The sequence below is a fragment of the Mustela putorius genome, unplaced genomic scaffold (assembly GCF_011764305.1).
Source record: "Mustela putorius furo isolate JIRA1106 unplaced genomic scaffold, ASM1176430v1.1 tig00000228_pilon_pilon_pilon, whole genome shotgun sequence".
NCBI classification, from domain to species: Eukaryota; Metazoa; Chordata; class Mammalia; order Carnivora; family Mustelidae; genus Mustela; species Mustela putorius.
The window spans coordinates 24,829,611-24,973,789 of NW_025421322.1; the positions used below are offsets into that span (position 1 = coordinate 24,829,611).

The 144,179-nt window shown below is 40.9% G+C and overlaps 2 protein-coding genes and 2 pseudogenes across 11 annotated transcripts; 1 reads left to right on the top strand and 3 right to left on the bottom strand.

Annotated features, from left to right (window-relative positions):
* Positions 1–12,638: 12,638 nt before the first annotated feature.
* ATAD2 (ATPase family AAA domain containing 2) lies at positions 12,639–84,114 on the bottom strand. 2 transcript variants are annotated; one of them, XM_013051738.2, is made up of 29 exons: positions 83,574–84,114; positions 80,677–80,730; positions 70,329–70,477; positions 64,197–64,246; positions 62,773–62,938; positions 62,341–62,443; positions 61,915–62,002; positions 60,879–61,058; positions 60,131–60,248; positions 54,172–54,279; positions 51,795–51,903; positions 51,424–51,539; positions 45,157–45,331; positions 44,190–44,278; positions 35,954–36,113; positions 34,481–34,571; positions 33,449–33,763; positions 32,729–32,861; positions 31,986–32,172; positions 30,936–31,121; positions 26,048–26,183; positions 24,859–25,055; positions 24,132–24,291; positions 21,080–21,202; positions 20,810–20,953; positions 18,923–19,318; positions 15,781–15,914; positions 14,349–14,477; positions 12,639–13,542 (listed from the first exon to the last, which is right to left on the bottom strand). In XM_013051738.2, the coding sequence occupies exons 1-29, from the start codon at positions 83,739–83,741 to the stop codon at positions 13,498–13,500; spliced, it is 4,209 nt and encodes a 1,402-aa protein (XP_012907192.1). In that variant the 5' UTR covers positions 83,742–84,114; the 3' UTR covers positions 12,639–13,497. The 2 variants fall into 2 exon arrangements, with proteins under 2 accessions (XP_012907192.1, XP_004743568.1); XM_004743511.3 differs by lacking the exon at positions 80,677–80,730 and having other exon boundaries at positions 83,574–84,113.
* On the bottom strand, positions 38,042–39,739 carry LOC101676760 (annotated as a pseudogene).
* On the bottom strand, positions 47,392–48,462 carry LOC101676459 (annotated as a pseudogene).
* Positions 84,115–94,331: 10,217 nt separating the features above from the next.
* Positions 94,332–129,111, top strand: NTAQ1 (N-terminal glutamine amidase 1). Of its 9 annotated transcripts, none has more exons than XR_006606161.1 (8): positions 94,333–94,662; positions 99,637–99,736; positions 100,923–100,973; positions 105,453–105,601; positions 106,493–106,617; positions 114,502–115,551; positions 117,073–117,234; positions 124,316–124,412. XR_006606161.1 is itself a non-coding variant. In XM_045078100.1 (7 exons), the coding sequence occupies exons 1-7, from the start codon at positions 94,574–94,576 to the stop codon at positions 113,604–113,606; spliced, it is 744 nt and encodes a 247-aa protein (XP_044934035.1). In that variant the 5' UTR covers positions 94,332–94,573; the 3' UTR covers positions 113,607–114,190. The 9 variants fall into 9 exon arrangements, 4 of the variants coding, with proteins under 4 accessions (XP_044934035.1, XP_044934037.1, XP_044934038.1 ...); XR_006606165.1 differs by lacking the exons at positions 114,502–115,551; positions 124,316–124,412 and adding exons at positions 127,618–127,823; positions 128,262–129,111 and having other exon boundaries at positions 94,338–94,662; XR_006606163.1 differs by lacking the exons at positions 114,502–115,551; positions 117,073–117,234 and adding exons at positions 127,618–127,823; positions 128,262–129,111 and having other exon boundaries at positions 94,338–94,662.
* The last annotated feature ends 15,068 nt before the right edge of the window (positions 129,112–144,179 follow it).

Sequence of the window (144,179 nt, forward strand, 5' to 3'; positions counted from 1 at the left end):
GACTCTGTAAAAATCCATCTCCTTTCTGAACATTTCTAAATGAAGTGGACGTGGGTGGCTGTTTCTCCCACCCACTCACCAAAACCCCATCACACGCTTTCGCTGTAAGCCTATGTGTATTCGTTTGCTAGGGCTGCCATCACGAGTACCACAGACCACAAGGACACTGTTGTACTTACACAACAGAAATATATTTTTCTCACAGTTGTGGAGGCCACAGATCCGGAGGTCAAGGCAGGATTACTTCTTTCTGAGGGTTGTGAGAGAGATCTCTTCCAGGTTTCTCTCTTTGACTTGCAGATGGCTGTCCTCTCCCCGGGGTCTTCACATCATCTTCCCTCTGTACTTTCCGTGTTCACATTTCTCTCTTATAAGGACAACAATCATATAGGACGAGGGGTCCACCCTAATGTCCCTATTTTACTTAATTCCCTCTGCACGGACCCTATCTCCAAATACAGTCACATTCTGACTAGGTTAGAACTTCCAACACATGAGTTCTGAGGAAGATGCAGTAATTCAGCCCATTTCAGCCTGTTCTTTCCATTGCAACATCACTGTGCTTATCTACAGTTCTGCTTATCGGAATGCCCTTCAGTCCCTGAGAGCATCCAGTAACTACTGACTGACTCTTTTCATCTGTCCTTTATAAATAAGTCTTCTTTAAAACTCCAACTCTGTGGAAAAGCAGCCATACAATGTACTTTTTGAAGGTACTTTTGAAAAAATTCTGTTATCAAACAGCATTTTGCTTATACGTTGCCTAATAAAATGGTTCTCAACCCAGGGTAGACAGTAGAATCATCTGTAGCTTTTAAAAAACAGCCCTCTTCAACCATTCCTACCTCTAAAGATTCTGGTTATTTGGTTTAGGTTGGGATATAAGCACTGATTTTTTTTTTTTTTTGAAGCTTACCAAATGATTCTAAAGTAAAGTGAGTGTTGAGAACCAGTGGCTTCAGATAAAACATAGGGGAGGAAAACAACTCTTATAAAAGCACCTCAACCTGCCAGGCCCTGAGCTAAGGTGCTTTGCTATGTAGTTTAATTTTCAAAACAATCCTATAAATATTAGCACTATGTCCTCCATTTTCCCACACTAGAAAACTGAGGTTCGAGAAGGTTGCCTTACTCAAGTCCCATGAGCTGTAGAAGCAGAGGGTTTAAATGCTGGGTTGCAGAAGCCTGGCTAGAGCAGGAGGTTGGTCAGGCCTTTTCCTTTACAGAGACCATCAGCACAAAAAAACACAATTTTTGGCCATTTAAAAAAACACACACACAGATCTGGGGGTGCCTGGATGGCTCAGTCAGCATCTGCCTTCAGCCCAGGTCATGATCTCAGGGTCCTGGAATCAAGCCCTGCATGGTGGGGAGGGGTCCCTGCTCAGAGGGGAGTCTGCTTCTCCCTCTCCCTCTGCCCCTCCCCCCACTTGTGCACACTCTCTCTCTAATAAATAAAAAATTAAAAAAAAAAAACAGATCTGTCTTACTTTCACACTGATTTTTCCATGGCAAGACTCAACCACCACCAAAGGATTATATTCTATTTGTCAGAACAGACAAGGCTATGCTGCTATAACAGATGCATGCAAATCTTGGTTTAACATATCGTGATTTATTTCTCATTCATCAAGTTTCCTTATAGCTCTCAGTACCTCTTTGGATCAGTTCTTGCCAAATGGTTACTCGGGGTTCTAGGCTGCTCCCTCTTTCTGGCTATACCTTTAAGAATACTTGTCTTCTAGGTTGCTCAGGTGGGAGGTGGGAGAGGGTGGGTACAGATTTCTTTTTCTTTTCTTTTTTAAAAGACTTTATTTATGTATTTGACAGAGATCACAAGTAGGCAGAGAGAGAGAGAGAGGAGGAAGCAGGCTCCCTGCTGAGCAGAGATCCCAAAGTGGGGCTGGATCCCAGGACCCTGGGATCATGACCTGAGCCGAAGGCAGAGGCTTTAACCCACTGAGCCACCCAGGTGCCCCGGGTAGGAGATTTCTATGAGCTATCAAATATTTCGGTTTACAAATGACACATGGCCCTTCTGCGTAGAGCTCTTTGATTAGCCCTGATCACAGGAAATGTGGGGGAGCATGAGGACATTTTGTGAGCAGCAAATGTCTCTGTGATGTTACCTTAACAAAAGGCATCTTTTTTTTTGGAGATCATGCTCAAGAAGACTGAAACCCATGTCTGACCCTACAGGCCTTCCTTCTCCATTCCACAGCACAACCTACAAACCATTCTTCTGTAAAGGCAAGCCTAAATTCTTAACTGAGGTCTGAGGCACTTTAGGCGTTTTAACATGTAATTTTACCTTATTATACATTTCTTAGGGGGCAGAGATCATATCTCATTTTTCTCTCTCTTCTAATGCACACAGTAGGTCCTCAATAATAGTATGTATGTACACATATACATAAATTCAGCAAATGTTAATTGGGCAAAACAGACATAGTATCTGCCTTCATGACTACAATTAAAATATCCTAATAACACCATACTGGTTTTGTGTCTTGTCATTAGTAATGTGCTTTATATCATTATCTCACTTTAATTATGAATGTCATAAATTAAAAATATAGACCAATTAGCTTGGGCTTCTCATTAATTTCTCAGCTGTTTTGTCATATACTTTATTACCTACCTCCTTACACATTTATTTCCTTCCTGTTTCATAGCTGGATGAGAGGTTATGTCGTTTATAGCCGACAAGGTGACAAAATGCTATGCTTATGTTATGCATGTTACACACCTCTTTTCTGATCATGCAGAGATATGTAGGCTCTTAATAACTTGTTTGAGATATACTTGCCCAGACAGTTGAGGGACAATATAAACATATAAGAAATACATAATTTTTCAGTTTAGATACACAAGGGTTTTTTATTTTTGCCTGCCTTTAGATAGCTCACATTTCATAATTAAGAATTACAGCTTAAAAGCAACTTTAAAATTTTTATATTTTCATTACCAAAGGAATATAATCACTTTCAGAAACTTAAAAAACAAAAACAGAGGTAAGAACCCATCTACAGTTCCCCCAACCACTATTAGCCTTTTGGTGTATTTCCAGATTAGTTATTTTTAGATAAAAGAAAATACGTTATCTTTGTTTTTTCTCCTGCAAGATTATTTCATGTAAAAAATTAGAAAACTGTCATTTTGGACAGACATTTTCATTTAGCTTGTATTTTAGTGATTATTATTTCATGCAACAGCTGTGAGGTGAAGGTTCAGAAGAAACCAGGCAATTCATTTGAGTGATGATGGTAAATTACATTTTCTCCCTAGTGGGGTGTGGAAGGAGACTTAGGAAAAATTTACGGAAGACACAGAAGAGAGACATATGCTGTGGTCCTAAATATAAAACATGTAAATTGAATGAAAAAAATAATTACAGAACATAAGATTGGGGTAACTTATTTTTCTTCCTAAATAATTAAGGCAAAAGCTTGTGTCTTTTTTTAAGACCTTGATTTTCCTCAATGTTCACCACGGTAAATAGCTGCAATTAAGATTCATCACACGTAATCAGTTTCCAAATTATTTCATGAATACATTATCTACAGCAACAGGCCCCTCCTTTTCTCTCCCAAGTCAATCTTTAAGCAAGTTGAAGTTTCACAATGGTCTTTTAAACCAGTATTTGTAGCTCACAATGTCTGCATGTCCAGGGTGCCCATGTTTGGCACTCTTTGATCCAGTAACTGTTTTAGTCCCATATATTTTGGATGTTTAAATCACTTTGATTTGGCATGCGGTCTGAAGGTAGTGGTATTCCAAGAGCCCTCTCACTGCATGTTAAGTGTTGTTCTCTGACTCTCAGCCAGAGCTCGGATGTTGGCAGGGTTGACTGCTCAAATGTAGTGATTTCATTTCCAACCTTTGCATACTAAAATTACATAGCCCAAACATGAAGCTTCCAGATTTTTCCTCTTGAAAACAGAATAGAGACATAATTTAACATTGCTACAAAATAATTAAGACAATCTGTGAAATGGGAATGCATTTGAAAATTGTTAAGCTGTCACAATACTGAGGAAATTAATGCTGCTTTGTGAGGTTCAATACTAGCTGAGAAACAAAAAAAAAATGTGTAGTTGTTTAGGGAATTTCATATTTTTCTACTTTTACTTTATAAAGGGAGTGTCATAGATTTAGTTCTCCCTAAGGTAGACCCTGAATAAAGGATGCAAGAGCAAGTGGTTATTTGGGATGTGGTGCCAAGAAGTACAGACGGGGGAAAGAAGCAAGACAGGGAAGGAAGCCACTAATAGAGACTGCGGTTTCAAGATCTAGGGCCCAACCCCAGTGGAGACTAGCGACAAAGTGTAGGGGCAAGGGAGCTAGGGTGTTATTATTCATCAGCCTCTCTGGTAGCTATTCCCAGGGATGTTGTACTTTCTGTCACTCCCAGCCCACATGCAGCACGGCCTGTGAAGTCATCTTCAGGTGGGGTCAAGGTGTTGGCAGGAGGTTACCAATGGCACACATCAGAATGTTGAGTGCCGGGATGCCTGGGTGGCTCAGTTGGTTAAGCAGTTGCCTTCGGCTCAGGTCATGATCCCAGCATCCTGGGATCGAGTCCAACATCGGGCTCCTTGCTCAGCGGGGAGCCTGCTTCTCCCTCTGCCTCTGCCTGCCAGTGCTCGCTCTCTCCCCTTCTCTCTCTCTGATAAATAAATAAAATCTTAAAAAAAAAAAAAAAAAAAGAATGTTGAGTGCCAAGACTGCACGAATAGGGCACCACAGTGTCTGGTTAGGGGAGGTGCGTAAGTAGGTTTCAATCACACACACCTAGTAGGGTCCTGCTTTTGCCACGTGTGTGTGAAATTGAGATGACCTCATCTATCCATTTCATTTGTAAAATAAAAATAATACAGATTTTTACCTCCTAGGGTCTTTGTAAGGATTAAGTCAGATACTGGGTATATACTGCATACAACATGAAAGTTCACCGTATGTATCAAAGGATGGACCCAAACACAGATTAGAAATTATGTCAGTAGGGGCCCCTGGGTGGCTCCGTGGGTTAAAGCCTCTGCCTTCAGCTCAGGTCATGATCCCAGGGTCCTGGGATCGAGCCCCACATGGGGCTCTCTGCTCAGCGGGGAGCCTGCTTCCTCCTCTCTCTCTGCCTACTTGTGATCTCTGTCTGTCAAATAAATAAATAAAATCTTAAAAAAAAAAAGAAATTATGTCAGTAAATTGTGACTTTGTTAACCTATATGACAGACAACTCTTGGGGTGCCGTTTGGTTTTGCCCTTCCTTGTAATGGTGATTTTACTTTATTTTTTTAAGATTTTATTTATTTATTTGACAGAGACAGAGATCACAAGTAGGCAGAGAGGCAGGCAGAGAGAAAGGGGGAAGCAGGCTCCCCGCTGAGCGGAGGGAGCCCGATGTGGGGCTCGATTCCAGGACCCTGGGACCATGACCCAAGCCGAAGGCAGAGGCTTTAACCCACTGAGCCACTCAGGCGCCCCGAAATGGTGATTTTAACAATGTCGGAATCATGTGGCCCTGGCCTCTGGCCATAGCTAGGGTGAATATCAAAACCAATTCAATTCTTTGATGGGGGGCACTTTGAAATCTGAAATGGAATTGGGGTGCCTGGGTGGCTCAGTCAGTGGAGCTTCAGACTCCTGATTTCGGCTCAGGTCAGGATCTCAGGGTTATGGGATTGAGCCCCTCCCCCTTTTCCTGGCTCTGCACTCAGCGGGGAGTCTGCTTCTCCCTCTGCTTCCACCCCTCCCCCTGCTCATGTTCTCTCCCTTTCTAAAAAATAAGTAAGTCCTTAAAAAAATCAAATGGAATCAGTAAGCATGGTGTCTTTGTTGTGCTACATTAATTAATAACGACTATTTTAAGAACTCCTGCAAAAGCTTGGAGCAGCCATGATTCTCTCCACTGACTTTTGATTGTTCTGAGGTAACTTAAAACATTTTAAAAATATGCCTTTTTGCTAAAGTTAGCCAGAGAGAATTTCTGTTGCTTGCAACCAAAACAATCTCAGCCAGTAAAATCCATCTGTTCTTAATTCAAAACTTTGATCCTGCTCTCTCATCAACATTTATATATAAACATAATTTTAAAATATACATGAAACAATTTAATTACATATCAGTGATATATTTTTATGCATGAATATAATTTTTATTAAATATGTAAATATTATTTTATATATGTAAATACTCCAGAGCTAGTGAAAAACAAAAAATGAAAAACCCCACAGTCTTCCAGTCACTCCCCAGTCAGTGTGCTGGTGACCTGGACACCGGCTGCAAAGCTGAGATACAGTCCTCAGATGGGTTTCAGTTTCATGAGAATGCCCGCTCTGTGGACAATTAACTGTTAGCACATTGAAGTGAAAATCTCTTTTCACTTTTTAAGATTTATTTATCCATTTAAGAGAGAGAGAGGGAGAGAACATGTGCAAGCGAATGGGGTGGGGGTTGCAGAGAATGAGAGAGAATCCTCAAGCACACTCCTCACCCAGAGCCCAATGCGGGCTTGATCCCATGACCTAGAGATCATGACCTGAGACAAAACCAAGAGTTGGGATGCTCAACCAACAAAGCCACCTAGGTGCCCCCAAAATCTGTTCTTTTACAGTCCTGGAGCTGTAGAAATCTAAGAGAAGCAGCTTCTAAAAATATAATCAAGAACATTTTGTATCTTTTTAAAACTTAGATGCTGTTAGCTAGACCCTACTTTTTCTGAGGTATGGGGTTCCCTTCACTGTAACCCCCACGGGCCTCCATTTTCTGTCAACTTCAGATCTTCCTATTCTGCTCCTTATGTCCAGATTTCCTTTTCTATCACCCAGGCATTTGGTCAACTCAACTGATATTTATTTAGTGTTAGCTGTGCACATTATGTAAGTGCTGGATCTATGATCATAAAACAAAATAGGGGTGCCTGGTGGCTCAGTCAGTTAAGTGTCTGCCTTTGACTTGGGTCATGATCACAGGATCCTGGGATGGAGTCCTGCATCGGGCTCCATGCTCAGTAGGGTGTCTCCTTCTCCCTTTCCCTCTGTTGCTGCTGCTCTCTCTGTTAAATAAATAAATACTATCTTAAAAAAAAAAAATATATATATATATATAAAAATCATAAAACAAAATAAATAGTTCTTGACTTAAAAAGCCTATAATCTCACCGTGAGACAAATGTTACGGAAACACTATAAAATATATAGTTACAAATTGTGAAAAATGTCATGTACGAATACTGGGTATTAAAAATGGAAGATTAGGGGCACCTGAGTGGCTCAGTGTGTTAATGCCTCTGCCTTCAGCTCAGGTCATGGTCCCAGGGTCCTGGGATCAAGTCTCGCATCGGGCTCTCTGCTCAGCCAGGAGCCTGCTTCCTCCTCTCTCTCTGCCTGCTTGTGATCTCTGTCAAGTAAATAAATTAAAAAAAAAAAAAATCTAAAAAAAAAAAATAGAAGATTAAAATAGGAAATCTCATTTATATTGAAGGGGCATCAGGAAAACTTCTCTAAGATGATGACTTTTATGCTGAGAAACGGAGGATGGGAGTAGGAGTCAGACATGCAGTGGTGGAGGGAAGGACATTCTAGACAAACCGAGTAGCATATGAAAAAGCCCAGAGGTGGGAAAAAATAACTGAAAAAAGGCTAAGAGTGGCTGGAGTGTTGTAGACCAAAAGAGTGGGGAGATGAAGCTGAGAGGTAGGCAGGAGCCATAAGGAACTGCAAGGGGAAGCCCTGATGATATCCCAGATCTAAGATCCTTAAAAGAATATCTGGACAACTGAATGGAGAATGGCTGGTAGGGGCAAGAAGAGAAGCAGGGCCAACCAAGAAGTTCTTGCAGGAGCATCATCACGTGATTATGAGTTGAGAGAGCTAGTGGAAGAAACAGAATGGAGAGGTATGTGGGAGGCAGAAAATCAGGACTTGGTGATGGACTGGAAGCTGAAGGAGGAAGCTTTAGGTTTCTGGCTTTAGCATTTGATGGATGGTAGTGGCATTTTATTGATAATGGGAATTCTGAAGGAACAGCAGATTTCCGGGAAAGATCAAGGTATGCTGTTAGTCCGTAGTTCAGGAAAGGGATTATGGACTGGAGATACACACTTGGGAGTTGTTGAAACACAGGTAGTATTTAAAGCCTTAAGAGCCGGGAAGGAGTGAAGAGAGAGGAGAGCTGAGGACCAAGTTCTGGAGAACAATATGAAGGTCAAGGATAGAGAAGGGCCATCAAAAAGGCAAAAGGCAAAATAAATAAAAAAGCAGTCCTGGAATCTGGAGGGAAAACCGTATGAGTGTAGTGTTACAGCAGGCGGGAAAAACAAAAACAAAAACTGTTTCAGGAAAGATGTGCTCTGTGGCATGGGATGGTGCTGAGGTGACAAAGAAATCCATATGTGATTCAGTGAAATGGCCATCATTGGTCCCCTCGGTTAAGAGTAAAGTATTTTTGCAACCTGCTATGTATGCCCTGTTCCAAACGTGCCCTAACTTCTGACCAAAGCCCAAAAGAAAGCAGAAACTATTCCTTTTGCTTTGAAACTTAAAGCACTCCTCCAAGGCGAGAAATTCCTCCCCCTATAAAATCGATTCAGAACCCCTCTTCTTTCCTTCCCCATCCTACCCTCATATGACAAACTTATTTCCTGAGGAAAACTCATCTCAAGGAAATAGGCTCTTCTCACCATCATTCCTTATAGACAATTACATCACCCCTCCAATTCTGAAGGCCAGAAGTCCAAAATCAGGGTCACCAGGCTCAAATCAAAGTGTTGGCAGGGCTGCATTCCTCTGAAGGAACGAGTAGAGAATCTGCTCCTTGCTTCTTCCAGCTCCTGGTGGTGGGCTGTCAGCATTTTCTTGGCTTGTGGCCGCATGATGCCCATCTCTGACTTGATGGTCACATCCTCTAAGATCTTCTAAATTCTCCCTCTGTTCTCCCTTCCATAAAGATACATGATTGCATTTAAGGTTCAACACAAATAATCCAGGACAATCTCCACATCTCAAGGTCCTTAATTATATCTAAAGACCCCCTCTTTTTTGTTTCAGAGGAGATACTTACAGATTCCAGGGTTTAGGATGAAGATATCTTTTGGATGGCTGCTTTTCACAAAAGTTATGTGACAAGCAGGGACTACAAAGGCTGTATTCCTTTCTGCTTCCTGGCATCCCTATATTACCTGAAAACCAAGTTATTTCCAACTATATTCAACTCATCCCTAAAACTGACAACTCTTATTATTGTCAATATCCTCAAAAAAATCCCCTAGGAGTTCATCTTTACAACTATGGAATTATCTGTAACGTGTGCCGTCTTACCAAATAAGGCCTAAGCCTTCTTTTGCCTCTGAGAGCTTCTTTTGGACTCTCTTGCCTCTAGCCTGTCACTTTTCTAGACCATCTAAGAAAATCTTTCCAGTTCATTTGATCATGCCACCTGTGTACTCAAGGACTCACTGGCTCTGTATTTTAGCTTTCATTTCCTATGAGCACCAAGTCCTGAATAAGACCTTTCAAGACCTTAAGTACCGATTCTTTATGTATCCTCTATGCCTTTGGTGGCTAAGAATTGCATTCCGTTATCAATAATAGAGACCCACCTAACAGCAGTTTAAACAAGAAAGTGTCTTTCAATTAAGAAGTCCAGATATAGTTAAGCACTTGAATCACAATCCCCTGAAGTTATTATAAGCCAGGTTCTTTCTTCATATACTTTTATGAAGTAGGGCATGGGTTCCATCTTTAAGGTCACCTCACAGTCCAAGACAGCTTCTGGAGTTCCAGCCATTATATATATATGTATATATATATACACACACACACATACACACACACACACACACACATACACATACATGAAACACACACACACACACACACACACTAGGCAGCAGGTAAAAGAAAGCACATAAAGATGGAAAGTGTTCTCACCCCCTTCCTTCTCAGCAGGTTTCCTAGAAATTGTGCACACTTCCCTTTGTATCTCCTGTGGTCTCATAGCCACATTTTGCCGCAATGGAAGAAAATATAATTTTCCAGCAGGACAGGTTGCTGAGGGTGTTGCTATAAGGAATGAGAGAATGGATATTAGGAGGCCAACTGACTATCTTCGCCTCCATGTCCTAATACAGAGTGAGTTTTTAGCCCCACAATATCCTTTGGCAAGAAGTGGGACTCAATTGCAAAAAACTACTGTGTATGTGTGGTTGAGAGGGTAGTGGGGAGAAGACAAGTAAATCTGATATACCCTCAATTAATCCCACAGTGTATACCTATCAGGATCCCTCATAAAATCAGATTTTAAAAAAGGCAGAAGGGGGAACAGAAGAGCTTCCCCATGCTTATGAGTAGGCTGTGCACAGTGATCTTCCGGAGTACAGTACTGAGAGGCAAGGAAAAGCGATTTCGCAGGGGCGACTGGAGAAACACTAGTTCTGCCAGGTGATCAAGGTCCGTCAACAGCCATAAATCACATTGGCAGCATGCGACCTGATAGAACCACTTCAGTTCTGTCGTCTTCCCCCCCAAAACCCATAATCCCACTCGAATCAGGAGAAAAACAGACTACTTTCAACAGAGAGGTGTCTTCCAAATACCTCAAAATTGTTAAGTCATCAAAAACAACCCTATTACTGAGTTACCTTTTGGTTGTTGAGCTTTAATAGTCCTTTGACAGTATTTATAAAAGAGAAAAGTGGGCTTTTCATTTTGATGAAGTCTTATTTATCTACTTTTCCTTTTGTTGCTAGTGGGGGTTTTTTGCCACATTTAAGAAATCATTGCCAAATTCAAAGGCAAAGATTTGTCCTTGTTTTCTTCCAAAGATTTTATAGTTTTAGCTCTTAAATTTAGGTCTTTGATCCGTTTGTGTTCATTTTTGTATATGGTGTGAGGCAGAGGTCCAACCGCATTCTTTTGTGTGTGGCTAGCCAGCTTTCCCAGCACACCATTTGTTGAAGACACTATTCTTCTCCCATTGAATGGTCTTGGACATTATTTTAAAAAATCAATTGACAATAGATTAACGGATTTATTTCTGGACTCTCAATTCTCTTGATCTTGTATCTATCCTCTATGCCAATACAACACTGTTTTATTGATGTAACTTGTGTAACTTTTAGAATTGGGAAGTATGAGTCTACTAACTTTCTCTTCTTTTTCACGATTGTTTTGGCTATTCAGGGTCCCTTGCAATTCCTTTATGCTACTGACTTTTCCAAATCTGCAAAAAAAAAAAAAAAAAAAAAAAAAAAAGCCACTGCGATTTTGATAGGTATTACATTGAATCTGCAGATTGCTTTGGTGGATATTACCATTGGGACAACATTAAGTCTTCTAATACACGAATACAGGATGTCTTTTCATTTCTTGAGGTCTTAATTTCATTCAGCAACACTTGGTACCATTAGTGTACAAGTCTTAGACGTACTTGGTTAAATTTATTCTAAGATGTTTTATCATCTTAGATGCTATTGTAAAAGGAATTACTCTCTTAATTTTATTTTTGGATTGTTCATTGCTATTGTACAGAAATACAATGGATTTTTATGCTGATCTTATACCCTGCCACGTTACTGAATTTATTAGTTCTAACAGATATTTTGTGAATTCTTTAGGATTTTGTACACATAAAATCATGCCATTCATGAATAGCTTTATTTCATTCTTTCCAATTTGGATGCCTTTTATTTCTTTTTCTTGCCTTAAGTACTATAGACTGATTGCACTTTTAAGCAAAAAAAATGTTAAACATTCTCGGCCTGCAATTTCATCATGATTTTTTTGAAAGTCTACATACGAAATGTATACATACTACTTCCATGTCTGTAGACAGTACATCATGAAAAGTACAGGAAGCACACTCGTCTTTGTAGCTAATGAACGTATACATATCAACATTCCAGTGTCAACAGCATTTTAAACTATGCGTAGTAACAAAACAGATTTTGTATTTGTTTTGCACTGGGTTATCTTTGGGATATTTTAAAATAATGAAGAAATAGAAACAAGTTTGAGGGCACCTGGGTAGCTCAGTGGGTTAAGCCACTGCCTTCGGCTCAGGTCGTGATCTCAGGGTCCTGGGATCGAGGCCTGAATCGGGCTCTCTGCTTGGTGGGGAGCCAGCTTCCCCTCTTCTCTATCTGCCTGCCTCTCTGCCTACTTGTGATCTCTCTGTCAAATAAATTTTAAAATCTTAAAAAAAAAAAAAAAAAAAAAAAGAAACAAGTTTGAGAAACAATTCTCACCTTTATAACATATAAAATTTATAACAGAAGCTGTACATACAAAATAAAATCCTAGTTACAAAAGATGTATCTGGAGTTATAATCTTCAATAAAAATGAGTATGTGTGTATACGTAAGTACAGAAATACACACTTTAAGGTTTTACAGTACCCCATTGCTTTATGCATTATGTAAGAGGATATCTATTAATTAAGGTATCTAAATTACTAACTTCTATAAGGCTTTAAATACAATATCCAGATAAACAACAAAAGGCAACTCAACTCTGAAACAGTGTTAGAATCCAGAATCTCTCATATGAGATCATTATCTCCTATTCCCTTTGAAGGAAGTTTCCAACTATTTTACAAACTAATATTAGAATATCTCTGTGAAAAAACAAAACAACAGAATATGCATGGCAGTGAATGACTTTATTGCTTTAAGAAAGAAATGTATTTTTGGTATCATTAATACAAAATTTATAATATTTATATTTATATAATTATATATAAAAGCTATCTATAGAATATAACCTAAACACAAATTTAGAAAGATATAATTTTCAAATATAAAACCTTTGTGCTATTAAAAAGATATTTAACAAAATAGTTATTAATACATTTGCTGCATGTATAATCACAAAAATAAACCAAAAAATATTTAAAATCTTTATTAACCCAAATTAGAATCATAAAACTTTTTATCTAAATTTTGACATTCAAGTACACAAGTTGTTCAGGGGCCTTCCCACAGATGACTTGAACCCTGGCCTTTAAGTAAATAGGGAGAGAAAGCTAAAAGCAAATGGGAGATGGACACTGAAAAAAAGGGACAAAAGGATGGCAAAGACACAAAGACACGATACTTAAGTCAGTTTTTTAGTCTGATACAAGACAATATTTTTAGGAAAGAAAAACCTTAAAAGTGCTTAAAACAAAAAAATGTCAATGTCACTAATTACTCTTAAGTGCCATAAAACATCAGTTAGCAAAATAACTTTTATTAAGAGCTGGCCATACATTTCAACTACCAATACGCTACAGAATTACTATTACTACAATGCCTTGTTTAATCAAACTTCCAATATTTAACAGCTATAGCTGTAATATATCTTACACATGTACATAAATACCAGTAAAGTTTAAATATTTTTATTTACTATTTTAATCTTTTCCTTAAAGATGCAGGATTTCATCTTCCATCAGTTACACGGACATGGCAACGGTGACTTAAATAGCAACTGAATATAAAGAATATTCAATACCAGGTCATCATGATCTGGAACAACTGAAGTTTTCTACCTCTTGCTCCATTTTCTGGATAAAGGGTAAAAAAGGAAAAACAGTAACTTTCAGTATGAAAAAAGTTAAAGAAACATTACTCTATTGCTTTTTTTTTTTTACATCAACAACCTCAAGAATATTAACCCATGTATATATCTGAGAGTTAAAATAGAAATTTAGGTCAGTATTTATGACTATCACATAAACTGATATCACCAATGGGACTTCATAATTTAAATCCCTTTGAAATACGTCTGAGATGCATTCATCTTAAGTTCAAATAGTTATAATTAAGGCACTAGTGTAGTTCCAGATACTAATATTTTGTATTTATAGGTGTTAATATTACATACCTATCGTACTATGTAGGTTCCACAGTATACTTAATAGGAATAATAATTATTATGTATATACTAGTAGGTACATTAGTAGGTACCTACTAATACATCATACTATAGACACATAGTAAACATATTATAGATATGTAATACTACATTGTTACAGATATATTATACTATACTATTATTATCCAATATCTATTTTTAAAAATTAGTATTAATGCCCACTACAAAGCAAGATTAAGTAAAGAGACATAGGTCTGTCTTAAGTCTATCCTGAAAAAGAGGTGTGTATCTTCATTAACACACACACAAAACAGATTTTTTCATAGTCTACTGATACGATAGTTCCAATGTTTATTGAAGAAACATAACAGTGAAGTGCTAGATTTTAAAAAGTACAGAACTTGGTTGTATCTAGAAATAATCCATAGTCCAAATATTAAAAATGGTCTTTAAAACATCTAATAATTTTATAATTTCTTATATATATTACTTTACCTGGATAAGTGTTGTTTTGTCATAGTCCATGCGATGCTGATAAATACACTGGCTGATAACTGCATATAAATTTTCCAACTGAAAAATATTGTATTCTTGACTTTTTTTAACAACAGTCTTCAAAAGATTCTAAAAGAAAACATGAATGTTTACAAATGTGAGAGATAAATTCCATGAGATATTTTAATTTTGAAGATTTGGGCAATTTTTAGCATATAAACCGGAGAGAGGGCAGACCAATTATTTGATGAGACATAGTATCCTCTGATACTTAGCAGTAGCTAACATAACCATCATCCTGTGGTCCTGATCTCTGCCTTAGGTAACTCCCAACCTAAAAAGACTATAGCGGAGGAGGTAGCCAATCGCAATTTTAGCCATAAATCTCTGGAGACAAATTAAAATATAAGCTCAAACTAGATTAATAAAAAAAAAAAAGCAACATTTTTGCAGGGTATTTTAAGGCAATGCAATTACATTATAATGTGAAACAAAGGAGATAGTACATAAATGATGAGCCACCTTATTACTCCTTTTTTTTTTTTAAAGACTTATTTATCTATTTTAGAGAAAGAGAGAGCGAGAGAGAGTGAATGTGTGAGTGAGGGGCACAAGGGGAGGGAGAGAGACTTAAGTAGACTCGCTGCTGAATGCGGAGCCCAAGGTGGGGCTTGACGTGAGGCTCTATCTCAAGACCCGAAGATCATGTCCTAAGCCAAAACTCAGAGTGGGACACTTAGCAGACTGTGCCACACAGGCATCCTGGTTCTTTTTCTTAAAAAGAACCATCTTTATAAGAACTTTATAAAACTCCATCTGCTCAGTGTTTAAGGACTGAAATGGACTCACTAGATTCCTGTGATTCCTTAAGTCTGGGCCTACAAGGATATGCCATTACCTCTCAGTTAACAAAAACAAAACAAAACAAAACAAAACAAAACAAAACAAAAAAGCCATTATGATTGAGTAAAAACCAGCTAAATGTTCACTGGTGATGGTGAAAAAACAATGCATATGGGCACTTGGGTGGCTCAGTTGGTTGGGCATCTGACTCCTGGTTTTGGCTCAGGTCGGGATCTCACAGACTGTGAGATTGAGCCCTGCGACGGGCTCCAGGCTCAGTGGGGAGTCTGTCTGAGATTCTCTCCCTCTCCCCACCCACCATGCTCACCCTCTGTCTCTAAAGAAATTAATTTTAAAAAATGTACAGGATCAGTAATGCAGATAAGTATGTTAAAAACCAGAATATCAACAGACTAGACATCTCCAAATACTGCTTTTATGAAAATTATTCTATACTAAGTTCATCCTTTTACTAAAGATCATTATTTACTGCATGTCAGATTGATAAAACATTCTATCCCAAATTCATTTTTGGTGGGCTCTGTTATTAATCTGCACAATGAAAGCATTACAATTTCAATTTACATACTTTTAGTCGTTCATGGTCCACAACAAGTGAGGGTGTAGGCTGGGAAAGAATTGCCAAAGCCTTTTCAACACTGATGAGCTGCTGCTGTTCTACTTGGGAACGTCTGGCTCGAGTCATTCGCAGAACACACATTTCTAGAATGAAAAGTTTAGTAATTATTACATGGTTCACAGACATTATGTTTAAAGTACACATTAGGCAGGACATACTTACTAAAACATAATCACCAACTCTGGTTTATTGGCTCTGCTGTAAGATTAAGATGCTACCACTTCTACTCTCAAAAAAAAAAAAAAAAAAATTTACTCTTCAAACGGAGTTTTTCAAAGGATCCTCAGCACTAAATTAGTTTGGCACAACAGTCCTAGAATGTAAAAGCTGGAAGGGACCTCAGTAATCTGGGAGGTGCAAACTGCCATCGATAGGCCCAATATGCCCTATGGGTAAAAAGTCTAATTAGAACACAACCATGCCCATTTTACATGTGTGTCAATGTGGCTTTTCTAACAGGGTTGAGTAGCTGGGACAGAGACTATTATCACTAAATATTTACCATCTGTCCCTTTACAGAAAAAGTTTGCCTATCTCTGAGCTAGAATAATTTACTCACTGATAAGGAAAATGAAGCCAAGAGAGGTGAAGGAATTTTTTAAAAGATCAACGTACCTAATTATTATAAGAGCCAGAACAAGAACCCAAATCTGCTGATATGTAAACAAGTACCTGTCCCCCTTTAGTGTCCTTTAAAAAAAATGATAGAAGAAAAATAAAACAATTCTGAATCCAAACAAAACATACTATATTATACAGCCACAGGATTAAAATTTAAAATATCCACATTGAGGGGCGACTGGGTGGCTCAGTGGGTTAAAGCCTCTGCCTTCAGCTCAGGTCATGATCCCAGAGTCCTGGGATGGAGCCTCTCATCGGGCTCTTTGCTCAGCAGGGAGCCTGCTTCCTCCTTTCTCTCTGCCTGCCTCTCTGCCTACTTGTGATCTGTCAAATAAATAAAATCTTAAAAAAAAAAAAAAAAGTAAAATAAAATAAAATATCCACATTGAAAAGGCTATACTCTGTCTACTTTGCTATGATTTTTCAAACACACTAGAACTCATTTCAAGGAAGTCCTAGAAAAATAATTGCTCATAATTATTAAGCCACTGAAAAAACACCAGTCTCATCATTAATACTTGTTTCTGCACAGCAAAGAAAACAGTCAAGAAAATAAAGAGGCAACCCACAGAATGGGAGAAGATATTTGCAAATGATAGTACAGACAAAAGGTTGATATCCAGGATCTATAAAGAACTTCTCAAACTCAACACACACAAAACAGACAATCATATCAAAAAATGGGCAGAAGTTATGAAAAGACATTTCTCCAATGCATACAAATGGCTATCAGACACATGAAAAAATGTTCATCATCACTAGCCCTCAGGGAGATTCAAATTAAAACCACATTGAGATATCACCTTACAGCAGTTAGAATGGCCAAAATTAGCAAGACAGGAAACAACATGTGTTGGAGGCGATGTGGAGAAAGGGGGACCCTCTTTGACTGTTGGTGGGAATGCAAGTTGGTGCAGCCTCTTTGGAGAACAGTGTGGAGATTCGTCAAGAAATTAAAAATAGAACTTCCCTATGACCCTGCAATTGCACTACTGGGTATTTACCCCAAAGATATAGATGTAGTGAAAAGAAGGGACATCTGTACCCCAATGTTTATAGCAGCAATGGCCATGGTCGCCAAACTGTGGAAAGAACCAAGATGCCCTTCAACGGACGAATGGATAAGGAAGATGTGGTCCATATACACTATGGAGTATTATGCCTCTATAGGGAAGGATGAATACCCAACTTTTGTAGCAACATGGATGGGACTGGAAGAGATTATGCTGAGTGAAATAAGTCAAGCAGAGAGAGTCAATTCTCATATAACCACTTATTTGTGGAGAATTACAAATAGCATGGAGGACATGGGGAGATACAGAGGAGAAGGAAGTTGGGGGAAATTGGAAGGGGAGGTGAACCATGAGAGACTATGGACTCTGAAAAACACTCTGAGGGTTTTGAAGGGGCGGGAGTGAGAGGTCGGGGCACCAGGTGGTGGGTATTATAGAGGGCACGGACTGCATGCAGCACTGGGTGTGGTGCAAAAATAACGAATACTGTTATGCTGAAAATAAATAAAAAATAAATTAAAACAAAACAAAACAAAACAAAAAACAGTCTCATCATCAATACTTGTTTCTGACCAAAATAAATTTTTACACTGTTACTCTTCTTTTTGCTTTTTACTTGTTTGACTTTTCCAAAATCCAAACAAATCTACTGCTAAGGATCCAAGAAGATCCAGACAGAAGACAATTCTAAATGAAAACCTTTGGTGCAAAGATCATTAGAATAAATATAAATAATCTTGGACTTAACCTACAATAGAAACAGAGCAATGATGGGGGTGAGTAACATTTGTTCTATATCACTCAGCCAGAACTACAGAAAACTGCTGAGTTTGCTTAAAAAGAAGAGGCTATCCTGCCAGTTTTTGAAAACTGTATAGCCAAGCACTTTGCTACATGCTTTAGATGGATTATTTTATTCAAGTTTCAAAATATTTCATTACCTGACCACTATCTACCCCAATTTTACAGAAGAGAAAACCGATAGTGATTGGTCAAAACCTTGTCCAAGGTCACAAGTTACTAAGTAGAGACTAGGACTCAAATCCAGGTCTATTTGATGCCACCTTGTGCTTTTAACGACAGTGATTTACAAGTTCTATAGTTATCAAGTAAGGAAACTGCTATTTTTCCTAATTAACACCTGCATTCTGAAAGACAAGGAAAAATAATAAACTGAGATGGTAATTGTCATTTAAAAACTTTGAGTGAGCTTTTTTTTTTTTTTTTGGAAGATTTATGTATTTATTTGAGAGAGAGGGGTAGAATTTGAGCGGGAGGGGCAGAGGCAGAGAGAATCCCAAGCGGACTGAGCTGAGTGCGGAGCTACCTCACGAACCTGAGATTGCCACCTCGGGCTGAAACCAAGAGTCAGACAGACACTCAGCAGACTGTGCCCCCCAGGTGCCCTAAAACATCTTTTAAAATTAAAATTAGTAAGTTGCTTGAGTAAGACTTACCTTTTGCCTCATTTTCATCAGAAATATCTATTATCTGAGAACCAGAAGCCTCTCCATTGCAAACAATTTTATCTTTCCTCACTTCTGTGCATGCTGTGGTCTTCCCAGATTCTTCAAGTTCGTTCTCAATACCACAGGCACTTGAATTGTTATTCCCCAATTCTATTTTGCTTTCAGAGGCATTTTGGTGTTTCTCATTTTCTTCTACTGAGGACTCTCCTGTGTTTCCAGTCTCATTGTGGTCTACACTTGTATCTTGATTTTCCTCTGTATCACTCTCAATTTTGTCATCTGTGACATTCTGGCTCTCATCTTTCACCTGTGAAATCCTCCTTCGTTTTGTTATGGTGCCCAAGTACCACTTTGACTTTTTGCGGATTTTTCTCTTCAGCTGAGCTTCAAAGAATTTGAAGAAAAAGGATAAAAGAACATTGGACAATTGGAAAATTTCCCAAGGTCTAAGCAAGTTGGGGGGGGGGCGGGAAATACCTCCTGCGATCTAAGAAGGTAGAGAATTTGAGACACTGCTGTAATTTTTTTTACGATTGGAACACAACAAGAAGGGTAGCAAGTACTGTGAGAAGGCAGGAGATAACACGTGGCAATACCGTGTCATTCCAAGGAGTGTGGATTTTATCCAGAATAACTTTAAGGAGGGCGATGACACGAACTGTCTGATGACTCTATTACAACAATCGCTGTGGTGGGAGTATGAGGAAGGAACTGGAGGCACGGCAAGACTAAAACTGGCCTACACTTGTGTAGGACCACATAGTAGGCACTCTTCTCTTTATCGTGTACCAACCCCCTGAAATTTCACTTTCACCTGGTCGGGTTTGCTACCATTATCAACAGTGTTTCACATATGGAGAAAACAAAGTTGAAACATTCCGCCTGGACCAGGTACAGAGTAACTACACTGTAATATTCTGTTTGGGAAAATCACCCACACTGTTGCATGTGCTCGCATTTGAGTCATTCTCACCGTTGTATAATAAATCCATATTTCCCCATTCTATTGTTGATGAACATTTGGGTTGGTCCCAGTTTGGCGCTATTATAAATACTGGTTCTAAGTACATGTCTTTCAGCGAACATAATATATGCAGTCCTGCTGGGTATACAGCTAGGGATGGACTGTTTTAAAGGAGACAATTTGTATGTGCTCAATTTCCATATATGTATCTACTTGCTCAAGGCTGGTTTGACCAAGAGTATCTGGTAGTACAGGTCTCTTGCTCCTATGCCCTTCTCCTTCTCCCTTTCTCAGCTGCCAACTCCCATTTTATAAAAGAAGGCTTACTCCACCAATTTCAAACCACTTATCCCAGGATGGACAAGCATGCAATACGTAATGTTCCAACCCCAGCAACACACACACACAGAATTTTAAAAATTCTATTTAAAAGCATCTGAGATCTAACAAGGCACTGAGGAATTATGATACAGAATCTGGAAAAACAAATGAATAACTGAGAGTCTAAGTTGCTGAAGAGAGTTGGGGCATTCACAGGGCTTAAAGAACCGAAACTGGAATGAAGAGCCTGCCAAGGAAGGCAGGCCTTGGGAAAAACCATGGGCTCTAGGTTAGTACCCTCTGGAGTTATACCCTAAGAATAAGGAGGAAGAGGAAACAGACTAGAATTTATAGAAATGAAAATCAATTTCAAATCAGTCAATCCGCATTAAGTGATGGTGAGTGGGACCGCAAGTGGTGTATCATATAAACCTGGATTTATTTCAAGACTGCAAAGTTGCCTTAACATTAACAAAATCAAACTAATTTATTGCATCGATATAAATAGAGGAGACTAAGGAGAAAGTAAATGGCATCAGCAGAAAATAAAGGCTAGTTTCATTAAGGAAAAGCTACCCGAGGGCACTTACCAGGAGTACTGCAAGCCACAGGAGTACTGGTTGTCTTGAGTTTTTCATTCTGCTCTGGATCTGATCTTTTATCACCGGCAGAGGTGGAATTTTGCTTTGGCATCACATGATAGTAAGATGGGGCATACTTGGAAGAGCTACAACCTTATAAATAGACATGGGATATCAAGTCAAATGTCCAGATTTCAAAATTATCTGAAGGGTTAATATAAAGGACTCAATACACTACATGGGAAGCATCTTTTTTCTGATGCCACATCATTTTCCTACCTCTCTTCTTCCTAGACTCCTGAATTTCTTCACAAAGCCGCTCAAAGTCTTCATCAAGTTCTTCTTTAATTATGGCATAGGCAGTGTCTCTTAAAGCACAGGCTCTATGCCTAATAAGACGATCTGAGAAATGAATCAAGAATTCAACTTTAAAATCGCTTTTAATAATTTACCAAAAATAAACTCAACATGTTAAGATCATAGTCACTAAAATTCCTTTTTTACTTTTACCATGTATTGTGTTACTGCAATTGTATCATTCTGTTTTTACTGTTACTCTAATGTTCTGGACATCCGATTCAATATAGCAGACTAAACCTGAACGATTTTATTGCTCTGTCCTATCTAGCTCCCCTTGAAATATCATAAAAACAACAACAAAAACAACATCAATCAACAGTGAGACTATACAACAACATGATGACAACAAAAACAGCAAGGAAGGCTACTGATGTCATTACTGAGCTAGAGACGTAAAGGAATTTTAACTTTCTTTTTTTTTTTAAAGATTTTATTATTTATTTGACAGAGAGAGATCACAAATAGGCAGAGAGGCAGGCAGAGAGAGGGAGAGGAGGAAGCAGGCTCCCTGCTGAGCAGAGAGCCTGACGCAGGACTCGATCCCAGACCCTGAGATCATGACCTGAGCCGAAGGCAGCGGCTTAACCCACTGAGCCACCCAGGCACCCCAAGACATAAGGGAATTTTAGAAGATAGGATGCTATTGCACTGAGAGAGAAACTAAACAGACAACGGAACAGCAACCTGACACAGGAAACACTGGACATGCCCCTCTACTCAAGAGCCCAAGCACTGTGAACCGGAACATGCTTTGAGGCTGAGGGCAGGTAATGGGTGAATGTAAAATTGCTTCAACAACTGGATCGGCTCCCTCCCAGGGCAGCAGGCTGCACTGTTCACACCCAGCTTAGTGCTGGCAGCCACAGCTGTCACATCAGAAGGATTCTTCAGGGGATTTCGAACGTGGCATTTGGGCCTGAAGAAAGGCACAGGCAAAAGTAAAAGCCCTGGTTCCCCAGGTGTGGCAGCATCAGCGTCGTGTGGAAACTTGTCAAAAATGTAAATTCTCACGTTCTACCCTGCATCTACAGAATCAGACACAATGAGGATGGGGCCTTGCAAGCTGCATCCTAACAGGCCTGTAAGGAGATGCTGACTGCGGCTACAGGCACACCACTGGTCTCAAGTCATTTTAGGTTGTCACATGGACGGGAGACGTGGCAGCAGCGTGACTGCCATGATACAGTCTCCAGCATAAATGCTTCCTTCTTTCTACAGTTAAGGGGGTTCTCAGCTCCCCAGCATGAACCTACAGAACTCTGAACTGTAGGGAAAAGCCTAGGGGAGCTGAGGGCAGAGGCCCCGGAGCAGAACAGTGAGCTTTTCAATTGTCAAAGAAACTTTCAGTAGGTCCCTATGCTAATTGGCCTAATTTATAAACACTACCAACTAGAAAAACAGAAAGCCAACGTACTCGGGGAGGGAGTTAACACAGCAAACAGGACTATTAAAAGTATTATCCACCGAGAGTGTTAAGGACACTACCCATAAAACAAAAATAGTAAGCTAGGAAAAAGAAATATTCTAGGAAATATTTTGGGGCATCTGGGTGGCTCAGTGGGATAAAGCCTCTGCCTTTGTCTCAGGTCATGATCCCAGAGTCCTGGGTTCGAGCCCTGCATTGGGCTCTCTGCTCAGCAGGGAGCCTGCTTCCCCCCCCAGCACCCGCCTGCCTCTCTGCCTACTAGTGATCTGTCAAATAAATAAACAAAATCTTAAAAAAAAAAAAAGAGATATTTTAGAAAAATTTAAAAATTTGTTTACATTATTATATATTAATATAGTTATAAGTGTAAATACATTCAATATTTACTTGTCAATATTTAATATTTTAAGAAAAATATTTTGGGGTATGAGTAAGTGTATATCAAATATATAGTTGACTATATCATTATATATATGAACAAATATATCATTAAAAATCCCTTACTCTGTAAATTTTATTTTTTTAATAGATTGTATAGGGGAGGACAGACTAGGTAGAGGTACAGGTATAGAAAAGGTCTAAAAAGATATCCCCAAACTTAACAGTGTCCACCTCTGGAGAGAGGAAATGAGGGACTTATGAAGTATAGATGACTTACAATATTATATGAGTTTCAAGTGTACAACACAGTGATTCAACATTTATATACATTATGAAGTAATCAACATAATAAATCTAGAGGGTTTAGTTTTTAAAATATTAGCAAGTTGGGGTTATTGGGGTGGCTCAGTGAAGTGTCCAACTTGGTTCTGGCTCAGGTCATGATCTCACAGTCCCGAGATGGAGCCCCGCATCAGGCTCCACGCAGCGTCTACTTGAGACTCTGCCCTTCTCACTGCTCTCTCTCTCTAAAATAAATCTTAAAAAAAAAATTAGCAAGTATCCTATATTACTTCTGTAATAAAAATCACAGTGGTCTTAACTAAGAAAATTCTTTTAAACCTTTTTTATTGCAGAGTGTTTATTTTCCACTTAGAGAAAGAGTGCTGATAAACAAAGGAAAGAAGTGAAGTAGTTGTACAATTTTGTGTCATTAGAAGGTAGGCCACGGAATTGTAAATACGGGTATTCTGTAGTCAAAGAAACCTGCATTCAAATTCTGCCTCTGCCACTTCCTGGCAGTATGACCCTAAGGTTTTTTTTTTTTCCCCTTAAAGATTTCATTTACTTATTTGACAGAGATCACAAGTAGGCAGAGAGGCGGGCAGAGAGAGAGGAGGAAGCAGGCTCCCTGCTAAGCAGAGAGCCCAATGCAGGGCTCAATCCCAGGACCCTGGAATCATGACCTGAGCCGAAGGCAGAGGCTTTAATCCACTGAGCCACCCAGGCGTCCCCTAAGTTTTTAAAATTCATTTTCATCAACTGTAAAATGAGAATAATCTTGTATTGAATGGCACTGTGAATGTAAAATGTTTATGTCACCTCACTACATGTTAGCGGTCCCTGTTCCACGCCCCCAGGGGGAAAAAATCCACTAATGCTCACCTCCAGGATCTCTATCTGGATTGTATTCTAAAGCATTACTACAGATTAGATCAATATCACTCAAATAGTCTTTCACAGTCAGATACTTGTGGAGATCAATTTTACTGATTACAGATGAAAGGTCCATTGGTTGCTTTATCACAGTGACATAATCAGGAACCTAAAATTCAAGCAAATGACCAAATCACTAAGTTAACTCTGAACATAAAAAAACATCTGAGTCCAGTTGCTCTGCCAGGCAATATAGGGGAGAGAGAACAAATACATAAGAATAACAATAATGTATTAATATGAAACCTTTGACTCTATTTAAAGCTGGTTTTGTTTTATATTTACTTCTGTTCTTGGGCACTTATATCTCCAGTAATATCTTATTCCTCTTTCCTTATCCAAATGTCACCCATCCTTCAATGTCAACTTAAGACTTCAGCTTCACTCTCTAGCTCACTCCAAACCATGTAAGTCACAATAATATTATGTAGCATTAAGTCAATCTTAAATCACATCTAGAATGTTTGGGTTGGCAGACAAAGTTAACTGACTACTCTTTAGAGGAAAGAAAAATGCATTGCGCATAGCTTTGAAGCCTCCACATGGTTAGGACACTACTCAGTATATTCTACATAAAATAAGCTCAGAGAGTAGATAGGGAACCACATAAACAACTCAAATATTCTCTAGTTCATTATAGTTTAGAACACATTCGAGCCAAAGATTAAATCAGTACCTCATCAGGGTCAACAGGTTTAGTAAATACTCGGAATCGCTTGTCAATAGCAAGCCTATGTGTAACATTCCTCAAGAAAATCCTCAGTTCTCTAAAGGTATCTTCCTCTTGTTCTTCTAGTCGTTTCACTTCTTCTACTGTCAGCGGTCTTGGCTCAGGTGGTGGTGCTACAGGGAGTACCTCCAAGGCCTGCAAAACTTCACGTGAATGCAAGATTTTAGTTACTACTCTCCCATCACAAAAAGAGTGACACATGATTCAGTGGTCAAGCTTCAGGGACTATCCTCCTCACATCTGCCGGGATTTAGAGGATTTGAAATACTCAAGTGCTACCATAATCTCTATCTCTAGCTCCCCTCCAGCAACAACTATAATTTTTATTTTTTTGTAATTTGTAATTTTTAATGTTAATTCCTAGGTCATTACCTCTTTTTCATTTTAAAATCATTTAAGAGGCTATTAAAACTTTGAAAATGCATTATTTCCAGCACAAGAAAATTCTATTAAAAAAGCTTTTTACTAGTTAATTTCTGAACTAATAAAAAATTGTGGTATGTTTCCAATGTAATAAGTTTAATTTTGTTTAAACAGACATGCACTGAATACTCAGGATAAAAGAAGGCATATGAGAGTCCTGCCCCAACAAATTGACAATCTATAAGGGGTTAAGACAATTATCACATCACTAATGTCTATCAGTAGGATGAAAAAAAGTACAATGGGTCATAATGGTAGAAAATTAATTTTGCCTAGCTCTGTGAAGGAGGAAAAAATGAGTTATAGTAGAAGGACAAGTGGTTCCTTAGGCAGAAATAGGCAAAAAGGGTAGAAGCATTGATGACAGAGAGCAAGCATAAATGAAATTACGAAAAGACAACAATATGTTGCATGTAGTGTAAAGACAGAGTGTTTTGCGAAGAAAGAGAAAGGGGAAGGTGGAGAGAATAAATGTGCCAAAAATGGGCTTGGGCAGACAGGCTGGAGCTTTACTATGAATTCCAGCTCAAATTCTCCATGGACTAGGACCACACTAGGAAAGGCCTTGTACACTTTAATGGGAAGCTTAGAGACATGTTAGCAAACCTAATGACTGAAGTTTTGAGTTTGTGTTATTAGACGATGATGATGCCATTAATATTTTATTCCCACTTTCTCAAAATTATTATATGTCAAATTTTGATAAACTAACCTGCTTTCTTCTTTGATAAAGGAGGTTTAGCAGCTTGCTTTAGAATTAGATCTTCAAAAAATTTTGTTCTTTCTTCTTTACCAGGTAACTGGACATTGAAAATTTCTCCATAATCACGGATAAACAATTCTTGCACCTTAAAGGAGAAAATATATGCATTACATATGTGTATACACAATACTATGTAAATACCATTCAATGTAACAGTAGGTTATTACACGCATTTTTTTTTTTTTAGAGATTTTATTTATTTATTTGACAGACAGAGATCACAAGTAGGCAGAGAGGCAGGGAGAAGCAGGCTCTCTGCTGAGCAGGGAGACCGATGTGGGGTGACCCCAGGACCCTGAGATCAAGACCAGAGCTGAAAGCAGACATTTAACTGACTGAACAACCCAGGTGCCCCCCATTTTATTCATTATTATTATTAGAGGAAAATAATGTTTATTTCTTGTGTGATGCTTATGTACTTTGTTTTGGGTATGTCTGACATACAGAAGTTTACATTCATAGCTTTTGCATCACCTCATTTACAGGGTCTTCCATGCTCCCGTATAAGAAGATGTTCCTGGTATGTTATATGAAGCTTTTTGTCCTATTATTTCCACATCATTTATGAAATGTCTCTATCTTTGCTAATTCATTTACTCAACTTTTTTGTAAACAAGAGTCTCATGGATTTTATTATGTTAATTTCTCTAAGCCAGCCCAAATTCCACAATTTTAATTTCTAATTTTGAGGTATGCTTTAGTATTTGGCGGGCCAAGAACCTCATTGCTTTTTCAATATTTTCTTGGAAATTCAAGCAGTTTTTTTCCTTCATCGCTGAATTTTAGGATCCTAGCTATTTTGCTGGGATTTTTATTGAAATATGTGTCTCTTCCCCCTTTCTGGTGGCCTAGATGTTATATGCTCTATTTCTACTCTTTTATTTTAACAGATAAAGTTAAGTTTTAACTCTAAGTTTTAACAGATAAAGTTAAACTTTTTCTAGCAAACTGTAAGGTTAATCAACATCTACATATCACACAAAAATCTGAATGTGCTTTTACTTCCTTATTCTCCTCCACTATGCTCTTCCTGGTATTATCAAATTCAGACTAAGACCATCTGAGTTTCATATTTCTTAAACATTTTTTTCTATCACAATTTCCTGACAGTAAGTTTTACTGTTTTCTTTGTTCACTTCTTCTTATTTCTACAAAATAAAGATCTAAGAGAAATTTCTAATCCTTTAATAATTAATTCTTCCAGTCAAGGGTTTATAACTAATAGATTCCTAGGCATTACATATTTGAAAATGTCTTTTGGGGCATCTGGGTGGCTCAGGTGGTTAGGCATTTGACTCCTGATTTTAGCTCATCATCTCAGGGTTGTGAGTTTGAGTCCTGCATCAGACTCTGCGCTGGGCACGGAGCCTACTTAGGATTCCCTCTTTCCCTCTCCCCCTGCCTCTCTCTCTAAAAATCTTAGGGACGCCTTGGTGGCTCAATTGGTTGGACGATTGCCTTCAGCTCAGGTCATGATCCCGGAGTCCAGGGATCGAGTCCCACATCGGGCTCCCAGCTCCACAGGGAGTCTGCTTCTCTCTCTGACCTTCTCCTCGCTCATGTTATCTCTCACTGTCTCTCTCAAATAAATAAATAAAATCTTTAAAAAAAAAAAAAGTATTTAAAAATTTACCTTTGTCCTCTCTCTCAAATGCTAACTTTGTTGTAAAGAAAACTATTTTCCTTCAAAACTCTGGAAATAAATATTGCTCACTTGCGTCCTTAGTAGCTAGTGTTACCAATGAGAAGGTAGAAGCAACTTGATTTTCAGTCCTTCCTAGTAATATTTTCTCTCTTGGTAGATTTTTAAATTTTCCTCTGTATTTCTGAAATCCTGAAAGTTTATCTAGATGTGGGCCTTTTAATATCCACCAGTTAGAACACAGAAACTCTTACATCTGAATTTAAGGTATTCCTTAACTCTATAAAATGTTCTAGTTTGTGAATATTTTCTCTTCTACATTTATTTTCTCTTCTCATATGGCCCAATAACTGCATGTTAGATGCAAACTGATTGCCTTTATTTTAGCTTTTTTCCTCCCTTTTCAAATCCCTGTCCTTTTGTATCATACACCATAAGAATTCCTGATCCCGTGATGTTCCATTTCAATAATTCATTCTTCATCTGTGTTTGCTCCTTTTCAAAAGCTTCATGGAATTTTTTTATGGGGGGGGGGAGTTATTTCATGCATAATTATCTCCAATTGGTTCTTTTCTACAACAGTCTGTTGGTGATGCATGGATATGATTATTCATTGAACTGTCTTTCTCAAATACTTATTTATAGCTCATCTTTTGCCTTTGAATTCTTAACTACCCATAGATGATGCTTCTGTTTATTCTAGCTTCTACTTCCAGTGATTATGAAGAAGCCTGTCTATACTGGAAATAGAATGTACCTGTAATTTGCTTTCTGGGCAACAGGGTCTCCCCATTCTTCCTGATATTGGCAGCCACAGATAGTCCCTACTCTACCATGGTGGTCTTTGGGCCCACCCTCACCGCTCTAGCTAAGGACGAACGACTCTGGTGACTGCTGCTTGGCATGGCAGAAGTGAGGTGGAAAGAAAGCAAGTTGGAAAGCCACGTGATGAGAAAGGGAAAGCTCTCTCAGCCCGTGTGTGTGTGGAACGACCACATGGGGGAGGACAGATGTGAATGCAGTCATCTGCATAGTATAGTTAAGTGAACGAGAAATAAATTTCTGTTGTATTAATAACACTAAGGAATATACCCTATCACAGAAGAAATGTTTAGTGTGAAGAAGCCTAGGCCAGATTGGGGAGATACAAATAAACAGAGTAATCATATATACAGAGTTTTCATGATGAAAAGAGATTTAACAGGTTCTATATAGTATCCGGAAAATAGAGATTAAGATAAGAAAATCTTTCAAAATAAGCTGATTTCTTTAGAAGTCCGCACTAACAAACTGAACGGTGAGGAAAGTGTCTCAACAAAACTGAAATATCCATATGAAGAAGCCAATATAAAGGAAGTGTCGAGAATCAGATTAACTAAACTAGAAGCCTTTGAGTCTGTAACATACACATGTTTATTCCCTGGATTATTCCATTTTCAGTTGAATAACTCACAATCAACTATTAGAACAGAGGCAACAGGGACATCATCTTGTCCTCCGATAACTTGAGTCCTTCATTCTGCTCTTCACTCACTGCTCTGGCCACCCTGGTCTTGCTGTTTCTTCCAACACACCAAACATGCTATTGCTTCAGGGCCTTTGCACTTCCTTTTCTTCTGCCAGAAACCCTTGTCCCTCAGATGCCCAATGGGGTTACTCACTGCCTTACTTTTTTCAGGTCTTTCCTCAAAAGTCATCTTCTTAGTGAGGTCTTACTTAAGACTGTTTAACATTGTGACCCATCACACTCTTTTGGTATTGCTTAGCTGAATTTCCCTCCATAGCAAGAGGTTAATATTATATATTTTATTTCTTTTTCTCTCCCCCTACAATTAAAATGTAAGTCCTAGGAAGATAGAAATTTTTGTCTCTATTTTTCAATGCTATATTCCCAGTATCTAGAACTATGCCTAACAAAGAAGGACTCAATAAATATTTCTTTAATAAAATACCTGAATTTATCTTCCACCCACAGTCTTAAAAAAATGCAAACCAATTTTGCCAAAGGTATTCACACATACGAAAGGTATTCACAGGGGCGCCTGGGTGGCTCAGTGGTTTAAGCCGCTGCCTTCGGCTCGGGTCATGATCTCGGGGTCCTGGGATCGAGTCCCACATCGGGCTCTCTGCTCGGCGGGGAGCCTGCTTCTCTCTCTCTCTCTCTCTCTCTGCCAGCCTCTCTACCTACCTGTAATCTCTCTCTCTGTCAAATAAATAAATAAAATCTTTAAAAAAAAAAAGAAAAAAAGAAAGGTATTCACAAACTTATTCACACATAGAAGCCTACAATATGCCTATTATGTACTCTGATCATTGAAAGGTGGGGGGGTCTTACTTCATGTATTTTACATTCTGCTAGGAGACAGAAAGGCAAACAAATATTTAATGGCAGGCAGTGATAAAAAACAAAATAGAGTAAGGGAAAAGAGAGTGATGGGCAAAAGGATCTGACCACTATAACTGAGAAACTGATCAGAGAAGGCCTTTCTAAGGTGATACTTGGCAGAGACCTGAGAAAAATAAAGGGTCATGCCAGGCAAATATCTATAAGAGTATTCCAGGCAGAAAAAGCATGAACTTCTGGTAGTTGTCTAGATGGGCATAAACTCAAAAGACAGTAATTTAGTGCCATCAAAAATTTTAAATGAGCATACTCTTTACTAAGCTATAATTATTATACTTTTAGGAATGGATGCTAGAAATATACATACAGTAATGTTCATATAAACTAAAACCCAGTAGCCCAGTTGGGCAGTTCAACAGAAAAAACCTAAAAAACCACAAAACCATCTACGAACAGGAATCTGGATAACTTTTGGTACATCAAGATAACGGAAAAAGCTATGCAGCTTATCAAGATAATGGAAAAAGCCATGTTGCTTTTAAAAGAAATGAGACTGTGTCCTGAAAAATACATTATATATAGATACACATATAAAGCAAAGTGCAAAATAGTATACAACTAACTCACTCCTATTTTTGTTAGAGAAAAAATTTATAATGTAGCCCTACTATACACATATACACACATACCATCCTGCCCAACAAGTCTATATACCAGATAGTTAACGTGACATTTTCGATAAGAAAAACTTTTCCATACCCTATTATTCACCTCTGTAAACTTGAAATTTTTACAATAAAATTTTAATAAGTCTCTTTTTAAAGTACAGTGATTCTCCCCCCTCAGATTACCTCTTCCGGCAGAGCAGAATGGGGTTTGTCCGAAGTTGCCAGTAGTAGAACTGGAGCGAAGGAAGGAATGTTCTGTAACAATGTAGTGAATGTGGCTTTGAGTGTTGGTCCAACTATTTCCCACCACAAGTGGATATGAGGAACATATACTATACTTGGTGCTGTTCTCTTAGCTTCACGAATCATCTAGTAGAGGGAAAAAAATTATATTTAGTTAAAGTCAGTATATTAGTAATGCTTGCTTTCTTAATCTGGAGCAATGTTTAACTTCCTAGAATTATAATATAAAACGCTCAAGTTTTTAAAATGCTTCCCTAGTCTCATATTCTTATGTTTAAATGTTTTGTAAAAGTCTCATTTTTAGGAAAACATGGTTGCTTCAAGCAATTAGAAAGAAAACATCTCAATCAGTCTAGAAGACTTGTGTTCAATATAAAAATATAAAACTATGTTTAAAAAATTTTAAAAGGAAAATAGCAAAAAACAGAAGCAGTGGAAAATCTGAGTACACACCACATAGCAGTTACTGTTTTATTAAATACTTTATTCACGAATTCTCACATCAGCCACACAAGGGTACTATTATTACCTCCAGTTTGTACAAGGGGAAAACAAGGCAGAGATCTAACAGCTTCCCTAAGGTTACACAGACATTAAATGGTGGAAATGTGATTTAAATCTATACTCTTTGATGAGTAGGCCATTACCTACAGTTCTTTTTTTCTTTTTTAAAAGATTTTATTTATTTGACAGACAGATCACAAGTAAGTAGAGAGGCAGGCAGAGAGAGAGAGAGAGGGAATCAGGCTCCCCACTGAGCAGAGCACCTGATGTGGGGCTCGATCTTAGGACCCTAAGACAACGAACCAAGCCGAAGGCAGAGGTTTAACCCACTGAGCCACCCAGGTGCGCCTACAGTTCTAATTCATAAACCTGGAGGCAGAAATCAGAACGACAAGAAAACCCAGTTCAAAAAGGGTAAAGCAACTCTAGATTGTGTCTCTGGAAGATTGTTCTTCCAGCTTATTTGTTGGGCAACGATGAATTTACCTGAGCACACGTTTCTTCAGGAGATGTAGCACTGACTCCAAAAAGAACAGGGATGTCTAACGTATATACTGCAAATTTTTCCAAAGCATGGATGACAGCTGGTGCCAAATGAGAACCTTGCCCAAAGCCTGGTTCTCCCACTATCAATATTCTTGGTCGAAAAGACATAGGTTGATAACATGCATTTCTGAAAGAAAGTAGCTGTATTTTAGAAAAAGCAAAAATTTAAAATTTTCCTCCCAAATTACGCATTTTTAACTCTTTTTTTTTTTTTTAAAGATTTTTATTTATTTATTTGACAGAGAGAAATCACAAGTAGATGGAGAGGCAGGCAGAGAGAGAGAGAGAGAGGGAAGCAGGCTCCCCGCTGAGCAGAGAGCCCGATGCGGGACTCGATCCCAGGACCCTGAGATCATGACCTGAGCTGAAGGCAGCGGCCCAACCCACTGAGCCACCTAGGTGCCCCTTTAACTCTCTTAAAGTAAAAATTTTTTGACTATGCAGCTTGTTAATCCATAATAACATGGTTCACAAGGTTTCTGGAAAATATTAACCTTCACAGATTTTAGGATTACTTTATTCAGTGAAATTTCTACTACAGTGCAACTGTAATGATAAAAATGCTTGATATTTTAACCTAAAAAAAAATCATCCAGTATCTTTTATTCAATCAACATCTTTTAGTTTTAGGGAATTTATACACCAAAAAAAGCTATAAACATTCATTTGCAGGGGAAATATACCTATTCAAATGAAGAAAATTAAAATTTTCTTTTGTCTTATTTAAGGATTTTTGAGAAAGGCCATTCTCATAAACAGATGGAACTTCATCATCACTGTATGCCAAGTCACTTTCTAGCAGAGGACATGAAATATCTATAAAACAAAAGAATATGCATTAGTAACTTTCTGGATTGCAAAGCAAATGTTTATGTAATGCTTTAGTTATTAACAAATCAATATACAAGAAATGTATAATAAAATTTTTTAAGAATATAAAATATCTGTATAGACATGAGTAAGAAATAAATATAAAAATGCCATTTCAAACTTAAAACAGATTTAATTGAGGGCAATCTATGAAGTAAATTTCCTTCAACTACCCAGGCAAAACATGACTAAATTCCTTTCAAGAGGCTCTTTTTATTATTATTTTTAAAATATTTATTTACTTATTTTGAGAGGGAGGAAAAAAAGAGAGCATGCGTGTGAGCAGGGGGTAGGCGCAGAGGGAGAAACTCAAGTTGACTCCGTGCTGAGTGCGCAGAGCCTGACACAGGCCTTGATCCCAAGACCCACGGCCAGATTGGACCTCAGCTGCAACCAAGAGTCAGATGCTCAACTGATCGTGTCACTCAGGTGCCCTGAGGAGGCTCTTTTGTGAAGAAACACTTCGGGTGTGTAAAACATTTAGCTTTACTGATTATGAAAGCTAACTTTAAACGGTCAATCAAGTTGCACACCTGAGTCCAGTGCTTTATTTGCTTTGATTTCTGCATGTGGAAATACTCTATACAGAGCTTCTAAGATCTTGTGAACGGTGCTTTGCAGGAGTGGTTTCACAACAGAGGACAGTGCCTGCCCAGGTGACGTCACAGCTCTCTGGGCAGCTGGTATCATCTTCTGCATGGCTACCTCAAAGTCCTTAGCGGAGATGTTAATTGATGAGAGATCCAACTGTAGTTTCTCACTAGTAGTATAGATCTGCGGGTAGCGTCGACGCAGAGCACATAAAGCAGCCTCGGAGCATATTGACTTAATATCTGCACCGCAGTATCCTATCCAAGGCAACCAAAAAATTTTTTAAATGTAAATCATCACCCTATTAGCATGACCATGGTTAAAAGAAAATTAAAACACCACCTAGCAATATACTAGAAAAATACTTAGAATAAGGCTAACATTTCTCTTTTACCCAGTGAACTTACAATGGTAGTAATAACCATAAACAAATCTAGCAACTTTTGCAAGTGTAATGTACAAACACTAAATACACAGAGCATTCAAGAACAAGAGTTTTTTTTTTGTTTTTTTTTTTTTTTTTAAGAACAAGAGTTTTAAAATCAGACAGACTAGGGTGAAATTCCAGTTTATCACTTACTACACATATGATCGTTGGAGGAACATTTATGCTCTCTCAGCCATTTCTACATCTACATAGGGATAATGCTACCTACTTCACTGGACTGATGTGAGAATTTCTTGAAATAATATATGTAGAATGCTGAACAGAATGACTAGAAAAATGTGAAGAGCAAAAGATGGCTGTTATTATTATTATTATTGTCTAACTTGGCTTTCAAATTCTACAACAGCCAATTCATCAAATATCTCTATTTAATATCCAGGATTTTTTAAGAAGAAAACATGCCACAAATAAGAGATTAGAAACAAACATAACCTGTATTTCTTTAAACATAACGATGCAAGGCTACAACTTGTTTCAGCTGTGAAACACATGCATTTTATCTTTTAATGCGTAAAGCAATGTTTACCAACACAGTTTTCTGCTAGTTCTTCTAGAAATATGTCCAGTGGTTTAGGATTCCAATCCCTTGTGTGAATCTTAAGAATTTCTTTTCGAGCCTACGAAGAAGAACAATTTAACTTTTTAAATAATAAGGTGCTATTCGGATTTTATCTAAAATCATACAGAAATCAATACCTATTATAATAAAAAATATGAAACATTAAAAATGATAAGATGATGATGTTATTTGTAAGCATTTAAGGAGTTTATGTTAAAGAATATCTGCCTTTATAGTGCTCAAGTTCTAGTCACCATAAATGTGTATGAGACAAATTAAATAATGATAGGATTAGTCTTCATTCTGGTACGCATTAAACATTGTATTTTTTTTAAAGATTTACTTATTTATTCCAGAGAGAGAGACAGCACCCACCTGTGGGGAGAGGGGCACAGGGAGAGTAGCAGACTCCCCGTTGAGGGCAGAGCCTGATCTCATGACCTGAGCTGAAGTTGAGTTGGATGCTTAACCAGGCAAGCTACCCAGGTGCCCTGAAAATTGTTCTTTAGAGCACTGGCAGCTCTACTCATATTTTCCTGCTTGGTTCTCAAAAGATTAAGCAGGTGTTTTTTTTTTTAAAGATTTTATTTATTTGAGAGAGAGAGAGAGAGAGAGAGAGAAAGAATGAGAGAGAGAGAGAGCATGCGAAGAGAGAGGTCAGCGGGAGGAGCAGAGTCCCTGTCAAGCAGGGAGCCTGATGTGGGACTCGATCCTGGGACTCCAGGATCATGACCCGAGCCAAAGGCAGTCGCTTAACCAACTGAGCCACCCAGGCACCCAAAATATAATTAAGCAGTTTTAAAATAACTGCGTAGGATCATATGGTAGTACCCATGAAAAAGCCAATGCTAATAAACTGGCTGAGGATTGACTGTTCATTAGGCCACGTGTTCTAAAGCAAAATAAAGTTGTATGGTTAACAACCAAAGGCCATGCTGAAATTGAGAAACTTTTTTTTTAAAAGACTGATTGATTGATTTGAAAAAGAGTGAGAGCCCATGAGTAGGGGAAGGGGCGGAAGGAAAGGGGACAGGAGAATCTCAAGCGGACTCTGCCCTGAGCATGAAATGTGCTGCAGGGCTCCATCTCCCAACCCTGAGATCATGACCTGAGCCGAAATCAAGAGTTAGATGCTTCGCTGACTGAGCCACCCAGGTGACCCTCAAATTGAGAAAATTTTAAGAGTATTTTTTGGGAAGGCATTATTTAAAAAAAAAAATAAAAAATAAAAAAATAAACAAAAAATCCAAGTTATTTTCTTTAAATAAAATAATGCCTTCCTAAAAACACACACACACATATATATATTTGGATGTTAATCACATATGACTTTTGCTTCAGAACATACAAAACTCAATTTTCAAATTTTTACTGTGCCAAGATTTGTCCATGATATGGACAACACATTCTGTCAAAATCTGAAACATGTTAAATTCCTACATCTTTGTCAGGCAGGCTGAAAAGGAATTCTCTGTCAAAGCGACCAGGCCTTCGCAAAGCAGGATCGATAGAATCCAGTCTGTTGGTTGCACCAATGACCACAATTTCTCCTCTGCTGTCCAATCCATCCATAAGTGCTAGCAAGGTGGAAACAATGGAACTAAATGTAAAAATAAGAGAGAAGAGATTAAACATATGATGCTAAGTATGTCTTCTTTTGCTAAGATTTAATAGATTAAGCATGTGAACAAATTTTCTCAGAGCATGCCATTATTTCCAATAGATTAAAAACTGTAAAATAACACACTAAATGGCATACAGAGATTACAATCAATGAAAAACATAGATGGCCTTTAAAATGCCACAAATGGGTTCTGGAAGACATTTTGTGAAGCATAACTTCACATAGGAACATGAAAGTCGCCCAAAAAGGATACAATTTAAAAAAAAAAAAAAAAAAAGACAAACTTTATGTGAAAAATGCTCCATTGTGTATACATTATCTAAGAACGCCCAAATAAAACAATATATACATAAATCATAAAAATAAAACTTCAATTACATTTTAACTATGGATAGAGAATTATAAAACCTCCACATCTTCATTACCCACTGTCTCCCCCTCCCTTTTTTAAGATTTTACTTATTTATTTGACAGATAGAGATCACAAGTAGGCAGAGAGGCAGACAGAGAGAGAGGGGGAAGCAGACTCCTCGCTGAACAGAGAGCCTGATGCGGGGCTCGATCCCAAGACCCTGGGACCATGACCTGAACCAAAGGCAGAGGTTTTAACCCACTGAGACACCCAGGCGCACCGCCCCCCCTTTTTTAAAGTTTATTTAAATCTCTACACCCAACATGGGGCTCGAACTAAAGACCCCGAAATCAAGAGTCATGTACTCTTCCAACTCAGCCAGCCAGGCACCCCTTCATCACCCACTTTCAACAATTATCAGTGTCCTTTTTTCTGATGTAATCCAATAGTTCTTTGACGAAGAAAACCCAAAAACTTCACACACATCATTTAATCCGTACACATTTCATATTAAATAATGCATTTCTGAGATAAGGACTGCAGAACTCCACAGTACTAGGATACCAATGGAAATGACAATAATCCCTTAACATCACCTAATATTGAATTTTCCTGATCGTTTCAGAGTATCTTTTCACATTCGATTTTTTAAAGCCAAGACCCATATACTACACTTGGTCAAATGTCCCTCAAATCAAGAGTTTCTGTTGGATCTTCCTTTTTATTCCTTTATGCCATGTATTTGTTGAAGTAACTGGGTCATTTGCCTTTTAAAATCTCCTTCCCATATTCTGGATTGGTCTGCTTGCCTCCTAATAGGGTCATTTAACCTGTCCTCTAGTGCTCGCTTCGGCAGCACATATAATAACCTGTCCTCTATCTTTCATATTTCCTATGAACTGGCAATTAGCTCTAGAAGCTTAACAGATGCAGGCTGAACTACTTGGGATAGCATGTATCATCGGAACATACCGTGTACTTGCTATTGTATATGCAGGAGGCACATAATGCGAGTTTTCCCTTTAAGATCAGCGAACTGGGTTTAAGTGACGTGTTACCAGTTTACTACATTTATCATAAACTTCACTATCAACCTTATTATCTGTTTTTATAGCCGCTGATTGCTTAGATCAGGGTTTCTTAATCTTGGCACATATTAACATTTGGGTTAGGTAACTTTGTTGTACAGAGCTGTCCTCTGCACTGTAGGATGTTTCACAGCGCCTGTGGTCCTTACCTACCTCCTTTAATTTGTGACAATTAAAAATGTCTCCAGACATTTGACCCATGTAAGGGGAAGAGGAGAAATCCACTACCACTTGAAAACCACAGGCCTTGATCCACTATTTGCGAAATGGCAATTTTCTATTTCAATAATTTTCCTTGCATTTATAAACTATGATTTTCCTATAAAGAATAATGTTACTCCATTAATTATTAAATTACTCTGAATCATGGTCTGAATCATAGCTACAGGATAGGAAAAAGAAATGCTTGATTCATTTTCTTTATCAATTTTCAGAGTAGTGAGTCACTATTTTAAGCATCCTCTGGAGTGACCAATTCGGTTTTTATTTTTAAAAAATCATTAAAAACTGACAGTTTTTATGTATTTGATGCTATTCACTCTGTTTTAGTCCTTCTTTTTGATGCTCAAATTATCCCATCTTGGTTCATGGAAACTCCTTCAAAATTTTTTGACTATGTCACTCTGATGTGACCCCGGTAGTTTTTTTTTTTTTTTCCAAGCCAAACTGTATCCAGCTTTATTAAAGATACTTTTCATAAACAATCATGGTATTTCAGGCAGGACATGGGCAGACAATCATTAACAGTATACAACAACTTTCAAACTCCCTTCTTCAATGGACTACCAAAATCAGAAAGCCACTATAAAACCCAATGCAGTCTTCATGTGATGCTCGGAGCTGGGACGTAGAGTGAGGGCGAACAGTTCACATTTAGCATGTTGTTTTAACAATGTTTCACAAGCCGACCCTGACTTTCAGGAAATGAAATGAAAATGGCAGCATTATCCATCTGAAGATCCACGAGCTAAAAAGGAACTCTTTTGAGGGACGCCATCTCAGTGGTGACACTTTGTCAAGTCCAGATTGCCTGACATACTGGGAACCATGTCTTGGGGGTCGGGTTCCAACAGGTCTCTGGGTTTAAGGGAGTCAAGTCTATGTTGAAGGCAGAGAGGGAGAAGAGGACATAAAAACTGAATTTTAGTTTTTTCCATGCCACTAAGGGATTTGTACCCAGGCGGCTCATGTGTGTCAACGTCAAGGAACCCCTCCTCCTGGGAGCCAAGAGGAAGTTTCTCAAAACTAGGAGGGAAAGGTGTTTTCCCCCTGTGTCAATCTAGCTTCAGAGATATTCTATTAGTGACATATGCCCTTCCCCCAAAACAACAATGAAGTGTTCTGTGTGCTAGCAACATAGTTTAAAAAAAAAAAAAAAAGTAAAACAAAATTCTGCATTTTTATAAAACTTGATAAAAAAAATAGCACTTCAAACTGTACAGTCACCAGAAGTACACAGTTATCAAAAATGCACACCCGTCACTTGGCATCTCCAGCACCTTCAGCTTTCTGTGCCCGGTCTGTTTGGGCGTCTCCGTTCTCTGAGGGTTATTTCCATACTTGCTGGCATCAGCTTTCCCCCTTTTCTCTTTGGGTACCTTCTCTCCCTTCTTTGCTGGGGCCTTTTTAGACTTGGGCTCTGACTTTGGAGGAGCAGGTTAAGCAGATAACCTTGCAGATCTTCTCCGTGGCTCGTCCTTCACCTTGGCTTTATCTCCTGTAGCATCCCCCTCAGCCTTTCTCTTGGGCATGGTGGCGACGGCGGCGGGACGTAAGCGCTGGACGCCGGGATGCAGCAGCGCGCCGACTTTGGCCCGTCCCTTTGGCCGGTCCGGGGGTCGTTCTCGCCTCTTCTTCTTCACACTGCTCCGACCCCGGTAGTTTCTGATTGCCTCCTTGCTTCCGGGCATGACATGGTATTCCAGACTTGTCTTATTTCCATTATCTACCATCCCTCCTAAGAGCTGTAGTATTTAGAAACGACATTTTGGGTACTAGGGGTACGAATTGTTACTGGATTGTAAAAGCTTCTAGGCCTTTTAAAGTGTCCAGAGCTAGAAACCATTTTTTCTTCAAAAAAATCATTGTGAGTTCATTCTGATACTCCCAATTCAAAGTAAAGATTTTACGTTTTTTTGTTTTTGTTTTTTAAAGATTTTCTTTATTTGTCAGAGAGAGAGAGGGAGCGAGAGTGAGCACAGGCAGACAGAATGGCAGGCAGAGACAGAGGGAGAAGCAGGCTCCCTGCCGAGCAAGGAGCCCGATGTGGGACTCGATCCCAGGACACTGGGATCATGACCTGAGCCGAAGGCAGCTGCTTAACCAACTGAGCCACCCAGGCATCCCAAGATTTTACGGTTTTAATTTAACTTATTTTATATTTAATCCTCTTTTTCTTAGGCTAAAAATCATATATTCTAAGGCATTCACAAGCTCGCTTATTTGCATTATCTGACTGGTATTATTACTAATAAAAAATACAGTTTAATCATGTAACATTTATTTACTTATTTATTTATTGTAAAGATTTTATTTATTTGACACAGAGAGAGAGAGATCACAAGTAGGCAGAGAGGCAGACAGAGAGAGAGGGGGAAGCAGGTTCCCCTCCGAGCAGAGAGCCCGATGAGAGGCTTGATCCCTGGACTGAGAACATGACCTGAGCCGAAGGCAGAGGCCCAACCCGCCGAGCCACCCAGGCGCCCCTAATCATGTAACTTTTAAAAATGCTTATTTAACGGGGGCGCCTGGGTGGCTCAGTGGTTAAGCCCCTGCCTTCGGCTCAGGTCATGATCTCAGGGTCCTGGGATCGAGTCCCGCATCGGGCTCTCTGCTTAGCAGGGAGCCTGCTTCCTCCTCTCTCTCTCTCTCTCTGCCTGCCTCTCTGCCTACTTGTGATTTCTCTCTGTCAAATAAATAAATAAAATCTTAAAAAAAAAAAAAATGCTTATTTAACGGGACGCCTGGGTGGCTCAGTTGGTTAAGCAGCTGCCTTCGGCTCAGGTCATGATCCCAGCGTCCTGGGATCGAGTCCCACATCCGGCTCCTTGCTCAGCGGGGAGCCTGCTTCTCCCTCTGCCTCTGCCTGCCATTCTGTCTGCCTGTGCTCGCTCTCTCCCCCCCACCTCTCTGATAAATAAATAAAATCTTAAAAAAAAAAAAATGCTTATTTAACAAAAATGTTTATGCTCAGATTGTTTAAGTCTTCGGTTAAAAAAAAAACAAAACCAGGGGCGCCTGGGTGGCTCAGTGGGTTAAAGCCTCTGCCTTCGGCTCAGGTCATGATCCCAGGGTCATGGGATCGAGCCCCGCATCGGGCTCTCTGCTCAGCAGGTAGCCTGCTTCCTCATCTCTCTCTGCCTGCTTCTCTGCCTACTTGTGATCTCTGTCTGTCAAATAAATAAATAAAATCTTAAAAAAAAACAAACAAACAAAAAAAAAAAAACAAAACCAGAGTGCCTGGGTAGTTCAGTTGGTTATGTGACTGCTTTTGGCTCAGGTCATGATCCTGGAGTCCTGGGATCATGTCCCACATTGGGCTCCCCGCTCAGCGGGGAGTCTGCTTCTCTGACTCTCCCCTCTCTCATCCTCTTTCTCAAATAAATAAATAAAATCTTAAAAAACCAAACACCCCCCCAAACTTGCACACTAAGTTTCCCATATATATATTTTCCCAAATATATATATATATATATATATATATATATATATATATATATATATATAAAATGTAGAAACCAGGTCCCTCATTAGTGCAGTAGGTAGCGCTCAGCCTCATAAAACATAGCCACCTGGTTTTCCCAATACCATTTACGGAAGAGACTGTCTATCCTATAGTCTTACACACAATGTCCCCATTGCATATTCCTGCCTCATTTGTCACAGATTAATTGACCCTATAGCGCGGATTTACTTCTGGGGTCTCTATCTTGTCCCTTTCATCTATTTTTGTGCCAGTGTCATATTGTTCTGATTACCATAGCTTTGTAGCATATTTTGAAATCTGGGACTGTGCTCTATACAAGAGCAAAATCTTTGCTCTTTCTCAGGACTGCTTCGGCAATCTTTGAAATCAGACCACTTTCTTACACCATTCACAAAAATAAACTCAAAATGGAATAAAGACCTAAAAATGAGACCAGAAACCATAAAACTGCCTAAAGAAAACATAGGAAGTAATATCTTGGATGTCAGCCTTTGCAACATTTTTCTAGATGTGTCTTCTTAGGCAAAAGAAACCAAAGCAAAGTTAAACTTCTGGGAATACACCAAAATAAAATGCTTTTGCAAAGCAAAGGAAGCTATCAACAAAACAAAAAGGCAACCTACTGAATAGAAGATATTTCCAAATGATATATCCGAAAAGTTGTTAATATCAAAAATATATAAAGAACTTCTACAACACAACACCAAAAAAACCCAAATAATCTGATTTTAAAAATGGGAAGAGCACATTCTTTGAAAGGGCATTTTCCCAAAGAAGACATACAGATAGCCACACAGGAAAAGATAGTCAACATCACTAATCATCAGGGAAATGCAAATCAAACCACAATGAGATATCATTTTATACCTGTCAGAATGGCTAATAAGACAAGAAATATTAAGTGTTGGCAATGATGTGGAGAAAAGAAAACCCTTTGGGACTGTAAGTTGGTACAGCCACTATGGAAAATAGTACAGAGGTTCCTCAAAAAGTTAAAAAATAAAAATACCAATCTCCCCATTTAATCCAATAATTCCACTATTGGTTATTTACTGCCCCCCCAAAAAAGCCCCACTAGTTCAAAAATGTATATGTACCTCTGTTTAATAAAGCATTGTTTACAATAGCCGAAATATGGAAGCAACCTAGCTGTCCATCAATAGATGACGGATAGGTAAAGATGTGCTATATATGTATACAAGGGAATGTTACTCGGCCACAAAAAATAATGGGATCTTGCCATTTGCAACAACATAGATTGACCAAGGGGATGTTATACTAAGAGAAATGTCAGGTAAAGACAAATACCGTATGATTTCAGTTATATGTAGAATCTAAAAACAAAACAAAAACCACACAAACGAAACCATAAACACAGAAAAAAAAATGGTAATTGCCAGAGGGAAGGGAGCTGGATGACGAGCAAAATGGGTGAAGATCAAATGGCACAAACTTACAGTTATAAAATACGTGATGCAGATGAAAAGTACAGCATGGGGAATATAGTCAATACTGTAATAGTGTTGTGTGGTGACAGATGGTAACTACACTTATCCTGGTATGGGCATAGCTTAATGTAAAGAATTGCGGAATCACTATGTTTTACACCTTAAACTAACAACATTGTATGTCAACTATCCTTCAATTAAAAAACCTATGTATGAACTTGAGATACATGTGATGTATCTCACATCACATGTGCTGTGAGATGGCATGTGATGAGATGGCATGTGCTTCCCAAACTGCACTACAATTTTTGTTGCTAAAATTTCTCCAATTCCTTACAGAACGTTTGCAGAACATGGTAAGCACTCAGTTAGTTCAATACAATGAATACAGTATGGTTTATGACGATGAAATGTGCCATGTATAAAAAGTTTGTATGATTACTGGTAGGGTATTACAGACACAACAATTTTTATCATAGCATTTAACATTTTAATTTACTGATAGCAACAAATGAAACCGTGTAGCGTCAAGTCAAAGAAGGCTATCAGGCTACAGTAAATACTGTTAGGTATTAGAAAAATAAAAGCCTATCTATCACTCACATCACTATGTCTTGCTCCTCTTTATATTATTTACAATAAAAAGACAATGCAATACTAGCATATATGCAAATGCAAACATTTGCTTTAGGGCATCCCAAATTAACTAAGCAATTACAGGTAATACATGAGACCAGCTAAAAAGAAGTTCTGACAAACTGAAGATGAACTAGGATTAGAAGTAGTTTCGATTCAAGTCGAGGCGGGGGCAGTAAGGACAAGGGCCCCGCGTGGGCACAGCTTATCACAGGGGGGGGAGGGTGCAATTTTCCCATCCTAAAAATGAAAAAGTTGACCCAATCTTTGAATCTCCAACTAGTAGTCATGCGCAAAGACATATTTTGTTTGGCTAAGACAGTGTCTTAAAAAACCTTAATGAGCTGGCAACATTTAGAAGATACTTAACACAAAAATTTGAACTAACATTTAAGAAAGAGAACAAATTCATTTTTCAAGTCTGAGTCAGCTTCTGCACTTCAGTTAACAGGTTGGAGCTAAAAATGACTTATGATGAGATGGTCTGCTACATTCTCAGCCGTGGCCCAACTCTCACTATTGGTCTGTCTCACTTATTTCATTTGCTTTACACCTCACTGTCCCAGGGGCTTTTAAGTTTGTATCATGAATTAAACCTGCATCATGAACTAAATGAGTATTTTTATACTGTGCTTGTGAAAACTTTGCCATGCACAAATGGTCTATTTTATGTTTTTGTACTATATATTAGGGTTCTACCAAAATAAGGAAACTATTGCTTTGTAAAGTATCTTTCACTGTTTAACATTCTATTCCTCATGCAACATCAGTATAGCTCAGAAAACAGGAAGAAAGGCAGAGGTGCCATCAAGCAAAGTTTACCTGTGAATTTGATCTTGCCTGCTTGATCGTACTGGAGCCAGACCATCGATTTCATCAAAAAAAATAATGGATGGGCGCATCTGATAAGCCTAGAAAACAGGTCCAGTGGTTGCATGTTATCATCAGTAACTTCAAATATACAGACGTATTATGAGCCATTTTAATACACTTTCATTCCAACTTGCTTATAGAATTTATTTATAATTCATAAATCTAAATGTAAATCCCAGAACCAGATTTTAAGGATCCAAACTAAAATATAATATATATAATTTAATTTTACTTGTATTCTCAATTGGAGATATTCAAAATACATACTCCCCTGACCACATACCTCAGGTTTCATATAGCTATAGTTATTGGAACACATAAAATTATCTATTCAAGACCAAGTGTTAAAACAAGACAAAGACCAGAAGACAATGACATAGCCTTCTTCCAGGTTAGGATGGTAAAACATTAAGCAAGATGCCATTGTTTTGTTTTGTTTTTTTAAGTCTGCTTCAATAAAGTTGAAGAAACTCAGTGAGCTATATAAAGAGATTTAAGAGCATCTGCAGCAATATGCCTCAATAGATCAGAATGTATTATCTCACAATGTGCTATCGATACAATCTGGGATATGAAACTGAAAGTCTCTAGGGCAGAACTAATCTTCAGCTCACATACTGAGACATCTCACTATGCTAAGTATGAGAGTTTCGGTCTCTCTCTAGATATGAGCCTTAAGACTCCAAAGAACTTAAGATTCAATCATTTCTTTGTCTTTTTCCTATAGAACTGTTCATCATAGGTCAGTATTATCTTGACATACAAAAGAAAATAATCCATAGATTATATATTTGGTCTAATTCTTCTGAGTTTATTTCTATGAAATATGATGAAATATAAGACTTATCTAATTCTCACATACTTACATTTACATTGATTATAGGTCTACATAGGTAAATAAATTTTAATATCATACCTGATCAAATAATAATCGTAGCTGTCTTTCAGACTCTCCTACCCATTTACTCAGACAATCAGCACCTTTCCTCATGAAGAATGCTACTCTCTTATCCCCTTGACTGCATTCATTGGCAAGTGCTCTAGCAACCAGAGTTTTTCCAGTTCCAGGTGGACCATAAAACAAACAACCTCTATAACAGAATAAGCATTATTTTAGTATTACATTAGAAAGTAGACTATTTAAACAAAATTAGAAATCAAATTCACAAATGCAGTTAGTGAATAAAAAATAAGACAAATGAAATATTGTTTCAATCCATAGAGCACAGTTTAAAACCTGAAAATATCAATACTACAAAACTGAAATTGATAACACCCTTTATTTGAAACTATTTTCTTTTATTCACTCATCATGCTCATCATATTATTTACCTTGCACAGAAGTCAGGCTTAAACAGGCTTGATAGTTTACTTTTATAACATTATCAGGGGAAAGAATAGCAGATTTCACCTACAACCCTTGGTTTCAGTGCCAGTAACATAGTACCAAAAGTTTTGTATGAAAACATGATGGGAATGAATAGAAAAGAAAGATAAAAGAAGAGAGCTTAAAGAAATAATACATGGGGACACCTGAGTGGCTCAGTGGGTTAAGCCTCTGCCTTCGGCTCAGGTCATGATCTCAGGGTCCTGGGATCCAGTCCCACACTGGGTTCCCTGCTGAGCAGGAAGCCTGCTTGCCCCCTCCCTCTGCTGCTCCCCCTGCTTGTGCTCTCTCTCCTTCTCTCACTGTCAAATAAATAAATTCTTAAAAAAAAAAAATAGGTGTTTCAGTGCCAGGGACTAGGACAATGTAAATAATTTGAAATCATTCTTGGTGATATCACTGTAATGAGGTAATCTATAGTTTTTCACATATTTCCAAAGTTATTCATTGCTCTTTGGATAGAATTCCCCCCAAAATGGATTGTACTCATAATTCTAATTAGAAATGTAAAAAGGATATAGAAATAGAACATGTCAGGGATTAAGTGCTACTAAAGTAACATGAAATAATCAATTTCAGATCATCATATAACTGCTCTTGAAAATTAACATTAAGGAAGATTCCAGAAAAGCAAAAATGACAAAATAAGAGTTGTGGGGGAAAATTCACACATAATAGATGAAATCTATTAAAAGAGTAATATATATATATATAAAAAGAAATGGAGATGATCAAATGCAGATAGAAAAAATAAAACTGTTAAAAAACACACCATATGGGGACACCTGGGTGGCTCAGTGGGTTAAAGCCTCTGCCTTGGGCTTAGGTCATGATCCCAGGGTCCTGGGATCAAGTACAGCATTGGGCTCTAGACAAGGGGAACCTGCTTCCCCTTGTCTCTGCCTGCCTCTCTGCCTACTTGTGATCTCTGTCAAATAAATAAATAAAATCTAAAAAAAAAAAAAAAGTTGAACTTCTCTTAAAGTTCCATTAATATTATAAATGTTCTCAAATTTTAGCTATTAATGGACAGAATAAAATATTGCAATACTATAAAAAATTAGCAAATTTAAAAAGAAACATCTCCTCTAATTTTTTCTCATTTCCCTGTCCTTATATCAAATATATAATCATGTTAACCTACTGTTTTCACATGGTGTGTTTTTTTTTTTTAAAAAGATTTTATTTATTTATTTGACAGACAGAGATCACAAGTGGGCAGAGAGAGAGGGGGAAGTAGGTTCCCCGCCGAGCAGAGAGCCCAGCTCAGGGCTTGATCCCAGGACCCTGAGACCATGACCTGAGCTGAAGGCAGAGGTCTAACCCACCGAGCCACCCAAGCACCCCAGTTCAACTTTTTTTTTACACTTCAATATTGGGTATTATAAATGAGTCAAAATACAGGGCTGTCATGGTGGCGCAGTTGGTTGAGTGTTTTGGCTCATGTTTTAGTCTCAGGGTTGTAAGACCGAGCCCTGTGTCAGGCTCCATGCTCAGGGTGGAGTCTGCTAAAGACTCTCCCTCCCTTTGCCCCTCCCTCCCGTGCTCTCTCTCTCTTTCCCTCAAATAAATAAATTTCTAAAAAACAAAAACAAAGGGTGCCTGGGTGGCTCAGTCAGTTGGGCATCTGCCTTTGGCTCAGGTCATGATCCCAGCATCCTGGGACTGAGACCCACATCAGACTCTGCTCCCAGGAAGCCTGCTTCTCCCTCCACCTGCTTATGTTCTCTCTCTCCAATGACTAAACAGAATCTTTAAAACAAACATACAAACAAAAACAAAATATGGCCAAATTACATCAAAAACTTAAAACAAATGCTTGGTATTAGTCTACATACTATTCAGTTTTTGGCATAAAGTTCTTCGGCTGCAAGGAACAACATCTGGTTTACTTCACTAATTGGAATAGCTCTGTTTAATGCTGGAATGGCCTCTTCTTGGTATCTCTTCTGCTTTTGTTTTTAGCATAATTACCTGTGATCGTATGAATGGACTAGAGTGGACAGAGGTACTCATTACATTTATTCCAAATAAAGGTAAATAACCAGTCACTACAGTAATGAGGAGAAAGAAAGGCAATGCAACTGCCCTATATTTTTAAGGCCAATAGGGTTAGCCTAAGGAGGTTAGCCAAGATTCAGGAATAAAAGCCCACACAAAATGTAGTATGAAGCCAGACTGGGAGCTTAAGAAATGAACAAAGCCATAAATTACTCTTTGTGGCAATGGGAACAGTAAATTTTCCACCATTTTCCTTTGGCTTTAGACAGTCTTGGGTCCTTGAAATGCCCACTCGTGCTCCTCCCGACAGCTCTGCCACCTCAGCGGCAAAACACAGTAGGGGCAGAGAGGGAAAACTGAGGGAAAGGCTGGGTCATAATGGGTCTCTCCTCTTCAGACCCAATTTACTAAATTAACTAGGTACTTCCAATACTTCTTATAAGCAGCAAGTGTTGTTATTTAATACTAATATCTTTCTAATTAAAAATAGGTTTAATTCACCAATGTTTAACTGTGTATGGTACATAACTTTTATAATGGGAAAGGGGAAAAAAGCTTACTAATTTAAAAAAAAGTTTCCTTAAATCAATGTTTCCATACAGGATGATTCAGGAAGAAAAAAGTTTCATGAGGAAAAAAGAATCAGGAGCTAGTGTTTAAAAATGGGTTAATAATGTATAAAAACTAGAAGAAAAAGGAAAAAGACTAAGTGTGGTGATATGAAAACTAAAATAAAGTAGCTCCCAATAAGAAAGCTAATTTGTGGGCTGCCTGGGTGTCTCAGTCAGTTAAGCATCTATCTGACTCTTGATCTTGGCTCAGGTCATGATCTCAGGGTTGTGAGAATGATGGTGTCGGGCTCCATGCTAGGCAAGGAGACTGTTTAACATTCTCTTCCTCTCCCTCTGCACTGCAACCCCAGAGCCCTCCCTCTCTCTTAAAAAAAACAAACAGGGCACCTGAGTGGCTCAGTGGGTTAAAGCCTCTACCTTTGACTCAGTTCATGATCCCAGGGTCCTGGGATTGAGCCCTGCATCAGGCTCTTTGCTCAGCAGGGAGCCTGCTTCCTCCTCTCTCTCTGCCTGCCTCTCTGCCTACTTGTGATCTTTGTCTGTCAAATAAATAAATAAAAATCTAAAAGAAAACAAACAAACAAATAACAAAAAAATTAATTTGCAAAACACCTCTTGAAATTTAGAGGTAATATTATCTCCAGGCAGGAGAGAAGGGTTGGGTTGAAGTTTGAGGATGGAATAAGACATTATTATTAAAAAACGGTGAGACCACCCCTTTCTTTTACTACTCTGTGCAGGCAAATTGCTTGGCTAATTTACTTGCCCCTATGAGAAAAGATGAGATCCTGCAGAAAGTAAGTTAAGAACTCCATGTTGAACAGTGTAGACTACTAACCCTTTCTCAGGCCTACTGCTAAAATGCTGGCAGCCAGATTCATAAGCTTCAAACAGAAAACTGGAAAATTTGTCTCTGGTGGGGAAAAACATGCCTAGATACTGACTTTGAGGACTTCTGGTAAAAGAATCACCACCCAACCATCATCCTAAGGTGAGGCCTAGAAATTAACAAGCTCTACAAGTGGCTTTTAAAAACATGCTCCAGGGCGCCTGGGTGGCTCAGTGGTTAAGCCGCTGCCTTCGGCTCAGGTCATGATCTCAGGGTCCTGGGATCGAGTCCCGCATCGGGCTCTCTGCTCAGCAGGGAGCCTGCTTCCTCCTCTCTCTCTCTCTCTGCCTGCCTCTCTGCCTACTTGTGATTTCTCTCTGTCAAATAAATAAATAAATAAATCTTTTAAAAAAAAAAAAATGCTTTAAAAACATGCTCCATTCTGGGGGTGCCTGAGTAGCTCAGTCAGTTGAGAGACAGACTCTTTATTTTGGCTCAGGTCATCATCTCAGGATTGTAAGATTAAGCTCCATGGGAATGCTCAGCAGTCTGCTGGAGATCCTCTCCCTCCGTCCCTATACATGCCTGCATACGTACTTTTGGTCTCAAATAAATAAATCTTAAAAAAAAAAAAGCTTCAGGGGCGCCTGGGTGGCTCAGTGGGTTAAGCCGCTGCCTTCGGCTCAGGTCATGATCTCAGGGTCCTGGGATCGAGTCCCGCATCGGGCTCTCTGCTCCGCAGGGAGCCTGCTTCCCTCTCTCTCTCTCTGTCTGCCTCTCCATCTACTTGTAATTTCTCTGTCAAATAAATAAAATCTTTAAAAAAAAAAAAAAAAAAAAAGCTTCACCCTTAAATATTAACAAAGAGCCAAGGATCACTAGACACTTACAAGGAAATCCCCACTAGACACTTAAGGAAAAAAGATCAAAAGAGATGGGAACAAGAAAAAAAGTAGATTAATCTACAAAATCCAACATTCAATTGACATGAATTGAGGAAAAAGAAAAAATGGAGTGGAAAAATTACTGAAGAAGTCATACAAAAAAACTTGCCTAGAAATCAAAGGATACTTTTCCGTACTGGAGAGGCACAGCACAATGAAAGCAGGAGGGGAAAAAAACACATCAACAGATTGTGGTTCCAAGACCATGCTCAAACAAAACAAAACAAACAAACAAACAAAAACTCTCTCTTCCATTCTTTTTTTCAGGATATTGCTGGAATGTAACCCATCAAAACACAGCTGTAAAAAACGGTCTTAGGGGCACCCAGCTGGCTCAGTCAGTGGAGGCTGAGACTCTTTATCTTGGGGCTGTGAGTTCAAGTCCCATGTTAGGGGTGTAGATTACTTAAAAATTAAGAAAAAAAAAATCTTAAAAAAAAAGGAAGTAGGGAATCCTGAAAGATAAAGGAAATCCCACTGATAGTGACGAGAAGTCCCAAAGCTTAGCTGTGCTTCAAGACTAAGAATAACTAGTCTGGATAAAAGCAAGAGAACAAAGCTCCAAGATGTGTCTAGAAAAATGAGGAGTCAATAAATTATTTGTTATGTTTAACTGTACTGAAGAGTTTTATCACTAGCATGAACTGAAAGTACATATAGAACTAATTACAAAAACCCTAATGAACAACAACAAAAAAAACCCCACCCACAGGCAAACAATATTAAAGCTGATGGGAAAGAGCAGAGTTGGAAAAGAGAGAAAATGTAGTCATAATATACTATATATGGCTCAGCTGTAAGAAATATTTACATAATCATAAAGAACACACTTAAAATTGACTCAACAATTTTACATGTGCATAAAGAAGCTACCAGGAGCATATGAGGACGGGAAAAAATGTGTATGTACGGAGTTAAGGGAAACCAGAAAAAAAAGAGCCTATTCATGTTACAAGTCAATAGATTCTAAAACAGACCAAAAATTACAGTATAAGCATATTATTTAAATATGTATTTAAACAGATAAACAGGAATGAAAGTAGTTGGCTCTGGAAAGTGGGAGGAGGAAGAGTAGAGAAGGAACTACTATCATTTTTTCCTTTGTAAGACTTATAATGCAATGTGACTTTTAAAATTATGTACATGTATTACTTTGGTATAAATCTAAAACTAAAGTATAAAAGTGAAAGAAAAAAGTAAATAATACATATGGGAAGAATTTCACTAAATGTATGGAAAGCCTTGAAAACTATTTTTCTTTTAATAGAGAATCAATTTTGAAACCATTTTTCAAGTTAAAGTTTAAGAAAGTAAAAATATTCAAAGTACCCAGGAAAGCATAATAGATTACTGTAGACCTAAAAAAATTCAACAGACAAGTGTTATCTTTCTGGACAATAGTAGCTTAGCCCAGAGTTTGGCTAAAATAAAAATGTACAATTAAAATTACCTTGGAGGTTGAATTTTGAATTTTTCAAAGACTTCTGGATAAAGTAATGGAAACACCACCATCTCTTTCAGAGCTGCAATATGATTCGACAGGCCCCCGATGCTATCAAATCGTACCTGACAATGGAAGGGAAACACGGACATTCTTAGATTTGGAGTTACAGATAAAATGCCATTCCATCCCTAAACTGTACTCAACCCATACACAGTCAAATGAGTAACAGCATTTTAGTAGCCCGAAGATTTGAAAAAAAGGAAAAAAAAGTCTGTAAAGTTTCTGATTTATACAAAATTGGTTTATTTAACTTTAAAACTAAACTGAAGCAAACAGTATGTGTGTTCAAGCATACAATTCAAGGTAGTATAACTCACTGAAGAATCCAGTTGCATTGGATCAACATCTGCAAGACTTGCTCCAATCTTCATTCTGTCTTTATAAATTCCTTTTAATTCATCTTTCCGAAAATTCAGCGGGAGGCACCTATTTAGAAAAGATGAAAAAAAAAAAACCCCACCCCATTAGTTCACTTTTCTCCCCCAAATTCCATGTTAAAATATGGATGTTTTCCTCAAATTCTTTTAAAAAAGGCAAATTTCAATCACAGCCATTGTGAAACTATGTATTTCAACTTCCTCATTTTCTTTATATAGGGTGAGAACTTCAATGTTAGTAATATTTGTCCCTGAAGTTTTATCATTAAAGATAGACAGTCAAATGAAATACCAGTGTTCAAGACACCACAGCAGCATAAAATAATTTGTGTTTGTATCAATATACTTCATATTGACTGTGCTTAACATATACAAAGTATTTACTATTTTCCAGGCTGTTTTAGGCGGCTTTACATGTAATAATTCATTAAGTCCTCACAACGGTTTTACGGAATATTATTATTTCCCCTATTTTAAAAGAAAACTGAGATATAGAAAGGTTAACTAAAATGCTCAAAGTCACACAAAGTGGCAGATCCAGGACTCAAACCAAAGCAGTGGGCCTCTAGTCCTGCAACAATTCTGCTACAATACCTCTTAGCAAAACAGTCTCACGGTCCACCAAGCATTTGGGTCCACATCAATCCTCTCAAGCAAGAATGAATCACTGCTTTCCTAACTACTTTCAAAAACAGTTATGGTAGATTACGCAGAGCACACCTAGAAAAACCTGCTTGTTTTACAGATGGAGAATGCAAACTGCTCTTGCTAGAGGCTGAGACACTTAGGTCAGAGCACCTAAGCAAGGAAAGATGCTGTGGCTGAATATGTGTGAAAGCACTCCAGCCCCACCTCGAGTGCCAGCTCCTGCTAGCCTCAGACTCCACAAGGAATTCACACTGTGAAATCTGAGATGGAGACATTTTCAACCGTGGCTTCATAAAAGGTGTTTGTTTTTTTTTTTTAAAGATTTTATTTATTTGACAGAGAGCACAAATAGGCAGAACAGCATGCAGAGGGAGAGGGAGAAGCAGGCTCTCTGCTAAGAGAGCCTGATGTGGGGCTCAATCCCAGGACCCTGAGATCATGATCTGAGCCAAAGGCAGCTGCTTAACACACTGAGCCTCCCAGGCACCCCTTAAAAGGTATTTCTTAAACAATCCTTAACAGAAGTGTAACTGCATGCTATAAAATCCACAGGATTCAATGCACGTTTCTAGGAATGAAGCCAAAGAAAAATTCAAGTAATCTAAATAATACAGGTTGTGGATGATTTAGTTCACTGCTGCCAACGGAAGTGAAAAACAAGTCAAAATGTAATTTAAAATTTTGTTTTACACACACTAAACAAAAAAGTAAAACTAATTTTAACAATCTATTTTATTTATCTAAAACATACCATTTCAATGTGCAAAATAAATATTTACAAAATTGGGATATTTTACATTCTTTCTTGTACTAAGTCTTTGAAATCCAAGAGTATATATATATATATTTTTTTTATAAAGATTTTATTTATTTATTTGACAGAGAGAGATCACAAGTAGGCAGAGGGGCAGGCAGAGAGAGAGAGAGGAGGAAGCAGGCTCCCTGCTGAGCAGAGAGCCCGATGCGGGACTCGATCCCAGGACCCTGAGATCATGACCTGAGCCAAAGGCAGCGGCTTAACCCACTGAGCCACCCAGGTGCCCCAAGAGTATATTTTTTGCAAAAATGTATAGTATTTCTCAATTCAGATCAGCTACATTTCAAGTGCTGAAATAGCCACATATAACCAGTGACTACCACATTAGGGCAGATCTAATGTTACAAAAGAACAGAGCTTATGATACAAAAAATGGTTGGTCTGCATATCCCTTCAATTATTATGTTCTAATTATTTCATCAAACACTGTTTTCTACTCTATAAAAATATTATTTTATTAGGATACAAGCATTGAATTTTTCACTAACCCAGCCACATCTGTAAAATGGGAATAATCCTTGCTATGTGAACTTACAAATGCACTCACACTATAAAGAGTTACGAATAAAATAAAATAAAATAAAATAAAATAAAAAGTTTATTTCCTCAAATCAGTGCATACCAAGCACCATTTTGAGTTATACCCTGGTTGTGTAAGAAAACATATGTTCTAATCTATTACTAGTTTCAAATACAGATATTTCAAAAAAAGATGGCATTTTGGTTTATACATTTACCTCTTACGTAATTCTTAAATTTGGTCAAGCTGTATGCATTCCCAAATAATTCAGCCTTTTCACCACTTAAGAAAAAATAGCTTGTAGCTTTAAAAGGCATCAGTATGACACTTACCTGTTGATAGCTCTATTACGGCTCCTTTTTCTTCGCCTCTCGAAGTGCTGTTCATCTTCAGAGGAGGAAGATGAAGTAGAGTCACTACTGTGGATTGCATGCCTTCGCCTAAAGTAAAGAGGAAAACTGAAATCATGACGAAGGGGAGCAGGAAAAACAGAGGAGTAAGATGCAAACATCAGAAATACCTAATGATCCAAAAACGTTTATCCTAAAACTAATACATTTGCTGAACCAATTAAGTAGGCTTTGTTGATTGAATCTTTTGAGAAGAATACAAGTCCTGGATAACTGAGAGGAAGGGGAAAAAAAAGATAGGCAGGAGCATGGGGTAGAGCTGATAATCAAATGTTCATTATGATAGGAATGGTTCAGGCAGAATGACTTCTTTTTTTTTTTTTTTTAAGATTTTATTTATTTATTTGACAGACAGAGATCACCAGTAGACAGAGAGGCAGGCAGAGAGAGAGGGGGAAGCAGGCTTCCCACTGAGCAGAGAGCCTGATGTGGGGCTCAATCCCAGGACCCTGAGATCATGACCTGTGCTGAAGGCAGAGGCTTTAACCCACTGAGCCACCCAAGCGCCCCCAGAATGACTTCTTAAGTCTTGATATAAATCAGTTATCCTCAAAGAGAAAGGTGGGGAAAAGAGGGTATTAGACTCTTTGGGACTAATTTCAGAAAGTATTTTCAATATTATACTATATATAATTTCGCATTTGGAAGGGAATTTTGAAATGTCAACCTCAAAAGGAGAACACAAGAGTTTTCATGTAAACCAGAAAGGATCAAGTTAAAAATACTAGGAAACAGTAAATACAATGTCTTTTATCTACAGCATATCACCAACTATAAATTCACAATAGCCACTTAATAGCTGTGTACAATGTGGATGAGCTACCTAACCCATATAAGCCTTAATTTTCTCACTTTCAAATAAGGGATAAGAATATAATCAATGAATTATATTCAAATTCTTAGGCTAGTTGGTAGGATTAAATAATATGCCAAGCACTACAAATATTGAAAAAAATTTTAAATCACTTCTACCTTTGCATTGTTGCAAAGGACCCATAGGAAAGACAAAGAATCTAGCTGGGAAAACCTTTAATAATCATTCTATTGGTCAGAGTCTAGCACTTTTCCTGAGTTAGAGTACCATCACAGTAAGTAGGTATTTCCAAAAATATAAAACGTTCACAATCTATTATCTGCATAATGGAGGGTCCAGAATCTTGTACTCAGAAAACAAGTTTTTCCACTATTCACGTACCAGAATCTGACATGTCATAAAGGCAATTCACAGTCACTATTTGTCCCACTTACTATGATTATTCATATGTTCTGCTACAGAACACATGTGACTAGGCATTACTGGCCCAGACAGTCCTAGAGATGTTAATGTTGCACATTGCCTCAGTGACTCCCCCACCCTACCCTCCATCCTGAATTCTGAAACACAAACAGCCCTTAGGGCTTTGGATAGGGGTTATGGAAAAACAGATATAAATGAGAAAGTGATCCTCCACTCACCTCCCAAACATGCCCAAGAATATTTTTGTGATGAGCCTGAAACTAAAACTATCAAGCACAAGTCTGCAATTTTATATGAAAGACAAACTTGTTTAATATTCCCATTAATATTATGAAAAGATTAACTTGTAAACATATAATTCACATAACTGTGTGTGAATTCAGTATGTATTCACATAATTAAGACCAACTTCACAATTAATGAAAGGACTAACAATTATTAAGTGCTCCTTGTACCAGACCAGATAGTAGACATATTATCTCATTTAATCTTAAACTTTGGACAAGTACATATGGCATGCTCATTTACAGTTGGGGCCAATGTGGCTGGCTCACAGCATAAACAATTTGCTCAAAATGTAAGAATAAGATAATGAGGCATCAGAATTCAAACCACTGTCTTTCTATTCCAAAAATCCACATTATATATACACTGGTGATTCCCAGTTGTTGACTTCACGAGCCAAAAGAGTTATAAGCAAACAATAAAACCTGTGGACTGACATAAATTTTCCATTTGAGTTGCAAAGTAGGATTTTTAAGCATTAAAATATAGCCAAGATAACAAAAGCATACAGCACTCAACATAAGCCTGATAGTATCTTAAATGCTTTACATCCATTAACTCATCTAATTTTCATAATACTGTGAGATAGATAATACTGTCCTCTTCATTCTATGGGTCAGAAAACTGACACAAGAGAGGGGAAATAAGTTGTTGAAGGTCACTAATAAATGGAAAAGCTGGGCTTGCAACCTGGGCAGTCCTAGTCATGGGCCCAGATTCTTTGTAATTATACTGTAGAAAGGCCATTATTTCACTTTTTAAAGGATTCTAAGCACACATGGCCACATTCCCTTATTTTTTTCCCAATTTGCTTTTTTAAAACATCTGAACTGCTGGCACCCGTAAGCACTGGCTCAGCACTGTGAATCTAACCAGTGTCTAGAGCTGTCAGTTTTAGCACCTTGACAACAGGTATGGAATACTCTGGAATACTGGTGAAGCAAATGTACTCTTATGTTACCTTTGTGTTCAAAGGACTAGGCTTGTTCCAGAAACTCCAGATTGAAGCTAAAGAATAAAGCTTAAGTGAGTAGAGGTTTGTAATCATAAGAAAGAAAATCCTGCTTAAAGGCAGCAGTCCTGAAGCTCGGCTGTAAGCATGCTAAAGACCCCTGCAAGATCTGTCCTGTGGGTGCAAGGTTTCTGGATCATTTGCCATACTAAGAGCAACGTTCAGACAATTCTCTGAATGGGTGCTTTGTTTCCATGCCTAGGTAGGTGAAGTAGGACATGAACTACAAACAGAAGCTGGTCTCTTCAAGAAAAAGTAAAAAGGCTGAGCAAAATCACCATTAAGGTTGTTAAAAGGGAAGAGATATTTACACAGCCTTGGCTAGAGTGTTATCAAAAAAAAAAAAAAAAAAGAAAAAAAAAGGCTTAAAGGGCTATATTCAAAAGGTCAGATAATAGTAAGGGTTAGTTAAGATGTCAAAAAATATTCTCATACATTATTGGTGGGAATGTAAAATAAAGCAGCCATTCTGGAAAATCATCTGACAACTCCTTGAAACAGTAAATAGAGTTAGCATTTGATTTAGCAATTCCACTTCTAGGTACATACTTAAGAGAAGTGAAAACACAAGTTCACACAAAAAGTTGTTACAAATGTTCATGGTCGTATTCACAGTAGCCAAAAAAGTAGAAACAACCCAAATGTCCATCATCTGATAAATGGATAAACAAAACGTGGTATATTTATACAATGGAACCTTACTTGATAATAAAAAAAATGAAGTACTGGTACATGCTAAACGTGGATGAACCTTGAAAATGTTGTACCAAGTGAAAGAAGCCACTCACAGAAGAGTGCACATAAACGAAATACCCAGAATAGGCAAATCTAGAGAGACAGAAAATAGATTACTGGTTGCTTAGGGCTGAGGGGGTGGGGGATGCAGGAATTGGAGAGAACTAAAGAGGACAAGGTTTCTTTCTGAGACAAGAAAAATGTTCTAAAATTGTGGTGATAGCTGCACAACTGTGAAAATACTGAAAGTCCTTGTACACTTTAAATAGGTGAACTATATGGTATGTAAATTATATTTCGATAAAACTTATCAAAAAGTAAAAATCTTTAAAAGGCTATCAGAACCAAAATCAAAATCATTAAGTCAAATAATGTGACTTGGGTACAATTTAAATCTCTTAATTCATACTTTAATTTAAATGGGTCAGAATATATAAACAAACATAAAGCAAATCAGACCTATACAGAGAACTGATGGTTGCCAGACAGGGGGTTGTGAGGGGGGATGGGCAAAACAGGTGACCAGGAGTGGGAGATACAGGTTTCCAATGATGGAAATGATTAAATTACAGGAATTAAAGGTACAGCATAGGGAATATTGTCAATAGTATTTCAATAGCATTGTTATAGTGACAGATGGTAGCTATACTTGTGACTACTGCATAACATACAGCTGCTGAATCACTATGCTACATAATTGAAACTCATGTAACATCATGTGTCAACTACACTCAAATAATAAATGAAATATATAAATAAAAAAGAAATGTCAGAATCTTCTACTAGTCAATGTGACCCAAGGGCCGGAACCCTGACTTAGCCATTTTTATATCCATAGTGCTTAGCACATAGTAGAACTCAAAACATATTTGTTAATAATTGTAGTGGAAAAAAAAAATCCTCTACCCAAAGAGCTATGAGACACTTTCCATAAAGGGTAGATTCTGCAAACCAGATATGAGAACTTGAGCACCGAACAGGCAAAAAAAAAAAAAAAATTCCCACCTGCTCTAGAGTAACATTGTAGGTGGCGACTAATGAGGCAGTCAATAATTAAGTGGGTTACTTCCAGAAACATAAATCTGTTAAGAGTGAGAAAAGAAACTAAATCTCAAAGTAAGTGGCAGCCTTTCACTTCTGTTGGATCTAACAGAGGCTTGTCCTTTGAGTCACACAACCAAGACAGCTGCCCTGGGCCTTATGACTGGTGGGGATTCCAGGAAACACCACACCTTATGCTGCTTTTCTGTAGATCATTAGATTTCACCACCAAAATACAGGTCTTTAACAATATTCTGTTGTGTGGCCTCCTTTCAAGTGCAATTTATCATGGGCAACCCTGGCAGTTTACCCTCCATCCTTCAGGGCTCTGGTTTTATGTAAAGGGATGACGAAACAGGAAATCTAGATATATACTTGTGATTTTTGACACTCAGAAAAAGAAATTAAAAGACCCAGGGACATTAAGGGCATTCATATTTTTCCTAGAAGAGAAGAATTTGTCAACAAAAGTGTTCCTTTCCATAATCAGATAAACTGTTTCAGCGAGCAGGCTTCCAGGAACTGTTGTCTTGTAGGATTTCAGTCTTACCTCTGAGCAAATTTATATTAGGAAAAAGAAGTACCATTTCCACATCAATGTCCTTTTTTGTGGAGGGGAGCTTCTTTAATCTTCACTAACTAACTCTTTCATTCATGAACTACTATAATGTTACTATTACCCCCAAAATTCTAATGAATCAGAAAACCTTTTATTACTTGGGAGAATGAGGAAATAAAAAGAATTACCCTTTTGGACTTAAAAATGACATTCAACAAATGTTAGGATGTAGAAGGGGAAAAAAACCTACAAATAATTTGAATGGTCAAAGAAAATCAATGCTTCCTACTATATGAGAGAAACGAATTTTTAAGAAGTGCAAGTAAAACTTGGAAAAAAACCCAGATCTATAAAAGGACAGTATCATGAAAAGTCTAGAAAGTTATGTAATGTAGAATGTCAGAGTGAGAAAATAGGTCTGTGATACTATGTGAAGACAAGAGTACACCTACACTTGAACAATGTGAGGATTAAGTGAAACAGGCTATGTAAGATGCTTAACACAAGCCAGGAATACAGTAAACACTGAAGCAAAGGTAGCCTCTATTATTAAAGTGTGGAACAGGGTGCCTGGGTGGCTCAGTGGGTTAAGCCGCTGCCTTCGGCTCAGGTCATGATCTCAGGGTCCTAGGATCAAGTCCCGCATCGGGCTCTCTGCTCAGCAGGGAGCATGCTTCCTCCTCTCTCTCTCTCTGCCTGCCTCTCTGCCTACTTGTGATCTCTCTCTGTCAAATAAATAAATAAAATCTTATAAATAAATAAATAAAGTGTGGAACAATGGAGTAAACTACCTTACCATGGTAGTTATTAAGAATTCCTATTAATGCAAGCAAAAGCAAAAACCAGTCAGTGGTAGTAAGGGTAAGAGCACTATAGGCATAGAGCCAACTCTCCCAAATATGTATGATTCTAGAATTCTATTTGGATACAACCAATCCTAAGACTCTAGAATCCTACCCTAACACAGCCATAATTATATTGTCATAAATCAATCACTACTTCAGAACCAAACCTGTTCATTCGTTTACAATAAGGACTTCTTGGTCCAGCAGAAGATAGTCTATATCTTGGTCTTGCAGGAGAAGCTGGGCCACTATAAAATATGTTGGGCTTTCTCTGGTGACGAGGTTCTAAAAAGAAGAATTATAGGTATGTGATATAGAAATATGTATGAAGATAATTTTTCTCTTCATCTAAATACTCACAAAGGTGCTGCTTTCCGTGAAAATACTAGTACATATCTACTATAGACTGCTTTACTGTTCACGTTTTAAACCATTTACATCTGCAGCATTGCTGCTGAAAATATGTACAGCACAAGACACCAACCAACCAAAACATACACTGGCCATAAACAACCATTATGATTATACTGATGCATAACAGCTGGTGATCAGCCCTGCATATATACGCTCACAAGTCCTGAGGCAGAACTTTAATGTAAATGAAGAACAGTCCTATTTACACAAAGTGGCAAAATAAACTAAGAAAGCTGTGAAATCCAAATAAATAAATAACTCAAAAATAATTCCAGACAGACACGAAATTTCAAAATAGCCCAATTATTTGCTTTGGTCAAGGCTAACATCTAACTTTCTTCAAGAAATGACTTCTTGTGCATTTAACATCGTTTATCAAAGACAACAGCCATGAGTATTCGTACAATGAAAACATGAAAAATAAGAATGATAGAGAAAAGGCAGTAAAGATAAGTGTAATCTAATTACGCTTCTCCTGGAAATATATACATAAGCACTTACTTTCCAGTGGAGCCTGGTAGTACACAGTAGCTTTCCTCTGTCGAAGATAATATCGTTTCTGATTATCTTCTTCCCCATCCTCTTCATCTTCATCCTCATCCTCATCATCTTCATCATCATCTTCATCTTCATCTTCACCATCATCTTCATCTTCTTGGTCTTCACCCTCTTCGGATGATTCTACAGTTAAGAAACATTTACTTTCAAGACAGTCACCAAAATGTTAGTGATTTTTAACACAGTGGAATTGAAATTTTTAGACAAGGGTCTAAAAATTTAGACCTAAAATTTTTTTTTTACTTCTAGATTGTTTATAAAAATGATCTAAAATTCTTTTGCAGCATTAAATGAAGATTTAAAAAAATGAAGTAAAATGCAGAATTAAAAATATCCAGAGGAAGGAAAAAAGGAAGTAGGAAAAGAAGTTTAAAGGCTACTAAGTTCTAAGCTAAACTTTATGGTATTGCTGCTAATTTCATTAATATAAGTGACTCTACTTAGGTTTCCAAGTTAATTTAGCATGTTGACAAATTAGAGAATCCCCTTATCTAGCTTTTGCCTTTCATACTTAAGTTTTAAATTCCATCCAGCCCTTCTGGCTGTCACTGAGTTACATCAAGCGTAACTCAAATAATCTACTTATGAAAATGTGAAATACCCTCACCAAATATTTAAAATGTATTTGAGAAAACCGGTTTTCACTCAAGAGAAGTTCTAATAAATTACAGTAGCAACTTTTAAACAGAAGAGCGAAACTTAATTTTAATCATCTTTTAACAGGTAGAGATGTATTGTCTGCAGATGTATTATATATGCAAACCAAGTTTGTTTGCTTTAGATTTGTTGATTTCAAGTACTTTCCCAAATAGGACCTATTATCTTTTAAAACACTTCCCTGCCCTCACTTTTCAATTATGACCAACCCTTCGATCTCTCACAAAATACCAGAAATGTCACAACTTCTGAATAAAAAAGCTATCTCTTACTAAATAAAAAGTGCTGAAATGCAAACCCAGAAGCAGAACAAAAGACTAACCCACACTGCCTTCTTGATTGTCAGTCGTTTCCTCATCAGTTCTTTGAATACCTTTTTGTTTTCCTCTTGTGTACATATTAAGATTCCCCTAAAAATGTTTAAACAAAAGCTATTAACATTTAGTATATTAAAAAAATTCAGTAGGATCTTCCTATCCTGCTTAAAATGAAGGTATTTATAGCTACAAACTCTTACAACTACAGCAATTAACTAGTGACTGATCAAACAAATGCTGTACAGTTTAAAAATGTTGAAAATGATGAATAATTTAAACAAAAAATGGACAGGTACCATAAGAAAAAGGTTAAACTGGAGGTCATTAAATCATCCCCTAAATGGAAGGAGATATATATACATATTTTTTATTGCAGTATAGTTGACACACAATGTTACACTAGTTTCAGGGCTGAGGAAGGATAGATTTACTTCTTCTGTTTCATTAAATACTCCCAAGTCTTCAAGTTCCCTCATTCGCTGTCTACGCATCTTCTTCATGTCATCCATTTTCTGAAGTACAGCTTCGGCAGTGCTTTAAGAAAATTGACATAATATAAGCTAAAACTGTTAAAGAGTAGTACATTTTAAAAAACTTTATTTGTCTTCCATTGTATTTTTTGAGTGCTGGGATTTTAAATATCTCTATACGAGGCACTGATTTACCTGCGTAAAAATATTCTAAAATTTCCTTCCAAGAATTTAAATACATATATAGAACTATTACAAAGCCCTCTACTAATCAGTCTCCTTTATGCTTTACACAGATGAATATGCAAGCTAGTTTAAATTTAAATTTATGACCCCTCCTCAACAAAAAGTTTTTCCAGCTAAGTAATCTTGATCTAAATAATTTTTACTTACTTCGTTATAAGTTTGTCAAACAGCACAGACTGGTTCACACTACTATAGCGACTCCTAATCCTGCAACTGCGGCGAACTTCAACGTCACCATTCTCTTCGTGCAAGTGTTCTTTAGTTTGAACAATGTTTCTAGTCCTCAGTGATCGAGTAACTGGAATCACTTTGTCTTCAAGATGTGTACATAAAATGGAAAGATTTTAAGTAATGGCATTTATAAAACGATTCTAAAATCAACAACTGAATAGCTACACTTTCATATAACAAATCACAAGATTTTGAACTTACCTTTCTTAAAAATAATAGAAAGCAAAAATAAAGTCACAATATACACCTACCATATGATCTAGCGTTCTGCTTTCCAGAGGAAATGAAAGATACGTAATACAAAAATTTGTACACAACTGTTCAAATGTGATAGCCCTGAACTGGAAATAACTCAATGTCTACCAAAAGAGGAATAAACTAATTATGGAAAAAACCTAAGTGTTCCTCAACGGATGAATGGATAAAGAAGACGTAAAATATACACATTATACAACAGACTACCATTCAGCCACGAGAAAGAAGAATATCCTGCCATTTGCAATAACATGGATGGACCCTGAGGGCAGGACGCTAAATTAAAGAAATCAGAGAAAGACAAATACTGTGTAACATCATTTAAGTGTGGAATCTAAAAAAAGCCAAACTCATAGAAACAGAGACTAAATCTTAGTTACCAGGGACTGGCAAGTGAGGGAGAAGGAGAGATGTTGGTCAGAATAGAAATTTCCACCTATAAGACAAGTATCAAAGTTGCTAGAGAGTAGATCTTAAATGTTGTCACCACAAAAAAGAAATGGTAATTATGCAACATGATGCTGGTGTTAGTTAAAGCTATGATAGTAATCATTTCATAAGATATAAATGTACCAAAAATCAACATTTACTGTATACCTTAAACATACACAATGTTATGTGTCAATGTATCACAATAAAACAGGTGTGGGGGGGGACCAAACTGTGGTATATCCATATAATGGAATACTTGGCAAGAAAATGCTACAATGTGGATGATACTCGAAGCAATTATGCTAAGAGAAAGAAAGCCAGACAAAAAGAATGCAACTGCATAATTTCATTTAAATGAAAATGAAAACTAAATTACAGTGATAGAGAGCAGACTGGAGATTGCTCAGGAATCTTGGTGTGTGGAAGGCCTGGACAGAAGGTGGGGGAATAATTATAAAGAGGCCTGAGGAAGTTTATGGCAGTGACCGTTCACTCCACTATCTTATTGTGGTGGTGGTTCACGGCGTACACTTACAACAAACCAACAAACTACACACTTTAATATGTACAGTTTATTTTATGTACCTCAATATATCTGTAAACAAAATATGACTTACAGGTTTTCAATCTGAAATGCCTTTCACATTACTTACCTTCTTTGCACTCTTCTTTTTTCTTATCAGCCTGCTGTCTGGCCAACTGCCTATGTGAAAAAATATATTAAATAATTTAAAATAATTGACATAATTTTAAATCTTAGATTTCATAATACTACAAAGTAGGGTAAAAAGGTCTATCAGCTTAGAGAGTAAATACTCCTAGATTCCTAAAAGCCTAAAAAACACCGAAAATTGAAAAGCTTTAGAGTATCTATGCTTATGCCAGTTAGGGGTAAACAAAATCTGAGAACCATGTTGTGAAATGCAATGACATATATATTAATTCTTAAACAGAATTAATCAAATCAAAGTATCTGACTTAAAAAAAGAAATTATATCCTTAGCCTAAATAGGTTTAATTGAACTGTAAGTATTGAGCAAAAACAAGACAATGTATTTTATACCACAGGGATATAGTGATCCCACATCCTTGAGATATTTATAACTATAAACAGAACTAATATCCCTTAAAAATATGTTAATTTTCTTCTAAAAACATTTGCTGGCTACAATGTCTATATGACATGCATTATCTTTCATACGCAGAAACAATCCCATTTGTGAATCAGATATCTCACTTACAAACTGGCAGACAGTATCTACTGAAATAGGAAAGAATACTTTCCAAGGTTTAAAAAAAACAATTATCTTCTCCTCATCTTTTTTCCAAAACCCATTGAGCAAACAAAACGATTTATCTCATTAATTTATTTTTAGAGATTCAATTATCCATATTTGGATAGCTACATCTATTAAACAACCCATGTGTCAAGCTATTTCGAAGTGGGCTGGTTATACACATGTGATTTCAAATGTGACACTTTAAAATAAAATGGAACCATCTTACCCAGAAGAGTTAAATCATATATTCTTACAGCAAGGTAAGTCATCACTAATTCTCTCTTTTGGTAAGAACCAAGAACAAAATAAAAACATGTGAGCAATCCATCCACAGGTCACGACCTAGTCTGTTCACAGGCTCCTAGACATTTCTCATGAAGGAGCCCCCTCCCTCCATACCATGTAGTCCCACATTTCTATAAACAAGGCCCCTATTAAATGCTAGGAACACAGTGATTAAAGCCATGTTTGTTCTTTCTCTCTTGCTCGCTCCCTCTCGGCCCTACTTTACTTCCTTCCCTTCCTCTCTTTCTTTTCTTCTTGCCTTTAGGGGAATGGGAGCACCCTTCCCCTTAAACAGCTGGATAGTAAATATTTAGGTTTGTGAGTCATACAGTCTCTTGTCATACAACTTTGACACTGAAGCAGTAAAACAGCCTTAGAACGAATGGGTAGGGCTGTGTCCCAGTGAAACTGTTTATAGAAACAGGTGCCTGGACTTTTGTTAACCTCTGTAAATCTGATAAAAGCTACAGATCTTTTCTACCTAGAAAACTATATACACACATACAAATTTATACATTATTTCAGAGGTTTCATCATGTGCCCCATGAAAACTGCAATTACTGGACCCTAGTTAGGAACTCCAATACCAAAGAAATATAGATCCTGCCCTCAGGTACAGTTACTCAAATCTTTCTATATTATTCTAACAGTTTTGGTCTCCTGGTCTTTGAGCCTCAGACAGAAAACAAAATGGATGGAGGGACACAGAAAGGAAGCAAGTAGAAAGATTACTAGTCAGGCAAACTAGCAACAGCAAAAAGGGTCACCCTAATAAGAAGCAGAAAACTACATAAACCAAAACTCAACACTGAGGGCCAGTTTATCTAAGTCTTATACAAACAGATCCTAATGTTATCACTCTGTAAAATATCAGTCTTTGTAATAAAGATCTGAATACACAGATTATTTTTTAAGCTAGAAGTTCTTCTCCACAGAAGACATATAAATAGCCAATAAGCACATGAAAAGACATCCAATGCTATTAACCATCTAGGAAATGTAAATCAGAACCACAAAGATACTTTTACACTCATTTTTAAAAATGGCTAGAGCCAAAGACTACGACAAGTGTTGATGAGGACTGGAGAAATTGGAACCCTCATTTGCTGCTAATGAGGATGGAAAATGGTAAAGCTGCTTTAGCCAACTACTCAGCAGTTCCTCAATGTTCAAACAGTTGCCATTTGACCCAGCAATTCACTTCCAGATATATACCTCCAATCAATCAAAACCCTATGTCCACACAAAATTTGAACACCAATGTTCACAGTATCATTCAAAACAGCCACAAAGTAGAAACAATCCAAATGTTCATCAACTAATGAGTGGATGAACAAAACATGATATATTTATGCAATGGAATCTTATTCAGCAAAAAAAGAATGAAGTGCTGACAGGTACTACAGTAAAATAAACCTTCAAAACATCATACTGAGGGAAAGAAGCCAGACACAAAAGGCCATGAATATGATTCCATTTACATAAAATGTCCAGAATAGGCAAATTCATAAAGACAGAAAGTAGATTAGTGGTTTCCAAGGGGCCAGTGGGAAGGAGGGAGAAGGGGGTGGGAGATACAGGGTTTCTTTCTGGGGTGATGAAAATGTTGCAAAATTGGACAGCAGTGATGACAGCACAATACTGTGAATCCTGTGGTATGTCAATTACATCTCCATTAAGTTGTTATTCAAAAATAATTTTAGAGGTGCCTGGTTGGATCAGTTGGTTAAGCATCCGACTACTGATTTCAGCTCAGGTCATGATCTCAGGGGTTATGAGACAGAGGCCCGGGTAAGGCTCCTCACTGGATGTGAGGCATCCAGGATCTCTGCTTAAGATCCTCTTTCTCCCCCTCCCTCTTCTCTTCCCTTTCTAATAAAAATAAAAAAACTTTTAAAGACAGCAATTCAATATATTTTAAAAGGAATCAAATTCCGGGACGCCTGGGTGGCTCAGTTGGTTGGACGACTGCCTTCGGCTCAGGTCATGATCCTGGAGTCCCGGGATCGAGTCCCGCATCGGACTCCCAGCTCCATGGGGAGTCTGCTTCTCTCTCTGACCTTCTTCTCATTCATGCTCTCTCTCACTGTCTCTCTCTCAAGTAAATAAATAAAATCTTTAAAAAAAAAAAAAAAAAAAAAAAAGGAATCAAATTCCAAAATACCAAGTCACTCATCTTTAAATCTAGATTGAAAAAGCACTTATTTTTTTTTTTTTATAAAAGATTTTATTTATTTACTTGACAGACAGAGATCACAAGTAGGCAGAGAGGCAGAGAGAGAGAGAGGAGGAAGCAGGCTCCCTGCGGAGCAGAGAGCCCAACGTGGGGCTCAATCCCAGGACCCTGAGATCATGACCTGAGCCGAAGGCAGAGGCTTAACCCACTGAGCCACCCAGGCGCTCCAGCACTTATTTTAATACTGCTCTAATAGCTTTTGAGCATAAAGGCCAGGACAATGTTTCATAAACTTGAGTAAGGTACATAAACTTAAAAAAATTTTTTTAAGATTTTATTTATTTGAGAGAGAGATAGTGAGAGAGAACATGAGTGAGGAGAAGGTCAGAGAGAGAAGCAGACTCCCCGTGGAGCTGGGAGCCCGAAGCTGGACTCGATCCCGGCACTCCGGGACCATGACCTGAGCCGAAGGCAGTCGTCCAACCAACTGACCACCCAGGCGTCCCAAGGTACATAAACTTTTAAAAGTAAAAACTTTTAAGAACTTCCAACATTAAATTTTTAACATTCTTTTTTTTAAAGATTGATTTATTAAAAAAAAATTTGATTTATTTATTTGAGAAAGACAGTGCATGTGAGAGTGAGCAAGGGGAAGGGCAGAGGGAGAGAATCCGTAAGGAGACTCCCTGCTGAGTGCACAGCCTGATGCTGTGCTTAGATGCCAGAACCCCAGATCCTGACCTGAGCTGAAATCAAGAGTCTGATGCTTAACCGAATGAGCCACCAGGCGCCCCCCCAAATTAAATTTTTTATGACTATATACAAGTCAAACTAAAGAGAAATTCATTTATATCTTATACAAATAAAACCAATAAAACCACTAACAAAAATATTAACATATGAGGTTTTGCTGAAATAAAATAGCCCTTTGTTGTGTGAATGTGGTACAGACACACTGTAACTGTGGTACAGTTTCTCTTGAGTTTGGTATGTTGTACATCATGTTTGTTGTGTATCATGACTCAATTCATCCACTTCTCTTTTATTTCAAGTGCTCCAAAAATCTTATCTGAACAGCATGTCATGACATCAAATCCATGGCTTCCTCTTCAAAGTATCACTTATGTATCAAGGTCAAACTCAATTTTTACCTCATGAACTTGAGCTAACTCAAGCAGTACTAGGTGGTGCCTACTTAGTTGTAAACACCAATGTAGGGCATGAAATTTTGACTATTCTCTAGAAGGCAGCAATTTAGATGACCCAGAATGTTTATTTTTTCTTCAGATCATGAAATAAAGTTTAAAATTCTCACAGAGAATCCATGGTCCACTTTCCTGACCCCCAAAAGACTTCAAGTTTCAGAAATTCGGGGTAACTTAAATTATATTTCACCAATTTTGTAAATCGTAATTTCCCTCCATTTTTAACATCTCTGAAATTAGGATGTGTCTTAAAATTGATGGAATAGGGGCGCCTGGGTGGCTCAGTGGGTTAAAGCCTCTGCCTTCGGCTCAGGTCATGATCCCAGAGTCCTGGGATCCAGCCCCGCATCCGCCTCTCTGCTCAGCGGGGAGCCTGCTTCCCTTCCTCTCTCTGTCTGCCTCTCTGCGTACTTGTGATCTATCTGTCAGATAAATAAATAAAATCTTTAAAAAAAAATTGATGGAGTATCTTATTTTAACTTTCAGTTTTCTTCTTTTTTACTGTCTCATAAAACAATGAGTGTTTCAATTCTGCTATCTTGGATCCTGTGAAATACAGTAGTAAACACACCATAAATAATGGATGAAATGGGGGCGCCTGGGTGGCTCAGTGGGTTAAGCCTCTGCCTTTGGCTCAGGTCATGATCTCAGGGTCCTGGAATCAAGCCCCACATCGGGCTCTCTGCTCAGTGGGGAGCCTGCTTTCCCCTCTCTCTCTGCCTGCCTCTCTGCCTACTTGTGATCTCTCTCTCTGTCAAATAAAAAAAATTTTTTTTAAATCTTAAAAAAAAAAATGGAATGAAATGATGCAAATTTATATAATGAGAGACTATTCAAATAATACTAACAAAAAGCAAAAGGCACGAGATGTCACTTATCTGAAAAATGTTACACAAAATAATCAAGATTTTAACTAAGAATAGGAGCACCCTAGGGGTGCTTGGCTGGCTTGGACAGTGGAGCATGTGACTCAATCTCAGAGTCATAAGCTTGAGCCCCACATTGGGTGTAGAAGATTATTTAATAAGTCTTTAAAAAAAAAAAAAAGTAGGAGGGCTCCAGTCTTGTAAGTTACTATGAAAAATTTCTTTATGAGAAGAATTAATGTATAAAGCAATTATTTCATCAAAGAAATTTTATTCTAATTGGCACCCCTTCCATTTATGTCAGGCCCACCAAAGTGGGAGGAAAAGTGAAAGTTTTTAGCTAATTAGATTTAAATCTGTCACAAACCAAACAAATCCAAGTTCCCTGGATTACCTAACTACCTAATTCACTGAAAATAATTTCATGAATATTAAAGTGGAATTCAGGCCATCTAGCTCAGGGTTCTTGAGAAATGAAATTTACATATGTATAAATCATCTAGTCCCCTTAGACAAGTTAAAAAAAAAATGTTCCACTTCCTACGTGAAGACTGCTTTTAGAAGTGCACCAACACACAAATTCATAAATGACTCAGAACTGATGAAATACTTGATAGCAAATGATGAGAAAAATAACTACTATTTTAAATAAAGACTTTGTATTAAGTATAAAGTAGAACCACATATCATAAGCAAGTTGAAATCACAAAGTCACACACTCAAGTAATTATCAAGCAACTTTGTCAGCTGTGCTCACACATATCGCAAATATCGTCTTTGAACAAGAATATAAAAACAAACAGTACATATTAACATTTTAACTCAGTAATATTCATCTGTGGCAATTTCATTTCAAATTACATTTTACAACCCTGGAATCTTGATGATGGGGCAAGAATACACTTAAAAGTTAATGCAAATCCTAAATTATTTTAAAACTATTTTAAATTAGCATTCAACCATCTTGTTTTACCTTGTAAAATGTCTTCCATTAGCATGTTTCTCTGTTATTTCCAAATTCTTATCAAAACTAGAATCTGAAGAATTCTGGGCATTTTTTCTCAAAGATCTCAAAGCACGTGTCCGGTGATAGGTCTCAACTTCTTTAACTGAAGATGCATCCTTTAAGAAAAATTGAGAAAGGGATCTAAGTTTTTCTTCAGTCAAAATCCCCAAGTTAAACTCCTTCTGAGGGGCGCCTGGGTGGCTCAGTGGGTTAAAGCCTCTGCTTTCGGGTCGGGTCATGATCCCAGGGTCCTGGGATCGAGCCCCATGTCGGGCTCTCTGCTCAGCAGGGAGCCTGCTTCCTCCTCTCTCTCTCTGCCTCTCTGCCTACTTGTGATCTCTGTCTGTCAAGTAAATAAAATCTTAAAAAAAAAAAAAAAAAAAAAATTATAAAAAAAAAATAAAAAAAAAAAAAAAAAATAAACTCCTTCTGAGAGTTTTCTTTGAATACAAGTTTGCAACAACTGCTTCTGGGGCAGCATCATTCGGCATCTCCCCAAGAAACTACAAGAGTATTTAAGCTAAATAATCATTTTTATGATAAACACGTATCAGCAACGTCTATGAAATGGCTAACAGGATTTATTGATGGCTTATAGCTCTGTTTCATAGCAAGCACTCTAAAAGTTTTCCCCAACTGACAAAAAGTTGTAACGGCTCATAACACTAAATACGCCTTTATTTTAAGGCTACAGAAATTAGAAAGATACACAAACCATTGCCTGCCAGGCAACCCACTGGCAGCAACCTTCAACTGGACCAGCGGAATTGTTAATTCGGCCTTGGATGATAAAAAGGAGTTACGACCATCTATTTCAGTTTCATCCAGATGATGCAACATCTGAATTCAAAGACTGTTTATGTATGGTTCATCTGCTGTAAAAACCACAGTGCTCTACGTGACTTTATTATTGTTCAATAGACTAGAGTTTCTCTTAGTGGCTACTTTATGAGCTACAGAGGTTCTGTCAGAAAAGTATCCAAAAGTTCACACACATCTCTCTGAAATCATATAAAGGCTACTTTCTTTCTTTTTCTAAAGATTTATTTATTTATTTGTCAGACAGAGCACGAACAGGGGGAGCATCAGGCAGAAGAAGAAGCAGGTTCCCTGCTGTGCAAGAAGCCCAATGTGGGACTTGATTCCAGGACCCAGGGATCATGACCTGAGCCGAAGGCTGAATCAACCGACAGAGACACCCAGGCAAGTGTCCCCATATAAATGTGACTTTCACATAAGAAGAGAAGGTAAAAATACCTAACAACACTGATTACATGCTGTACTACTCAGAAAATTGATAATTTTTAAAAAACAGTATTTTAAAAAACCTGCAATATTAGTATTACCCCCCCCCCCCTTTAGGCTGGCTTTACAGTCATTTCATTTTGTTTTATCAGGACATTTTGTCATTTAATTTTGCTTTGAGCAGAATATCTCATTGGTTCACAAGTAAAATAAGGACATTTAATCCACAAGGATTTGTGTTGATTAGACAGGTATTGGGGCGCCTGGGTGGCTCAGTGGGTTAAGCCTCCGCCTTCAGCTCAGGTCATGATTTCAGGATCCTGGAATCGAGCCCCCCATATCTGACTCTGCTCAGTAGGGAGCCTACTTCCCCCTCTCTCTCTGCCTGCTTCTCTGCCTACTTGTTTATCTTTCTCTCTCTGTCAAATAAATAAAATCTTAAAAAAAAAAAAAAGAATTAAACAGGTATTTCATAAAATATTAGTGATATGTATGGGTTTGTTACTTTTATCACTGTACCTGTATATAAAGATGTTTGAAAAAATACGTAAGGATGTTTTAAGTAGGTGTATTATTTTTAAAATGAACACCTACATCTTAGATGTAATATAACAAGACTTTCTAAGAAAATTTTTATTTATACTTCCAGATTCCTAACTTCCCTATGTACTTTTTCTGTACATAGAAGATGCCTGAGAAGGCACCTTCTTTCATTTACCTTTCTTTCACTTTACAAAAGAAAGTCACCTCACTCACTCATTCTGAATCTTACTATCATGGACTGCCTCAAGGCCCTAAAAATCTTCCTAAAGCCAAACAATGAAAAACACTAGTGTTAGGTGTTAAGAAATTGAATGACAGAGATCGGCAACAAATCCTTTCCTTTGTGAGGCAGTTTCTCATTCTCTGCTTTCAACAAAATTGAAAGGAGACCTAATCAAGCTAAAAGACCATAAAAAATAATTTTGGCAAGTGTTTTTGGTATATAAGCCAGAAAAACTGAGTGGCACTGCTAAACTTCTTTCATTACTGCCTACTTATTTATATGAACAATGTTTCCCGGTGCTTACATTTATAAGAACAATGGAACTGATGCCAAACACTGTCTTCAGCAGTAAGATTCCTCCACAGACATATGAACTAATTGCTGGGACTTCAATCACATGAAATCTCAATGAAATCTAACTTTCTGTTTCATCATTTTTAATCAAAGTAAGTATGCTTTTGTTGTTTGCATTAACTGAATATTATAAGCTGTATTTTCTTAGAGACTTGTGATCACAAATATTAAAAAGTTTAAATTTTGTTTTGCAAGTATGAAAGGATACTTAATAAATTAGTTTTAAGTATAAAAATATATCAAGATAAAATGCTGTGGCTTCCATGAATTAGAAATACAAATTAAAGGAGGAAAAAAAAGGAATCAAGATAACATTTCTGATTGCTAAAGAAGCATGCTTATATATTATGTTTTTAATGTTCCAAGACAGGTATCACATAACTATGGTTTTCAAATTTCAGTAGATAAAAAGACTGGTATAATAATTTCATTTTTTAATGTCAACACTAAACAATGACTGAAATGATCTCCTTTTTAACTATTTAAACTAATGGGAATGAGGAACACCTTAGATAGCAAAAGCATTTTAAAGGAATCCTTAAAAATGTACAAGAGAGGGGTGCCTGGGTGGCTCCAGTGCGTTAAAGCCTCTGCCTTCAGGTCATGATCTCAGGGTCCTGGGATCGAGCCCCACGTCGGGCTCTCCACTCAGCAGGGAACCTGCTTCCCTTCCTCTCTCTGCCTGCCTCTCTGCCTACTTGTGATCTCTGTCAAATAAATAAATACAGGGACGCCTGGGTGGCTCAGTTGGTTGGACGACTGCCTTCGGCTAAGGTCATGATCCTGGAGTCCCGGGATCGAGTCCTGCATTGGACTCCCAGCTCCATGGGGAGTCTGCTTCTCTCTCTGACCTTCTCCTCGTTCATGCTCTCTCTCACTGTCTCTCTCTCAAGTAAATAAATAAGATCTTTAAAAAATAAATAAATAAATAAAAATCTTTAAAAAAAAAATGTACAAGGGGATATGGAGCTAAAAATTTAGACATTCTTAGAAGAAAAAACCGGGGGAAACTTTCATTACATTTGTTTTACATAAGATTTCTTAGATGTGATACTGAAAGCACAGATAAGAAAAAATAGATATGCTAGACTTCATCAAAATTACAAACTTTTGTGCCAAGGACACAATCCACAGAATGAAATGGAAACCCATGGAATAGAACATACTTACAAATCATGTATCTGACAAAGGATTGATATCCATAATATATAAAGAACTCCTATATTTAAACAACAACAACAACAACAAAAAAAACAAAAACAAAAAATAGGCAGAAGACTTGAATTTCCCCAGGAAATTCATTTCCCCAAGAATATACACAAATGGCCAGTAAACACATGAAAAGATGCCCAACATAACCAGTTATAGACAAATACAAACTCAAACCCACAAATGAGATGTCACTTCTCATTTGTTAGGACAGCTATTATAAAAAAGAGAAAATAAGTGTTGGCAAGGATGTGGAGAAACTGGAACCCTTGTACATTGCTGGTGGGAATGCAAAATAGTGCAGCCACTATGGAAAATGATATGGCAATTCCTCAAAAAATTAAACACACAATTACCATGTGATCCAGGAATCCTACTTCTAGGTATACTCAAAACAAATGAAAGCAGACATTTGTGTACTCCTATTCATAGCAGCATTATTTGCAATGGCCAAAGGTAGATGCGATCTAAATGTTCACCGACAGATGAATGGATTAAAAAATTGTGGTACTTACAGTAAAATATTATTCAGCCTTAAAAAGGAAGTAAATTTTAACAATAAGTATGAACCTGAAGACATTATGCTAAGTGAAATAAGTTAGTTACAAAAGGACAAATACTCTATGTTTCCTCTAGGGTCCAGGGTAGTCAAATTCATAAAGACAGAAGGAAAGGTAGTTGTTAGGTGGTAGGAGGAAGGAAGAATGGGAGTTATTTAACGGGTACAGAGTTTTAGTTTGGAACGTGACAATTCCGGAGGTGGACAGCAGTGATGGTTGCAGAATGAATGAGTGTACTTAATGCTACCGAACTGGACACAAAAACGGTTGAAATGGCACATTTCATATTATCTACAATTAATTATTACAATAAAAAAAGAAAGTAAATGTCACTCTATTCCTGGGAATAATAAAAACGGTTTGTTTCCATAGGCAAAAGGGGGGTGCTAACTACTGGGAAAAAAGATTGCCTGAAAAACTTGGAAGATTTAATTTTATAAGTGGTATAAGAGAATCTTTGACTTGCATAGTGAGTGGCTTCATTCATACTCTCCAAACAAGTACTAGGCATCAAGAAAGGCTTTCCTTAACACTCTCCAAACAAGTACTAGGCATCAAGAAAGGTTTTCCTTAACAAACAAACAAACAAAACAGGCTCCTGGGAAATCACCTATATAGATGTACACACTGGGAAATTTTAAAATAATAACTTTCAAAAACATTTCTTAAAAAAGCAGTATAAAAATAAAAGCAAAACTTGCCCATTATAATTGGGAAAAAAGAAGAAATGCACAAAGATGAAAATGTCACTCTTAACTCTAGCTGCCCATGATAATCACTGTTAATCTTCTGATAGAGAAGAACTATTCTTTTCCTACGCAATCATATTCACATGACTTTTAACCTGGGATATTATTTATGTTTTGTAACTTTTTTCTAGTAGTACAAAACATTTCCTCATGCCATCAAATATTATTCTAAAAATCTTTTTAAATGAATGACTAGGAGTGTCTGGGTGACTCCGTTTTAGGCTTGTTTTAGGCTGACTCTTGTTTTAGGCTTGGGTCATGATCTCAGGGTTGTGGGATCAAACCCCACTCCCAATGCTGCACTCAGCAGGGACTCTACTGGGGACTCTCTCTCTCCCCCACTTTGCCCCTCACCCTGCTCACTCTCTCTCAAAATAAGAAAATAAATCTTAAAAAATAAAATAAAATGAATGACTAGTATTCCAGCAATTACATGAATCAACTTAACAAACTGCTTAATGTATATCTAAACTATCTGCAATTTTTTTGTGTTATAAATACCTCTAGATGAGCTATCCTGTACACATCTGAGTTCCTTAGGAAAGTAGCACAGTTGTTAAACCAAAGTCACATTTTATTATGGCTTTTCAAAATAATTCTCAAGAGGTTAAGTTAAATATCAACCGGTGACAGTAATTAACACTGGATAATAGAAATGAGGACTTTCACTTTCTATTTTTAACATTTTTACAACTTGCATTACTAGAAAGAATTATCCTATGAAGTAAAAAACAAAAACAAAACATACTTAATCTGAAAACTAAACCTGCAGATGTAGTCCTCATTGTTTTGCTAAAATCTACTTAAATATTGAGAGCACTGATAGCTCTTCCAAAGTGAAGTTTTAGAGGGGAAAAAATATATTGTTAGCTTTTTAAGTCTCTTATAATCTTGTATAATCAGTAAGTTAGTAGACAAGAAGCAACTACAGTAACAAAATCTCTTCCCCAAAGTAGATACAATTGTATAATAGAAATATACTAAGTAATATGTTGTTTTCCCAAACAAGACCACGCTTACCCAAGCTTTAATTCATAACAAAAAAATATATGGCTGAATCAATTCAAATATCAACCGAACAAATGAAGTATAAACATGATGTTTTAAATCACAGTTAAATAAGCATGCAGACATAGGGCTCCATGAAAACTTCATCAGAATATTCTAACCCAGTATAGCTGCGATATCCCTCCTTAGCTTCACCTTTAAACATAGACATGGTCAAATCTTCACCACGGATCCATTCCAAAAGCTCCTGCAATTTGATTTCTACCTCTCCAGCTCTTACAATAGCCCCAAAACGATCACCTGAAAGTTAATCCAATGGCCTCTGCTCCACCTCACTGATTTCTATGCTGCTGATCACTCCCTTCTTTACATGCTTTGACCCTTTGGTTCACATCATGCTCTCTTAAAAACAGAATTCATCCTTTTCTCATCTTTAAAATCGAGCCATTACTTCAGATCTTCTTAAATATATTTGTGTTTTCTATTCACCTTTAAGAACTCAACTACCAGGGGCACCAGGGTGGCTCAGTGGGTTAAGCCGCTGCATTTGGCTCAGGTCATGATCTCAGGGTCCTGGGATCGAGTCCCGCATCGGGCTCTCTGCTCAGCAGGGAGCCTGCTTCCTCCTCTCTCTGCCTGCCTCTCTGCCTACTTGTGTTCTCTCTCTGTCAAATAAATAAAATCTTAAAAAAAAAAAAACAAAAAAACCTCAACTACCAGTTTTATGTAGGTGACTCCCAAAGATATATAGTCTTAACCTTTTTTAAAATTTTTTAAAAAAGATTTCATTTATTTACTTGACAGAGATCACAAGTAGGCAGAGAAGCAGGTGGGGAGGGGGGCAACAGGCTCCCCGATGAGCAGAGAGCCGGATGCGGGGCTCGATCCCAGAACCCTGAGATCATGACCTGAGCTGAAGGCAGGGGCTTTAACCCACTGAGCCACCTGAGCCACCCAGGGATCCCTATTGCTCACCTCTTTAGAAACAACACTGCCTTCCCTGTTTGTATCTGAACAACTCTCTGACCCCTTGCAGTATTATTTAGCATTTTTTTTCTGTTCCTTCTAGTATCACCTTAATTTAGCTTCTAGTTTTCTATTCTTTGGGCTATTGTGACAATAATGTATCAATTAAGAGCCCAAACTCTTAATGACAGACTGCCTTGGATTGATTCTTGGGATGTTACTTAGAACTGTACAATCTTGTCCAAGTTACATAAGGTCTCTGTGTCTTGACTTCCATATCTGCAATGGAGATAATAATAGTGACGTAATAAGGCAAATGTATGTGTGTATCTTAGGTACCATGCCTGGTACACAGCGACTACTATGTAACGGATAGCTATTAATATTATAATCTTTTAACTGGTCTTCCAAACTCCATATTTGTTCACTATAATCCATCTTTTTTTTTTTTAAGATTTTATTTATTTGACAGAGAGATAGAGAGAGCACAAGTAGGTAGAGGGCAGGCAGAGGGAGAGGTGGAAGCAGGCTCTCCACTTAGCAGGGAGCCCAATGCGGGGCTCGATTCCAGGACCCTAGGAACACGACCTGACCCAAAGGCAGCCACTTAACTGACAGCCACCCAGGCACCCCTCAGTATAATCCATCCTGAACAGTATTTCATCAGATCCCTGTTCTAAAAGTTGTAATTTTTTTTAAAAGATTATTTATTTGCAGAGAGAGAGGGCGCAAGCACGCGAGAGTGAGCATACTCACAAGCAGGGGGAGTAGGAGAGGGAGACAAAGGCTCCCCACCAAGCAGGGAGCTTGATCCCAGGACTCCGGGATCATGACCTGAGCCGAAGGCAGATGCCCAACCGACTGAGCCACCCAGGTGCCCCTAAAAATTGCAACTTCTAAGCATAAAATCAAATGGCCAGTCTTTAATACAAACTGACAAAAATGGACTGCCTATCACTACATCAAACAAGTACACACTCTTGAATTCAGAGAGCCATGTCACTCAACTTCAGGATGCAACAGTCATAGCAACATGTCAAAATATTCCTATTTATGCTTTGTGATAATTCACTAAACTGTACACTTTTCATTTTTCTGTGTTGTGTTATATACCAAGTTTTTTTTTAATTTTTAAAAAGATTTTATTTATTTATTTGACAGAGAGAGAGATCACAAGTAGGCAGAGAGGCAGGCAGAGAGAGGTGGGAAGTAGGCTCCCCGCTGAGCAGAGAGCCCGAGCGGGGCCCAATCCCACCTCCCTGAGATCACGACCCTAGCCAAAGGCAGAGGCCCAACCCACTGAGCCACCCAGGCGCCCCTATATACCACGTTTTAAAGAATCTTCCATATGTTGTACATATCAGCGTCATTCATAGTACTTTTCAAACTTTTAAAATAGACAACTTAAAAACTTCTACATACCACAGCATATTTTATTTTACCTAACATATAGAATAAAAAATGTACGTAAATACAACCTAAAAGCAATGCACTACTATCTCTTATGTGTCCCCTACTACTACATGAGAACCCTAAATTTAATATGAATCAAAGAACCTCAGACCCGTGAAAGCACAGACATAGGCAATGCCTAGTCTGACTCTGGTAGAAAAAGAAACCACAGAAGGGGCATCTGAATGGATGAAAATGCTAGATCTCATGATCCAATTGGGATGAAAATAAAAGTTTAAGAAAGAAAAAAATTTAAAACAAAACTTCAGGGAAACCATACAAGGACGAAAAAAAAAACCCAAAACAAACAAATCCCTATGCCCACCTGATTAAGATCATATTCAAACTATAAAGGTAGAAAGAGGTTAATAAACAGGTGATTATAAGTACCTTCAGAAATTGAATATAAGGTCACCTTCTGAGCTGAGATAAAGGAAAATCCAAGTTAACAAACACGAATAAATTTAATTATCTTTAAAAGTAACTTGACCTAATAAATGATCTGTCAATAGATATGTAGCTCCTCAGATAAGAATACCTGAAAACAAACAGGGTGATCAGGAGTTAAGTTTCTGAAATGCATGACTGATGTAAAAAGCAAGCTGTAATTAAGTCAAATGAATTGAATGTAAGACCCCAAATTAGAAAATATTCCAATCACAAAGGTATGTTTCATTTTTGGTACTGGTAGGCTTTGACAGCATGAATACATTATTGATCAGGGCTAACCATTTCTTTTGATCCAATCCCATGCTAAATAACCCTTTAATTATAATTTGGTCTATGGAGAATTTATAGAAGATAGAAGTACTATGTCTCAAAAAGGTATAATCCCTAATGGAAATTCTAGCCTGGGGGTAAAAAAATCCCTTTCACCCTACACAATCCATCTGAGTGCTAGCTGCTCAGCCACCACATACCATTGATATGGCAAGAACGGCAGTCTCTGTATATCGATGTGTTAGTTCTACTCTGCTAGACCAGTTCCTTTAGACCAAGGATAGTTAACAACGAATATTTATTATGCCTCTACTACATTCTAGGTTCTGTCCTAGGTCCCAGAAATATAATACTGAACAAAAGGTAAAAGTCCAGAACTGTACAGTTACATTCTGACTTAGGGAGAGAGAAAATATTTTAAAAAGTAGAAAGTTGGGACGCCTGGGTGGCTCAGTTGGTTAAGCAGCTGCCTTCAGCTCAGGTCATGATCCCAGTGTCCTGGGATTGAGTCCCACATCGGGCTCCTTGCTCCGCAGGGAGCCTGCTTCTCCCTCTGACTCTGCCTGCCATTCTGTCTGCCTGTGCTCACTCTCGCTCGCTCTCTCTCTGACAAATAAATAAATAAAATCTTTTTTTTTTTTTTAAAGATTTTATTTATTTATTTGACAGAGAGAAATCACAAGTAGATAGAGAAGCAGGCAGAGAGAGAGAGAGGGAAGCAGGCTCCCTGCCAAGCAGAGAGCCCGATGCGGGACTCGATCCCAGGACTCTGAGATCATGACCCGAGCCGAAGGCAGTGGCTCAACCCACTGAGCCACCCAGGCGCCCTAAATAAATAAAATCTTTAAAAAAAAAAGTAGAGGGCACCTGGGTGGCTCAGTGGGTTAAGCCGCTGCCTTCGGCTCGGGTCATGATCTCGGGGTCCTGGGATCGAGTCCCACATCGGGCTCTCTGCTCAGCGGGGAGCCTGCTTCCTCCTCTCTCTCTCTCTCTCTCTGCCTACTTGTGATCTCTCTCTGTCAAATAAATAAATAAAAATCTTTAAAAAAAAAAAAATAAATAAAAAATAAAAAATAAAAAAAAAAGTAGAAAGTTAATAGAACATGTAAGAAGATGATAAGTAATAAGGAAACATAAAGCAGAGTAAAGAGGCATGTCAATGAGAGTGATCTGTAATTTTAAATAAGATGGTTAGGGTAAACATCACTGAAAAAGTGAGTAGCAAAGACTTGAGAGAGACAGATTCCTAGGTTCTCCTAGGTAGAACCTGGAGCTCTATCACTTACTGTAAAAGTAAATTCGCGCATGTTATTTAGGTCTCTGTGTCTTGGTTCTCTCACCTGCAAAACAAAGATGATCATATCTATCTCACAAGAATAGGAGGACTGAGTTCTTGGAAAATGTTAAGTACTATTGGACTTATGAGACTTTTTTTTAAATTAAAAATAAAAGGAGAGCCTGGGTGGCTTAGTTCTTAAGCGTCGGCCTTTGGCTCAAATTATAATCCCAGGGTCCTGGGATCCAGTCCCACATCGGGCTCCCTATTCGGCAGGAAGCCTGTTTCTCCCTCTCCCGCTCCCCTTGCTTGTGTTCCCTCTCTTGCTGTCTCTCTCTCTCTGTCAAATAAATAAATAAAATCTTAAAAAAAAGTAAAAATGTAGAGGGTAAATTAGGAACAAATCGTGCAGATATTCAGGGGAAGAGATTCTCAACACAGGGGAGAACCAGTACAAAGGCCCTGGTATTCAAGAAGCAGCTCGACCAATACAACAGGAATAGACAAGGTTTTGAAAAAGGCAAAAATGGAAGAGGATGTCATCATGAAGAGAAAGGGGTGTAGGGCTACTCCCAAACTTTTCAACTTTCACTCTTCGAGGTTTTTTGAGTAGAGGAATGATCAACTTTCTAACTTTTATAAAGATCACTCTGGGGGCGCCTGGGTGGCTCAGTGGGTTAAAGCCTCTGCCTTCGGCTCAGGTCACGGTCTCAGGGTCCTGGGATCGAGCCCCACATTGGTCTGTCCTGCTTGGCTGGGAGCCAGCTCCCCCCACACCTGCCCCACGTCTCTACCTACGAGTGAACTCTGTCAGTCAAATAAATAAATAATTTTTTAAAATCTTAAAAAAACAAATCATTCTGTAAGCTATACTGAGAACTGACAGTTGTGGAAGGCGGATCATTATATACAAGGGTGGAAAACCAGGAGGCCAGTCAAAAATCCCTTTTAACAACCTAGGGAAGAGATAATGGCTTGGACCAACATGGCAACAACAGAGGATCTGAGAAGTGATCAGATTCCATATATACTTTGAAAGTAGAACCAAAAGAATTTCTCTCTTTTTTTTTTTTTTTAATAAACATATATTTTTATCCCCAGGGGTACAGGTCTGTGAATCGCCAGGTTTACACACTTCACAGCACTCACCAAAGCACATACCTTCCCCAATGTCCATAGAACCAAAAGAATTTCTTAATATGAAATGAGAGCTGGGTCAGGACAACTCTCGGGTTTTTGGCCGGAAGAACTGGAAAGTCCTTCTTTCTTTCTTTTCTTTTCTTTCTTTCTTCCAGAAAACTGGGCAGTCAAATTAACAGTGGTCTTAGTTGCTGACAATGAGTCCTAACATTATGCCAAGTGTTCAGGTAATCTCCTTAAATGCATGATCACATTTAATCCTCGCTATAAATGTGGTATTACCTTTTTTAACAAGTGGAGATTATTGGTAAGCTGAGATTCAAAACAGTTGTTTTAAGCGCCTATATTACTTACTGCTCAATACATCATTACAGTCATAGGATCTAGCACTGTACAGAAGATAATATTCAATAAATATTTATTGAAATAATCAGATTTTCTGAACATACGTTAGTAAGTCAAGGGACCCCAGTACACTGCAGAAGTGTCTGGCCTCCTCAGATCTCAATCTCAACATGTGATCGAGAAATGACCCTGAAAGTCAGGAAATTCTTTTTTTCAATTCAGCATCACAAATGCAGAGATGAAACATACTTTTTCACTCCCTTCAGGAGAGGAGCAACCAGTACAGCTGGTCTTCAGAGGATACTGACAACTAATTTCATATACTGATCACTCTCTTAACTATGCTTTGTAGCGCTCTTTCTCCCTTGGCCTCTCATTCTGACTTGCCACTTCCTAACCCTTTCTCCGGTCCTGTTTTTCTCAGCCCTTTGCCTACCCTCCCTCAAAGAGAACTAGACTACTTCCTGCTGCCTTCACTTTTCCAGTGCTGCTTCCTCAACTTCTCCAGCCTTTTGTTAACGGGGTCTCCTTCACCTGCGCCTCTTTCAGCAGCTGCCACAGAGGTGGAGGGAGGGACTCTCGCACCAGGCCTTACCTCTGTAATCAAAGATCCAATCTGTACTGCAGACCTAGAATGAGAAGCAACTCTTTCAAGACTTCACTGCTCCACCCCCTTGGAAACATCCCCTATAGACATTGTTTATAACTGCAGCATGATATAATAGAGAAAGGTTTTGGAGGCAGAGGATCCAAGTTCCAATTTTAGATCTACCCGTCACTGGTTACTTTGAGTCCATTTCTTCGCCTGTAACATAGACATCATAACTATCCATTCTTATGGAGCTGTTTAACGAGGCTTAAGCAGCTGTACGCGAAATGTTGGTCTCCATCGCTCCACATTATGCAACCTGGTACTATTCACGGCTATCTTATATCCGAACCTCTCTGGATCACAAATGAAGGTCAGGAGACCTCAATTACAATCTTTCCATTCCCGTGGCCCCTAAAACATCTATCCTGCATCCGGCAGGGAGTCAGGAAACGTGTGCTGCGCTCAACAGATGCGAACCTAGGGCAGGGGCCCGGGCGCTAGGTTAGGGAGGTGTGTGAGATGGGGGTGGGGCAGCCCCACAAACCAAGATTCCGGAGGGCTTCGGTTTCCTCTTGCGTGAAATGGGGTAGTAACGAACTGCCTAGCCCTCTTCCAGACTGCCCGATCTCTTGCCCTGACCCACACCCCTTGGGGCTCCGATGTTCGGAAGCCTTCCATTTTACTTGTCCTCGACAACACTCCTCCCAGCCCCCTCCCCCCACCAACTGCCACCCAGACCGCGCCGCCCACCCCCGGGCCCCACCCGGCCAACCGGCCGCGGGCAGTCCTACAGGCCCTGCCCGAGGGGCCCGCCCCAGGCCGGTACTCACGCCCGCGGCGGCCGCGGTGACCGCGGACTGTTCAGCGACTCGGGCCGAACGGAGCCGCCTCCGGCCGATCTGCTCCAGGCTGAGGAACTCGTTGGACAGGTCCAGAGGGTCCGTGGCCGAAGAGGCGGAGTGGCTGTGCAGCTCCAGGCTGCTGCGGAGGACCACCATCTTCCCTGTCTCTTCGCCCGGCGTCCGCGGCGGGAGATGGGTCCCAGTCTGACCGGCAGCCGCTCGGGCTCTTCCGCGCTCCGAATTCTGGCGCCACTAGCTCCGCGCCAGCGGCCGCAGCGCGCGCACCCGGAATCCCTCCGCCGCCTGTCCCGCCCACGCCGCGTCCCTGCAACTGCCGGCTTGAAACTTTTCGCCCTTCCGCCGGGCGAAGGACTTCGGGTTGAAGTTGAGGAGGGCCTGCACCGACAGTGACCAGGACCTGAGCGGACCGTGGCGGGAGAACGCTGACTTCTTTTTCTTATATAGTTCCGGCTCGCTGAACTCGGCGGAGGGAGATGACGGGTAGCGGAGAGAGGTCCCGTTTGGAATTTTGGCGCGTGGCTGTCGGGGTGGGGGGTGGGGAGCAGGGAGGCTCCTGCCTGCTCTGATTGGCTAGCGAGGGCCTGCCGGCTCCGCCCAGCCCCGCCCCCCACCTGCCGTCAGCTTCCCGCCACGCAGGTTTCAAAAGCAAAATGCTGAGTCTTTGACTCAAACAATTTACCTATCAAAAGAAAACAGAAAGAGATCTGAAAATGACCCTGCAGAGTACTGTAGTTAAGGGCGCAGGTTCTGTACCCATCACTGCCCTATCCGTGTGTATGATCTTGAGCAAATTACTCACCTTTCCCCGTCTTAATTTCCTCAACTGTAAATTAACTGTAATAATAGTAATAATAATCCGAATACCAAGACTCTAAGACATAATACCTTAGAACCATGTCTGCACCTAGTAAGAGCTCAATAAATGTTTGCTACTGTTAAAGAATTACAGAAAACAGCTTCTCTAAGATACAGCAATTACTCAACTACTTTGAAATAGACAGCATGCTGAATGATCAGAATGTGAGAAGAGTTCTCCTGAAGCTGAAATAAGTTTTATTGATTTGGATAACTACATTTCCTTTATTTGACATTTATCAAATATTTATTAAGCATCTATTATGTGCCAGGTAGTATTCTCAACACTGGGGATACAGCAGTGAATAAGTACGAAAGTGCCCTTATGGACTTCAATTCTTGCCGAAGGCAAGAGAAAATAAATGAAATAAATGTTTATTATCATAAATGCTGAAGAGAAATATAAAGCAGGGAGGGGGAGAAGGAAGCCTTCAGTTTTAGAGGATGAATAGGGAAGGTTTCTCAGGTAAGTATAAGCAAAGACCTAAAGAAGTTAGGTTATTTTGGGTAAGAAAGATGCAAGCAGAGGAAAAGGGAGGACAGGGAGGCTAATGAAACTAAAGATTAAAGAGCCTCCAGGAGTAGATCTTGCAGGGCTGTGGGCCTCAGCTTTAAGGTTTTGTGTTTAAAATTTTTTTTTAATTCACTTAATTAACATATAATGTACTATTAGTTTCAGAGGTAGTTTATTGAGTCATTAGTTACAAGTCATGCCCAGTGCTCATTAATTGCCTTCCTGAATGCCCATTATCCAGTTACCCCATCCCCCCATTCGCCTCCCCTCCAGCCACCCTGTTTCCTATAGTTAAGTCTCTGATGGTTTGTCTCCCTCTCTGACTTCATCCCTTCCCTTATGATCCTCTGTTTTGTTTCTTAAATTCCACATGTGAGTGAAATTATATGATAACTGTCTTTCTCTGATTTATTTATTTCACTTAGCATAATCCCCTCTAGTTCCATCCAGGCTATTGCAAATGGTTAAGATTTCCTTCTTTTTGATGGCTGAATAATATTCCGTTATTCATTTATGTATATTTACATATATAGGACATCTGGGCTCATGACATATTTTGGCTATTGGATGGTCCTGCTATAATATAAACATTGGGGTGCAGGTGCCACTTCAAATTACTGTTTGTATCCTTTGGGTAAATACCTAGTAGAGCAACTGTTGGGTCATAGGGTAGCTCTATTTTTAACTTTTTGAGGAACCACCATACTGTTTTTCGGAAGGGATGTACCAGCTTACATTCTCACCAGCAGTGTAATAGGGTTCCCCTTTGTCTTCATCCACATCTGTTGTTTCCAGACTTGTTAATTTCAGCCATTCTATTTTTTATTACAACTGAGGTGAAAAGACATTACAGCGTTTTGAATACAGGATTGATTTTTTCTGACTTCTTCAAAGAATCCCTCTGGCTGCTGCATGGAGAACACAATATTTGGGTTTATATATACACTAAAAAAACCTTTTTATCTGAACTTCAATTTTACTGGGTATCTTGCAGTTTTATTTGCTAAATTTGGCAACCCTAGTTAGAAAGCCACTGCAGTTGTTCAGGCAAGAGACGATGGTGACATGGGCCAGTGTTAGATCAGTGGAGGAAATAAATGGGTTAAATTCTGGATGTGTTTGGAAGAAAGAGCCAAGTGAATTTGCTGATTAATTGGATTTAGGTGTAAGAGAAAGCGAGGCATCAAGGATGACTCTAATTTATTTTATTTTTTTGGCTTGAGCAAATGGAAATGGACACTACATTAACTGGGATGGAAAAAGTTATGGCTACAGCAAATTTGGAGAGAATGTCAGGAATTCCCTTGATGCACATTTAAGACACACAATTTTTGTATATATGTTCTGTACTTGAAATTTGGCCTTTTTAAAAAGTTTTCAAACATGTTATGCAGCATAATACTTACCGCAGTGTTATTTATAATATCAAAAAAACTGAAAATAGGGGAGCCTGGATGGCTCAGCGGGTTAAGCCTCTGCCTTCAACTTGGGTCATGATCTCAGGGTCCTGGAATCGAGCCCTGCATCAGGCTCTCTGCTCAACGGGGAACCTACTTCCCCCCTCTCTCTGCCTGCCTCTCTGCCTACTTGTGATTTCTCTGTCAAATAAATAAATAAAACCTTAAAAAAACCCCGGCAAACAACTTGAATGTCCCTGAGTGATACTTCACTTAAGAAGGATACTATATAGGGGTGCCTGGCTGGCTCATCAACCGAGCATGCAACTCTTGATCTCACTTTGAGTCCCATGTTGGGTGTAGAGATTACTTAAAAAAAAATAAACTCTTGGGACACCTGGGTGGCTCAGTTGGTTAAGCAGCTGCCTTCGGCTCAGGTCATGATCCCAGCGTCCTGGGGTCAAGTCCCACATCGGGCTCCTTGCTCCGCAGGGAGCCTGCTTCTCCCTCTGACTCTGCCTGCCACTCTGTCTGCCTGTGCTCGCTCTCTCTCCCTCTCTCTGATAAATAAATAAAATCTTAAAAAAATAAATAAATAAACTCTTAAAAGAAGGATGCTATACAGTCATTAAAAATTACAATGTAGGGGCACCTGGGTGGCTCAGTGGGTTAAGCCGCTGCCTTCGGCTCAGGTCATGATCTCAGGGTCCTGGGATCGAGTCCCACATCGGGCTCTCTGCTCAGCAGGGAGCCTGCTTCTCTCTCTCTCTCTCTCTCTCTCTCTCTCTGCCAGCCTCTCTACCTACCTGTGATCTCTCTCTGTCAAATAAATAAATAAAATCTTTTTTTTTTTTTTTAAAGATTTTATTTATTTATTTGACAGAGAGAAATCACAAGTAGATGGAGAGGCAGGCAGAGAGAGAGAGAGGGAAGCAGGCTCCCTGCTGAGCAGAGAGCCCGATGCGGGACTCGATCCCAGGACTCTGAGATCATGACCTGAGTCGAAGGCAGCGGCTTAACCCACTGAGCCACCCAGGCGCCCCAAATAAATAAAATCTTAAAAAAAAATTACAATGTAACTCTGTGTTAAGTGTATTAAGAAATGGGCACAATGCATGGTAACTTGTTAAACTACAAAAAAGTAAGTATCATACTGTTCCATCTTTGTTTTGAAAAAATACATGTGTATACTTGCATTGTAAGAAAAACCAGAATAAACTATAACAAAATATTAATGGTTAATTTCGGGGTTGTGATACTATAGTTGTGTTGTTTCTTTGTACTTCTCTCAATTTTTCTAATTTTTTTTTTGCATTAAATATGTGTCATGTTTACAATAGGAAAAAAAAAGCTTTAAGGTGATTGTTTACCTAATATAAGTGGAAGAGGAAAGAACAATATGTAGGGTAGCATAGTCTACCCTTATGATATGTGCACTTTTCTTTTGCATGTTATACTTCAAAAAAGTTATAAAAAGAACTTCTACGCAGAAAATGCATATGCATTTGAGATTTTGTTAGATATTACCAGATTGACCTCCACAGAAGTTGTAGTAGTCGTTTTAGTTCTTTTAAAATAAGACATAGAAATTTTAGAACACCAAGAGACAAAGTCAGCCAAAGGGTTTTCTTTGTCCCTTTATTTTCTCTCCAACAATATTAAGAATAACCACACTGACTTCAGCCTTTGGTTGGTATAATGGGTTGAACTGTAGGGATATGTTCAAGTCCCAAACTCTGACACCTGAAATAACCTTATTTGGAAACAGGATCTTTGCAGGTATAATTAAGGACTTTGAAATCATCCTGGATTTATGGTAGTTCCTAAACGCAATGACTGGCGTCCATATAAGAAAAGGGAGAGGGGTGTTTGATGCATAAGGAGATACAGAGAAGAAGGGAATGTGAAGATGAAGGCAGAAATTGGAATGATGCCAATGAATGTCAAGGACTGCTGGCAACTTCTAGAAGCTAGGAGAGAGATCCAGAACAGACTCACTCAGAACCTCTAGGAGGAATCAACCCTGCTGACACCTTGATTTCAGACTTCTGAATTTATTCTGACAGTAAATTCCTGGGTTTTCTTTCTCTCTTTTTTATTTTTAAAGTCACTTAGTTTGCAATAATTTTTACAGCAGCCTTAGGAAACTTACGAGTTGGTGTGGAATTGATCTTTAGCAGGTATCTCTTTCCTTTTAGTTTTAGCCATCGTAGATACGAATTACTCGATTTAGGATAAAAGGGGTAGTGGAAACTGAGGTTCTTTCCCATTGCCCCAGACTGCTTACAGAGAGGATCAAGTGCTTTTACCTCACATGTGACAGAAAAGAAGGCTGAGGTTAAGAGCTAAGCATAATTCCATTACCTCATTTGAAATGAGGTTATAGGTGGGTCCCCGTCTGTTCTTTGGTAACAAGGTTAGAAAGTAAACATCAACTTGGACAGGGATTTCTTTCAGGAATGTTGTAAATGTAACCTTAAATACAATAGCTAATCTCATTGATTTCTGTCCAAAGGAAAAAACCATTTGTCACATGGAAGTTGGAGAGGTCATAGTTGCCACTTGTCATTTTTTAATTACTCTGAATTTAAACAGACATGTGTCCTCTTTGAGAGATTTTCTTTTCCACTGGGTTTGGTTTAGGCAGGGTCCTACCTCCTTTGATGGAAATCCTGTAGGGACAGACTTCATTTCCCTGTTAACCTGGGCTAAGGCACAGGGCTCAGGCACATGATCTCAGCTTCGTCAGTGGACTAAGTCATTGCCCCTGAAGGAGTGACCCAAAGACACAGGTGCAGATTATTCGTGGAGGCAGCAGCAGATGGTATACAGAGTTGGTGACATTAATGGTGGCATTCTAGCCAGCTGATTCTTGGAATCTGGAGAATTAGATCAGTGGGACTAGGTTGTGCTTCCTTCCTCTCCTCCAAGCCCTGTCCAAACTTCCTATCCTTCAGTAAATTTGATTTCCTGGTTAAGTTAGCCAGAGATGGTTTCAGTTGTTTGCAACCAGACAGAATTCTGCCAGGTATAGAGGCCTTCAGGTCAGAGGGTAAGTTTTACCAGCGGTTTCCTAGAATGGACATTGACAAAAAGAACATCAGGAGGCCATGTGAGACAGATACCCCTTTCAGATCAGGACGGAGGGCTGGGAGAGAGGGTATGTGGGCACAGGAAGTGAGTGAGAAGAGCCATCATTTTGTGATGTGGTTTTCAGACTTTCCCTCTTTATCAGCCTCTCCTGAATTTACTTCAATTCCTCAGTTTTCCCATGTAAGGTATGGTACACAGCCCCCAGTCTAACACCACAGATAAGGGCTGGCCCACACAGAGGGCCCTGGGACTACTGCCTCCCTCCCACCCCATTCAATGTAAGATGAGTGATAACATTATTATATTCCAACCCAGCCCAGCTCCTCACCTCTAATGGCAAGATGCTCCCTCACTTCCCCACCCCTGCCAGCTCCCATTGTATATTGCTATCTTAGCACTTTATATAGAAATTATCCCTTTAGGTGTGTCTGGGTGGCTCATTTGAGTGTCTTGACTCTTGATTTCAACTCGGGTCATAACCTTAGGGTCCTGGCATCGAGTCCCACATTGGCCTCCAGGCTCCCTCTTTCTCTCTTTCAAATAAATAAATAAATAAATAAATCTTAAAAAAAAAAATTATCCCCTTAACACAGGGAAGTAAATGCAACTCAAAATAATAATGGGAATGCTAGGGTTTTTGTTTTTGGTTTTTTGGCCTGTTTTTTTTTTTTTTTTAAAGGTTTGTCCTCAGTATTTTTTTTTTTAAGATTTTATTTATTTATTTTTTTTTTTTTAAAGATTTTATTTATTAATTTGACAGAGAGAAATCACAAGTAGACGGAGAGGCAGCCAGAGAGAGAGAGAGAGGGAAGCAGGCTCTCCGCTGAGCAGAGAGCCCGATGCGGGACTCGATCCCAGGACTCTGAGATCATGACCTGAGCCGAAGGCAGCGGCTTAACCCACTGAGCCACCCAGGCGCCCCAAGATTTTATTTATTTATTTGACAGAGAGATCACAAGTAGGCAGAGAGGCAGGCAGAGAGAGAGGAGGAAGCAGGCTCCCCGCCGAGCAGAGAGCCCAATGTGGGGCTCGATCCCAGGACCCTGAGATCACCTGAGCCGAAGGCAGCAGCCTAACCCACTGAGCCACCCAGGTGCCCCTATATACCATATTCTTACAATAAAATAAAATAGAGAAAATAAAATGTTAAGAAAATCATAAGAGAAAATAGATTTACAGAACTAAACTGTAAAGACTGCATATAAGTGGACCCGTGCAGTTCAAACCTATGCTGTTCAAGGGTCCACTGTACATGTAAAAAAGGCAGTACAGAAACGTTAAAAATAAAGGTACAAGTTGCTCTGTGAGATTGCTAGGAGGAAAAAGGAGTTTTCTCTTTCCACTGGGGTTGCCAAGCCTGGAAAATATGAATATGGGGCTGCCGGCGGCCCTCCTCCCCACAGCAGGAAGTGAAGTCACCTGGGGATGAAGCCAAGCCCTGAGAAACAGTCTGAGAGCTGGGGAGAAAGGTGGGGAAGAGGGCTCTGCTTCCGGTCCCTTGAGACCGCGGTATCTGCAGCTTGTCTTTTGACTCTGAGAGCCACTTCAGCGTCCTTCCCATTAAAGGAGCTAATAAACAGCCTTTCTGCCTTGACTTCTAACTGAATTGAGTCATGACTAATACTGGGCCAGCTGCTTTGTTGGAATCAAATTATAGTGCTTGTGCTATAATTCTATTCTAATGATCAATTAATTCTTCCAACAACATGAAATGAGGTCCATGCAGCATGAAATGGGTTTGGTAAACCACTAAAGGCCCCTAAATAATCCCCTTTCTTCACGGTCACAAATCATCCTGGGAATAGGCATCTGGTTCACAGAATACAGTGTCTGGAACACTTATTTTTTCTTTTTATGAAACTTAGGACAGCAAGTATTCGTATTTAGTCTTATGTCATCTCCTCCATCAGTCTTTCTCCAAGACCCAGAGTTAAAGGCTTTGGGGGTTATAATCTACAGCATTTTCAATATGCTGGGATAGAACTCATCTGGGTCTAAAGATTTTTAACCCGTTTAAGGCAAATTGGTGCTTTCTTCTGCTGCACCTATCTTGGCTTTAATTTGCTCTCACTGCTGTTTCCTTTATTCTTCACAGCCTGAGGATCATTTTCTTTGATAGAGAAAAGAGAAAACACCATCAAAATAGACATTGGGCATTTGTTTCTTTCAGTTATACAGTCCCTTACTACATATCAGCTGGTCCCAAGCGACAGGATTATCTCTTTCTTTTTCCTTCTAGCTTTTAATATTGAGTGTTAAAAATACCTCTTCCCCCATTAAAAAAAAAAAAAACCCTTTTGTGGTTAAACCTCAGTGTATTATGTGCTGCCTACTTCTTGATCTCCCCTTTCACATCTGTGGTCCTCTTTTATACTTTCCTTTGTTCTGTGACCTTTCTATAAACCCCAACCCTTTAACATCCTGATTTCACTGGGTTTGGGGTTCTTTGAGTGTACTCTTATTTCTTCTTCAACCAGCTCTTTGGAGTTTATAGGTCAGAATCTGTTTCTAAGCATTAGAACTTTATTCCTCTGAAACCATATACCTTTTTATAGTCTCTACTATGAAATCACATGCATATAAAAACACAATATTTTTTTTTTGTTAAAAAATTCCTACTTATGAGGAAGTTTGAAGCATAAAGAAAGTATGTTATGGCAGAGATTGCTGGCTCTTCTCCACCCCCATCTCTGTTGTTTGCCCAGCAACTTCAGACCACCTCCAGACTGGGTAAACCAGTGAACTCTGAAATCGGGTAGGCAACCCATGCCTACTGCAAGTGGGTGCAAACTTTCAAATTTGTCCTTGAGTACTTGTCCTTAGCCCTAGGTACCATATAGAGTTTCCTTATTTCTTTGGTTATACTTTTATCGGAGTTAATTTTTTTTTTTAAGATTTTATTTGAGAGAGAGAATGAGATAAGGGAGCATGAGCGGGGCACCTGGTTGCTTCAGTGGGTTAAGCCTCTGCCTTCGGCTCAGGTCATGATCTCAGGGTCCTGGGATTGAGCCCTGCATCGGGCTCTGCTCAGCGGGGAGCCTGCTTCCCCCACACCCCTGCCTGCCTCTCTGCCTACTTGTGCTCTCTGTCAAATAAATAAATAAAATCTTTAAAAAAAAAGAGAGAGAGAGAGCGCATGAGAGGGGAGAGGTCAGAGGGAGAAGCAAACTCTCCACAAAGCGGGGAGCCTGATGCGGGACTCGATCCTGGCATTCCAAGATCATGACCTGAGTGGAAGGCAGTTGCCCAACCAAGTGGGCCACACAGCCACCCCTACTGGAGTTAATTCTTGGCATTCTACTTCCCTTTAGCAAGGTAGAGAAGGGGGCAAAGGAGAGCAATCACCAACAGTGGCATGGGGATGCCTTAGGAGCCTGGGAGCCAGTTGGAGTAGAAGGCGCTCAGAATGCCTAGACGGGAATGGTTGGGGTTGAGAGAGGAAGGGGAGGCTTGGTGAGGGAATGACTGCTCAGTGTAGGACTCTGGGGGCCACAGATAACTGTGCGCAGGCCATTGAAGGGCCTGTCAAAGACGTGTGGGCAGGTGGCTGCCTGCCGGCCTCACAGGACTCTGGCTTCTGGGTTACGAGGGCTGCAGGAAGCTTATTGCCAAACCAAAACTGTACAGTCACAGAGGAATCGGATTTGAGCCTGTGACTGGGGCAGACCCCACTAGCTGTTCTCAGGACCACCCTCTCAACTTTTGCACTGCCCCAGAAACTGCAGGAAGCTTCTTCTTCCAGCACACTTCACTGAGAAGGCTTAACTCGGTGCCCACTTTGAAAAGGAGAAATGCATAAAGGAACTCCGTTATTTATCACAGAGCCTATATTGAAGTGTGTGTCAGAGCTGAGAGGCAATAATTGATGATACATTGACGACACAAGGACTGATGCTTGAAGTCTTTAGGATTTGAGGAGGTGCTTTCAAACCCCCGACTGCAGATGGCCTATAAACCAACTAAGAATTTCAGTTTTTATAATGGGAAGTACCCTGATCAGTTATGTAGGTTCATTACAAATATAAAGCAGTTCAGAAGGCTAATAAGTATGAAGTGAGGGATAAACAGTTTTAATTATTTGGTTCCCTCCTCCCAGACTGCTGGCAAATAAATACATGACTAACACAAAATGGATGCCGTGCGGATTCTTCTTGAACTTTGAAAAACTTACTCTACCAAGGAATCACTCTATCTTTCTGAGTCGACACACACAAATCTATAAAGACACGTTACAACACGGTGAGATTTGGGGTTGCTATCCCTCTCTAAAACCGCCCCATGCCCCCTTTCCCCCGGGTCCCCGCGGGCTCGAGGATAAAACTGCTAAAGCTTCGTTTTTCACATACAAGATTCTCTCATTTCACTTGCACAAGTCGAGTCTTCCGCGTCGCGTCTGGGTCCTCCACAGCCATCAACCCCTAGCCCGGCTTTGAAGAGGGTCTCAGGCGCCTCCAGGAGACTACCGAAGCGCCGTTCAGGGTCGGGCGGTTTACCAACTCCAAGCGCTCCCCAGCCTCCTTCAAGCTACCTGCGGACGACCTCTGACCTCCGCACTCTGACCCCATCCACGCGGTCACGGTCGCCCAGAGCTTGCCCGGGCCCCGCCCCAGCAGACCCGAGCTCCGCCGGCACGGCCCAGTACTGGCTCCACCCACCTGTCCGGGCCCCGCCTACCCGGAATCGTTCAAGCCCCCCTGTCCCAAGCTCCGCCCACTGGGAGCCCTCACGGCTCACCGCTACCCTACCCCCAAACCCCCGGGATCCGCCCACTTCGCCCTGGCTCCGCCCTCCCGGAACCTGCTCCGCTCTTCCCGCCCGGGCTCCGCCCACCGGAATCTGCGAAACCCGCGCAGTCTTTGGTTCCATCCACCCGGAACTTGCGCCTCCTCCCCGGGCTCCGCGCGCCCGGAACCTGCGTCGCTCGCTCCTCCCAGACTCCGCCTACCCCGTACCTGGCTCCACCACCCGGGAACTGCACCAGCTGCCCCGGGCTCCGCCCCGAGGACCTGTGCGGCCCGCCGAACGCCGGCTCCTCCCCCGAAGCCTGCCCGCGGGACTCGTCCAGTCGCTTCGCCTCAGGCTCCTGCCCTGGCCCCAGCCAGCCCGCCATGGAGGGGGATGTGCCCGCCGCTGCAGCCGCCCGCTACCAGCCGGCCAGCCCCCCGCGGGACGCCTGTGTCTACAACAGCTGCTACTGGTGAGGGGGCGCGGGGGCAGCCCCCCGCATCTCCCTGGCGCAGCCCCCCGCATCTCCCTGGCGCACTAGGTCTCGGCGGCGCCGCCGGGCCCCGCCTCCTCTCGGCCCCTCCCTGGGGGCGCTTTGGGCTTCGACTGGCGGGTTTTCCCGCTTGGGGGATGAGGGAGCGGGAATGGCAGCCCTGGTCTCTGGAGTGGAGCGTAGGCATTTGGAGAAGGGGGAGGTGCGGAATTCCCACGAATGGTAGGGTCGGTGCTGCATTACTGATGCCCTTCGCTTGGACATTTCTCAGCAGATCTCAGTGCTTGGGGGCCAGGAGGGGGAGGCAGAGGGGGAACGCGGTGAAGCTTTGCAGATTACCTTGCTGAAGCCTTTGTGGTTTCACACTGGTGGGAAGGTCGTTTTAATTTTGGAAGAGAATGGAGGAACGGAGATTTTGCAGTAACTTTCCCAAGGTCATCAGCTAACAGCGACCAGGAATCCAGTTCAGGCCTTCTGGTGCCAGAAACCATGATCTGAACCACCGTGTTGTTATTGTCATACCCATTACATTTACGTAGAACTTGCTGTTTGCCAAACATTGTTCTGATTCGCTCGTGTAAGCTAATTCATTTGAGCCCCACAATTACCCTACCAGGTAGGTACTTTTGTTATCCCCGTTTTTAAAGATGAGAACGCTGAAGCACAGAGGGGTGCAACTAACTTGCCTAAGGCCGCATATGTGAATGAAGAAATGGGGATTTACCTGTAGAGTTGGCTCTGCAGTCCACACACATTACCCCTGTAGCAGGCCACCTGTGTGGCTGAATCACCCCTCCTACCTTAGTCTCTTTTACTCCCACACCTGAGTAATGACTTCTTCCCCAGCCTCCGGTTGCAAAAGAAACATCAGGCCCATCTAAAACTACCTTTTCCTCCTTTAGCTGGTCATCAAACCAGTGTCACCAAGAAGTTAACATTTGTTCAGCTCTGACTACATGTCAAGGCCAGTGTCAAGTGTTTTCATCCATGACTGGGAGATAGGTTCTATCATTAACCTAGTTTTACTAATGAAAAGAGGGAAGCAGGGAGAGGCTGTGTCCCAAGATCAAACATCTAGCAAGAGATGATGCAGAAATTGGAACTTCCATAGCGCAGGAGTCTATGTTCTTAATGACTACACTTTATTTCTGCCTTACCTCTCACCTAAATTTCTTTAGTTCTTGTTTATAGTGGCCATTCATTGTTTTATTTATTCATTAGATAAATGTTTATGAGGCACTTGGACTGTAATGCACAGCTGTAGGGATTTTGGGATATAGTGCAGGGTCGACACATTTCCTAGTAAGATCTCATGGTTCCTATGTTTTGGTTCAGGGAAAGCAGGAAAAACCAAGTAAACCATGTTTGGTGTTAAATACTATGAGAAAATAAAGCAAGGTAAAGGATGGTGACTCACTATTTCATCATGGATATTTAAGGAATTGAGGCATTGTTGATAAAGTGGTATTTATGCAGAGATCTGAAGAAAAAAAGGGTGGGAGCTTTGTGGATATTGGAGGAACATCATTCTGGATAGGGGAGCACTGGTGCAAAGACTCTGAAGGAAGCGTGCGGGAGTTCCAGGAACAAGGGTGCTGGCACAGCTAGAGTGCAGTCATCTGGTGGAAGAATGGTAGGGAATGGACGTCTCTTCAATAGATGGTCTCCTTTAAGTTCCTTCAGCCATGGGCCAGGCCCTCCTTGGCTGGCAGGGGCCTGTTCTAGTCCTTTCTTAGAGGCCTCTGTCCCAGTCTCTCCTATCCCCTCAGGTCCTGAACCTTAGCTGGCTTCACACTGCTGAAAGCTGTTCTAAATTCTGATGAGCCCTAGAATCACCTGGGAGCTTTATAAAGCCAGCAGATCTTAGGGTCCCACTCCAAAGAGTCTGGAGGTGTGGATGGTACCGTGGAGGAGTCTTAGGCTCATCCAGTGATCACACTTTAAGGAATACAGTCGAGGAGTCTTAGGCTTGTCCATTGGTCACACTTTCAGGAATACAGTCATAGACCATAAACTCTGTCTCCTGAGCATAGCAAGTCATTTCAGATCTGGTCACCGTGTGTTTTTCCAGTCTCATTTCGAACCTGCCTTCTACGCTGTAACCCAGGGTTTCTCAGCTATAGATCTTTATTGACATTTTGAGCATGCTAATGTGGTGGGGGGCTTTCGGGTATTGTAGGGCATGTAGCCGCATGCCTGCCCCCTACTCACTAGATGCCTGTAGCATCCTCACCCAATTTGTGACAACCAAAAATGTCACCATATAGCGCCAAATGTTCCCTGGGGGACAAAGTCGCCTTTAGTTGAGAACCAGTATTCTACCCTGTCCTAACCTATCAGGTAGGCACACCTTACTACGCTTGCCCTCACAGCTTCATATGATGTGAAATAAATGCCTCCTGTCTGCTGCTTTCAGCTTCTGTCAGTTGTTACCTATCAGAACCAGCTGAATGATAATAGCAGTAACCAGTATTTCTGTGTGGCATAGGTAGTTTGCGGGGCACGTCTGATTCTATTGTAATTGTTTTGTACTCCTCTGATGTTGGTTGAGCACCTGCTGTGTGTCAGGGATCCTTCCCTTCTGCATGCTTCTCTGACCTCAGCCCATCAGCAGGAACCCTTGCAGAATCTTGACCTGAATGCTGCTTTGTTAGTCTTTCTGCTACAAAATAATCAACCAGTAGGTTGGAACATAATTATTATAATCTCCCCCCTCCCTCATTTTATTTTTTTTTATTTTATTTTTTCCCCCCTCCCTCATTTTAAAGAGGTTCTAGAACACACACCAAATCTGGGTCCTTTTTATTCCCAGCAGTAACTCCCTGCATTTCTAAGAATAAACCCCCCATCTCCTTTTTAGGCATGGAGCCCAGCATAGGGCTTGAACTCTGGATCCTGAGATCAAGACCTACACTGGGATCAAGAGTTGGATGCTTAACTGAGTCACCCTGGTGCCCATAGGCCCCCTTTTTTAAACATCAAATGTTTCTTGAGATCCTTCTAATGATATTAATTGTACTCTTGAAAAAAAAATTGATAAAAAAGGACTACAGATTCAGTAACTCCTCTGTTTAAGATTTTTTTTTCTCTTTGTAACATTCATACACACTTGAAAAATAATAGACTAACTTTATCCATTCACTTATGTATTCAGCTATGCCGCAGTACTTGTGGTACACACGGATTCTCAGACTGTTCTTGGTAACTCTTTGCTCATCCTTGGGACTGGGGGAGGGGGAACAAACCAGGAGAAACCACTGACCTCTACCTCCTCTATCTTCCCGTGTCCCTCAAAATTAATGACTCTCTCTTCTATGCATCTTTTATGACCTTCTATGATGCTTATTTATGGATCTGTGTGTCTCCTCTCATTGTCTGTGAGCTCTCATTTATCATTACATCCTTCAAGCACTTAGCATAGTGCTTTTCTATCACAGGCTCTTGAAGAGGTCTGTGATCAACTCCAGAATGTCTACAGGCTGGACAGACAAGTGTCTTCTGATAACTTCGTCTTAGAACATCCAGATTTTGGGGCGCCTGGGTGACTCAGTTAAGTGTCTGCCTTCGGCTCAGGTCATGATCTCCAGGTCCTGGAATCCAGCCCTGCATCCAGCCTGCTTCTCCCTCTCTCTTTGCCTGCAGCTTTCCCTGCTTGTGCTCTCTCTCAAATAAATAAATCTTTTTTAAAAAAAAAGAACATCCAGGTTTAAAAAAAAATTTAGCTAACACATATTTTGTATCATAATGAAACAGTTCCTTTTTGTTACTCCCTACTGCGTATCCAATGGAAGTCGTCAGTCACAGTCTTCTGTTACTACCTCTACTGCTACTTTTTCTATACGATTTCTTAGGTATTTTAGAGATCACAGGAAAAAAATACACTTTGCTTCAATACTTTAAGTGTACTCGTATGGGACATTTAGGCAGGTAGACAAGGTCAAAACTGTGCATTGAAAGTGTGTCTCCATAAACTGGTGGTAGTTCTTAGTGCCAGGCGCACCTTACTTCATTTTCAGGTAACGTGGTTTAGATGTTTGGAAATTAGGCTTTGGCAGATTGAGTCGAGTATGAGTAGTGTTGCTATGGCTCATTTTGAATGAAGGTTCAGTGGTGGCTCATCAGAAAAAGATAAGAACCCCAAGGCTGAGCAATGACTGTGCCTGTGTGGGAGTGTGCCTCTGGCCTCCCGGGTAGCTGGGTTTGATGCACTGGGCATTGCTTTACTTAGCCCAGTTCTGACTACTGCTTTACATATCTAAAGGCCTGTCCTAGAGAAAAGGAGATTGATCTGGGGCAGAAGTATAGGAAGATGGATTTCAGTTCAGCCTGAGAAAGGACTTCCTAAAAATCAGGACCTCTTGTATCAGAGGGATGCAGGGAATCCTACTCACAGAGTCTCCCTCCAAAAGGATTCCTTGGCATATCATGTAACTGTCCCCTGGTCCTTTCCAGCCAGAAGCCCTCCTCCCCAACACAGTCATCTTGCCCCTTTGCTAAGGGGAGCAGTGAACCGATATTAACTAAGATTTATCAAGCTTTTATAATACGGTATGATTATATCCATTTTACACATGAGAAAAGCAGATACGCACTTCAAGATGTTCAGAGCTTCTTACCTCATAAGTGGCTGAGTTGGAATTCCAGCTGTATCTCAAGTCCCTGGATCCAAAGCTTGTGGAGTATTAATGTAGCATATTATCAGCTATAAAATGCCTCCCAGTGCGAGCACTGCTGGGGAAGGTAGCAAGCACTCTGGAGAAAGGTCGGCACATGGTATGAATTGGGTCACACCTTGTTGGGGGATGTTTTAGAGGAGGGTCATGCATCCATCAGTTATTGGATGAGGTGGTGTTTAAAGTCTCTTCCAACATTTTTATGTCTTCATCAGTCTTCTGTTCAAGTTTGAAAGACCCATTGCTTAATTGTATTGATTAAACTGTTATTTTATTTCAGTGAAGAAAATATTTGGAAGCTCTGTGAATACATCAAAAACCATGACCAGTATCCTTTAGAAGAGTGTTATGCTGTCTTCATATCTAATGAGAGGAAGATGGTAAGTGGTGAGTGATTGTAGAAAGAGAACAAGAGATTTAGGGTGACAATAGGAACTAAATATAGTATTGGTCACACTGCCCCAAATTGTGCTTTATAAAATACAGGAACATTTTAAAGTTTATTTATGAATGAGATTATGAGCCCCCCCGCCCCCCCGCTTTCAGGGCATGGTTGAGTTAGAAAAGTTTAGTCCCTTATTTGTAGGTCAAGAAATAGATGATGGTATGCACAAATTAAGTTCCTTCTCTTTAGGTATGAAGTTAGAGCTTTTTAAATTGCTTAGGCTAGAGCCACATTCTTTCAGGTTTGCAGTAAAGATGTTTTTGTCTCTGAAGTTTAAATAGAATTATGGTAAACTGATATGAAGTATTAAAAAAGCAAGCAAGCCCTTAAAAAAAAGTAACTATTAAGAAAGCAAGCCCTTAGAAAAAGTAAGCCATTAATATTTTATAAAGCACTTAAAAATATTTGAAGATTTATATATATATATATATATTTTTTTAAGGCTTTATTTATTTATTTGACAGTCAGAAATCACAAGTAGGCAGAGAGGCAGGCAGAGAAAGAGAGAGAGGAGGAAGCAGGCTCCCTGCTGAGCAAAGAGCCTGATGCGGGACTCTATCCCAGGACCCTAAGATCATGACCTGAGCTGAAGGCAGAGGCTTTAACCCACTGAGCCACCCAGGCGCCCCTAAAGATTTATATTTTTAAGTAATCCTTACACTCATTGCGGGGCTTGAACTCATAACCCTAAGATCAAGAATCACACACGCCTACCAAAGGAACCATCCTGGCACCCACCCCGGGAAGCACTTTGGTAAACATCATCTCATTTGATGCTAATGGAAACACAGTACAGTAGGCAGGGTTTAGACAACTATCTCCATTTTATAGATGAGGAAATAGAGGCTCAGGGAGGTCCCACAAATAATGTGGGAAAGCAAGACTTGAACCTGCCAGGCCTTCTGATTCCTTTTTAGGTCTCTTTCTACTCTCCAAAGAACATCAGATCATTAATTTTTGCATTTTCATTATTAAGAACACTTGGAAGGATTTAGATTTCTTCATTCACCTTGATAGTTGATTGCTTAGAAATATTTTATATTTTATTTACCTGTTACTTTAAAGAATTTAGTAGTGGTGTAACTGAAGTCGTGGCTTACAAAATTGATTATATTTTGTAGATACCTATCTGGAAACAACAGGCAAGACCTGGAGATGGACCTGTGATCTGGGTAAGATGGTCAATACAGAGAACTTCTGGTGCGTTAGTTCTTGTAATTCCCAAGCGGTCTCTGTGTTTTGGTAAAGCAGAAATGATGGCGCAGTAGAGAAAGGCTGTGATAATTATTGATAATTGACCTCTTGGGAATAGATTTTATTTTGTCTAAGGTAGTACTTACAGATATGTTTTTATTTAATTTTATTATTCTAGGAAAGACTTTATTTCTTTAATTATTATTTTTTTCTTTTAGTGAGCTCTACACCCAATGTGGGTCTTGAACTCACGACCCAGAATCAAGAGTTACATGTCTACAGACTGATCCAGCCAGGTGCCCCATATAGGAAAGATTTTAAATAGCTGATGTGGCAGATGTGTTTGTGATCTAAGCTGTTACCCATTTAACCTACTGGAAGGAACTTTGGCCATATCTGGTCCAGCTGCACATTCGATTATTTGGATATCATGTTAAAAGTATAGGTTTCTGGGATGCCGGGGTGGCTCAGTTGGTTAAGCAGCTGCCTTCGGCTCAGGTCATGATCCCAGTTTCCTGGGATCGAGTCCCACATCGGGCTCCTTGCTCTGCAGGGAGCCTGCTTCTCCCTCTGACTCTGCCTGCCACTCTGTCTGCCTGTGCTCACTCTCTCAAAAAAAAAAAAAAAGTATAGGTTTCTGACTTAGTTGGTATAGAGAAGGGTTTAGGAGGGTAGTGTTCTTTGTAGACTTTTGAGTCACCATGACTAACATTTGAAAAACCCGGATCTACTCCAGCTCTGTTTTTCAGGTGAAGAAACAAGCCTATGGGGGCCTAGGTGGCTCAGTGGGTTAAGTCTCTGCCTTTGGCTCAGGTCATAATCTTAGGTTCCTGGGATTGAGCCCCGCATCGAGCTCTCTGCTCAGCAGGGAGCCTGCTTCCCCCTCTCTCTCTGCCTACCTGTGATCTCTGTCAAATAAATAAATAAAATCTTTAAAAACAAAACAAAACAAAACAAGCCCAGAAGATAGAGTGAGAAGCTCAAAGTTATCTAGCTGATCCTTTCCAGTACACATCTATGTGTCACCTTAACCTTTACCTCTGAAGAATTGTTTATGCTAATAACATGAAGATAAAGTAAAAGAAAAACTCCATTTGTGATAATGTAGCAAGCATCTTATTTCTGATACTTATTTAAAATAAGTTATCATTTGAATTGGTTTCATTCATTTATTTAACCTATATTTAAATAGACTAAAATCCCTGGTCTCACAGAGCACACATTCTTGCTTCCTTTATCAGCAGGTGTTTTGCTATGCTAATATATATATATATATATATATATATATATATATATATATTTTTTTTTTTTTTTTTTTTTTTTTTTTAGATTTTATTTATTTATTTGTCAGAGAGAGAGAGAGAGAGAGAGAGAGATTGAGCGCGCGAACGAGCACAGGCAGACAGAGTGGCAGAGGGAGAAGCAGGCTCCCTACAGAACAAGGAGCCTGATGTGAGACTCGATCCCAGGACGCTGGGATCATGACCTGAGCCAAAGGCAGCCGCTTAACGAACTGAGCCACCCAGGCATCCCTTGCTATGCTAATATTAAAGCCCACATACAGTTTTGGGGTTAAGTCCCAGTCCTCCCAGTGGTGGCCCTATGAACTGGACATGTTATTTACCTTCTTTCTTCAGTGTCTTCCTCTGGCCAGTAGTGTTGCGAGTCTTTTTTTTTTTTTAATTTTTAATTTTTTAAGATTTTATTTATTTATTTGATGGACAGAGATCACAAGTAGGCAGAGATAGGCAGAGAGAGAGGGGGAAGCAGGTTCCCTGCTGAGTAGAGACCCTGATTTGGGGCTCGATCCCAGGGACCCTGGGATCATGACCTGAGCCAAAGGCATTAACCCACTGAGCCACTCAGGTGTACCTCGTGTTTCGAGTCTTAAGTGAGATAACGTGTGAGAGACATTGTCCTGGTACCTGGTACCGTGTCTGGTTCTGGTGCTTAAGCCTTTCTTCATAGCAACAATAGTTACGTAACCCTTGTTGCAGACTGTTCACATGCCCTAGAAGTCATCCTGTGGCCGAGCCACTCAGCTGACTTTGAGTCATGGTCTTCTTGGTTGAGAGAAACTTGCAGGGAAAGGACCTGTGGTTATGTCCCTCTTACACAGCGTCTCATGGCAGCCCAGAATAACTCCTGTTATGGTAAGGCCTCCCACACCCGCTGGCAAATGTATCTTTGCCTCACTGCTGTCCTGTTGTAGGAAATGGGTACCCTGAGTGGAGAGAGACACCCAGTCCCAAGAAGCTGATTGCCTTCTAGGTGGGTTTCCCTCCCCCTAGCCCAGCTTGGTTTTGTCCTGGCATCTGGGTAGGCGCTGAACCCCACTTCGAGAGTGAGGCTGCCGCTGGGTCCGTATTCCTTAACTCCCCATCTGTGCTATAAAGGCCACTTGGAGTTGAGGCCTACCTTCTCTTCCCTTAATTGCCCCAGCAACAGTCTGTGGTAAATACTACGCTTATCTCCAGTTTATAAAAGAGGAAGCTCAGGCTGGAAGGGGCGGGCCGGAGGGGTGGCCTGAGGGCCCTCACCGGGAGCCCCTTGCTCTTTGCCGCCGCCTCACTGCCCGCAGCGCTTGACAGATTCCCCCTTTCTGCTCCTCGAGCTCCCGGAGGGTCAGGACTTTCCTTTCTCATCTTTGCATCTTTATTTCAGTTACACAGTTTCTCACAAACAATAGAGAGGTGTATTTCAAAGCCACTGGAATAGGAGTAGAGTATGTCCAGCGGAAACAGATTTTGGATAAGGCAGGGACTGGCTGTGGTAGGAAGTGGGAGACTCCTGCAGAGAGAGCCAGCCCGCCGGGGATGGCAGTGGGGAGACAGGAGGAAAGCTTGCTGCGGAAGGACAGGACTAGTACGGACACAGCCAGTGGAAGGGGGCCGCTCTTCCATTATTTATCTGGAGGGTAACGTGCATTAAGGGGAGTGCAGGGCGTAAGCATCCATTTCTGTGGCTGTTGCTGCCTTATGAAGATAGCATTGGAGCCAGCGCCGGCTCTTTCGGCTTTGATGGCAGAGCATTTCCAGTCTTAATTAATCACCTTCCCCCATCATAGGGTCGATGAACAATGTCCGAGAAAGTGCTCTGTAAGCCCTGAAGTCCTGGAAATAGAAGGTGGTGGTACTAATGCCACACTCATGTGACTGAGCCTTTCATCTCCCAGTCCTGTTCTCTGGGAGGCGCCTTCAGAACTACCTCCCACCCCCACCCCCAATGGCCCTTCCAGCCGGTAGCTGGTGCTGGGCAGTGCCCAGCGTCGGGGACTCAGTGATGCCTCACAGCTGAGTCGCACAGAAGTTGTCTTCATCTTTCCTCCTTAATGGCTACAGATGGGGGTTGGTGGATTTAACAACAACATTTTAAAGTTCTTTCACATTCCAAGCAATCCCCTTGGTTAATACTTTGGAGGATATCCTTGCACAGCTTTTCAAATTCTGTATTCATATGCATGCCTGTGTACTTTGGAATGCACGTGTGTCTTTATACACACATAGCTTTTATTTATTTTTATTTTTATTTTTTTAAACAATTTCTTTCTGTTTTTTTTTAAAGATTTTATTCATTTATTTGACAGAGATCACAAATAGGCAGAGAGGCAGGCAGAGAGAGGGGGAACCAGGCTCCTCGCTGAGCAGAGAGCCTGATTCGGGGCTCGATCCCAGGACGCTGAGATCATGACCAGAGCTGAAGGCAGAGCATTAACCCACTGAACCACCCAGGTGCCCCCACACATACCTTTTAAAAAAATAATATATAGTACACATTTTGCAATTTTTTGCATTTTGTAACATACCCATTTTTCCATTTTCTACATAAATTTGCCATTTTTTTTTTATGCACCTGCATTGTGGTTTATTTCTCTCGTGTTGGGCTTTTGGTTGTTTCTGAATTTTCACTATTGTAAACAGTGCTACAGAGATTTTCTTTGTATATATAGACCTTTACATGCGTATGGCCATTTTTTTTTCTATAGGATGGGTTCCTAGAGATAAAATTGTTAGGCCAAAGAGTATATAGTTAATGTATATGAACAGTTCCACTACTTATTTAAGTATTCCCTGTCACTGGACATTTAGTCCTTTTTTAGGGCTTTGTGTTTGCTTTGTTTTGTTTTGCTGTTTTAGGAAGGGTTGTACTGGTCTTGTATTCATTTTTTTTTCCTTTTAAAGATTTTATTTATTTATTTGACAGAGAGAGACCACAAGTAGGCAGAGAGGCAGGCAGAGACAGAGGAGGAAGCAGGCTCCCCGCTGAGCAGAGAGCCCGATGTGGGGCTCAGGACCCTGAGACTATGACCTGAGCCGAAGGCAGAGGCTTTAACCCACTGAGCCGCCCAGGCATCCCTCTTGTATTCATTGTTAATGATTATATATGCATTATTACTGTGACGTTGGAATTCACCATCACAAAGTACCTTGGTTAACTTCAGCAACTTTTACTTCTAGGATTACCATGTTGTCCTGCTTCATGTTTCAAGTGGAGGACAGAGCTTCATTTATGATCTTGACACTGTGCTGCCATTTCCCTGTCCTTTTGACACTTACGTGGAAGATGCCTTTAAGTCTGATGAGGACATTCATCCACAGTTCAGAAGGTGAGGAGATTCAGGATGGATTTACCTTCTTTCTGAAGTTAGACCTTGACAGTCGTACGGAAAGTTTGTGTGAGGATATGTGTATGTGATTTTCTGGGTTTTTTTTGGCATTTATTTTGCAAAGATCACTTGACTTGGCATCACCATTGAGTTGATATTTGAAAATGATGTGTGCTATACAGAAGATTCAAAGTGTTTTGAAGTTTTAGAAGTTGTCCAGCATAGAGGGGGTGCCTGGGTGGCTCAGTGGGTTTAAGCTTCTGCCTTTGGCTCAGGTCATGATCCCAGGGTCCTGGGATCGAGCAGCGCATTGGGCTCTTTGCTCAGCGGGGAGCCTGCTTCTTCCCCCCTGCTGCCCCCCGCCCGACTCTCTGCCTGCTTGTGATCTCTGTCAAATAAATAAATAAAGTCTTAAAAAAAAAAAAAGAAACAAATATAGATTTGAAAGTTGTCCAACATATAAAAGGTTGACATTCTTTAAAAAAATGGGTGTGATGAGATCCCAAACATTTTCTGAAAGCCATTTTGGGGATTTCTCTCATCCACGTGTGGGTGGATGGGTGGCTGTATGGGGTGTGGCCTTAATGACGAGAAAATTGAGAGGTCTGTGACGGCAGCACCTGAACTAATGTTGCCCTTTATTCCTAATACACAATCGAGTAAATAAAGGCCCCCGGACATATTTTTGTGCCTGTGTAGTTTTGGATTTCAGTTGATCCTTTCTCATGGTTTAACACGTGATAAAACTACATAGATATTCGTGTATTACTGATCGTACAAAAATGCCTGGGTACTTCTGTGTGTGTCATAGATAATGAGTCTGTATAAAAATCGACTAGGAATTTCGCCGTGAAACCTTCCTAATGTATACGAACGTTGCTTTATCTGCAGGAAATTTAGAGTGATCCGTGCAGATTCGTATTTGAAGAACTTCGCTTCTGACCGATCTCACATGAAAGATTCCAGTGGGAACTGGAGGGAACCTCCTCCTTCGTACCCCTGCATTGAAACTGGAGGTGAGCCAGAGGTGCCTTCTCCTGGAGGTTTCTGACCACCGTGCAGATCAGCATTGCCCCTTAACCAGGGACAAAAATTGTGTGTTACTCTTTGTACGATACTCCCTGAGTTGTAAGAAGGTCAGAGGGGGCACAGATGTGTGTGTTTTTTAGGTTCAGGAGTTGAGGCCCAGAGAGCAGGACTGGAAAGTATATGAGCTCGTGCAGAGGGGAGGTGCTCAGAAGCAGAACCACGAGACTTGCACACCGCCTTGCACACCGCTAGCGTGTTGGGTGTGCCTACTGCCGGGACACTGGGCTTCAGGAGGTCTGCGTGCTTGGGTCCTTTAACAGTGGGACAAGTAGCATCTTGCTGTGGTGGGGTTTCACGTTAAGGCGAAAGTCCCTAGGCATCCTTGCGTTATGTGAAATGTCATTTTCCTGGCTCTGTGATAAAATCTGCATTAGAAGAAAGTGAGCTGGCAGGTTTTATTGTACCACTCATCACATTTATGTGCTTTTAGGCAGCAGTCCAATTAATAATTTTCTGAGAGTTAAGTAGATAAAGAGTTCTTCGCCCTATTACTATTGTTTGCCATTCACAGGAGCTTGAAACGTTATTGATGTTTGTACGTGATTTGCAACATTTGCCATTTCTGGGTGAGGTCATCCGGTCCCAGGGATGAGATCTTCTGTGTGTAGGTTGCTCTCTAAGCTATACAACACGCCAGAAAAGTAGGACAGTGGCGTCCGGAATTGAGCAAGGGAGAAAGTAAATCTGTTTGGTGTACTTGAACACTGAAAGAGGATTCAAATGGATTTTTGAGGCTCTCTGTGAAAAGCTCTCTCTCATGATTTTAAACATTTATACTGGAATTGCTTTTGGGTCTGCCAACCTGCTTACTAGCCTCAGCGTTAGACTGGGACAGCTCCTAGGTTAGGAAGGGGGTGTCATAGATCGTCCTTTTAGTCTCAGGCAAGCTGCCATATATGGTGTGGCCTGGGACAGCATGCCTTCTGCCACTGCCACCCCCCCGCCCCCCCCCCCCCCCCCCCCGCTTTTCTCTTCAGACTTGAGCCCCCAAGGCAGAGCCTAGCACGTAGCAAGCATTCAGTAAACACCAGCCTGTCAGCTTAGATCCTCTCTGAGTCACTCCTTTCAGTTTTGATGACTACTGCCCAGTAGATGCTATTTTGTGTCGGGCTTTGGTGCCGGCCGCTTTACATAGTAGTTTAATAGAATTTTCCCCAAAGCTCAGGCAGGCTTTATTTTCCACGTTTGGTGGATGCACAAAGTGAGGGCCATGGAGATTACACCCTTTGCCTCGGGTGCACAGCCAGGCAGGATGAGCGGGCGGCCTGGTGCAGGCGGTTTCTGCCTTGCGTGTGCTTAGTTCATCAGGGACCTCGTGAACTTGAGATTGAAACTGAAAGGAGTCTGCTCTGAAGTGTGGGGCGAACATATGGGTTTCCCACATCCGAATGTGACCACACTGTAACGTCCTCTCATGTGGTGAACTCAGTACTTCAAATCCCGTGTTTTTCAAAGGATTATATTTGAGGTTAGGATAAGGGAGAATTACTTTTAGCTAATTAGTAGTGTTTTATTAAAAAAATGAAGGTTAAAAAAAGAAAAAAATGGTTCAAGGAAAATATTGAACCTTAATGCCTGTTTCAGGTACTTGAATAGCACTTCCCTGCGTCCCCCGCACTCTGTGGTGGGATTGACTCTTAGGGCTTGAATTGAGTGTATTTGGTATGTTGACTGTTAGGATTATATGATTAATAATTTTGGTGGCCATATGTCTGCAAGACCACTCTTCGGTTCAGCATTTAGTGTCCCTCCCCCCCACCTCGGGGCCATGGGAAGGAAACTGAAATTTATAATCGTATCACCTTGTCCTGAAGAGTCAGTTCCAGCACGGGTCACTGACGGCTCAGTTTTCAAAGACATTTCCTAAGTCTTGGGCTGAGCTGTAGAGCACACCAAATTTCCCCCTCTCCTTTCTGAGTCCTTTCCTGCCTTTTGTCTGCATATACCTCCCATCCTCTGGCTTCCTAATGTATAGCAGTGGTGGTTTATTTGAACCAAGCTGGAGGATCATAGTGTTAGGTGAACAGAAATGTTACAGTCCCCTGTGGGCGAGGTTAGAGGAGACAGATATTTATTTGTTATACCTTGATCTCTCTAAAATAATTTTTATTTATATTTTGTTTTTAATACATTGATCTTTTTACATGATGAATGACTGCAGATAGTAATCATTTTTTATTTAGTTATGTTAAGTTTTAGAAAAGAAAAAGAGAAAAGGGGGGATGCCTTAGAAAACAAATGCTATATTTCAAAAGTTGAGATTTCTTTTTAAAGGCCTTTGTTAAAAATTTTCGCAAACCTGCTGGCCTCTGTGGAGTCTGGCACCTAGCCAGGTCAGCAGGAACTCCCACCCCATCTTTCCTGGTAGGTGCCTGTCTTCCCTTTGTTTCTAGTTAGGTGGGGATCTGGCATTCCCAGCTCTCTGATGACTTCAATAAAAGTTCTGTGTCTGCTGAGTATCTAGCTTTTGTGTTAGAAGGGTGTTCGCAGCTCTGTTTCTAGTTTTCTGCATCCTTTGTGCTTCTGTTCATTTTTGAAAGATACAGTTGTGGGGTCACATGTACTAGTCCTACATGTTTTTCCTTTCAATTGTTTAAAGGCAACTCTCTCTTGTTTTATGCTTGCCTGGGCTCTGATCTTGTTTTGTTACTCTGAGTGTTTTCCCCTCTCAGTGTTTTTAAAGGTTTTTTTTTTTTTCTTTGTCATTAGTTTTTAGCATTTTGGTTATAATGGACTGTAGTGTAGTTTCCTTTAAGTTTACTCCACTTGAGGTTTGTTAAGATCCCGAGATTGGTGGATTTATAGCGTTCATCCAATTTGAAAACTGTGGCTTTTATTTCCTTGTACATTTTTTCTTTTCTTTTCTTTTTCCTTTTTTTTTTTTTAAGATTCTATTTATTTATTTGAGGTGGAATGAGAGTGAGAGAGAGCGAGCACAAGCATGGGGGGCAGCAGGCAGAGAGAGAAGCAGACTTCCTGCAAAGCTGGGATCCCATTGCAGGGTTCGATCCCAGGACTCTGGTGTGATGATCTGAGCTGAAGGCAGATGCTTAACCAACTGAGCCATCCAGGCGCCCCTGCTTGCACATTTTTTCTGACCACCCACCCTCCTTTAAATTCTTTTTTTTTAAAAGATTTTATTTATTTATTTGACAGACAGAGATCACAGTAGGCAGAGAGGCAGGCAGAGGGAGGGGAAGGGAAGCAGGCTCCCTGCTGAGTAGAGAGCCTCTTGATTCCAGGACCCTGGGATCATGACCTGAGCCGAAGGCAGAGGCTTTAACCCACTGAGCCACCCAGGCGCCCCCCTTCTTTAAATTCTTGTTCTTCAGCTACACATGTTTTCGATGGCTTGGTATTATTCCTGTAGGTCAGTGATGTTCTCTTTTTTCTTCAGACTTTTTCTCTACAGGCTTCATTTGGAATAATTCCTCTATTTTGGCTCTAAATTCATTGCTCTTGTCTTCTGCATTCACGAATTTGTTGTTAATCTCATACAGCACACTTTTTTTTTCATTTTACATATTTTATTTTCTTATGTCTAGATTGATTTAATATCTTTCGTTTCTCTCTCTTTTCATCATGCTCATGTTTTTCTTTACCCTTTTTGAACATATGGGGCATGTTTATAATAGCTGCTCCTTGTCTGCTAGTTCCATTATTTCCGTCATTTTGGTCCACTTCTGTTGATTGAATTCTCCCCTAGCTTTGGGTCATATTTTCCTGTTTCTTTGTGTGATTTGTAAAATTGGGTTGGAAGCTGGACTTTGAATTCATGCTGTCAGTTGCTGGGTCTTGAGGTCTTTTTTAAAAACAGTGTTGGCATGCAGTTACGATACTGGGAGTCAGCTGGGTCCTTTCCACGCTTGTTTTTAAGCTTTTTTAGCGCTGGTCCAGAGCAGCCTTTCATCTAGTGCTAATTTAGCCCCAGGGCTCTGGTGCCTCCTTTCTAAGGACTCTACAATTGCTCTGTGCCTTACAGGTTCTCTCTCCCTAGGCTGGTGGGGAATGTGGAAGTTCTGCCAGTTATTAGATCGATTACATTCTGGTGCTTCTTTCCTGGCCCTGGGAGATCAGTCCCAGCCAAAGACTTGGGTGTGTGTCTTGGTCAGGGTAGGTGGGGAGTCGTGGGGGGGTGGTCTGCTCTGCACCTCCCTCTCCTGGACCCGCTACGTCCAGCTGCCCAGGATGTCTGTCTTCTCACTTCAGGGAGACTGCCATGCTGGGTGTGTTCCCCTCTGTGTGCCGGGTTCTGGAAACTGCCCCTGAGGTCCACTGGAGGAATCCCAGGGCTCCCCTTACTTGTTTCTACTTCCTTGGGAATCCCAGGTGTGTGCTGCCTGTTGTCCCACCATCTGGAAAAAGTTGCTAAATATATTTGCATGGTTTTCTGTAGGTTTATGGTGGAAGAGTAGTTTCTGTAACAATTTTTTTGCTGAATAGAAATAGCAATATGGGGCGCCTGGGTGGCTCAGTGGGTTAAGCCGCTGCCTTCAGCTCAGGTCATGATCCCAGAGTTCTGGGATCGAGTCCCACATCGGGCTCTCTGCTCAGCAGGGAGCCTGCTTCCTCCTCTCTCTCTCTCTGCCTGCCTCTCTGCCTACATGTAATCTCTCTCTGTCAAATAAATAAATAAAATCTTAAAAAAAAAAAAGAAATAGCAATATGTACATACTTAAACATTTTCTTCAGTGTGGAGAATTTAAATCATATACTGAACTGGACTAAATAGTGTGTCAGATTTTCAACAGTTGTCAGCTCATGGCCAGTCAGCTCCCATCCATTTGCCTCCTTCTCATATTATTTTGAAGCCAGTCTCAGATACTATGTCATTTCAACTCTAAATGTTTCAGAATGGATCTCTAAAATAAAAGGCTTTCTTTAAAAAGAAAAAAAATAACCATTGTACCATTATTTTATCTAAAAAAGTTAACAGTAATTCTTTAAAATCATCATCTAGCTATCTAGCCAGTGTTCACATTCACAGTTATAAAGTCATAAAATCATCATTAAAGATTTTTTAAATTATTTATTTATTTATTTGACAAAGAGAGAGGGAGATCACAAGTAGGCAGGCAGAGAGAAAGAGGGGGAAGCAGGCTCCCCGCTGAGCAGGGAGCCCAACATGGGGCTCAATCCCAGGACCTGAGATCATGACCTGAGCCGAAGGCAGAGGCTTTAACCCACTGAGCCACCCAGGCGCCCCATTTTTTTTTTTAAAGATTTTATTTTTAAATAATCTCTACATCCAGAATGGGACTTGAACTCACTACCCTGTGATCAAGAGCTGTATATTCTACCAACTGAGCCAGCCAGGTGCTCCCATATCCTCTTTTTTTATACAGTTTGTTTATTTAAATCAATGTCCTAATGAGATCCCTACATTGTATTTGGTTATGTCTCCAAAGAGTTTTTTTTAAATATATAGATTCCTTGCTCAGCTCTTTTTAAACTTTTTTTTTTTTTTAAGATGTTATTTATTTATTTGACAGAGAGAATTCACAAGTAGATGGAGAGGCAGGCAGAGAGAGAGAGAGAGGGAAGCGGGCTCCTTGCCGAGCAGAGAGCCCGACGCGGGACTCGATCCCAGAACCCTGAGATCACGACCCGAGCCGAAGGCAGCGGCTTAACTCACTGAGCCACCCAGGCGCCCCTTGCCCAGCTCTTCTTTTCTTAAAATTTATTTGTTGAAGAAACTGGGTCCCAGAGAAGCAGTCTAGATTTTGCTGATTTTATCTCTTTTGTAGCCTCTGAATTTCCTATAATTTGGCAGTTGAATCCAATAAACTGGCAGTTTGATTATTCGTGCATTTTGCAGAGGGTTAACTCACTGAACCACCCAGGCACCCCTTCATTTAAATTTTTGTTTTGAAATAGTTTTAGACTTTTGGGGCACCTGGATGGCTCAGTTGGTTAAGTGTCTGCCTTTGGCTCAGGTCATGATCTCAGGGTCCTGGGATTGAGCCCCAAGTTGGGCCCCCTGCTCAGTGGAGAGCCTGCTTCTCCATCTCTCTCTGACCTCCTCCCTCCTTATTCATTTTCTCTCTCTCTCTCTCAAAATAAAATAAAATAGGGACGCCTGGGTGGCTCAGTTGGTTAAGCAGCTGCCTTCGGCTCAGGTCATGATCCCAGCGTCCTGGGATCGAGTCCCATATCAGGCTCCTTGCTCGGCAGGGAGCCTGCTTCTCCCTCTGCATCTGCCTGCCATTCTGTCTGCCTGTGCTCGCTCTCTCTCCCTCTCTCTCTCTCTCTCTGATAAATAAATAAAATCTTAAAAAAAAAAATAAAATAAAATAAAAATAATTTTAGACTTATGAAAAATTTGCTTAAACACTTTAGAGCATTCCCATAACCCTTTTACTCTGATTTCACAAATGTTGAATTTTATATAACCATAATGTAATAACTGAAACTAAGAAAATGATGTACTTGACATAGAAGTATTGGTCTAGTACTGTTGACTTACAGACCTTACCTAAGTTTTGCAAGTTTTCCCACTAATTTCTTTTCTCTGGTTCAGAATCTGCCCCGTGATACTACATTTAGTTGTCCTGTCTTCTCAGTCCCCTGCAGTCTCTGATAATTTTTTTTTTCCTTTCTTTTTATAACTTTTTTACAGTTTTGAAGAGTACCGGTCAGTTATTTTGTAGCATGCCCCTCAATTTGGGTTTGTGTGATGTTTCTTCATGATTAGATTGAGTTAAGTGTTCAAGAACCCTTCTCCATTTGAATAATTTCCCCTACCTTTGATCTTCTAGGTTGTTTTATTGTGTTTTCAATGGACATTTCTTTCATGAATTTTTTAGATTCCAAAATGAACCTGAATGATTTTATCAGTATGGATCCCGAGGTAGGATGGGGAGCTGTCTACTCCCTGTCTGAATTCGTACATCGATTTGGCAGTCAGAACTACTGAACTTGACATCTGGATGTAGAACCATGGAGAAATTCTAGGACATGATCAGTCCATCCCTTCACTGGGGACAGCAAACACTATGGTACCTTTGGCCTGGAATTATATTTTCCTCTTTTAATTCAGTTGAGTTGAAACATGGGTGAACAAAAAAAAAAAATTAAAAAAGTTTTTTTTTGGATATGTTAGGTTGAAACTTGATGTAGTGTATATTTGCTAAGATATTCCAACTCTCATTTGTTAAAACATGTGATAACTTATGCCAGTAATTGCTTTTGTTATGATAGATGTGTGGACTTTGTGTCTGTTCTGGATGTTTCATTTCTCCAGCTACACTGTACGCTCCTTGAGGGCAAGGCTGTGGCTCATTGCTCTGTGACTCCCTCCAGTCCCACCAAGGTGCCCATAAAATGTTTGCTGGTGATTGTGCTGCTGCTTGAAGAGGGCTGGTACTGTGAGCTGAATCAGCAATAAGTAGTAGTCTTTTTGGACTATTATGTTCTTAAGAAAAGACTGAAGCTCTCTCAGGCTTGAGTGTTATTTGGTCTATTTATATATGTTTTTAAATAAAATTGATTTAAAAGTAATTTTGTTTTGAAGATTTTGTGTCACCCTTGATGATCTGAGATATCCAAAAATATCTTACTTGTAGATGGGAACCATTGCTTTAAAATACGTGTATCAATCTTCCTTCTTGAAGATGTTTTAGAAATTGGCTTTCATCATATAATTCCAAATAAAAGATATTTGGCATTAAGCCGGCATATACAGCATTAACTCTCACACATGTCGTGACATGATTCTCCTGTAATAACCAACAGTTTCTGAAAGCAAGGATGCCCAGGCTTTTGATCTTAGATGAGTTTTCCGCTTATTGAGAAACTTTCATTTAATGTAGATCCTCTGCCTTGTGTTATGGTGGGATCCCTGCAGTCGTTACTCAAGAATCAGTCAAAGGAAATGTCATGTATCCGTTTGGGTCAGCTGACCAGGAGGATTCTGGGAGAAAGTGAGTGAACCTTTGGTAAGAGGAACACAGACACAACCTCTTAAGTTATTTTATAATTTAGAACTAATTATAGATCTCATATTTGCATATCTTTTTGGCTTTTAGAAGGTCATTTAAAAAGCATGCGGCTAAAATGAGGAAGATAAATTTTGGCAGGCTGTACTACGGAAATGCTTTGTCTTGAGCAGAAAGTTTCAGAGGGACCAAAGGATTGTAATCTGATTTACAAACTGGATTTTTGGAGGGTCTTTTTTTTTTTTTTTCTTTTGCCAATTTATGAGCAGGTTTCCAGTCTGGTATTCATAATTGTGTCTAGTACAGATGAATCAGACAGTGCGTGTGTGTGTAAGTTTGAACTTGGCAGCCAACTTGTCTTGAGATTGAAAACCCCTTATATCTTGCCAGTGTAGGGAGTGAGTTTATAGTTTTAAGCCTGTTAAAGTGTCCAGTGGTCACAATCTGGAATTAGAAGCAAAAGAGGATATTTGTTGTTTCTTTTCTACCTACTACTCCCCTTCTACAGCTCCTTTTGGGAAACCCCTTCTTTGCATATGTAAAGGCATTTGGCCTAAGCTGGCAGGGGCCTGGAGCCCACCCCTGGACAAGTCTAAGAAAGACCTGTCACAGAGTCCTCTGGATTTGCTCTATTGACATACGAGGATTTAAAAAAAAAATCTCTCCATGAGGAATGCTAAACTAGGGGCCTGGGAGTTTGGGGCTCGTGGTGGGCAACCTGACTGTCGCAGAAGGGCCTGTGGCAGAATGCAGCCTGGCAGAGCTGAGAGCAGAGCAAAAACCCTGAAGGCATTTGTGAGTTCCGAGATCTTTCTGTCGCTTCAAGCCAGCCGCCACTTTGGAACTTCCCAGTTACATACACCAGTGGATTCCATTTTCTCTTCAGCTTATGTGACATGGATTGCTGTCAGTTTTAACTGAAAGGTAGGTTCCCTTGTGAGATTTTTCTTTGAAAGTTGTTTATCAGAAACTGTACTTTTGTCTTTTGATGCTTAATTTTTCCCTGAGGTCAGAGTTGCTTCTCTTTACACTCATCATGTGTGAGTGAACTGAATAAATACTGATAAACGCTGTCTGGAAAGAGGAACTTTCAAGAAAAGCAGGGGACTAAAATAGAATTTGTGAGTTGACTAGGAAAATAAGAAGAATGAGGTATTTCTGAGAATCTGACATATGACGGAGCAGGGAAGCAGATTCCACAAGGTAAACCGGCTCCTAGGTCCATGGACTCTGATGGGTTTATAAGACTATTAGGGTTTATAAGAAAGATTATGTATTTCATAAGCAGGGTTGGTTAGCAGTGGAAGTAAAGGCGAACTGTTTTGTGTATGTGGTTTTCTGAGCTTTATTTTTAATTAATTATTTTAAAAATAGGTGGTGCCTACACATGATACAAATTCAAAATATATAAAAGTATATGGTAAAAAGTCCTCCGTCCTTCCACTTTTTGATTTCTCTGTCCAGAAACAACCTGTCTTCAGTTTCTTTTATGTTCTTCCAGGAATTTTTTTTTAAACATTTAATTTATTTATTTGACAGACAGAGATCACAAGTAGGCAGAGAGGCAGGCAGAGAGAGAGGGGAAGAGAAGCAAGCCTGTTGCTGAGCAGAGAGCCCCGATGGGGGGCTCAATCCCAGGACTCTGGGATCATGACCCGAAAGCAGAGGCTTTTAACCCACTGAGCCACCCAGTCGCCCCTCTTCCAGGAATTTTTATGCCCATATTAGCATATAGGTATTATAGATTAAGTTCGTTTCCCCCTCCCCGTACAAGCGGTAACATTCTAAACATTGTTCTGCATTTTACTTTTCAAAGTTAAAATACTTGGATATTTTCTAATCAGTACATGTTGAACTTCCTCATTCTTTTTAAAGGTTACATTGTATTTTGTGGTGTGCATGGTCCATAACTTCACAGTCCTTTTTAAGTTGTTTTTAGTTTTTTGGTATGACAGAACTGCTTGAAGGAATATTTTTGTCTATGTGTCTTTCTGACAGTTTCCGAGATAAATTTTGAGAGTGTCGACTGCTAGTTGTCCCACCAAGTGCGTGCTTTTTTCTTTCCCTAAAGAAGGAAATAGCAAATGTTTTCTGTAAGGGGCTAGCTAGTAAATACTTTGGGCTTTGCATGCCATAAGGTCTTTGCTATAACTGCTCAACTCTGCATGAATGTATGGCTGTGCTCCAGTAAAACTTGGCTTATCAAATCCGGGGACTTGAGGATTTGACTTTGGGCTACAATTTGCTGTCCCTTGTTCTAGAGTAAGAGCTGTAGCTGGCATGTGGCTGTTGGGCCAGGGACTACAGTTCCCAGCCTCCTTTGCAGTGAGGTGTGGCCATGTGACAGGTTCTCCCCATTGGAATATAAGGGGCTGATGGTGAAACTGCCTACCCTGTCCTTTACACCTTTTCCTCCTTGCCTACTGATGAACGGCTGGGGACTAGAATGACCTCGGAAGCTGCCGGTTGAAGATAGCAGAGCCACCACCAGCCTGGACCCCCGAATGACCCTAAGGAGCCGTCTTACACCTACTTAAAAAGTATGATGTGGCACTGATCCTCAAAGACAAAACCTGTATATTTCTTTGGAAGTCACAGAATTATTGGGTGAGTCCTGATCTAGCAGTTTAGCCCTCCCTAAAGAATACCGTGGCCATTCAGGCCCTTGTGACAGGGTTTTTTGTTTTGTTTTGTTTTGTTTTTTAAGATTGTATTTGTTTATTTTACAGAGAGAGAGAGAGATCACAAGTAGGCAGAGAGGCAGGCAGAGAGAGGCGAAAGCAGGCTCCCTGTTGAGCAGAGAGCCCCATGCGGGGCTTGATCCCAGGACCTTGAGATCATGACCTGAGCTGAAGGCAGACTTAACCCACTGAGCCACCCAGGTGCCATGACAGGGTATGTTTTTGACTGGGTCACAAATTGTGATGTTCCTTGTGGAGTCAGTGCCTCTTTGTGCTTGTGCAAGCCAGCCCCTCGGTGTCCTGCAGTGTTGGTAGAATTCCTGCCTTTCGCAGAATATTTAGGAATACTGAAAAACAGATGCCCATTAATACCTCTTGCTTTGCGTGAGGTTAGGAGCCTGTGGGAAAGATGCCAAACGAGCCCTGTTTCCATTTACGGTTCAGACATGCTCACGCCTGTCAGGTGGCCTAGAAGTCCTGAAAGCAGTCCTCGCTAGAGCAGAGGAAAACAGCTTCCTGAAAGAAGAATGACATCTGAGCTGGGGAGACCTGTGGCCAAGTGGCTCAGACTGGACGATGACCGGAGGTTAGAGGGACCGTGGGCGGCAGTCACAGTGTGACGCGTGCCTCCTTGTTGCTCCCCCTTCACGGTCACTCTGACCCTAACTCCTCCGCCTCAAGAAAGCCCTGTCTTCTGGGAACGAAAGGAGGGGACTGTCAGTTGGCCCACTCCGTGGGTCTGTGGGAACCTTGGAAGGAGCTGGTCTTGGGCAGGGGGAGGAGATCAGCATTCCGACAAAGGTTGGCGTTTCGGTGGTTGAGTGGTCAGCTCGGAGCCAAGGAGCAGGAACATGACGAAGCCTGAAGGCTGTGGCTCTGATTCTGGACCCGTTTCATCACGACCTTGAAGTAGAAAATCACCTTATATGGGACTTGCAAGCTGGTGGGAGCTTGTGTACACTCAGCTGGTAATAGTGAGCGATGCTGACGCTTCACAGAAACTTTAGGTGGAGAATGCTTTCCTAAAAAGTTGGGCTTGGGGAAGGTGTGCTTAATCAAGAATTGGGGTTACTATAAATGTGATAGGTTTGTACTTACTAGTGGTTAGAAGCCTGGGACATTCCAGAAACATACCATTAAGGGAAGAGGAAGTCATACTCATGTGCCTTGAATCAATTTTGGAGAACAGAGGTAGAAGTTACAAGGAGATAATTTTCCTACGTCTGCCTCTCCCTCCTTTTCTCCATCTTCCCTTCCTCCATCCGCCCATCCCTCCATCAACCCCATGTCTGTTGCATGCCTACCACTTGCAAACTTAGGTCACAGTGAGCAAGGCGGAACTGTCCCAAAGAAGATAGATGCAGAGTGCTCAGGGTCAAGGGACAGTGGGCTGCCACAGCACTCTCAGTAGCAAGTAAGCAGAAAGCTAGCCTTTGCAGAGTCTGTGCTACAGAAATCTTTTTTTTTTTCTTAAAGATTTTATTTATTTATATGACAGACAGAGATCACAAGTAGGCAGAGAGGCAGGCAGAGAGAGAGAGGAGGAAGCAGGCTCCCCGCTGAGCAGAGAGCCTGATGCAGGGCTCCATGCGGGGCTCGATGCAGGGCTCAGTCCCAGGACCCTGGGATCATGACCTGAGCCGAAGGCAGAGGCTTTAACCCACTGAGCCACGCAGGTGCCCCTACAGAAATCTTTTAATAAAAACTTGGTCCCTAAAAGATTACACTTTGTTTTTATAAATTTTTTATTTTTTATTTACATATAATGTATTATTAACCCAAGGGTACAGGTCTGTGAATCACCAGGGTTACAGACTTCATAGCACATACTGGCCCCAATGTCCATAACCCCACCTCCCTCTCCCTACCCGCCTCCCCCCAGCAACCCTCAGTTTGTTTTGTGAGATTAAGAGTCTTTTATGGTTTGTCTTCCTCCCGATCCCATCTTGTTTCATTGATTCCTTTCCTACTTCCCAAACCCCTCATGTTGCCTTTTAACTTCCTCATCTCAGGGAAATCATATGATAATTGTCTTTCTCTGATTGACTTACTTTGCTAAGCATAATACCCTCTAGTTCCATCCATGTCATTGCAAATGGCAAGATTTCATTCCTTCTGGTGGCTGCATAGTATTCCATTGTGCATATATACCACATCTTCTTTATCCATTCACCTGTTGATGGACATCTAGGTTCTTTCCATAGTTTGGCTATTGTGAACATTGCTGCTATAAACATTCGGGTGCACGTGCCCCTTCGGATCACTGTTTGTATCTTTAGAGTAAATACCCAGTAGTGCAGTTGCTGGGTGGTAGGGTAGCTCTATTTTCAACTTTTTGAGGACCCTCCATGCTGTTTTCCAGAGTGGCTACACCAGCTTGCATTCCCACCAGCAGTGTAGGAGGGTTCCCCTTTCTCCGCATCCTCGCCAGCTAAAAGATTACACTTTGAACAAACAAGTGAGCCCAACTGAAGAACTGTCATGTCATTACTTAAAAGGGCCTTGGAGGAAGGAAGTGACTGTTGTAGCACAGAAGGTGTAGAACCAGAAAATGTGGAAATATGTGAAGATCCCTAGGACCAGGAAGGAAAGTCCAGCCTGAGCCAGAATTACTCACTTAGCTCTCCTGTTGAGGGCTGACCAGCAGCTTTCTGGTGAGAGAGACTCGTTGGAGACGTGCTGGAGAGAGACTTGCTGGAGACTCGCTCTGGGACCTGCTGCTTCTGTGTGTTGGGTGCACGTGTACCTGCTGAGTAGAGAGAACACATTCTGGAGATTAGTGACAGTCTCTGCAAGCAAGTCCTTCTGGCACCTTCCCAGAACACTGAGGTAATGAGGCTGTCCAGTTATAACGCAGTGAGTATCTGGGCTGAGTGCTGGAGCAAGTACAGTCCAGCATCTGACACTCAACGGGGACAAGGGGCTAAGTCGCCCCCCGTAAGACAGTCTCTTACAGTGTGAGGCGCACGGTGGCTGCTTAGTAAGGGAACGAATTTGCCGAGGGAACGAATGTATGTTTATGAGGATCTTTCCATGCATTTCTGTTAGCGGTGTTGTTATAAAACCAATGACATAGTATGTGGTTGTACCCCTAAGGCAGCTGTAGCCAGCTGATGAGATTGAATTTGGTTGTGGGACCCAACCAACACGACCAGAGTCATTTTGCTCTGGGACGGCTTCTCTCCGGGTCTCCTTTTGCCCTTTGTCTCTCTGGGCTCCCTCCCAGTCTTGCTGACACATTGTCTGTGTCAGTTCCGAGAGTGTTCACAAGTATCTCCAGCTAGTTAGAGCATTCTTTCAGGAGATCTACTCTGTGTGTGCCATGGCCGAAGATCCCAGAGGGAGGGGACAATATCCCTGTATTTCCACAGGGTAAGTTTGGGGTGCTGTGGTCTGAATGCTTGTGTCCCTCTCTCTGTCCCAAATTCAGATGTTGAAATCCTACCCCACGGGGTGATGGTATTAGGAGGTGGGGCCTTTGGCAGGGGATTAGTTCTTGAGGGCTGAGCCCTTGTGACTGGGGTTAGCACTCTCAGGAAAGAGACCCTGTCCCCCCAACCCCTTCCCACGTGAGGACGCAACGGTAGGTGTGCAGCCCACAACCTCACTGCCCTGCGGGCGCCCTGACTGGACTTCCAGCATCGAGAACTGTGAGCAGTAACTTCCTGTTGTTTGGAAGCCACTCAGTCTGTGGCGTTTTGTTAGGGCGTCCTAAAAGGATTGAGACCAGAATTCCTAACCTGCAGTGCCAGCACATACTGTGTGTGGTGATAGGAGCACATGTTTCTGGAGGAGGACCCGTAGCTTGTATTATCTGTTTATTCATTTAAAAATATTTTTACTTATGTAGGGGCTACTCTTTGCCAGCTCCAGGTTAGATGCTGGTAACTGAAACCAGAATTGCATGTGTCCTCCTGTTGGTTACGGGCTGACAGTAGGGACCGCTGTCCATCAAAGAATCATCCAAATGACCACACTATGGCAGCTGTGCCCCGTGCTATTAAGGAGAGGTAATAGCTACATAAGGTGGGAGAAGTAATCTGGTTAAAGGGGTGGGGAGGCTTCCTAGAGGAGGTGTCGCATCCATCCAACAGATAGCTCCTATTCAGTGCCAAGCAGTGTTCCTGCCCTGGTGACTGAGCAGTGGAGAAAAAGCCCATGTGCTCATAGAGCCTACATTCTGGTGGAGGGGACAGACCGTGAACGTGTACGGCGTGTGAAAAGATGGTGGCCATTTATTGAGTTGGGGAAAGATTGTGGGGGGAGCCTTTTGGGAGAGGAAGGTCAGGAGTTTCATTTTGGACGTTAAACCTGAGATGCCAGTTGGATGTCTTTGAGGAGATGTCAGGTAGGAGTTGGGATTCAGGGATGAGGTTCAGGGTGCGAATGTACAATTGGGACGCTTGGATAGTATTTGAAGGCACAGGACTCTAGGAGATCGTGGAGATGCTGGGTGTAGATGGGGAAGATGTCTGGGGACCTAGTCTTGGGGACTTTTACATTTAGGGGTCTGGAGAGGAGAAGGTGCCAGAAAGGGACAGAGAGGATGAGCTGGGGCGGGAGTGGGAGTTAGAGGATAAGGAGAAAACCAAGGAAGCCCAGGGGAGAAGTGATTTCAGAGAGACAGGGATCGGATCACATGTCCCTGGTCAGTGGAGTCAGCTGAGGACCGAGGTGACTGTTGGCTTTGGCAGCATGGAGCTTCTTCAGAGCAATTTCAGTGGAGTGATGGGGATGGCAGTGGTTGGGCGGCTTCAGGAGGGAACGGGAGGAAGGAGGCAGAGTGCTTGGTAAATGGAGCAGAGAAATGGGCCAGTGCGGAGGGGGAAGAGGTCAGGGAGAGACTGCTGTGTCTCTAGCCCTCATGCAGTTTTTCCTTTATGAACAGATTAACCATTTCTGCCCCTCCAGAGAGAGCTCTGATGATACCAGAGACCTGTCCTCCGGCCTGCTGTTGTCGCACACGGGGCTGACACCACTCAGCTCTTGCTCTGGCGGGGGTTATTCCCGATGACTAGATGAGTCCTACGGTTCCCTTCTCTTTTCTTCTCTTCTTCCTTCCTTTCAAGATTTTATTTGAGAGACATAGAGAGCAAGAGCAGCGGTGAGGGACAGAGGGAGAAGCAGACACCCTGCTGAGCAGGGAGCCTGATGCGGGACTCGATCCCAGGACTCTGAGATCATGACCTGAGCTGAAGGCAGCTGCTTAACCCACTGAGCCACCCAGGCGCCCCAACAATGTCTTTCTTGAGCATCGACGTGGAGGAAAGAATGCTGGATGGCCTGCCGGGATATTTCATCCTTGGGCACTAGCCCTGTAGGTCGCCCTGCTTTTTTTCTGTCTCCTCCCCACCTTGCAGTCTGTATCTCCTTGAAGCAGCCAGAGCGGTCTTTAAAAATACAGACCAGAGCACCTCACTCCCCTGCTTTAAAAACAACCACAAACCACCACCACTCCTACTCTATGGTGACTTCAAAATGAACTTAAGACAAAACCCACTGTCTTTTCGGAGACCCTTGAGGCCCCGTGTGGTCTGGACTGTGGCCGCACCTGAGGCTCCAGCTTCACGAGTCCCGGTGTGCTCCCTGTCCTGGCACCGCCACGAAGATTCTGTTGTGAACCAGGCCAAGTGCATTCCTTCTGGAGGGACCTCTCATGCTACCTGCTCTGATTTGCCCCTTCTTTTCTGCATCTTCTCTGGGCCCGGCACTCCCTGACATTTAGGTCGTAGCTCCAAGTCCACAAATCCAAGCTGCCAGACTAGGCAAGGGCACGTCACTTCATCACTTCTTTCCTTCATAGCAGTTGTCACTAATGGAAACGAGCTTGTGTTTATGTTTATTTACGAGCCTGTTTGCTGTGTCCCTCCACCAGGCTGCGGCGGCTGGCTCCGCCTTACTCAGGCCAGCGGCATCCGTCTGGTCCTGTAGGTGCTCTGCAAGCATTCCTCGACTGTTTCACCAAGGATCGAGCCTCCCAGCCACTGGATCTCTGGCTAATGCCAGGGAAATGCTGCTCGGTTCTTGCCCGTTGGATTCCTCCCTCCAAACTAGGTTCTGTTCCTTTCCAGATCACACTGTCCTCGTCCACGCGGCTTCCTCTGACAGACCCCCTGGCCTCCATTCTTTTACTTCTCCGTCTGGAGGACACATCACAGATGGCTTCGGCAGGTGGCCAAGATCTCACGATGTGGCTTATTAGTGTCCCCCACACTCTCACTGGGCTCCTCACCCCCCAAACGTACCCGATAACACCTTGTCCCGTGTCTGACTGACGGTGGGGCTCACGGGATGTCCCCCTTTCCTCTGAGCTGACCGCGCAGCCTGGCACCGGAACAGACCATCTCTTTTACCCTCCAGCCACGGAGAGTGCGGCTTTGGCCGTGAGCTGCAGCAGGCATCTGCTGGGCCCAGGCTTTTAATAACATCCATTTGTTATCAAGTGAGCAGTCAGAGCTGAATTTCGCTTCGTGTCAACAGGCTGGCTTTCCTGAGGTTTCCATGGGGACCCGGAGTTTGAGAGCAATTTCTGGGAAGAACGTTGGAAAGAAATTGAGAGGCAAAATGTTAATCCAGTCACAATGTTCTGGCACACACCGTTTCTAGAATCATGGGTGATGGATGCGTCACTTCCCACTCAAGGCCCGAAGGGTTTAGCGCTGTTGTGATCTCCAAGTCCAGTGTAGAGGAGGCCTAATTCCTGCACTCCGAATACCGGAAAAATCAGGTTGCAGTCCGCAGTCCCCATTACACGTGGGCTTTTTTGCTCACCACATGCTGTGTTATCTTGGGGGAAATTCCTAACCTCTCTGGGCCTTGGTTGCTTCACTTAAGGTTATTTTGAGATTGTGTGTGTGTGTATGTGTGTGTGTGTTTAAGAGAGAAGCTTTCATACTCTGAAAGGTTAAGTGTTTTAAATTGCTAACACTCATTTCTTGCGTACCGTGTGCCGTATCGTTCTTTCAATGTCATTTTAAAGTGATCCCTTTGCTTTCCCATCCTTTTAGTTCTGTCCCTCAGATGACTTTGTCCCCCATTGGACTTGGACTTCTAGGCATCTTGGGAACTTAAAAGCAAATCAGTTTGGACCCACCTCTATGGAAGGTAACCCGGATATTTATCTTTAAAAATGACTTATAAAAATACTCTTTGATGTAGTAGTTATTCCCCACGTAGGAATTTGTCTTCTGGATTTACTGCTCATAAGTAAGAAACGGATGAACAAGTTATTCACTGTAGCATGGGGGTAACCACATGAGATTGGAAACCACCTATGAGCCTGTTCCCTGGGGCCCGAGGGGATGAACTGTAACCCACCAGGAGAGGAAATAGTATGAAGCTGTGAAAATAAATGAGCAAGGTTGCTCCTTAAGCTGAGTGGTGACGTTTTTATTCTTTTGTGTTAACTTACATTATATTCTTCTGTATCAGTTAGAGATTTAGTAAAGTTTAAAAAGCAAGGGAAACTGGGTGTATTAAAAGAGAAAAATACGTATGTGTTTGCTCGTATTTGGACAGAACATCTAAAAGAACATCGAGTATCCAACAGAAACTGGTAATTTTGGTGGCCTCTGGAGATGAGAACCAGGTGGCTGGGGTCGGGAAAGGAGGGAACCCCTGTGTACCTTTTCTGTTTTTTAAGAGTTGTGATCTCTGTGAATATATTACTTGTTAGAAATAGATTTAAGGGACACCTGGGTGGCTCAGTTGGTTAAGTGGCTGCCTTTGGCTCAGGTCGTGATCCCAAGCGTGCTGGGATCGAGTCCCACGTCAGGCTCCTTGCTCAGCAGGGAGTCTGCTTCTCGCTCTGCCTCTGCCTACCACTCTGTCTGCCTGTGCTCACTCTCTCTGACAAATACATAAATAAAATCTTAAAAAAAAATTATAAAAAAATAGATTTAAAATTATAAAAACAAATAAACCACACTTTCATCACTTACACATTTACCCACATGACTTTCTTTTTTAAAACACACACACAGGGGTGCCTGGGTGGCTCAGTGGGTTAAGCCGCTGCCTTCGGCTCGGGTCATGATCTCGGGGTCCTGGGATCGAGTCCCGCATCGGGCTCTCTGCTCAGCAGGGAGCCTGCTTCCCTCTTTCTCTCTCTCTGCCTGCCTCTCTATCTACTTGTGATTTCTCTCTGTCAAATAAATAAATAAAATCTTTAAAAAAAAAAAAAAACACACACACAACTTTTAACAGGTCAGCTTCAGTCAAGGTGTATGAGGCACACTTCACAGGACTTGGAGGTGATGTTTTCATGATGAGAGCCTGAGGACTAAGGAAACACTCCCCACCTGTTTTTCCACTGTATGCTCTTGGCCTCGTGTTCAGTAGCTCTAAAGGGTGGTTTTGCTGTGGGGAGTGAAGGAGCAGCAGGGGAGCCATTTGCATGCTGGTGAAGGACCGGTTTCAGGCGCATAGGGTCTGGAGCTGAGCTTTGTGTGCAGAAAGGCTCAGGAGGCCCATGAACTTGTGTAAAGAAACTAACCCTTCTCAGTAGATACCTCTTGTAAGAATCTTAACACCTCGAGGGAACCCATAACGAACCCATAACGATAGCTCACATTCACTGGCTACTCATTTTGTACCCGGCGTTGCTTAAAGCTACTTTCTGTATATAAAATGACTATCCTTGCAACGCCCGATGAGGTAGGAATTCGTATTATCCCCAGTTTTCAGATGAGGAAACAAGCATGGGCACCTTAGCCAAAAGAGCACAGTTAATACATAGAGGAGCATGATTCGAACCTGGGTCTGGCTCCAGAATTACTACTACCTCACAAAATGAAGGTGCAGGCACGTTGGAATAAACCCAAAGGCAACATTAGGGCATGGTTCTCCGAGAAGCAGGGTGGATTCTAGAAGTGAAGACCTGCGGAAGGAACGGGGTAGCCTGTCTCAAACCACAGGATGAGATTTAGGGCTTCATCTTGGAGAAAAGGGGCCGTGGTGGCAAGCTCTTGAACAGCGGAGGGCTGTGGGGAGACTAGCACTTCGCAGAGTGTTCTTTGACTGGGGTCGTTGGCAGGATGGCATTGGCAGAGGTGGGAGGGGGAGACCCGTTGGGGGAAGGGCCTCCACATGCAAACCGATGGGGTCAGGACTGGGGAGGGTGCCGTGGACCTGGAAAGATGGATCTGGGCGATTTCTCCCCAAGGATTTGGTAGGGTTTGTACTAGTTGAAGGCTGAAAAGGAAGCAAGTAGAGGATAACAGGGTCGGTGTACTCTGTCATGTAGGGATGGGTCCTTTTTTATTTTTCTTAAAGATTTTATTTATTTATTTGACAGAGATTACAAGTAGGCAGAGAAGCAGGCTTGGGGTGGGGGGAGCAGGCTCCCCGCTGAGCAGAGAGCCTGATGTGGGGCTCGATCCCAGGACTCTGAGATCATGACCTGAGCTGAAGGGAGAGGCTTAACCCACCGAGCCACCCAGGCACCCAGGGACGGGTCCTTGAGGCAGTATTTCATCCTGCTGTACATTCTGGTGCGTTTCCTGCTTCTGCCGACTACTCTGCTCCGGGCCTTCGTGCTCTATCACTTGTCTGCCAAAACAGTTCTCCCAGAGGACACAGCAGATGCTGTCAATCCCCACCTCCCCTATAGTTCCCACCTCCCCTTCCTCTTCCTTACCTAAGTGAAGCACCCGTGTGTCCATGGGAGGCTTTCCCTTGTTCTAACATGCTTGGCTGGACATGTGGCAGAGTGAATCCGCCTCAGAGCTGCCTTCAGCAGCTGACGCTCAGGAACTGGAGGGGGAATGCTTCAGCTTTCCTGTTCCTCAGAGGGTACAACCCTTGAGGGAGGAGCTTCAGGTTTCCTGGGGTCCCAAGCAGGGTTGGTCCCCAGCTGCCATGGGGCGCACCTGCTTTGCACCTGCTGTAACTCACTTTCTTGCCTCTCCTAACTCACCCCCTTACTCCTTGCTGCTGCTTCCCAGGACCCCCTCTCAGGTAAACTACCTGTACGTAACGTAACCCAGTCCCTGTCTCAAGGTCGACTTTGGGAGAACCCAACCTAAGGCAGTTTACAGATGATACTATCTAGGCCCGGAGAGGTGATTTCACTTGTTCAAGCTTACAAAGCCAGTCTATAGCAAATCTAGGATTTTAATCCAGGTCTCCTGAGTCCATTGGGTTCCTGATGTTTTCTGCTAGACCATAGTATCTGTTATGATGCCTCCCCGGGCCTTTTTACATGTATGGTTTTCCTGCAAGAGTCTAACTCTAATATAAACTCATAAAAGGCAGGAACAATGGTCTTAATAATTTTGTACCCAAGACCAATAAGAACTGTGTCTTTCAGAGAATAGATGCTCCATGAGGATTTGTTGAAAGAAGACATAGCGTGAGAGGAAGAGGGCAGAAGGAGAAAGAGTGGGCAGTTGGGTGCATGACCTTGGGGAGCAAGAAAGTTCTTCAGGCATCTTGACATGGGACATGAGAGTCACTTGCCTTGGAGGAAGCCATGATGAAAGCGTCAAAGACAGAAGACCCAGAGGAGGCATAATGGTGAGCAGAAAAATCGGTGGAGAACTTAAAATGTCCATTTTCTTGGAAATCACTTATGAGGAAAAATCACTAGCAAAATCGTCTTTTTGAGTGCATGTATCCCTGAAAGGGAGTTTAAAAAAAATTATTTCTTGTTTTCAGTATAATATTAGTAAGCATAGATTTATAGGCAAAAAAATTGGATGGATTCTCACTGAAGATTAAAGTCTACAAATCAAAATTTTTTCAAACTATGCCCTACAAGACAGGAATTCCAAGGAAGTCTCTTGGAAGCCTCCTCAAGAAGAGGTTAATAGATCATAACAATGATTAGTAAATACTGGATCTAACTCTGAACTGGTGGGCCACGCCCTAGACTATGTCTTGGTCTGCATTATCTCACTTAGTCCTGCCAGTTACCCTTTGGTAGTAAGTGCTCTTCTCATCCCTTCTTCACAGACCGGGAAGCTGATGCTCACAGAGGTCACTCAGCGAGCAAGTGGACAAAGTAGGATTCATTCTCAGGACTATTGGAGTCTAGAGCCGGTGCCCTTCACAGACAAGACTATAGGTACCCTCCTACCCACCCCTTTGCTGGCTATGCCTTCCCTCCACCAGGACTGAAACTCCAATTTTGACACCCTGGAGAGCAAACCGGGGCCCAGGCACTACACTGTTGGTTGCAGCTTGGGAGAGAGGAGACTAAAATGCCATCTTTTGACTGCCTTCTCTAAGTCTTAGGGTCTTGCTTCCCCCGGCACAGAGGAGGCTTAAAGTGCATTTTAATGAATGCATTCTGCTCTCTTGGTACACAAGGGGGAGCATTTAGCACAGGAATGGGAATAAGATTGCTGCAGAAAGTATCCTTGCTCTTCGTAGGAAAAGAGTTCTCTCTCTCTCTCTCTCTCTCTCACTCACAGTTGTTTTCTGAACCCTTTGAAAGCAAGTTGCAGATATCAGGAGACTGCCTATAAATACTACGGCAGGATTTCCTAAGAACAAAGTCATTTTTCTGTATAATCACAATGTTATTTGCATGTCTAGGAGATTTAACATTGAGGCAATGATATTATATAATACCCAGTCTATATTCAAATTTTTCTAAATATTCCCAAGATGGCCTTTGGTGCTTCCCCCACCTCCCAATATCGAATTAACATTGTATTCTCTCAATATTAGAACATGGTCATTTTTTCAAAATATTTTGTTGCAACATGTTCACAATTTTTACTGGCTATTTAATATTCCATGCAGCTGATTTGCCATGATTTATTAATAAATATCTCTTTGGTTATTCCTGTGATGTTAACTGGGGCTTTTCCTTTTTCACTTTGACTTAGGCACCTATTCGATAGTTATCAGATCCCACAGCAAGAGTGAGGCTGACCATCATACACGGAGTTCACCAAGTGTTGAAGGTCAGGTTCCCCAGGAAAGACTCTGTGATGGAGATTCGCACATAGGAGGTTCACAGGGCAGTGCTTGGGGATCAACACCTGTGGGGGAATAGAAGAAGAAGGACTGGGCAGAGTCAGGGCAAAGGCCTCAGCTGCCCTTCCACTAGCTCCGAAGCTGAGATGGTCTTGCAGAGGTGTTCCCTGCTGAAGCAAGGAGGCCAGGTCTTTAAGCCTCTCTGCGGACCCGTCATTGAGTACAGGTCACTCCTGTGAAGGGGACATGACCTTGGGTGAGATAGCTGTCTTCAGCTTAGGGCTGTTTTCAGAGAGACTTGGGGTGGGAATAAGGGCCTCACTCCTGAGAGGAGGTCTGGGCAGAGATGAGAGCATCCAGTCTAGGGGAATTCTCACGAAGCTGTGGGCCAAGTCCTTGACCGCTGCAGCCAGACTGAATATGCAAGCAGTCAGCTTAGTGAGGGGGCATGTGTGCTGGGACTCTTTCCTAACTCCCCAGGGGAAAGGCCTTCTTCGAAAGTCTATGCTGGGGGCTTCCTTAGAACCACATAGAGCTTGAAATGTATTTTCTACAGTTGAGGACAAGGAGAACCCAGAGGGCAGGGTTTGGTCCTGCCCTCCTGGGCTCTGTTGGGGCAAAGCATGAGAGAGTATTTCCTGGGGCTCAAAGATGGGCCCCCTGGGAAGAGAAAACTGGGCCAGAGCCATTTAAAAGAAATTATTTAAGATTCATAAGTTGCAAAAATAGAGTTCCCATGTGCCCTTCACCCTGCTTTCCCCAGTGATACCATCTTACGTAACCATAGTACATTTTCAAAACTAGGGAACTGACATTGACATTGGTATGATACTGGGAACTAAGTTACAGACTTTATTTGGGTTTCATTAATGTTTACATGCGCTTGTGTGTGGGTTATATGTAATTTTATCACATGTATAGATTTGTGGATTTGTGAACGCATCATTGCAATCCAGGTGCATAATGGCTCCATTACTATGAAGAAACTCCCTAATGCTATAGCCACCCAACCCCCCGACCCCTGGCCTGCAACTCCTGATCTATTACTCACCATCGCTGTAATCTTACCATTTCAAGGGTGTTATATGATGCCATCGGGCACTATGTAGCTTTTTGAGATTGGCTTTTTCCACTGGGCATAACATCCTTGAGTTCCATCCTCATTGTGGCACGAATCAGTAGTTTATTCTCTTTTGTGTCTTGGTAGTATGCCCTTGAATACCCGCACACAGTTTCTTTATCCATCATTTAATGGAGTCTCTAGGTCCCGGCCGGGAGGACCCTGTGGGAGGGTGAGGACATCCCAACGATGAAGTCCAAGTGGAGAGGAGTGCCAGGGACCAGGGCAGAGGAGGCAGTGGCCGCTGGGATGGACTGCTTCTCCCTTGTTTTGAGAACTCAAATTAGAGGGGTCCCCAGGGATGGGGCTCTCCACAGATCCCATGAGCAGTGCCACAAGTGTGAGAGCTGCAAAGCCCACAGAGCACAAAGTCCGCTCACAACACCCCCATCACAAACCAGCTGGGGTAATTGCAGACATAACCACTTTGCCTTCCACCCATTTCGAAGAGGCATTCAAAACAGCAGCAGCCAGTGAGTGGGGGAGGGGATGTGAAGGGGATGGGAGAGAGAAGCTGACTGCATAGGAGCCCCGCTTTCCCGCGGTGCTCTCACTGAACCGGATGGCTCTCGCCGAAAAGTGGGAGAATCTTTGGAATGAAACTGGAATTGTTGCTTAATACAATGCACATCATGACACATCGAATTACTCTATGAAGACCACGCCTGTGACTTGATGTGACCATTAGCGTGTCATTACAGGAACGTGATCAGAGCAGGCAGGATCCTGCGATAACTCTCCTCTGGAATCAAAGACAACCTTCTTTCTTCTTCCTGCTACTCCCCTGCCTCCCACACTGAATGCATTTTAAAGGGATGGTGGGAGAAAAATGACAGTGTGTTTTGATAATGTCCGCGCGGTGGTACAGAAATAACTTGGAAATAAACATCTATACATAAGCCTTTTTTCCCCTCTTTTATACTGTAATTTCTTTAGAGCAAATTCCTGGCAATGGGGTTAATAGGTTGAAGGCAAGGATATTTTTACGGTTTTCAAAACATATTGCCAAATTGCTTTTCTTTTCTTTTTTTAAGATTTTATTTATTTATCTGAGAGAGGGAGGGAGATGTGAGCACAAGCAGGGACAAGGGACAGAGGGAGAGGGAGAAGCAGGCTCCCAGATGATCAGAGGGCCAGATGTGGGGCTCAATCCCAGGACCCTGAGATCATGACCTGAGCTGAAGGCAGACAGTTAACCGACTGAGCCACCCAGGGGCCCGGCCAACTTGCTTTTCTCAAGGTTCATACCAATTTATATTCCCACCAGATACTGTATGAAACTTTTATCATATATTCAGTGGTACAGGATAGTATCATAAGATTCTTTGCTCATGTAATGAGGTTTATTTATTTATTTTTTAAAAGATTTTATTTATTTATTTGACAGACAGAGAGCACAAGTAGGCAGAGAGGCAGGCAGAGAGAGAGGAGGAAGCAGGCTCCCTGTGGAGCAGAGAGCCCGATGCGGGGCTCGATCCCAGGACCCTAGGATCATGACCTGAGCTGAAGGCAGAGGCTTTAATCCACTGAGCCACCCAGGCGCCCCTGGAATAATTTTTAAAGTGCTTTTATAATATGAAAATTTTTACATTAGATGTTTTATCAATCTCTTTGAACTTGGCATTAATACCTTGAGTATAGAATATTGCTAAGGGTCTGTCTTTATAAATTAATCACTGGCTATTCATATGGAGCTTCTAAGGGCTTTCTCAGACCACTTAGAAAAAGAACAAATTCTGTAGGATTTGCAGGCAAGGAAGAAAGGGAGAGAGGTTGGTGAAGGCCAGAGGAACAGTGAATACAAGGGACAGGTTCAGGGCCGTGAGAGGTGACATATGAGGCAAGGGACCGGGAACAAGGAGGTGGCCATGAGGTCAGGAGATGAAGTGAGAAAAGACCTTGGGAGAGACAAAGATTCTGGAATGGCGTCCAAACAAAGCAATAGGGTAGGAAATATGCCTCTTCCCCTGCCAGGTATCAATGAATTAAAAAATTAATTGAAAAATTATGTATGCATGTGTTTTATGTAACACAAAATTTATTATCTTAACCAGTTTTACGTGTATGATTCCATTGTGTGAAGTATATTCACATTGATTGAAACAGATCTGCAGACCTTTTTTATCCTGCACAACGGAAATGCTTTACCCATTGAAGAACAATACTTCCCTCCCACTCTTGGCCTTTGGTGACCATCATTTTACTAATTGTTCCTGAGTTTGACTACTTTAGATACCTCATATAAAGGCAGGTGTGTAGTATTTGTGTTTTTTGTGATTGACTTATTTCATGTAACGTGGTGTCTTTGACGTTCATCCGTACCGTGTAGCACTTGACAGGAGTTCCTTCCTTTTTCAAGGCCAAGTAATATTCCATTGTATGTACTAGCACACTTTGATTACCCCGTTCATCTGTTGGTGTGTATTTGGGTTGCTTTGATCTCTTGGCTCTTGTGAACAGTGCTGCTATGAGTGTTGGTGTGCAGATAACTCTTTGAGACCCTGATTTCAATTCTTCTGCATATATATCCAGAAGTAGGATTTCTGGGTTATGTGATATTTCTATTTTTCACTTTTCAGGAACCTCCATACCATTTTCCGTAGTGGTTATGCCATTTTATAATCCCACCAGCACCATACTAGAGTTCCAGGTTTTCCACATTCTTACCAACACTTGTATTTTTATGTTTTATTTTTTGTTTGTTTGTTTAAATAGTTTTTTTAGTGTTGGCCATCCCAATGGATGTGAGGTGATATCTCATTGTGGTTTTGTCTTATGTTTCCTGGATTATTAGTGATTTGAATATCTTTTCATATGCTTGTTGCCATTGGTATATCATCTTTGGAGATAAGTCTATTCAAGTCCTTTGTCCATTTTATTTATTTGTATATTTATTTATATTTCATTTATTTTTCTTTTTTCTTTCTTTCTTTTTTTCTCTTTGCTCTCTGAAGACTTTCAGCACGGACTTTTGTCCATTTTAAAATCAGGTATTTGAGGGGGCGCCTGGGTGACTCATTGTGTTAACCCTCTGCCTTTGGCTCGGGTCATGGTCTCAGGATCCTGGGATTGAGCCCCTCATTGGGTTCTCTGCTCAGCAGGGAAACTGCTTACCCCTCCCCACTCTGCCTGCCTCTCTGCCTACTTGTGATCTCTCTCTCTCTGTCAAATAATAAATAAAATCTTTAAAAAAATAAAATCAGGTTATTTGATTTTTTTCATTGTTGAATTGTTAGAGTTCTTTATATATTCTGGATATTAACTCCTTAAAGGATCACATAAATGTTTTGCAGATATTTTCTCCTGTTCCATGGATTGCATTTCACTCTGTTGATTGTGTCTTTGATGCACAAACATTTTTAAGCTTGATGTAGTCCCATTTGTCTATTTTTGCTTTTTGTGGCCTGTGTTTTTAGTGTTGTGTCCAAAAAGTCATTGCTAAGTCCAATGCCATAAAGTTTCCCCTGTGTTTTCTTCTAGGAGTTCTGGAGTTTTAGGTCTTATATTTAAGTCTTTATTCCTTTTTGAGTTATTTTTTTATATTGTATAAGATAAGGGTCCAACTTCATTCTTATGCTTATAGATATCCAGGACCAACTCTAGCACCATTTGTGAAGAGACTGTTCCTTTCCCATTAAGTAGTATTGGCAACCTTGTCAAAGATCATAAAATATTATTATTTTTTATAGATAGAAAAATGGTAAAGTTACAGACATTCTTTGTAAGGTAGACTTGGGGGCATAACATGAGTTTTTGAATGAGATAGAGAGACCAAAGTAAAAATACAAAAATGTGAATAAAATCTTGAGACTCTTGGATGGGGACCCAGTAACACCTTTTCTTAAGATGTCATCAGTGCCTAGGGGTAGCTGTTGATGACAAGCTCCTTCACCTTGCGAGGGGTTACTGAGGACCTACAGTGGCTGCACTAACCAGGCCTCGGGAATCCAGGTGTGTGTTAGAGACAAGTCCCTGCTGTGTGTATTTCTTCGAGGGATCTCGTTACCTTTTAGCAGCATCAACAAAAAGGTGTATGCCTGCCCTTGCTCTGCTAGGAGTTTGGAGAGGCATAAGTGACTGTGAGATGTTTTCCGTCCCCTCCCTCAAGGGCCCATGTGAACTTTACTCTTACCAGGACCCCCAGGGACCCTCTGTGTCCACTGCTTTTTGCTGTGGGCTAATACCTGGTGTAATGGACACGTCATCTCATGAAAGGAAGGAGAACTTAAAGACTGGGGGTTATGTCCAGGTGTCTGCAGGAGTCCATGGTCCATCTGGAGCTGCTCTGTGGGGGGCTGTTTCTTAGCACCTACCCAGGGGCATTCCACTTTGGTGGAAACCAAAGGTTTTGTCATTTCAGTAACCTAAGTGCTCCACTCCAGAAATACAGAAAATAGTCTCAAAAGAGATACTGCTTTTGCAAGCCACTGAGACATTCAATAGCACCTTCTTTCGGGTGGAACAATGGCAATTGTGTAGGAGTTAAGGTAATGCTTTGTTCTGCAGTTTCTTGGTTGGGTGTTTTATTTCTTCCCAATGGAGTGGGTATGCATGTGTGACCTGAGTATCTTTTGCATCGACTCCTCTGAGCACAACCTCTCGCAGCTCTGTTTGAAGGGTTTTTAATATCCTTGGAGAGGCATATCAAATTTATATAAGGAACCCGGTTTGTAATATTCCTTGTAAACAAATTATGTATGCTTAAATGAATTGTCCCTTGACCTGCATATAGTTCTCACTCCATAATGTGGGGCTAACCACTTTTTGGAATAAAGTTTCATCACATTATTTATTTATTTATTTATTTATTTATTTATTTATTTATTTATTACTTTTGTGATATTTTGGATTTACAGAAAAGTTGTAGGGTTCCTAGATACCCCTTACCCACGTTTAATTTCCCTTGATGTTAACATCTTATATATTATCATGGTACTTTTGTCAAAACTAAGAAACCAAAGCAAAACAAACAAAAACAAAACAAAACAAAACAAAAAACCAAAACCCAAACTCAGGAAACCAACATTGATTGGTACATTACCATTACCTAAGCTCTAGACTTTATTTGGATTTCACCAGTTTTTCTCCACCAATGTCCTTTGTCTTTTCTACAGTTCAATTTAGGATACCACTGTGCATTCAGTTGTCATGTCTCTAGTCTCCTCTGGTCGGTGACAATTTCTCAGTCTGTCTTTGTTTTTCATGACCTTGACAATTTTGAGGAGAATTGGGCATGGATTTTGTAGAATGTTGGGTTCAGTAATTTTTAGTGCATTATTTTGTGGTCTTCCTAGATCCTAGAGTTAAGACACTTCTTCAGTTGTTGTCAAAGGTAGTTTTCTGGGTTGGATGGACTTGAACGAACCCTTGCATTTCATAAACTAATTAATTATTGTAGTTAAGAATCCAGTGTCCAGGAGGGGACAGCTCCAATTTTGAATTGCCCTTCGAGTTTAGCCTTGGTCAGGTTTATATGCCTTTGGTTTTGTAACATGGTCACTGTGTTAGTCAGGGTCTTGGAAGGAAATCTAAGGCATATTTACCTGGGGTTTTGAGGAGGATTTAATGAAGGGATCATATACCCAGGTAGGACAGTATTTTAGCTTGAGGGGCTAGAAAAAGAATACTATAGTGTGGTGGCTTAAACAATAGACATTTATTTCTTACTGTTCTGGGGGCTGGAAAGTCCAAGATCAAGGTGTCAGCCAACTGGTTCTTCATGAGTTGATGAACTGCCTTCTTTCTTTGTCCCCATCTGGAGAGCGATAACTCTAGCCTCTCTTCTTCAACGGGCACTCATTCCACCAAGGGGACCCCACCCTTGTGACCTCATCTACACCTATAATCCTCTCAAGTGCCCACCTCCGAACTCCATCACATGGTAGATTAGAATTTCATCATAGGAATTATCGGGGGATACAAACATGCATGCGATAGTCGGCAGGGATAGAGAGAACCAAGAGGGATGTTGAGGCTCTAGGGACCGGCAGCAGAGGGAAGCTCTTTCACCAGAAGGAGAAAAAGGAGGAAAACAGGAGAAAAAAATGGAGCTCAGGGAGAGCTGAAGATGTCTGGGGAGAGTGGGTAGCGGTGCCCAACGGGAACTGTATTGGTAGAGCGATGAAGACCTTGCCAGAACACTGAGACAGGGAGAGAGCAAAAATCTCTAACCTTTTGTCTTCTATCCTCAAATTCCTAGTTGTTGTCTCTCATTGGCCAAACCCAACCAGAAACTAAGGACAAGGGACCCTGGATACCGCAGTCCTTGGGAGTCAGCCCTGCAGACCGCAGAGAAGGGTAGAAAATGGAGAAGGGTATGTGTAAATAGAGAATAACCACCACAGACACTTGCAAGGGTACCTAGGCTGATGGTCTCCGCATATATCATAAGGTGAACTTTTGGAGAGCAGGGACACCACCTGTCAAAACTTATCTTCGTTAAAGCAATTATCTATGTTTCCCAGGCCTGCAAAACAAAGCCCCACAAACTGCCTCAAAACAACAGAGGTACCTCCATGGCTCAGTCAGTTAAATGACTGTCACTCGATTTCAGTTCAAGTCATGATCTCAGGGTCCTGGGTTCAAGTGCTGTGTCAAGCCGTGCATCATGCTCTGTGCCCAGTGGAGAGTCTGCTTAAGATTCTCTCTCTCTCTCCCTCTAACTCAGCAACCCCTCACCCCCTGGCTTGTGCACACTCTCTCTCTTTTCTTTTTTTAAATTAAATTTTATTTTTTTTAGATTTATTTATTTATTTATTTGACAGACAGCGATCACAAGTAGGCAGTGAGGCGGGGGGCGGGAGGCGCAGGGAAGCAGGCTCCCTGCTGAGCAGAGAGCCCGATGTGGGGCTCGATCCCAGGACCCTGGGATCATAACCTGAGCCAAAAGCAGAGGCTTTAACCCACTGAGCCACCCAGGCGCCCCGTCTCTTTCTAAAATAAACAAATACATCTTAAAGATAAAAATGTATTCTCGCAGTTCTGGAAGCGAGAATTCTGAAATCAGCATATCATCGGACCACGCTCTCTGAAACTGGTGGGAAGGAATCCTTTCTTGCCTTTTCTGGGTTCTGGTGTTTACATTCCTTGACTTGTAGATGTATTAGTCCAGTCTCTGTCTCCACAGTCACATCATTTTCCTCTCCCTGTGTGTTTCTGCCTCTTCTTTGTATAAGGACGCTGTTCATCAGGTTAAGGGCCCGCCATACTCTGGTGTGATCCCATTGTAAATTAGTTAATCATATCTGCAATGACCCTAATTCCAGATAAGGTCACCTTCTGAGGTACTGGAGAGATTAGGGCTTCAACCCATTTTTGGGGGAGCACAGTTCCATAATAAGGACTTCATATCCAGAGACCGTTTTTTTAGCTGATGACATGGAAGGATGAGTTCGACTCTGAATGCACTGCTCTGTAGTGTTCTTGTGCGATCAGGGTCTTACCCCACTCCCACGCTGGAATGGATAGCCGCGGAGGCTGTTTTCCAGAATTTGAGAGTTCCTGGTAGCTGGGCAGTGACTCAGAGTAGTTGTGGGTAGGGAAAAGGCGGGGAGGGTGCCAACTAGAGCTAAAATATCTAAAGCTGAGAAACAGTGTAATCAAGCCTGACCTTCCTCCTCCTCCCTCCTGACTGAAACAGAGCTGTGATGTGGCTCAAAGATGATTAATTGCCCTCTGCTAACCCCTTTATTGCCTTCTGTTTTGCTTACTCTGTGACTTTCCTAGGGCTGCCAGAGCAAACGATCACAAACGCGATGGCTTAAAGCCACAGAAGTTATTCTCTCACAGTTCTGGAAGCTGGATGTCTGAAATCAAGGGCCATCTTTCCTCTGAAGACTCCAGGGAAAAATCCTTCCTTGCCTCTTCCTAGCTGTTGGTGGTTCCTGGTGATCCTTGGTTCTTTTCCTTGGCTTGCTGTTGGATCACTAGGATCTCTTTCTCTGTTTTCACACGGCCTTGTCTCTGTTTCTCTGTGTGTCCTGTCTTATTAGGACACCAGTCATTGGAGTTAGGGCCCTCCCTAAACCAGTTTGACTTTATAATTTATTAACGTCTGCAGAGACCCTGTTTCCCAACAAGGTCACATTCTAAAGTTGTGAGTGGATGTGAATTTGGGGGCATACACTCTTCAACTCACTACACAATTAAAACTCATTTTTTCCAGTGGAGGAGAAAGAGTCAGAAGGGTGCAGTTACCCCAGTCACTGTTAGAAAGTTGTAGAGCTGAGGGTACATGCGTGTTCTTAACCATTAACTAACCACAATGTCTTCCTTCTTCCCATCTGCCTGCCCCTCTCTGCCCCTACCTTTGGGCTTTCGTTATTTGCTCATTCATGGATACTTTGGAGTTCGTTTATCTTAATTTCAGTGGATGAAAATGGTTGAGATGGTTGGCTGTTGAGTGTGGGGGATGGGAAGATATTACTGTCTTATTTGCTTATTGGTGATTCTCTAAGTCCTTCGTGCTGTCTACATTTATTAATTGTAATTTCTCTGTCAGGAAGAGTTGTTCCTTCTCCCTCATGAACATATTTATATTAGGATGGGCTTATGCATATTTATTTTATTTTATGGGTTACGGTTTCATACTATCATTCTTTATTTTGTTGCTCAAATTGTCCCTGCTTTGCCCATTAGGAGCTTAATTACGTTGGGTCCTGTATCCTTTCAGTGCGCTCCGTCACTCATGAGTACCTCTTACTTTTTGGCACTTCCCTTCTCCCCTCAGCTCGTCTTCTATTTTCCTTGCCTCAGCCTTGCGATCAAACATTCCTTCGGAAAAGCGTTCGTTCCTTTTATCAGAGTATCGATTTTGTAACCAAGATCTTGGTAGTGGGTGTGCTCGCTGCTTCTTGGTCCTTTTAGTTAGTGGACAGAGCTGGGACTTACTTGTACGTATACTAACACACACACAGCTACACTTAAACATGTGTCTGTTCCAACGTTAAAGCCGTGATGAATACGATCCTTCTCAAGTAAATGCACGAGTGTCTGTAAGGCAGGCTTGTATCTGCCTCCCAGTGATAAAGAGAACAACAGGCCCATTACAGCATTGCTGAGTCAATAGTACTATTAACTTCCAGTTTTATGTTATAATTCAGATAGCTGAGACGGTCAGGGAAGAGGCCTAACCTTATGTAATTCTGAAACCAGAAAGAGTCACAGAGGTGTCCAATGCATGTTTCCTAAACTATTGCATGGCATATTGTTTGGGGAGGTGTTAAAAGGCTTATGATAAAAGGGCTTTGTAGTCTAATAAATCTGGGAGACTTGTCATGGTAGATTCCCCACACTTGTGTAATGCTGCCCAGGGATTATTACAGGAGTATTTTTTTTTTTTAATGCATTTTCCAGAAAATAATGTATTTTCAGAACAAAACATTTGTCAGACAACTTTATGAAAGGGGAAGAGATAATAAGAAGAAAAGGTTAGCATGTCAAATATGTATGGCTTGGAGCACCTGGGTGTCTCAGTGGGTTAAAGCCTTTGCCTTCGGCTCAGGTCATGATCCCAGGGTCGTGGGATCGAGCCCTGCTTCGGGCGGGGGGGTCTCTGCTCAGCGGAGATCCTGCTTCCTCCTCTCTCTCTGCCTGCCTCTCTGCCTACTTGTGATCTCTGTCTGTCAAATAAATAAATAAAATCTTTAAAAAAATATGTATGGCTATTCTGTTGCACAAATTGATTTGGGACAAAATGTTGGTCTCTGCCATAACCTGGAAATTTCAAAGTGTGACCGTATTCCTTGTTAAGAGAAGCTGCCATAAGTTCATTTTCAAATGGCTTTTCAAACCTAGAGGGAAAATGGCATTCACTTTATTGAGGAGCAGATATATTCTGTAGAAAAAAGTGGTGTTCTGTACTCCTGCCGTCGAGATACGGCATCACAGAATTTAGGGTTAAGCTGACACCAAAGACAAGAAGTCCCGTTTCAAAGTAGTCATTTTGTGGATGAAGGTAGAAACCTACAATCTTTCCTCCACCACAGCATTTCATATTTAAACCTTCTATTTTTAACGTGATGGTGGGATTCATGGCTAATGCTTATGAGATCTGTGTCTAGACAGTTGAGAAAAACAGGAAATGAGTTACATTGTCGTAGCTTAAGAGAATTTAACCTTTTGTCTTCTAGCTCCAAGCTGTGCCTGCTTTAAAAAAAAAAAACACACAAAAAAACCCAAAACATTCCTTCTCTCCTGAGAATTTCAGGGCATTCAAGGGACTAGAATAATTCAGGGCCTCTTCAGGGAGCAGAGATAGCTATTTCGGGGAAAGAGGAAATGAGAACATGGGTTTACTGTGCTTTTGCACCATAAGATGAATGCCGCCACTTGGAGGAACACATTCACAGTCTTCTCCCAGATTCTAAGTATGCGCCTGCAGCTGTCTCTGATTGTGTGCAGCCAAAGGGCAGGAGCTCAGCCTGGATCATTTGTTCTCTCCCTGGGCTGGATGCAGAGTTGGATGCCACAGGCCGAGCAAGCCAAGAAGTAGCAGCAGCAGCATCTGGCCCTTACGGAGCGGCTTCTGTGTGCCACACACCGAGCAAAGCACATCACAGACACTATCTCCTTTACTCCTCTTGACGACGCTAAATATGGTAATGACTGTTACCCCCACTTCACCCATGAAGAAATGGAAGCCCAGAGATGTTAAGGAACTTCACAAGAGTAGCGGAGCTGGCATTTGAACCCACATCAGTATGATTCTAGAACTTATGTAGTTTGTCGGAATGCTGTAGCATCATGGGGCTCTTGTGAACGTTAACGAGGTGATGCGTGTAACCGACGTATCACTGTTCCCGTCCCAGAGTAAGGATCCTAATGAATTCCTGCTGTTGTTTGCACATATAAGGGACATAATGCTGTTCTTCAGTATTAAGTAGGTGATGCCGCTCATCTCTCTATGTAAGACACACTCAATGTTCTTAGGTAGCTAGTGGATCGAATAATGGCGGCGAGGATTTCCACTCAGTGCCTGTAGGACATGCAGTGTTGTAGTGGGGCTGGAGACACAGTGATGGTGACCGCTGGTCAGGTTGGAGGGTTGGTAAACAAGCGAAGGGAACTGGCCCACACTGCCATAAAGTCTGTAGTCTTGGCCTGATTACCCATTGCCTCCTAGAGTCTAAGAAATGGCCGCATACCACATCCAGCAAATACGACATTATGGGCCTGCTTCCTCAGACTCAATGGCTGTAGGGAGAGCATATTAGATAAGACATAAGCCTTCTGCTCGTGGAATTTACAATCTAGTAGGGAATCCATTAAAACTCAAAGAAACAAATGGAATCATTACAAATTGTAGTAAGTGTCACCAAGGAAATAATCAGAGGGTTGAGATCGAGAATAATGGAAGTGAGACAGGAAAAGGGAGGTCAGATCCTACTTTGTGTGGAGTCGGAAAGGAAGGCTTCCTTGAGTAGGTGGCATTTAAGACTTGATGATAAGAACCGAGGAAGGGGAACAGTACAGACAAAGGCTTTGAGGAAGGAAAGAGCTAGACAAGTTGGAAGGGCTCAAAGAGCATGGGCGAGGCTGGAGCCTACCAGGGAGGAGGGCCTGAGATGGGACCAGGAGGATAGGCAGGAGCAGACCGTGGAGGGTCTTATCCGCTCTTAGTAAGAAATTGGGCTTTATTTGGCGTGTCATGGAAACCCACCAAGGGGTCCTAAATAGATGAGTGACGTGATCTGATTTGCTGCTGTTAACGAGACAGGATAGATATTCTGTTGAGATGGACTGGACCAAAGACTGTGGTGGCTGGAATCAAGCAGTCCTTACAAGACGGAGGCTGGATGGTCAGAGACCATAGAATGATGGAAGCAGAGGTCGGAGGGGGCCAAGAGCCAAGGAACGTGGGCAGCCCCTAGACCCTGGAAAAGGCAAAGAAATGGATTCTCCCCTGAGGCTTCCAGAAGGAACACAACCCTGCCAACCCATTTTAAACTCCTGATTTACAAACCTATACCATAAGTGTATTGCTTTAAGCCACTAGGTTGGTGGTAGGTAATTATAGCAGTGATAGGAAAACTTTACAGCCCCTAAGCCTAAAGGAGTGAGCAAAGGGAGGGCATGACCAGACCCAGGGAGAAAGCCAGAGGATGGGGTCTACTGAGAGCCGCTATGGCCTGGCAGGGAGGGGTCAGTGGGAACAAGTGCACTCCCTCACCCCGTCTCACCGCCCTGCTCTGTCTTTCTGCCTTTGGCCTCATCGAACCAGAGCTACGGGCAGGGGACCCACAGAAGCAGTTCCCATGGGTCAGCCTCTCAGGCGCCAAAGAGCATGGAGAAGGGTGGAGAGCAGATCCAGAGCAGCACATGGAAAATATCCAGGCCCCTGTCAGTGGAGTGGTTTGCCCCTTATCTGGAGCTTATGCTAAAGTAGGAAGCTTGAAGTGGTTCCCTCACTTATCTGGGCCTTCTCTTTTGTGAGTTCTCTGTCGCAGAGACTTCTCTTTAACTTCTTTGGGTTTTTCTCGTATTTTTATGTGCAGATATATGACGTCAGGGCACCTGTTTCTAATGTCTAATTCACTCCTCAGGGTGAGGCAGCAAGTTCTCAAAGCAAATGATTTGTTCAAGTTAACTCATAATTTACTGTAAACGTAAGACCAAAACACAGGTTGACATCACAGTATCATGAATGAATTGACCTAAACTTTTTCCTGTTTCCCTAAAACTGGGGTCCCAAATCTTCCGTCCTTGGACTGACTATACCAGCATTCTCAGGGACGTTTTAAGATTTTATAGATTTGGGGATTCTGTCCTCGGAGATTCTCATTCAGTGAAATTCTCATTCAGTGAGAACCGTGAATCTGTTTTGTTTTTAAAATGTGCCCCCAGGGGCTCCTGGGTGGCTCAGTGGGTTAAGCCTCTGCCTTCAGCTCAGGTCATGATCTCAGGGTCCTGGGATTGAGTCCCGCATCGGGCTCTCTGCTCGGCGGGGAGCCTGCTTCTTCCTCTCTCTCTGCTTGACTCTCTGCCTACTTGTGATTTCTCTCTGTCAAAAAAATAAATAAAATCTTAAAAGAAAAAAATAAAATGTGCCCCCAGAGGGGCCCTTGGGTTAAGCACCCGACTGAGATCCTGATCTCATGGGTAGTGGGATCGAGCTCTGTGTTGGGCTCTGCGCTCAGCAGGTGTCTGCTTGGAAATTCTCTTCCTCTGTCCCCATCCCCTTCAATAAGTAAATAAATCTTTTTTTAAAAAAGTGCCCCAGAGAGTATTATGAGCAACAGGTGCCTGAGTTCTAGACTATTTTCTCAGGCAAGACGACTACAGGTTTAGTTATATATTGTGTGGAAGCAGACTTCTTTTTTCTTCTTTTAGTTTAAAATTGCCTTCTTCAAAAGCTTACTCAGTCCTACTTCCAGTCAGCTGGATTGCAATTGGAATTAAATTCACCAAACACAGTTTCATGAACAGAAAATCCATTTCATTAGTGATGGTCACATTGAATGTATGTGATAAACCACCAAGAGGGGGCAGCCACCGGATCAGGCTCTACCAACACAAAGATGAAGGGATTCTAATAGGGATTTTCAGGGCTTTAATTTGTTGGGAGGGAGGGCTCTGCAGGCAAGTAATTATAATACAGTGACATCGGTGTGGTGGGACCATGAGCATAGGCCCTCAGGAATTGGGAGGCGGGCGATGTTCAGAGGATTCTCTGCGGAACCAGTGACATTTGTGCTGGGCCTAGTAGGGAGAGAAGGAGTTTAGAAGGCAGGGAAGGGCATTCCAGACAGCAAGAACAGTGCATGCAACAGAGGCATGAAGCCGGTGGCTAGTTCCAGGAGCCACGAGTGGCTTAGAGTTGCTGGAAC

Coding starts and splice junctions, on each gene's coding strand:
- NTAQ1 (XM_045078100.1), top strand. CDS start 94,574: ATGGAGGGGGATGTGCCCGCCGCTGCAGCCGCCCGCTACCAGCCGGCC. Junction 105,602..106,492: donor ATTCATCCACAGTTCAGAAG/GTGAGGAGATTC, acceptor CTTTATCTGCAG/GAAATTTAGAGTGATCCGTG. Junction 106,618..110,899: donor CCCCTGCATTGAAACTGGAG/GTGAGCCAGAGG, acceptor TTCTCACTTCAG/GGAGACTGCCATGCTGGGTG.
- ATAD2 (XM_013051738.2), bottom strand. CDS start 83,741: ATGGTGGTCCTCCGCAGCAGCCTGGAGCTGCACAGCCACTCCGCCTCT. Junction 62,939..64,196: donor AAAAGAAGAGTGCAAAGAAG/GTAAGTAATGTG, acceptor CACATCTTGAAG/ACAAAGTGATTCCAGTTACT. Junction 36,114..44,189: donor AGGCAAGATCAAATTCACAG/GTAAACTTTGCT, acceptor TTTTACATTTAG/TTCCATTGTTTCCACCTTGC.